The sequence below is a fragment of the Magnolia sinica genome, chromosome 9 (assembly GCF_029962835.1).
Source record: "Magnolia sinica isolate HGM2019 chromosome 9, MsV1, whole genome shotgun sequence".
Lineage (NCBI taxonomy): Eukaryota > Viridiplantae > Streptophyta > Magnoliopsida > Magnoliales > Magnoliaceae > Magnolia > Magnolia sinica.
The window spans coordinates 19,822,259-19,966,437 of record NC_080581.1 but is presented as its reverse complement, the minus strand read 5'-3'; the positions used below and the strand labels follow the sequence as shown (position 1 = coordinate 19,966,437).

Genomic DNA, 144,179 nt, shown 5'->3' with positions numbered 1-144,179 from the left:
GGGCCCACCGTTCATAAGGTCTCGTGGACCTGGATTTGAGGAGGAAAAACAAATTTCGTATTGATCCAAAACTTCTAACCCCAAAAAGGGTCTCAATGGTAGGCATCAATCCTCACTGTTCCATGTGGCGTGGGCCACCTGAGATCCAAATACAACTGATTTTTGGGCGGTCCGTAGCTAGGAGGGAGGCCCACCCAATGCATGGTGTGGATGGTATCACACATCACTGTGGGGCCCACGGCTAGGACTATGGGTCCCTGCCTCTACCGTCCACAGCGCCACGCGCTGGCGCCCTCTGGCAGCAGTAGTTGCTGTTGTTTCATATATATATATTTTTTTAAAATAAAAATTTTCTGGGGTTTTTCATACGTGGGGCCCGCATCAGGGAAATCCACCCCGCCCATTTGTCTCTGCAGCTCAATACAAGCCCATCAAGCCCAATATTGGATGGGTTTTGGTGTACAGCAACATCAGGGTGTATTTCAATGGTAGAAAACTTTGTTTGCTATGCTATGACCCACCAGAAATTCGGATTGAGATCATTTTTCGGCTCAACGCCTAAAATGATCTGAGGAAAAGGATGGACGGCTTGGATTAAGTACATACATCAATGTGGGGCCTGTAGGAGCGACCCACTAAAAAAGGTAAATATATATATATTTTTATTAGTCGTTAATACACACCAATGTTAGTATACAAACTCCATGTTAGCCATGCCCGTCCAGCGTCCAGAGACGTTGGACAACATGGATATAAAACAAGCATCATAGTGGGCTCCGCACACTGCCATGGTGGGGTCCATGTGGCGGCCCACCAAGGTTTGGATTAGTTGATGTTTGTGTTTTGCTTCCTCCAAGTTTGGACAGCAAGGTTGGCTCCACTAGTGGGTTGTAGTGTGGTCCACTAAATGGACAGCAAGGATACAATATATATATCATCGGGTGGGCCATCAACAATGAGAGAGAGAGGGAGATTGGTGGAGTGGAGGGACCCTGCCACTATGGACCCCTCTTTAATCACAAACACATACAACAAGTGGGTCCCATCATAAGTGGGCCCTTAATGGAAATTAACGGTGGATCACCCACCTCTAGGCCTTCTCCTTGCTCCTTTAGGCTCTTAAGCTCCTTGCCTTCAACTTTGATGGAGGTTGATGGGGTTTTGATGGTGGGGATGAGAGATGAGAGGGTAGGGAAAGTGGGACACACTTGGCTTTGGAGAAGAGCTTGGACGTATGGAATTTGTTGCTTGGGAGAGTGTTTGAGAAAATGAAAGAAAAAGAATAATAAGAGGGATGGATGGAGTGGTGGGTGTAAGGAAAAAGGGATAGGGAAGTAAGGTGTTGTTTGAAATTTTGTAAGAAGATTGATGGAAGGTATGGCCTTAGTTGAAAATGGGGTAAAAGAGGGATGGTGAGGGGAGAGAGAGTTGACTTAAGGGAAAAGGAGGGATGGGTTGGTTGTACTTGGGGTAAGGTGTGACTTAACTTGAGTGATTAGTTGACTGATGGGACATATCGTAGAGATTCCCTCGAAATTTGCAACGCGCAACATTTCTTCGGAACGAACACAGGCCCACATCTTCTAGCCTAAGTATCGGTTCGGTGCGCGAGTTGTGGCATTGGAACAGCGGCGACGGCGCAGTCGTTATGATATAAGTTTCAAATCGAGCCGACGTCGGTGTGCGGAGACCCAGCTTAAGTTCGCGCGCAAACGTCGGATACAAGTTGAGGATTGCCGGAATTCGATCGGAAGGACCACGGAAGCCAACGGAACGGTACAGACCAGAATACGTGCCTTACAAGAAATCTCACTTTTTCTGGTCCGACTTCTGATCATACTTGCTGATCAGTGCATCCAAATAGCAGGCCGATCATATCCATGTGTAGATCATTACTAGGGCCATATATCTCACTACATATATCGACCCATACACCCTCTAATGGAGCCCAATAGTTGGAAACACCCTCCTACATGGTTAATACACCAAAACATTTGCCCTTGGGGCCAATTGCACCACTTCTAACACTATAAAAACCCAACTTTGGGTAGCTCCTTTGCTCCATACGAATTACCCTAGCAAGAGAAAAGAAGAAAGAGAGGAAGAGAGTGAATGTGAGAAAGAGAGGTAAGGATCTTTGTGCTTGAGGGTTAGTATCTCATCGATTAAACCCTTAAACTTACCGAATCCCTTGCCAAATCCACCGCCACTTGCAACCGAAGGTAAGATTTGCATTTAAACTCTTCGATTTCACAACATATACCTAGTTTACTTACTAGTAATGGTATTTCCTTACTTTACATTAGGAATTGGTGATTTTCCCAAAAAACCCTAACCCTGAGTGCGATTACATCACATGAAACCCTCTAAGGTGTGGATCATTATTTCTAAGTTGCCATTTATCAACCATTGAGGGTCTTTGTTAATGATTTTTTATTGTGAATGATTTGATCCACGATAACATGTCTACACTTTGATTATAATCACAAATCATGTTATTACTTGCTTATTGATGCTTACATGTTCAATGAAATGCCTGAATGAATAATTTTTTAGATTTAGGGTTCATGCTAAATTTTATTATGATTGTCTGATAGATAGTCTTTAATTGATATTTAGAACTACTTAGGATGTTGGGTTAGTTAAAAAATCACTGAACTAAGGGGTGACCTGAGTTAGGTCGACCACCCAACCTTGTTCGATTGACTTGAGTTAAACATTAATGACTGACAGTAGCTAGAGTATGCTGGATACTTGCACCCAATGCCGGTTGCACCGAGGTTCTCCCAAGTCAATCAAATTAGTCTAACAGTTGACTGATTGTGTATGTTCACTATGGATGACAATGACCAATTGAATTTAGGATACCCACGTTCCCATTAAACGAGTCTACTTATAACCATTAGTGATACGATCTAACAAAGACTCATGAGTCAGGCATAGTGGTATGGGATACCATGTCCAAGTAATCAGCCTATGATAGGGTGACGTGCCTGCTATATTGGAAAAAAAATTGGGTGATAAGCCCACCATATTGGTATAAAATTGGGTGATGAGCCTCCCCGTAGTGACCATTGAGCATTTGTGAATAAAGGTGTACATGAGCCGAGCTAGCTCAGTTAGCTCGTGTGACTCGACTCGAAAACGCTCGGCTCAACTCGACTCGACTCGGTTCGAAGCTGAGTTCAAGCTGAGTCGAGCTGATTTTTTAGCTCAAAAATGAGTTCAAGCTGGCCCCAACTCAACTCGACCTGATAGAATCTAGCTCGAACTTGGCTCGACTCGGTTAGACTCAATTCGACTCGGTGTAGGGTATATAGGCCCTTTTTAAAAACCCTAAGTCCATTTACCTTACCCTTCTCAACCTGAACGAACCCACGCCCCTAAACCCTTACCCTTCTCAACCCACGCCCGACTACCCGAGGCCCCGAGCTCTCCCGAGCTCTCCGCCTGGATAAACCACCTGCTACACCAGCACCGCTCACCCGAGCTCTCCGCCTCTCCCTCTCACCCTCTCCCTCTCCCTCTCTCAGCCCATCAGTCAACTGCGACTGCGAGGCTATGCCACTCACCCAAGGCCCCGACCCCCGAGCTCTCACTCTCCCTATTGCCTACTCAACTCACCCGTGCTCGATTGTCTGGTCACTCCCTGCTCAACTCCCTTGCGGCTACTGCCCTATTCGGTTTTTCTGGTCGCCCCTTGCTCGACTCTCCTGCAGCTACTGCCCTATCTATTCGCCCCTGTTCGACTATCCAGCAGTCCATGCCTTGCCCAGTCACCCCTACTCAATTGTTCGGCAGTCCCTGCCCTGTCTGGTTACCTCTGCCCCTGCCGCAACTCACCAGTCCGGCCACTGGTAAGCCACAACTCCCTATCCATTGTTTATATGCTTAAACTAATCCATTGTTTATATGCTTAATCCAATCCCATCTGAGATGATCCACAAATTATTATTAGATAATTCTAGTGTTTTAATTAAAGGACATTTTCTTGTTGAATGTAATTTTTTTTTTTATCTTGCCACTGTTGGTAGTGTTAGTTGGTAGGCCTCCAATCAAATGGTTTGTATTACCCAATCAATGTAATTTTTTAATTAGGGACACTCAAAATTAGGACCCACCCTTCGGATTATGAATGCTCAAGGAAAAACATATAACATTGACCAAGTTCACTACATTGACCCTCTCTTGAACTATGGATGGTGCAAGATTGGGGCCCACCCCATTATTTCAATGCTCCATCCCATTCGTTAGCTCAGGTGAATGATCTTCACCATTTTTTAACTAATAAATTTAATGGTTTCACCCCCCTTTAAGAGTTCCAGCTACTGTGAACATCATAAAAAACTAAAGATAGGTTTAGACTGAATCAGAGTTTACATGATTGGTTCAAGTCATAGATTGCACCATTCGAATAATTCTGGCCGCCCAACTCCTAGATTGTCACTTGCTAAAGAAGTGGATTACATGGAAAACCCTTAGACGATTCCACAATGAATATGTGTGGACTATTAATTGGTTAGAGTGATGGTTATTTTCCTAAAACCCTCTATTTTGATGTGTGTGGACTATTAATGGATTTTATATTGAATTTGGTTTGCTTAATTTATGTTTTATCGCTTTATTTATATGATTTCTTAGAAGCCCAACTTGTAACTCATCAGAACCCGCTCTGCCATAAGATATTACGGTGCATGGCGGTTCCTAGTAGGTTAAGTTGCAGGTTGTTATATAAAGTTGATTGGATATCTTTTATTTTTATAAATATTGTTAATAGTTATTTTTATAAATGTTGTTAATAGTTAGTTGTAGGTTGTTATATAAAGTTAATTGATATCTTTTATTTTTATAAATGTTGGATATATTTTAATTTGGGCCTAATGGGGCGTCCCTATTATCCTTTCAACCTGCTTTTTTGTTCGCCTAGATATTAAATGTTTTATTGTTGTAGTTGTAGTACAGGATAATCAGTTGTCCATTTAAAAATTTATAAATTGCTAGACATAGATTCAGTGTGTTTTTGGATGCATAAAAATTTTCAAATTGTCTCTTTTTGGACAGTTCAATATTGGATAGATAATAATGTTTTTATTTATTCTAATTTAAATGCACATGTTTGTTTCAATCTGTCTCTCTTAATTCTCTCTGAATATATTTCTTACATTTATTTGCTCATCAAATTTGTGTGGATAATTGACATGTGAATCAAATACAAAATTAATATATTTTCGAGAGATAAGTGGAAATGCTGTCGAAATTTTGGCTTGATATTTAAATTGAATAATGAAAGCATTATAATCTATTCAATATTAAATGGGTGACTGATTTAAACACAGAAAATTGTTGAAATTTTAGAGGATATTTATATATACATGACACACCACTTAGGAAATTCTTGAAATGTTATAGGAAATTATTTCATATCTTTATATTTAATCATTTAAAGATGGCTAGTGAGGATGAAGTCCCAACTACCCCTGGTGCCGATGCGTCAGCCACATCTCCTCTTATTGTTGAGGTAGAGGAGTCTTCAACTGAAAGTAAAGGAAATAAAAGGTCAACTGTCTGGGATGATTTTGAAGAAATAATAATTATTAATGTCGCTGAGATCATATGTCTACACTGCAAAACTCTGTACAACAAAAATACTGGGGGGTCGACTACAGACATAGGTAAAGTTGTTCAAGGAGACCTAAAATTTCACCTTCAGGTCAACAATTGCTATCATTTACAAAGTTTGAAGGAGATACTTCTAAAGGTAAACATGTCACTCATAAGTTTGAAAAAGAGAAGTTGAAGGAGTAGTATGCAAGGCTTATAATCGTTGATGAGCAACCATTTAAAATGATAGAGAGTAAAGTGTTCTTGGGATACAGTAAATTCTTTAATCCTTAATTTCAGATGGTCTCTCACGTTATTGTGAAGAGGGAGTATATGAAGATGTACGCAAATGAGAAAATGAAGTTAAAAATAGTTTTGGCATTGGTTTCAAGAGAATATTGAAAACTTTCATTGACTGCATACTATGTTGATGAAAATTGAAAACTTTACAAGAGAATATTGAACTTTCGCCACCTTCGACCTCCTCATTCCAGTTTGGTGATTTTATATTACATTTACAACTGTCTACAAGATTGGGATATTGAAAATAAAGTTTCTTTATTAACTTTAGATAATGCTTCAACAAATGACAGTCTAATATCATTCTTACGTAACCAGTTCAAGGTAACTGACAATTTATTTTTTGAAGAAAAAATATTTTAAGTTCGGTGTTGTGCACATTCTGAACCTAATTGTACAAGAAAGGTTGAAAATAATTGATCAAACTATAGAGATTGTGAGGGAGAGTGTAAAATACATAAGGGGCTCACCTTCATGATTGAGTATATGAAATGACATAGTACAACGTTTAAATATGAAGTCTCCAAAAATGTTAAAACTAGATGTATGCACACGTTGAAATTCGACTTTTGAGATGTTGGAATCGACCGTGGAATTGGAATTCGTATTTTCAGAATATGCAGCGTGTGATAAAACGTATGCTTGGTTGCCTGCTAAAGAAGATTGGAGCAAAGTAAAAGAAGTTCACAAGTTTTTAAAAGTTTTTTATGATTATACAAAGAAATTTTCTTGCAATAAGTTTCTTAAAACAAATATATATGTTTTTTCCAACTATATGGAAGATCAATGAAGCCCTAAGGAAAGGTGTCAGTAATGGTCCAGATTTTCTACAACTTATGACAGGTGGTATGCAAATGAAGTTCAATGAATACTGCGATGAATGTCATTTGTTAATGTCCTTAGTTGTTGTTCTTGATCCTCGGTGTAAGATGAGTTATGTTAAGTTCATCTTTATGAAAATTTATTCTAATGAAAAGGCAGTAACTAAAGCCTCAAAGGTTCGTGACGCAATCGAAGCATTGTTAAATACATACACAACCACAGGATCCACACCAAGTGTTAATGAAGTTAGATTGCATACTACTACAAGCTCTGACACTATGCTCGACGATGAATACATGTCTTTCTTAACAAAAGAAAATACAAACACTGAAACAAAAGAAATAGAGTTAGACTTGTATCTCAAAGAGTCAGTCGTAATGCGTCAGGATTTAGACTTCGATATTTTGCAGTAGTGAAAAATAAGAGTTAGTGAAGAAAAATACCTTACACTATCGGCGGTGGCACGAGATATATTGTCAATTCATATTTCAACGACAGCATCAGAATTTACTTTTAGCACAGGGAATAGGGTCATGAGAAAGACTCGAAGCTCCCTTGCACCAGATACAGTGGAAGTATTAATTTATAGACAAGATTAGTTGTCTCCGAGTTGGGAAGGTTCTGGTATTGATGAGGAAGAGGAGGAAAATGTGTTTCAAGCTGCAACACATGAAACAACAGCAACATAAATGGAGTTAAGTTAACATTTTATGTTAATTTATTAGAACTTGAAATTTGAAAATGATGTGATGGGTACTCTTTTATTTTTATTTTTATATTATGTTGATGGATGTTTACGTGCAATGCATTAATGGCTTCTTTTTTTTTCCATCTATAAATTATTTTTGTTTTATGTCGTATTTCATTATTGATAAAATACTAATTTTTCCAACACAATATTTAGATATGTCTTCAAGTGAACCATCGACCGACGTTTGGGACTATGGTCTTTAGTCCATTCTCCAAATTCTGAAAAGTTAAAGATTTTGTGTCATTTGTGTGGAACCAAGTTGTTAACAAAACTAATCGGCTTAGGTTATACTTATCTTGTCAGGGTGGAGATACAAAACTGTGTCCTAAAGCTCCAAAGGAAGTCCAACTTCTTTTCCAAGCACTTATTGATTCGAACAAAAAACCTTCCACTCCCCCATCCAAACTTTCTAAGGCAGAGGAAGAAGTAAAATTATTAGCATTGGAAGAAGAACAATTCTAACTCGCCTTAAAGTGCAGTATGGAAGTGGCTTCTACACATCAACGATTTCCTCCACAACAATATGATGTTGAAGCAGGTTCAAGTTGCACAACTAAAAAGAAGAAGAGTAAGAATTTATCTAAATTTCTCTCCAGTCTTAGTACGTTTTACAGGGCATTGTTAACTACATATAAATTCTCTCATAGAGAAAGTTTGAAAAATCTAATTCAAACTATACAAGAGGATGATAAAAAACTATCTCCACCTTCTGATTTGGGAAAGGTGAATGAGTACGTATATGAAGATTTGGGTAGTAGCTCAAACTTGGCAGATGAATTGTAAGACCCATATCCTAGACCGTACCGTACCGTTTCGTAGGCTTCCGCGATCTTCTCGGTCGAATTTCGGTAACCTTCGACCTTTATCTGACGTTTGTGCGTGATCCTAAGCCAAGTCCTGTTAACTCAAGTTGACTCAACCCGAGACTTGTACCCTAGCGACCGCGTCGTTGCCGCGATTCCGATGCCGCATCTCGCGCGTCGAGGCGATACCCAGGCGAGGAGATGTGGGCCCGCGTTCAGTTCGAGGAAAACACCGCACGTTGCAAAACCTATGAGAATCTCTACCGAATGTCACATCTATCAATCAAGCAATCCCATCAAGGGTCAAGTACACCATCGCCTCACACCCATCCCCAAGCAGCCCCTAAAGTCCTTCTTACACAATCTACCCCAAAGTCAACAAATCTCTCACCTCACCCATCACTCACCACATCCATCACTCATGTCTCTCCGTCTCTCTCTTTACAATCCTCTCTCTCTCATTTCTCAACTCACTTTCCCAAGCAAGAAAAAATCACACGTCCAAGCTCTTTCACCCTCCAAGAGAGCTTTGTGTGTGGCCCACTTCCTACCCTCTCATCTTCCATCTCAACCATCCAAACTCCATCTCTTCCATTAGGATCGAAGCTAAGGAGCAAAGGAAGCCTAGGGAGCAAGAAGAAGCGGACGGTGGGTGATCTTGGACCCACATTCTTGTTTTTTTGTGATTTAAGGGTCCACTTGTTGTAGGACCTAGTTGATGTATGTATTATTCAAGGGAGGGCCTAATAGTGGCGGGTTCCCTCCCCTACACGTCCCTTTCTCTCTTTCTCTCTCTCTCTTCCTATGATCAATGGCCCACCTATGATGTATGTATTTTATCCATGCCGTCCAACAAGTGGGCCACTTTGATCCCGATTCGGGGTCCGTATGAACAGATAGTCACACAGGCCTGGATGAAAGGAAAAAAATAAATATCGGCTTGATCCAATTCTAGTGGCCTACTGTGTGGGACCACCATGATGTAGGTGCAATCGTCCAACACCGTCCGACTTGCTGGACAGTGGCTAGACGCTGGATATAATGTACATTATATAAGGTATGTATATATTATATTATATTATATGAGATGATATAATATATATATATATATATATATATGTTGTACATGTGGGCCTCACCTGTTTTAGGAATGGACGGCTGTTGTACCTGTACAGTAGCTGTAGAGCTGCAGTAATGACGTTGCCCAGCAATGTGGGACCCACCTTAATATATGTTGTATATCCCTACTGTCCATGGCCTAGGATGGTGGGTCTAATCATGGGGTGTGTGTTATATACGCACCGTCCATCTAATTTAGTTGGGCCGTCCATGTGTTGGACGGCCAGCAGCAAGACGCTGCATCCTTGACGTCAGCAAGTTCTATGGGTCCCACGTGAGATCCACACTGTCCAGATAGTAGGACCCAGATCCACGACTCAAATGGTAGACGGAGTGAAAAATACCTCATTTCAATGCTGAGGTCTTGGTATTGATTCCCTAGTATGGGTGGCTGCTAGTAAAGTGTGAGCTGACGGTGGGACCCAGATCCATAGCTCAAGAGGTAGACTGGGTGAAAGATACCTCATTTCAATGCTAAGGTCAGTGGGGTCCATGGGACCCATCTACGCTGTCCATCCATTGGGGTGGGCCACACCATTATGTATGTGTTGTGTCCACCGTCCTTGGATGGTGGGACCCATCACACGTGTGGGGATACCCCCCTCCCCTGTTGCATGTAACTGTCTGGGCCTGGATGTTGATATATATTTTATATATTATAATATATATTATATATTATAATATATATTATATATTATATTATATATATTATATGCTATATTATATATAAATATTGATGATGGTGGGCCCTACGTGGGACCCACCTCTGCCTTTCTGTGCAGTAAGTTGCACGTATAAAATCTATGTGGCTGCTCCTCTTGACAGTAGCAAGCCCGCAGGCCCCACATGATGTATGTGTCTTATTTACACTGTCCATTGTTTCGACGATGGGGCCCACATATGTTGTATCCAAACCGTCCAACCATATCGAGATATCATTTTCATGGCATGAGCAAAATGATGGGTTAGATCTAAAGTTCAAGTGGACCTCGTCATTTAAATAGTGGACCGTGACATCCACCGTTCAAACTCCTAAGGGCTACGGTAGTTTCCAATTAAGTTGATAATTATTTTCATTTCGTGTATCTCTATGATAACTTATGAATAGGTCGGATCTCAAATACATAAGGGTGGGCCCGATTTGATATGCATTTGACCCATTTGATTCAGCTCATTTGAATCGGCCCATTGATTCGGCCCATTTGATGTATATGAAGTTCGATGCGATGTGTGTAAGGCCCATGAGCGAGGCCCAATGTAATGTATGTGTGTGGCCATTACATTATTTATGAATTCCTTATGTAGGCCACTCCTTGGGAGCAATGTTGGTTAGATGTCCACATTGAGGGGCAATGATGGTTAGATGTCCTCATTGTGACCTTCCTTTAGGCCTTGTTAGGCCCATTTCGTTCTTGGGTTAACCCAAATAAGTAGGCCCCATTCGTCGTAGACGGATGACACCATGTTACCGGATTTGATATAACCACGGTCGAGTGCCGATCTTCATACTATGGTTGATCGGCTAATCATCTATGGACCCCGCCTTGCTTATATATGCTGATTGTCAGTACCGATTATCGATGCTGATTATCGGTACCGATTATCGATGCCGGCGCCAATTATCGACCCTGATTATCGATGCCGATTATCGATGCTAATTATCGATGCTGATTATCGATGCTGATTATCGGTGCCAATTATCGATGCCGGCGCCAATTATCGACCCTGATTATCGATGCGCATCATCTGTATGCTTGTGATGAAATGAGTGACTGATCATAGCATACGCCTTCGGGCAGATTGTTTATAGGCTCCCCGATGGGCGGAGTTGCCCACATGAGCTTGCAATACGCGCAGGATTGTTGCATGACTGGATAGTGTGATTCATGCATTTCGCATTGTATGACATGGTTACTGTACGCCCTAGTGACATTAGGGCCGTAGCCTCCACAGGCATATTGTGGTTGGCAGGATTGGATACCGAAAATCTTATTCTACATAAGGTGCTATACATATCCCTAGGTGAAAGTCCCTAAACCCTTAAGGTACCAGGAGATTGCTCCAACGTCTAGACCGAGTGGGTGCATGAGCGCCGAGTGCCGATTACCAAAAGGCTGCGCTTTCCACTGTGTCGGGGTCGGTTGGAAGGGGGTGCGGCCTTACCCGCCTGAGAGGAGAGGGCAAAGCTAGGCTGAGTTTGACCAGTTTGAGGAATGGGTCCGCTATCGACGAGTCGGGCCCGATATTGGCAGATGGATAGTGAGGTCTCTTTCACTCACCTTGTTGCGCGCGATGGGCGGCAATTTAGTTCGGAGTGTACTAAACCGTAGTTATATTCTAGAGTTGAACTGTATTCATATGTGGACTCAGATGAGGATTTGTATGCTTGAGTTACATCTTGCATCGCATGGCCTTGGCCTTGGTATGGCCGACATCATTCATACCTTGCATCGCATAGCCTTGGTACGGCTAATGTTATTCATGGATTCATCAGCATATTCCGCATTACTCTGATACTGTATAATTGTATTACTACCTTGCGCATACACTTTCACCACCCTCTAAGCTTTCCATAAGCTTATGCACGACCGTTGCTTGCAGGTGACGTTGGACCGCAGGAGCGCTTAGCAAATCATCTTGGAGCTTTTTGTTTATCATCATTGCATTTCCCTTTATGCGCTTTATACTTGTAAATTTTTTATTATAGTGGAAATGTGATGAGATTTTTGGTTGTTGTTTGTGGGTTATGCTTTTAGTTATGCTTATTACGAATCAAACTGATATTGAAAATCCTCCTCGTAGCATTCCAAGATCGGAACCTGGCGAATGGGCACTCCCGGGTACTACGAAGGTTGTCGGCGTTGGATTCGACGATCGAAAATTTTGTGAGCCCGGTTTTTGAGTTTGGGGCGTGACATGAATCTCCTCTGCAGTAGTAATTAGTCTTCAGTTTGTATTTGATATTTTGTTTTCTGCTTTATTGTGTTATTAAATGTATTATGTACATAGTAAAATTATAATTTTAACTCAATACTTCTGACTTCCTAGTTCTGACATCGTATACTTGATCTCATCTCTAAAACTAAACTCAAACTCAAATTTGAATACTCGAAAATTAAACTCGAACTTGAACTCAACTCAAAAAATGAACTCGAACTTGGCTCGAACTCAGTTCGAAAGCTCGAACTCAACTCGAACTGGTCCAATTGTTGACCAAGCCGAGTCGAGCTGGAGATGCTGGCTCGGTCACCGAGCCGAGCCCAGTTCCAGCTGGGTGTGCCTGGTGACCAAGCTGAGCCGAGCTGAGGCTAGCTCGACTCAGTTCGACTCGATCTCCACCCCTACTTGTGAAGGTCGTGAGTGTACCGTATTATAAATAGAATTAATGTCGTGACTTCACTACACTTATATTTGGGTGATGACCCTTACATTATTTGTGGTCATCCTTGGGTGATGAACCCCAAAATGGATCAAGGGACAAAGGTGAGGAGCCGTTACAACCGTATTGAGCCTCGTGATCCGGGTAGATACTCGTGATATAATGGTAGTATCCTAACTTCACCAATTTGCCATATAAATTGGAATTAATAATTACTCGATTAATTATATGCATCAAATTGCATTGCACTAGAATAGGATGTTGCGATTTGGCATTGGAGTCGCTTGATGGGGTAGTTTTGGCATTTGCGAAATTACCGTTTAAGTCGTGAGGCGCGTACATCATTTTATAATCTTATTCGTGTATTTAACAAGAGTATTTAAGAAGTAATTGATTTCTTGTTTATCATTACCTGTGTTAATTGAATTGATAACATGCGTAACTTAGAACTAATGGAACCACTGGGTTAGCTACTCATTCCCACCTGGGACGGTGTTTTAAAACACTAACCAGTCGATTTTATCAATGCAAGCACTATCAAGATCTTAGACAAATAAGCTTAAATCAGCTTGCGCCACCGTCGTTCTGTTTTGGAGGATTAGGTCAAAACTGAAAACTTTACACGTTAATCAATTTGAGTATGTATATTGTGGCTTGTATAATCCCCTTTTGAGTGGACACCACTTTTGGATTTGTACATTTTGAATATTAGATATATATTTTTGGGCTTAATTATATTTGCTTAACTTTTGATACCACTGATTTAAAGCTACTCTAATTTTGATCATATATGAATGTTAACCAGACTGCGCGAGCATGTGGGAACTAACTTGCATGTGGGAACTAACTTACGTACAGTTTTGATAGGTTCATACTCGGGAACTCGAGATCGAAGTCTCCATGCTTGGGTACCGATTTTCTGGGCATGGCATTTAGTATCCAACTAATCACAAAAAACTATGCATTTCTAACACATTTAATGGCTATCCCCAATTTAGAACAACTTCTACCATGGGTGGATTGAGATTACTCTCTTCCTTGATGTCACCTGGCCTAAGACTTCACTTCTTGTCAAAATTTACACTTTTCAGCCTTCATGTATAATTGATTTTCTCTTAGAGTTTGAAGCATGATTCTCAAATGTTGTACCTCCCATTCTGAATCAAGGTGATTCCAAATCCTTTAAATGTGTTTGGAGCTTGTATTGGGAATTCATTGGAATCCGAAAATAGCATTGCATTGAAATTGTATAGTATCTTTATAAACGTCTGAATGGGATTGCTAAATCAATTTTAATATCCCTAATTATTGTAAATATGGGACGTTTGACACAATGATTATAAAAGCCTGTTAAAATACATACTTTGGGCCAGAAAAGTTTTGGATCAAGCTGATATTTCTGTTTTCAGTTTTTCCATGTCTTTGTTAACTTATAAACTGGTTGGATCTCAAATAAACATCATGGTGGGCCTAGGAAGGTTTCAATGGTGGGCGTCATTGTTCCCACTATTTTCTGTGGTGAGGTCCACTTGAATTTTGGATCTGCCTCATTCTTTCTATAATGCCCTAAAATGATATCTCCAAATAAATGGATGGTGTGGATACAACACATACATCATGGTGGGGCCCAAAAAATATGGTGATGTCACTTCAGTAGCCAACTCGCTACTGTCAGGTTCAGTAGCTAATATGCGTCCGTGAAGACGAGCGTTGCAGCTCCTTGAGCTCCGAGTTATGCGAACCGTTCAAAAGGATATCAAAGTTACATGGTTCCTAAAATGATGTATTTATTATATCCACACCGTTCATCCATTTTGCAAGATCATTTTAGAGCATAATACCAAAAATGATTCATATCCAAAGTTTAAGTGCAACACACCAGAAATAACAGTGCTACAATGATTTTCACTATTAAAACATTTGTAGGGTTGCCATCGAGTTTATTTTCCATCCAATATATTCATAAGGTCACACAGACCTGGATGAAGAAGAAAAACAAATATTATATCGATATACAACTTCTTTGGCCACCAAAAGGGTTTCAACGGTAGACGTTCAACACATACATATTTTTCAGTTGATCTTTCTGTGCTGTGGTCCATTTGGTCGTTGGAACTATCTTATTTTTCAGTTGAAGCATTAGGTTTGGATATAAGACATACATACATCATGGGACGGTTTGGATATAACACATACATGATGATGGGACCCACTAAACTTGGTGACGTCAACACATCAGCCATATCGCTGCTGACAGGTTGAGTAGCGAGACTGCTACTGAAGTGACCCCACCAAGTTCTGTGATCCCACCCTATTGTATCTTTTGTATCCATACGGTCCTTTCATCTTTAGAGATCATTTTAGAGCATTACCCAATGAATGAATCAGATCAAAAGCTCAAGTGGACTCCACCACAGAAATCAGTGGGGAGAGAGACGCCCACCATTAAAAACTTCTAACGGCCACAAAAGTTTTGATCTAAAATAAACATCATGGCGGACCTTAGAAAGTTTCAACGGTGGGCGCCACTCTCCCCACTGTTTTCTGTGATAGGTCCCCTTCAGCTTTGAATCTATTTCATTTTTGGCTCACGCCCTAAAATTATATATCCAAATAGATGGACGGTACGGATACAATACTTACGTAATGGTGGGGCCCACAGAACTTGGTAACGTCACTTCATTAGCGAGTCTCGCTGCTCAACCTGTGAGATGCTAATCCGCATGGACAAACACGTGCTGGGCCCCACTTCGCTAGCTCTACAGTATTACTGGAAGTTAAAGGTCGCGTGTCAGTCGCTTTCTCACTCCGCGCGTGCCGATCGTCTCCCACGTCCTCACCTTCTTTTCACTCCGCACCTCCCGAACTGAACGCGCGCGAATGTACAAACACGGCCCATGATTAAATACGTGTTATAGATCCAAGCCGTTAATCAGTGGGGCCCATAGATTTTGACGCCTTTCATGTGCAATTCCTTTCTTGTTTCGTAGAAACCATAAAATCAAAATAAATAAATGATTTAAGACATAAAAACCAATGTTCAGATTCAAATAGCATGTCTGGCCCATCAGATCAGCAAAATAAGGTCAATTTGACTCAGGACGTCTGACCTATAGGAATTTGGATGATAAACAAGTTCCAGTTTCGAAAGCATACGCTGCGAATGCAAGAAAATTTTAGTCGCGCGAATTCACTTGTGTATCAACACATTTCCCTACGAGTGGCTCTCCGTTCGACACTTGTCCAGTTGGAAAGTTCGCGCCATAATTAGGAATCTAGCCAGCGAGCATCTCGGTCTAGGTTTCGTGGGGCATCCGCCATGAAGAGGGAGAAGTCACCGATAAATTGCCACGTGTCGACTGTTGGCCATCTGGGCAGGCAGGTGGTTTTGGGCCCACCACTTCAAAGCCAGAAAAAGGGTCCTGCGGTAAAGGAAAAGCCCCCTCGTACCTAATCATATCTCCTCGTTACTGTAATTTTTAAAAAGAATTTATAAACTGCAGCCAGTTTCATTCGAGCCTACCATGCAACCCCACCTTTCCCGCCAAATATTCACTGATGAAGGAAATCCGAGCCATCTAAACAATGGGCCACACATTGAATATTACATTTATTGAAAATCCTGTCCAAAAATTCAATATCTGAGTCGTTCATTTATGTTGCATCATATTACGGCCATCCATTGATGAAAAAATTAATCCTCCTGATTTCTGGTCCATCGATTTCATTGTGGGTCCACGGTTTACATGGACCAGATTTTCCAGAAACTAATAATTTTGACGTAAAGAAGGGGCTGGATTGTAAGTTTGCATGCAACCTACTGTACGTGATCAATTCTCATTTTTTTAAGGAAATTACCCTATGAAACTAGTTTGTACCGTATTACCGTACAAATGAGGTGTATTACGCAGATGGACGGTCCAACCATCCATCTCGGTCACAAACTAGGTGCAGACCAGTCTTCATTGGCCACTATCGAAAACAATATTTATCAGAACGATCCTAACCATCCAATCAAAAAACTACAAAATCAACGGTCATGTTACATTAAAAATATACGATGTCCAATCTTCAAATTAGACAGTCCAATCCTCACATCCAACCGTAGATCTCTCATATCTCTAAAGAATAACTCTATCCGGAAGACCCAACCATCCATTTTCTGGCTCAGGAAATAGACGGTAAAAATAGTACGGGTTCAAGCGGATGGTTAACACCATTCTTTCTCTCTGCGATTTTCACCTAGTGACCCATTTAAAGTAAGTTGGATTAGATGGACGGTTCAGATGGATGTTTTAGACGGTCCACTTGCAAAAACAGCTTAAGTGTGGTTCAACATTGGTGCATACTAGTTACATTAGGATCATTCCCCATATATAAAAATAAAATTAAAATATAGTATTATGTCACCAAGATAAGATTTTGCGTTTGGTAGGTAGGATTATAAAATATTACAATAGAAATGAAATACGAATCATCATCTACCAAAGTCTTTGTGAGCCTTTTATATGTTCTGTCCTCTTGTGTTGCTCCCTCAAATGTTTATTGGATTTTAGGTCAACATTGTATAAAATATTTTTAGCAGGAATCATGCGTGCTGGGAATGGGAGTTACCTATTCAGTACCAGCCATGGTACTGGTCGGTGCTGGAAAAGCTCTGTAGGCCCTAGTATGACGTATTTATTTTATCCACACCGTTCATTCATTTTGAGAGATTATTGTAGGGAGTGGGAACAAAAATGAGACAAATCGAAATCTCAGGTGGACCACACCATAGGAAAAGGTGATGATTGAAGGATCACCATTAAAAACTTCTTGGGTGACAAAAGTTTTGGGTCAAGCTGATATTTGTTTTTTCCCTGCATCAAGGTTCTTGTGACCTAATCAGTAGGATGGATGGATTGGATGGAAAATAAACATTACGGTAGCCCCAGGAAGTTTTTAATGGTGGGAGTTCAATCACCACTGTTTCCTGTGGTGTGGTCCAGATGAGTTTTGAATCAGTCTCATTTTTTAGATTATGCCCTAAAATGAGCTGCAAAAATGGATGGACAACATGGATGAAACACATACATCATGGTGGGGCCCACACAGCACCGATCAATATCTACGTAGGCATGGCAGGGTCAGTATGCAATCTGCCTCTCAATCATGCAACCCCACGGGAGATTGTATGGTACATGGCTGCATATTTTCACTGTATACACATAATTTGATTTTAAGACCAGTGGAGCTCATTATTCAGTAATCCAGACCATCAGTTTATTACGTTTCATTGTCGATGGACCATGGCTTAAAAATATCATCATCAGGAGAAGCATAACTGATGCGGGGCATATCCATAATAGGGGTAGGGTGTCACACGAGGTAAGATTTGTGAGATGCAGAATGGCTATGGGGGTGGGGCCACCTATGGGTACTCGAACCCTTGACCCAGTGTTGAAACTCCTGAGAGTCTACCATCCAAGTAAGAGTAAGGACCCCTCTTTTTCTAACTAATCTCTCTTGGTAGTCACTCAAGTTTTGGTTATTGGAAGAGTGATTGGGATGTGCACGCGGAATCCACTCCGATTATAAGATGCCTAGTCCAATTAGGCACAAAGCCAAAGGAAATATAAAATAGATTGACTCGTGTTTCAAGTGGACCGCACCAAAGAAAACAATTGGGATTAACATCGAATCTTTATTTTTATAATACCCACAATGATGATTATAAGAAATCCACTCCACTCATTAGATGCCACACCAAAATGAGGCTTCGGAGCATAAAAATCAGGCACATATATGATTTAGTTGCACCACACCAATGAAAACAATTTAGAGGGCAATCTCTACCCTTTACACTGTTTCCAATACCGTGGTCCACTAGAATCACAAATGGGAGTGATATTTTAGCCATTGTCCTAAGATGAGGTAAGACAGCTAGTGGTTGGGTTGAATTTTATATAAACATCATGATGGGGCTCATCCAAGCAATCAACCCATTTAATGCAAGCTCACAAAACAGCGGTTAAAGAAATGTAACGGAGGTAGTGGAATGATAATTATACCAATTGATGAGGTAGCTTTTAAAAACTTTTTTTTTTTTTGAAAAAAATATAGGAATGTAAATTGTATGCTAATTAGGTATTTTTAAAATTTCCAAAAAAATCCAAGATTGGTTGTCCACCTATAGAGATGTTTAATAAACCACTAGCTTGGATTAAAAAATAAATAAAAGAATAATAATAATAAAGATCCCCATTTATCCGAACTGAAAACCCAGACATGGGGTGCACATCGAAAGCTCAAGCCTCGTCAAATATAATGGGATTCCTCTAGAATAAGATGCAATTCTCTCTATGTCGTGCTGTTACAATCATGGAACTGCCGAGAATGGTTCGGTACGTTTGGAATAGTTTCGGGTACTGTCTTTTCAGCATCATATGCCACAATACTTCAGTATGTTTGAACTTATTCAGCATTTCTGTCATTCATGAGATGGCCCACCTTATCTATGGACGTAACTCATTTGAATTCCTTCAATTATCGTGCATCCTTTTAGTCATTGATACATGCATCCTTCTTTCCACTTTTCTTTGACTATTTCCCCGCACTTACCGTGGAATGATTGGCCATCTAAAGCAATGAAAGGGAAATGTGCGATGTATGTTGATCTAAGGGCATCGATCCAAGTAGGCCAATGCGAGAAATTAGGTATAACTTGAAATTGCTTTGAAGATAGAAAAGGATAAAACTAATTTTGATCAATGGCACCTAAAGGTCGGATTGAGATGACAATGTGAAAGTATGAACTATAAGGATTCTATTATAAGTGGGCCCGAACAATCAATTGGTTTAGAGTAACCATTGAATTGTTTTGACTGAGTATAATGGTGAGTCTCATAATAGTTGGTAGCAGTTTAGATACGCAAGGTCAGTGTGCTTGGATATTTAAAGGAAAAAAATAAACCATAAACTTTTAGGGCTTGTTTGGATACAACCAAGTTACTTTTTTTAACTTATTTTAAGACATTAAGTCACGTGCCGTTAGGTAAATTGAAAAAATAAAAATAAAAATTGTGTAAAAATTAATTGAAGTGTTAAAAGTTTAAAAATATTGAATTTTAGTACTTATAAGTATTGAAAAATATATTTAGTAGCCTTGCAATCTGCAAGTGTGTGTGTGTGTGTGTGTGTGTGTGTGTGTGTGTATTACAAAAACTTGTTAAGTAAATATAAACTAAAAATGTTTGAAAATTGACAGTTTATAATGTTTGCCCATATCATCTTAATTTCTATCTTTTGTAGAGTATTAGACAAAACCTATTATTGTACTCCAAATTTTGGAACACCTATGATTATTCTAGTAAAATTTTAATAATTTTCTTAGCAAATAAAGCTAAGTAATTAATAGTCTAAATGTTTTATGTTTGCCACACACATGGACATGAATTGATTGTGTAAGGAAGCTAGTAAATGATACTCTTACCAAGGATATGCATAGTATATATATATATTCAGATTTTCAATTTCCACATGTTTGGTCTCTAGTTCAATGGCCCAAGCATATTGGTGAGACGGCCACACTATTGATGAATTTCATTTTAGACGAAGAAATAAGTTAAACATCTATTTCTTATGACCCATCATAGATGACTTAAGATTACGAAGAATCACTTTTTAAGGCAATCAACCACCCCATACGAGCCATTGCTTAAAAAAGAAATAACCATTTAAAAAAAAAAAGAAAAAGCTAAATAACAGATGGATTGGATCATCTCTAAGTATTGAAAGAAAGCGGATTGCCATTGCGTACCGAGTCTATGGGGCCCATTATGGATGCATGTATCTTATCCATGCATTCCATCCATTTTTTGAAATCATTTTAGGGCATGACCCAAAATTGAAGCATATCCAAAGCTTAATTGGACCACATTGTTGTTTATTTGTCATCCAACTTGTTGATAATGTCACACAGGGATGAAGAGAAAACAAAAATATCAATTTGATCTAAAAAAGTCTGTAACCTCACGTTTTTAGACGTAAGTGTTTAATTCACACTGTTTCTATAAGTATTGTCCACCTGGGCATTGGATATGCTTCAATTTAGAGCTTGTGCCTGAAATGAGCTTTTAAAATGTGGATGGATGGCATAAATTGGATATATACATCATGGTGGGCCTCACAAAATTTACTTAGGTTAGTATGCAATCCGCTTTGCTATTGGTTATGAGCCATGAAAAAAAAAGAGGTGGTCCACTTTAATATCCATGTGAAATCCACACTGTCCTACCATTTTTCCAACTTATTTTAGAGCATGAGCCTAAAAATGAGGCAGATCCAAATTTCGGTTGGCCATCATTATAGGAAACCGTGGTAATTGAATGCCCACCCTTGAAAACCTCTAAAGGGCCGCAAAAATATTGGATGAAGCTTATATTTATGTTTTCCCTTCATCCAGGTTTGTGTGACCTAATCAATAGGTTGGACGGCAACTAAACATTACAATGGGCCCTAGTAAGTTTTTAAATGTGGGCATTCATTCACCACTATTTTTATTGTGGTATAACTCACTTGAGATTTGGATCGGCTTCAATATTTTTGAGCCTATGCCCTAGAATGATTTGGAAAAATCGATGGACAGCTTAGATATATGGCAATACATCGAGGTGGGCCCTTTAGTTAGGGCAACACTTACTAACGAGTTACCTCATAAGACGTGATGTTGGTGAGAAATTCACTCCTTGCCATGGGCAACAGCCACCAATCGTGTTACTCAATAACAGACACTGACCTGTTACTTGTAACACATACATCGAGGTGGGCTCTATAATTTTCGTGAGAATTTCACTTCATCCATCCATTTTTTCAAATCATTTTAGGACATGAGACCAAAGATTAATAAGACCTAAAACTCAAGTGGGCCATATGAAAGGAAACAATGGGGATTAAATGATCACCATAAAAACATTGACATGGCCATGGAAGTTTTGTATCAGCCTATTTTGTGTGTGTGTGTGTGTGTGTGTGTGTGTGTGTGTGTGTGTGTGTGTTTGTTTTCATTTCATCCTAGTGGAAATGACCTTATAAAGGATTCGGTTGGCATATATAAACATCAAGTCGACCCGGGAAGGTTTCAACAATAGGCATTTCTTTCCCCACATTTCCCTCTCATATGGCTCATTTGAGATTTAGATCCACCTCATTTTTTGTCTCAAATGAGCTGTCAAAATGGATGAACAGAGTGAATATTTCTTACAAACATCAACCTAGGAAGAACTTTCTCCAAAGGCAATCTACATCCCATATTTGCCCAGCGTGCAACAATTGGTAATGTGTTGATGTGTGAAAGTTTTGTAGTCCCACCATGATGTATGTATTATATCCACGGCATCAATAAAAAATGAGGTAGAACTGAAGCTCAAGGGACCACACCACAGTAAATGTTGGCATGGACGTAATCCGTTTTGAAAGCTTGATAGGGTAGTATTGTCGTTTCAAAATGTTGACAGGGATACCATCCTCAACTGCAATCCAAAACTTTAAAGACAAATCACTCACTGCATTCAGTTATAAGCAATGAGTCAATTGTGGGTACTTGAAAAAAAATATAAATTTAAAAACCAATAATTTTAAGTGGTTTTTAACCTTTAAGTACTTCATGTTTTATGTTTACCAAATGATCTATAATTCTAAAATCACTTAAAATAACGATTTTCAATTATAAGTTCCAAAATTAAGTTTTATTAAACAACATCTTAGTTTCAAAAGCATTATTATAAAAATAACTTACTTCAAACAATTTTTTCTAATTTTTTAATAGCTTTCTAACTTATTACTTTTCTATTTTTCTCTCTCAATCACATACCATATCAAAGGAGGCTCTCTCTCACAATCCTTAGCAAATGAGGGCCTACATGACGGACTCTCTGCATCGTATAGGCGGATCCCATATGTCTACATCAGAGGTGAGCCCCACATGATGAATGACCCGACTCTTGAAAGAGAAGTATTGATGACTCACCTACACACATAAATATATATATATATATATATATATATATATATATATATATATATATATATATATATATATATATATATAGGAAAAAGGTACTATGCGCTTGACCTCATGATAAGCTCCCCTGAGGTCGACTTGTGTGGGCCCCACTGTGATGCGTGTCGACCATCAACACTATGCATTTCATAGGTCCCCTCTAAATTATAGGATATCCCAAAAATCAGCCGTATACGGAACTCAGGTGGGCCATACCATCTAAAATCATGTGAAGACACCGTTAAAACATATAAAAGCACTTGGTGGGGCCCACCTGAGTTTTGAATGCTGCTGAAACTTGGTCTGAACCCTCATCCAAGTGGGACACACATAATGGATGGGCTGGATTTGCAAACGACATCTCGATGGGCCCAAAAAATGATTATGAATGTTTTAATGGTACACGGCCCCTCCCCACTTCTATATGTGGTGTGGCCCACAAAAGTACGGATTGACTTGATTTTTGAGGCCTAGGCCCACGATGGAATGGTACATCTGATTGATGGGGTAGATGTTTGAAACGTATCACGGTGGAGCCCACACAGCTCAACCTCATGGGACGGACTCGTGAGGTCGAGCATTAGTACCTTTTCCAGAGAGAGAGAGAGAGAGAGAGAGAGAGAGAGAGAGAGATATATCCTCCTATTTTAAAATTTTAAAATGGTGTAAGGTGTGAAAGATGGGTTTTGGTATATGATCGAGTTTACGACTATCTTTATCCAGTAACTTTTGGCTAACACAGGCATCATCTGAATTCGATTTAGATGGTAACTTTGGTGGGCCATTTTTGAACAAGCATGGAAGCGACGTCCGTCCATCAACTAACTGCATATATGGCCAACCACCCAAATCATATAACTCTATCAACTAACTGTAAGTGGACCCATTCCACTTATTTCCACGTTCCCTGCCTTCTTTGTCCATTAGAGTTTACCACGTCATTGACTTTATCTTTGATACTCTGGCAGTGTCATGGTTGATACACAGGCACTAAGAAATCATATATGTAGCATATGCTTGACTTAAGCTAACCGCTCCGTGTCATGGCCCACAACTTAGATCCGTAATGGACCAAAATTTAGGCTGACCTAGCAATCCTTCTAGCCGATTGGTAGACATCTAGTGGACGACGTGCAAAATATCAAATGGCCTGAGTTTTTTAAAAAACCAATATCCATCAGAAGTTAGGCTTGTATGGCATTTTAATATTGGGTTGATGAGCTACTACAGTGGGCCCAGATATTTGTATGGGTTTAATTTATGTTAATTTATACCATTTTTTTCAACTTACAAGTGCACGCGTATCAACCATCACTGCCTGACAGAGTATCAAATAATTCTAGTTGGGTCAATGGAATGGACATTGATGGACCATGTGTGGCACATTTTCCTGATAGAAGGTCCCCATCAGTAGACATTTCTACATGACCGGGTCTTGTTTGGTTGTCCCGTGACTACCACACATGAGCATTGGCAATCCTCGTGCCCCCATTGCCTAAGGTAGTGGGGCCCACCGGTTTTCAGATACTTTAAATGAGTGGGCCCCACCTCTCTCTCTCTCTCGGACCTGGATTGCGTACTGAGTCAGTCAATACCTGTAGCTTACTGAGTAAACTCTGTGGGCCCCACTGTGATGTATGTCTTTGTCCGCACTTTCCATCGATTTTTACCGGACGTGGATTGCGTCTGTATGGATCTTATCCACACCGTCCATCCATTTTTTCGTATCAATTTAGGTTATAATGCTAAAAACGAGGTATATCTAAGGCTTAAGTGGACCACACAACAGGAAGCAGCGGTGATAATGATTTTCACCGTTGAAACTTTTATAGGGCCCAGCATGATGTTTATTTTCCATCCAACCTATTCATAAAGTTACATAGACCTGGATGAAGATAAAACACAAATATCAGATCCATCCAAAACTTCTGTGGCCCACAAGAAGTTTTCAACGGTAAGAGTTTAATCCCAATTTTGTAGTCCTCTGGAAACTTAGATCTGCCTCAATTTTGAGATTATAACCTAAAATTATACGAAAAAAATGGATGAACGGTGTGGATAAGACCCATACATCACGGTGGCCACTCAAAGCTCTCCCAGCTGGGAACGAGCAGGAGTAGTACGCAAGCCACACCACAGGAAACAGTGGGAATTAAATGTCCACCGTTGAAAACTTTGAGGTTTTGTATCAAGCTGATATTTGTGTTCTACCTTCATCCGCGCGTGTGACCTTATGAACGGGTCGGATGACAAGCAAACATCACTGAGGGCCCTCGCAAGGTTTCAACGGTGACTCTTATTATTCTCACTGTTTCATGTGGTGTGGCCCACTTAAGCTTTGGATTTGCTTTAATTTTGGGCCAATGGCCTAAAATGATCTCTCAAAACCGATGGACGGTGTGGATAAGACACGTACATCACGGCGGCCCCACGGAGTTTACTAAGTTGGCAATCTGCGTCCCTCCCTCACTTAAAAGCGCGTTTCTGTGGGAAATCATAGCTGTTGGACACGTGTCCAAAGTTGATTGGGCAAATCACACCTAACTTTGGACCGGAGCACTATCATTATGGGGGCCCTTGCCCTGGATATCACATGTGTACGATGTTGGCACGTGTTGTATTCGACTTGGCAAGTCCATATGCGCAACGCGCGAGTGAGTTTTTGGGTGATCAGTGAATCCAAGCCATCCATCATTTGGGTCTAATCAAGGATAGCCCATTAGCCCATGGTGGAAAAGCTATGCCGAAATCCTAACCATCCGCCTTGTGACTTATCGACCGTTCAGCCACGTTTGAAGGCCACAAATTGGAGAACCCCACACGTCCAATTAGTAGACTTTTCAACGTGGACATTTGACTTTCTTTCATTTCGATCATCTGTTTGAAAGGTCACAGTTCGAACAGCTGTGACTGTTTTTTGCGATTGTTTTTCTCCACGGACCATTGACAATCGGACCGACCGGATGGACGGTCCAGGTTCACAAACCATGAGACATTGTACGTTGTGCATTTGGGGATGCGGCGTTCCTGCAGCAGAAGCTAGGTGGACACACCGTGATGTTTTTGATAAATCCAATCCGTCCATTCATTTTAACTGATCATGTTAAGATATGAGCCCAAAAATGAGACGGATCCAAAATTCAAGTGGGCCACACTACACGAAAAAAATTGTGGGGCTACAGAAATTTGTATCAGGCTAATATTTTTGTGTTTTTAATTCATCTCAGTATGAAGGACCTTATGAACGGTTTGGATGGCATATAAACATCACGGTGAATCTAGAGACTTTTGGATCTGCCTCATTTTTTTTATTCGTATCGTAACATGACTGCAAAACGGATGGACGGGGTGGATTTCTCACGGACATCACGATGGGCCCCACCTAGCTTCTGATGCAGGAACTTCGGAAATCCGCGTCCTGCGTTTGGAACTTCGGAAATCCGCGTCCTGCGTTTGGAATCCCCAGGGGGAGTAGCTACTGAAGGTGACGTGTTGGGATCAGCGAAATGCTGACGTCATCAAGTGCACAGAAAATGCCGCCAGTAGGTGGGCCACGTGTATATTGAATTGGTCCTCTTGCCGGAAGATTTTCACTATCACGTGCGGCTCTCTTGATGAATGGGCCATCCAAGAGCCCAGATCTTGAACTAGCCATGCTGGGCCCACTGTGGCCCATTCAAGGCTCCCAAACAATAACCAAATATACCCATATATAGTAGGAAATAAGAATGTTAATCTTGCAAATCCAAAGAACATATTAAATTCATGTGTTTGCATTGATATTTGTTTTAGATTTGGCAAATTTCAAACTCCACCATTTAGCAATTAAGTTTATAATTGAAAATTAAATGCCTTAAATCTATGCTAAAACAAGGGTCATCCGCCACTTGATGGTATGGTTGCCAGGTCAAAGATTTTTTGACATAACTTTTTGGACTGTTTTTTAAGTTTTCGACATGTCGTCAACCTAACCGATCAACGCGTTTCGACTAGTTGAATTGACAGGTCGACATATTGCGCAATTATGCATGTTTTTATGCAATTTATTTCTATTTCCATTCTACATTGTATATATGAGTGTAATCGGGATTATGGTGAAGTCTAGACGTGTTTAAGGGTTTGAGAGGGTTTTGGAGAAAAAAAGTTAGGGTTTTTTTCTTGGAGCTTTAAAATGGTAAGGTTCCATCTCTTGTAACTTCCTTATTTATAGTGCATTATCGCTTTGTGCCATGATTTTTCCCGCAAAGTTTTTCCACATAAATTCAGAGTGTTCTCGGTTGGATTTGCTTGTGTGATTATGATTACTTTATTTGATTCCGCTCTTTATACTTACGAGAGTTCCAACAAGTGGTATCAGAGATAACATTGAGAAGTAAATTGAATCTAAAGACAAGGTATCTATAGCATTTATTATGAAGTTTGATGTAGAGAAGTACTCTAGGAAAAATAATTTTAAACTATGGAAGATGAAGTTAAAAGTTTTTTAGTTCAACAAGGATTAGAAGATGCACTCCTTAGAAAGCGACTGAAAACTATGAAAAAAGTATAATGGAATAAGTTAGATCAAAAGGCTAATATCTCAATCCATTTGTATCTAATGGATGAAGCCCTCTACAATATTATGAAAGAGAAGATTGCGACTGATATATGGGCGAAGTTAGAAAACATCTATGCGAAGAAGTCTTTTGAGATCGTTTGTATTTGAAACTATAGTTGTTCAATCTAAAGATGGTTGAAAGAGCTAACATTGAGACTCACATTAATAATTTCAATAAGCTTATTCACAAATTGTTGGATGTGGATGAGGTGATGAAGTATGAAGATCGAGCATGTATTTGGTTGAATTCTCTTCCAAATCGTATGAGTTGTTCAAAGACTCTTTTTACATCAGTAATACGACCATTAGCATTGAGATCGTTATCTCGACTTTTCATTCGACGGCGATGAGAAAGAAAAGTGATGACGTGGATGCTTTTACAAATGCACTGGTTACAAGGGGGAGAAATTCTGAGCAGGATAGAGGATCTTCGTAATCGAGATTCAAATCCAAGAGCAATGACAAAGGTAAGCTAAAGTGCTAGAGTTGTATCATGACAAGACACATGAAGAAGGATTATCAAAATCCTAAATCTAGGAAAGAGAAATCGAAGAGTTCATCCAGAGAGGCCAACACTGCGGAATCCAATGAGGAGACGATTAGTAGTGACGTGCTGACCACATCAAAATCTGAGTATTCCGATGATGAATGAATTTTGGATACGGGGGCTTCGTATCACATATCCCATCGTAGGAGTTGGTTCACTGGTTATAATGACTGCGATGGTGACAAGGTGTTTATGGGTAACGACAATGTCTGTAACATGGTTGGTATTGGATTAGTATGCATCAAGATATTTGATAGCATAGAGCGTATTTTGACCAATGTGAGATATGTTCCTGAGTTGAGGAAGATTTTAATATCTCTAGCGGACACTCAAGGCACTTGGGTACAAATTTACAAGGTTCAATCGTATCCTTAAAGTTTCAAAGGTGACACTCATATTCATGAAAGTGAAAAGGAATGGTAACCTTTATAGAGCACTTTATTAGGTAGAGCTATAACGCTTGTAGCGGATTCCACGTCTGCACATATGTTGCATGTGCGCCTAGGCCACATGAGCGAGCGAGGGATAAAGGTACTTTTTTATTGTTGTTTAATCCTAGCTTTAAAAAACATTGATTTTAGTATATGTGAGCGTTGTATATATGGTAAACAATTAATGGTATCTTTTATGTTTGGGAAACATGTTTGTAAGAGAGCTATGGATTATACACATTTTGATGTATGGGGGCCATCACCTATAGTTTCTGGTGAAAGGTTGTTATGATTACTTGTGTTTATTGACAACTGTTCCAAAAATATGTGAGTTTATTTTATAAAAAATAAATATGAGGTTTTCAACAATTTCAAATAGTAGAAGGCGTTGATGGAAAAACAGTTAGAGTAAAAAGTGAATGTTTTGAGGACATATAACAGTGGAGAATTCATTTTTAGAGAATTCAATCATTTTTGTAAAAATGAAGGGATCGTGAGACATAATACAGTGTGCCACACACCAGAGCGGAATAATATGACTAAGCGGATGGATCAGACTCTCTTGGAGATAACCCAATGCATGATAAGTAATGTTGGGTTGGGTAAGGAAATATGGACTAAGGCCGTTAACATGGCTTATTACTTAGTGAATCGGTCCCCTTATAAGGCTATTGTTTGTAAAATTTTAAAGGAGGTGTAGAGTAGTCTGCAGGTAGACTACTCGGGGCTATGAGTATTTGGTTACGATGCTTACTTTCACGTACCATCAATTAAGAAAGATAAGCTGGACCAAAAGGAACATCATTGTTGGTTATTGTGATGGTGTAAATGAGTACAGGCTATATGACCGGGTTACACGAAAAATCATCCTTAGTCGTGACATCAATTTCGACGAGGGATCCTTATTTCATAAGGATGAGCACAAGGAAGTGGAAAAGTTGGTTGTGGATATTCAGATAAACAGAGATGAGACACGGGCTGATACTAAGATGTGGACATAGGTATACAAGTAGGTTGAACAGACACCAATGAGAAGTTATCGGCAAGATACATAGATGTCTCGAATGTTGCATTTGTTCTCGTTATACATGAGGGAGAATCCATTTACTTTTCAAGAGGCTCTTAATTACGTAGATGCCAAAAAGTGAAAAGTACGATGCATGACGATATGGACTCTTTGTATAAGAATGAGACATGAGAGTTGGTGGAGCTTCCCAACAACAGTGAAGCGATTGGGTGTAAGTGAATCTTCAGGAAAAAACAAGATGGTATAAGGAAAGGTTAGTAGCAAATGGATATGCTCAGAAAAAAGGTGTCAACTTCATTGAGATATTCAGGCATGTGATGAAATAAGTATATATCATATTCGTATTGGTGTTGATTGCCCAATACAATCTCAAGCTGGAATAGATGGATGTGAAAATTGCTTTCATACAAGGGGAATTGGAAGAATAGATTTACATAAAGCAAGCAAAATGATTCGAAATATAAGGGACAGATAACAAGTTTTGCAGGTTGAAGATGTTATTGTATGGCTTAAAACAGTCATATAGGCAATGGTATAAAAAAATTTGATTCTTTCATGATAAGTCAGAGGTTTACCATGAGTGAGTATAATCATTGTATCTATTTCAAGATGCTGAGTTATGAGAAGTTCATTATCTTGGTATTAAATGTTGATGACATGCTTATCGTCAATTATAGCATGTCTAAAATCAATATATTAAAAGCTCAACTATCAGGAACATTTGAAATGAAAGATCGGATGGCTGTAAAGAGGGTTCTCGGCATTGACATACACAAAGACAGGAAGAGGAACAGGTAGGGTTGTACACGAATCAAGTTAGCTCAGTTAGCTCGCTCGATTCGACTCAAAAAAGCTTGATTCGACTCAATTCGAAACTGAGTTTGAGCTGAGTCGAGCTGATTTTTTTAGCTTCAAAAAAATTCGAACCAAGTTCGAGTTTGCCTGAGCTCGACTCCACTCGGATCGAACCCCAACTCAAATCAAACTCGAATCGAACTAGTTCGGTGACTCGGTTACTTTGATATTGATGTTGCTCACCAAGTGTTTGATGAAATGACTCAATATAGTGTTGGTTGGTGGCAAGGAAGGTATATATATGAAACAAAAACCTTTTTTCTTGATTTTGGTGTTGCGTACAATATTGTATTTTCAGGACATCATCACTGGGATAATTAAAATCTTGATGGCATTTAAAAGCGTCTCTTATTTTTAAGATTTGCCAAGTCTTTATTATTATTATTATCGAGATTTAGTTTTGCATTGGCTGTTTGGATACTACTAAATAAGTAACTTTTTCTAATAACAATAAATAACTTATATAAGATAAGTAACTTTGGTTTAAGATCAATTATAAGTAACTTGTTTACTTAAAGGTACTTAATCACTTCATCTTCATAAGTAGAACCAATATAAGCTACTCGAGGCATAAGTAGCTTATATTAAGTAACTTAAGATCCAAACACCCCAGATAGATTTGAGAAAAAAAATTAAGAATTTTTATGAAAAAAAAAAAAAATCTTAGGAATTGATATTTTACTAAATAATGCCTCCAATGTGAAAAGTTACGGGGAATGCTTTTTGAGGAATGAAAATATAAAATTGCCCTTATTCAATTTTTTTCTCTAAAAATTAGTGAAAGTCAAGACATGCGGAGCCAACGTGGTATGTGCATCCAACATCTGCATCCCACCATGGTGGTCGCTAGAGCTGTACACAAGCCAAATCGAGTCGAGCTTAGCACAGCTCAGCTCGGTTCGGCCAGCAGCCTATTCCAGCTTAAGTTTGGCTCAGCTGGGTCTTTGAGCATGACTGGCCTGCTTGGCTCGGTTTGGCCAGCAACTCAGGTCAACTCAAGCTAAGTTCGAGCTCAAGCTTCCAAGCTAAGTTCGAGTTCAAGCTTTCGGATCGAGCGTTTTCTTTTGAGCTTTTATATAGGATGGACCCTTTTTATATTATATATTATATAATATATAATATATTAATTAAGTTTTATATATATATATATATATATATATATAACTTATAACTAGAGTTGAATCAAGCCAGGCCAAATAGAGTCAAGTTTAGTCCAAGCTTTAAGCTAAGTCGAGTTGAACTCAGGCCAGCTTGAGCTCAGTTTGAAATCCTTTCGAGTTCAGAAAATTAGCTCGGTTTAGCCCAAACCCAACTTCAAGTCAAGCCAAGTCGAGCTTATCTAAGCCGAACCGAGTGAGTTAACTGCGCTAGCTTGGTTCGTGTTCGGCTTTAGTGGTTGCACAAACCAAAAAATAGGTTAAATCATCAAGTGGGTAATGCTTGAATTTAGATTATTATTTTTTACAAATATATATTATATTTTATGGATTGGCCCACCTTGGATTGGATTGCCAATATTTTTTATTTGTGTAATAATTATGTTGGTGTGTGGTTGTTGGGTCAATTGGATGTCAGACGCATACCAAATGGGTTGAACAATTCTAACTATGTTTTAAATAAATAATAAATAAATAAATAAAATGAGGGTACTAATATAATTTCTCTTCCAAAAAAGCAATTTTCAGGCATATAGGTTGCCGGAGGCACCATTTGATAAAATCTAAATCAAGGAGGCATTTTATCATTTAAATTTTTTATTTTTTATTTTTAAAAAAAGCCCAATTTCTTAATGCTTTGACAAATCCCAAGAAAACAAGAACAAGAAAGATTTGAATATCTGTATATGACAAATCCTTGCCCAAAATCGCTCACCCCAAACAACCCCTAACTTCTAATTTCACAAAAATCTCATTTATTAATTAACTAATTTTAAACATCCAAACACCCATCTAATATGAAATTCAAATATATCGTTCCTAACAAATGCCAAGAGTCCATTGCATTAGAGGTATTTACATGTTTGCTCTATCCATTATTTTATTTTATTTATTAAATTTAAGTAAATACCCAAGATGGTGGACTCGGATTCAGTAGTGATCCCCTCAAGTGGGCCCCAACATGATGTTTGTAGTTCATCCACACAGTCCAACCATTTTCCACCTCATTTTAGGGCATGAGCCCACCACACCACAAACATTAGTGATTTAAGGCTTACCATTAAAAAGTTCCTAAGGCCCGCTGCCATAATGTTTATTTGTCATCCAACTTGTTGATTAGGTCCCACGGACTTGAATGAAAGGAAAACACAAATATCAGCTTGATCCAAAACTTATGTAGCCTCCAAAACTTATGTAGCCTCAAGAAGTTTTTAATGGTTGGCATTCAATCATCACTATTTCCTATGATGTGGTCCACCTGAGATTTGGATTTACTTCATTTTTGGCTCATGCCCTAAAATGAGCTGTAAATGTAGATGGACAGTGTAGAATAAAATACATATAAGATAGTGGGGGCCATAGAGAATTTCCAACACTGGCCGACGAAACCGGAGCTGACTAATAGACCAAGTAATAAAAAATAGAATAAGGTCCAATCAGCACATGGGCCCCAATAGTGGAATCAGGTGGGTGGGTTAGAAAACTTCATCCAAGTTATTCAGAGCCATTCTTTTATTTTAAAAACCATGGCCCACCTGAGAATGGATAAACCTGATTATTGGGCTAGGGCATCATTGTAGAGGTGCTGTTCTGATGGATTGATTGGACTTTAGACCAATTGTATCATGTTGGGACATTTGTGGCGTGCACACAAGCTTTATTGCGATGGCGTGTAAGGCTTAACAAAGCCACTTTTTCAAATACAAATAGTTTTGTTTGTTGGGAGGAATAAATAGTTTTGTTTGTTGGGAAGAATGATCACATGCAGCCCACGTTATAAAAAAAGAAAAAGGGTGGTTGGGTTGGGTTGAGCACTAACCTGAGCCCAACCTGACCTCAAGAGGACCTAACCCACAGCCCAAATGGACCTAAATTCCAACCTAAAGTGTCCAACCTGAACTCCTCTGTACTTGACCCAACCTAACTCAAATGCATATGATTATTCCCAACCCATGTAGCCCAATCCGAATTTCATTAATATGATGTAAACTAAATGCGGAGTTAGATAAGATTGTAATAAGCATCAAATATGGAGATCAAATAAATTATATAACAGGCGTGCCTAATGGAGAAGTCACAGCCCTAGGAGATAGCAGGAATCTTCCTCACCTTACATCCTTTAGAAACACCGTGGATGAAAAGCTTCAGTCCTATGTAGGCTTGGGACCCAGCATTGTTTATATAGTTTAGAGGGTTGATGAGTTTGAAACGCATCTAAACTCCTCTCCTTACATGCTCTACACTACAGGAATTTGAGTATCCTAGTCAACGAGTACACTGTGCGTGTGATGCAGTTCTAGTGAACTACCCTTTACACAATTTTAGATGAATTACAACTGACTGGGGTCCACTGGTATTCCCCATCATATTATCAAACCCAACAATAAGGCTCACCTTATAGAATTCTTATAGATGAACCTCACCCAAATTTATATTAGGTTGGCATTTCCAGTCTGGACCTTGACAACCTGACCGAAACTTAGATCAGATCAATTGGATTCGGTTTGATATGAGCCCAAGTTGCAGCCATTTTGGCCAACATGTACCATGCATAGGACATTTTGCCTGTGCAAGAGGTTCCACCTACCATGTTGAACTCCACTTGAAGAAATAAGAAAAGAAAAAGGTTCACCCACACATTAGGTGAGATCATTTGTCGTCCATTGATTTGGATGGAGTGGCCCCCCATGGTGGGTGATTGGCTTGAATTTTGTAGGTGTGATCTTCACAGTACGTTCCACATTTTTGCACGGCTTGGATGTCCAACAGACATTAGAGGTGGAAGTTGGTCTGAGGGTCAGGCCCAGGTTCAAAATCTAGGCCTAGTGTTCAGGTTGGGCTGGGCCCAGGTTAACGATGAGTGGCCCATCTGGGTTCAATCATCAACTGGGCTAACATTATATAAAATGAATAGACGTTTCAAAGACATTTGTAAGCAGTTCCCAATAATCATATACGTGCAGGATTCTTTGATTAGACTCTTTAATACCTTTGATCATTTAAATCTTCGTGGAAGCTAGGGCCAGTGCCTTTCCAGCCCAATTTTTTGATCAGGGGCAGGGACAACCTCCACCCAGCCCATTGGCAGCCCTAATGTTATGGGCTGCTGCCAATTATCATCCTTATTTCCATCCCAGTTGGAAATAGAATTTTTTGAAATTCACGTGCAAATTTAATTTACCGTTGGATTGGCGCTGCATCCAAACAACCCGACTCGCCGACGGCGCCTAGTCATGCGGCAGAGTCTAGGCACGACAGGGCTCTCACCCTCTCCAGCACTACCTTCCATTGGACTTGGGCCCAGTTTGTCGCAGAGGATGCTTCTACAGACTACAATTCGGACGGCACAGCCATCGCGAGGGCTGTGGGGCGGCTGAGTTGGGTACCACTTTGCCCCTGAGCGCTGGGTGACTGGCACGACGTCCGGGCTCCGACAAGGCAGCCGCCTCTCAAACCACCTACCATCGTGTCCGCGCCCTGACGGGAGAGTGAATGCTTTTCAATTGGCCCCACGCGCGGAGCGCACAGGCGGCCAATCTCCACCCCGCGATGCCGCCTCCGGATAAAGAAAGGAAAGAAAGAAACTGTTGTGATGTTCCCAACATTGCATACGGAGACAACCATAGTTTTACGTGCGTAATAAATCCAAGTCCCTCATTCAAGTCCACTCCAATTCACAAGTAACGGATACAATTTGATACCATGAGTCACCCCATGTGCAATAGAGTTTGGAGATTCAGCCCCAGCTCAAGGCTAAACCAGAATTGCCCGAGTCCTTCGCAATTTACACATGCCCCAGGAGTATGTTCAAGGTGTTCAATTTAGGAATTAGGTTGTAGAATGTTGTATGTCTATTCCATCGAGAATGATAAGAATATATAAAAGAATTGAATATCTTTAAAAACATTAAAAGATATACCTGCATCCATACCTATTTACATCGATTGTAAACACATTTTGTTTGGAAGGCAGGTACGAAATCTCTTTTATTAACCTGCAAGAGTAAAAGCTCAAGAATTACAAAGAAACAAAGAAGCCAAGGCTTCTAATAAAAAAGAGTGAAAGGAAAAATAATAATAAAGATCAAGAACAAAAAGCTTAGTAGATTTCCAAGCTAAAGATTAAAAAAAGCATCAATACCCTAAGGCAAGGATGAAAGAATGTCAAAAAACTATTCACAGTCTGGGCCAATTCCTACATTAGGTCCCATGAGGGATTCACCACGATGGAAATGGATTCGCTATCGGTGCTTCATGGCCCACCATGATATATGTATTTTATTCATGCTGTTCACCTATTCGTCCGTATCATTTTATGGTATGAGCCCAAAAAATGAGGTTGATCAAAATCTCAATCGTGAAGTACATTGAGCGCCCACCATTAAAAACATTATGAGGCCACAAAAGCTTTGGATCAAGCTTATATTTTTTCCCCCTTCATCCAAGTCTGTATGACCTAATTAACAAGTTAGATGTAAAATAACCATTACAGTGGGCCTAGGAGGTTTTTAACGGTGAACATTCAATTATTATTATTTTCTCATGGCGTGGTCCACTTGAGATTTAGATCTACATCATTTTTGAGATCGAGTGCTAAAATTATCTTTCAAAATGGATGGACAGCATGGAAAAAACATATACGTCATGGTGGGGTCCATGTAGCAGGCAATGTCATTGGCCAAACTGCATGCGACCACAATGGGTACTCCAACGATGACCTCGTGATGAAACTATTATAAGTCTTCTACTGAGGCACCAGTAAGACCCAAACTCTTCCTAAGGGCGTGTTGGGAGCGTGCATTTGGAACCCCCAAAATCTTCCTATTGTCTTTGGCACCATGGACTGGGAATTAACTTTAATTCAAAAGTAGCAATGCATGGTATATTTACATGGGTTTGAATTTAATTACTAAATTAACTTTAATATCACTAATTAGTGATGTATGTAATATTTGACACAATGATTGTAATAAGCCAGCTGAAATACATGCTTTGCCTGAAAATGATAAAATTCCAAGTCTCGAATGGGCCACAAGCACAAGATCATGTTGAGTGACTAACTATTTTTAGCCATTGATTTACATGGACAATGTTTGGATGATGCTTATCTTTATATTAAAGTAATTATAGTGATGCAATTGATACTCTTAAATGTTTTTGAATATCATTAGTGGGCCATATGGCCAATAGAATAATAGTACGGTGTCACACATGCTGCACATGCAACTATTGGAAGGATTTTAGGTGCAGGTAGGCTTAGTGTACCGAGTAAACTCTCGAGATTCACTCTGATTTATGTATTTTATCCACTCCGTTCATCCATTTTAATAGATAACTTTAGAGCTTGAGCCCAAAAATGAAGCATATCAAACGCTCAAATGGACCGCACCATAGGAAAAAGTGTGAATTGAATATCTACTGTTGAAAATTTCTTGAGGGGCCACAAAAGTTTTGGATCAAGCTTAGTTTAATGCTTTCCCTTCATCCATGTCTGTATGATCCTGGGAACAGTTTGGATGACAAATAAACATCACTGTGGGGCCTAGTAAGGTTTGAACGGTGGAAATCATTATTCCCACTATTTCCTGTGGTATGATCCACTTGATCTTTAAATATGCTCCAATTTTGGGATCAACCCCTTAAATTATATGAAAAGGTGGATGGACGGCGTAGATAGACTACATACATTCGTGGTAGGCCCAACTGGCCCAAGTACTTCATGCTGCCAAACAACAAGCAAACGACCCCTAATTGAATGCTAAAAATATCCTTAGCTCCTTTCATTATGCATGGCAAAGGTTATCTTTTTAGAGAAATGCCCCGATGCTATCACAGCACTACAAGTTACAATTCTCTTAGTTGCATCTATTTACTTGAACAGTCCAGTCGGTCAATCTGAACTGTCCATCAAGTCCCTAACACATTTCATGGGCTACCCTGCAATATTGACCGGATGATCCTATACATCTTTGGTTTGTCCTTCTTTCCATAGCCATCCCTTTTTCAATCCGCGGATGGATGGTTATGATTGCCTAACAAAAGCGATTCTTTAGAATCATAATCCATCCATGATGGGACCTGATAAATGATGGATTAAATTGTTGATTGGATCTGTTTTTATGTAAATTGTATTGACCGCCCATATTAAAGGTTACTGATCAAACGGTCAACACCATCCGATCAGTGTAAAGTGTGCATGTTATCCCATGAAATGTGCACTGGATCTAATGAACGGCATAGATCAATGGATTGAGCGTCCCAATTTAGATAGGAGCCCGAAGGAGCATTTCTCACCACATAACCGCATTTATTGTTATTTATGAGTTGGGTTGTAATTACAATTTGGACACCACCAAATAAGTTACCTTTTCCATCTACAACAGTATATAAGTAACTTATCTGAGATAAGTAGGTTTAGTAAACATGATTATAAAAATAACTTTTTGTGATAAAACTACTTATCTCATTTAAGTTATTTTTATTAGGTATTTAACTTGTTGTTTTTCTACTTGCTGTCCATGTCAAGAGGCTCTATTTCTCATGATCCATGCCAAAAGGAGCCTCCCTCTCATGGTCTTTATCAAAGGAGGTCCCACATGGACTATCCACATCAAAGGTGGGGCTCACCTGATGAGCAGCCTACATCAAAGTGAGCCCTACACGGTCGATGACCCTATATTAATATGGGTCTATATCAAATGTCAACCCATAATGATTAATAGCTCACATCCAAAGTTGGTTGGTACGATGGAAGATCTACTTCAAAGGTGAGGCCAATATGACGGACGATCCACATCAAAGGTGGGCTCCACATTATGGCCGGTGGACATTGATGTTGGCCCCCATATGATGGATGGCCCATATTGAGGTGGCCTCACATAATGTACGTTTGCATCAAAGCTCGGCCCCTAATGATGAATGGCCCACATCTAAGGCGAGCCCGGCATGATGGGCAATCCACATTGAAGGTAGGGCTCACATGATGAACCGTCCAAATCAAAGGTGGGCTCCACATGATGAGTAATTAATAATGATAGGCGAACATGATGGATGATCTACATTAAGGTGGGCCTCACATTATAGACAGCCTAAATCAAATATCGGACCTAATGATGAGTGGCCCATATCCATGGTAGGCTCCGCATGATGGACGGCCCACATTAGAGGTGGAGCCCCCATGATGGAGGGTCCACATCAAAGGTTGGCTCTAATGATAGGCAGTGGATATTGAATATCAGTTTGACCTAACTCATGTGAGACCCATCATTTTATGGTATCCAGGTCTGCACCGTCGATTGCAGCAGGGATAGATCTACTACCGTTAAAATCTTCAGGAACCCACCGTGATATGTTGTTGCCGCCCAACCTGTTGACCTAGGCCACGTGTGACCTGGATGTGGGACCCACACATTATCATCGTGATCCAAAGTTTGTGTGGGCCCCACCAGTGTTAACAGTGGGATAATGACATCACCGTGGAAACCTCCTTGGGTCCACCATGGTGTGTAAGTTTTATATCCATGCAGCGCATCCATTTTTCAACTCACTTTGGAGTGGGCCCACTGATCTTTGGGGCCCACGTGGTGTCCTCATGAAATCCACACCATCCATCCATCTTGCCAGCCCAAGTTGTGGGGCAGATCCAAATCTAGGTTAGGTCGCTCAGCAAAAACGGAAGCTATTGGACAGACAACCGTTGAAAATTTTCCTGGGCCCAACGTGATTTCCTTTGCCATCAAACCCGTTTACCATGTCACGTGAGACCTGGTTGATATGGAAAACACAAAAATCAGCTTGCTCCGGGCTTTATGGACCCCACCGTTTAATGGTGGAAACAACAACGTCATCAGTCGAACATTCCAGGAGTCCACATAGATGTCCGTACAAATCTACCCTGTCCAGCTGTTTTTCCAGTTTTGTTGGGAGTGAAGCCACGTGATGCCCGTGAGAAATCCACACCGTCCATCCTTTTGTCCAGTCCAAAATCCAACTAGATTCGAAGCTTAGATGGACCGCACCTCACAAAACGCTGTGAATGAACGCCTGCCATTGAAATCTACCTCAGACCACTGGAATTGACGGCCCGTGTTGGCTAGTGTGGGGCAGAGCGCTGTGAGCTCCGCTTTAACGTATATGTTTTATCCGTGCGGTCCATCTGCAAGGCTCACCGTTATTTATGTGTTTTAACTGCGGCAGGTGATGCACCTTGGTCCAGCAGGTGTGGCCCACCTTGATGGCCTGATGTATATATCACCTCCCATTTGTTTTGTCAGCTCAATTTAGAGCATGAGACCAAGGGTGAGGCAGCTCATGGGGTCAAGTGGAGCACACCACCCAATGCTTAAGGCTGTTTTGATGTCCACCTTTACAACCGTCCTTGGGGCCACCGTGCTGTTTTAAGGGAGCCCACTGCGGTGGGCCATGTCGTGTAAAAAAGTACAAAAAATAAAAATAAAAAATCAACTTCATCAAATATCAAATAAGCCACACGGTATGAAAGATGATTTTAAGAGCTGTTTTACATGGTAAAAGGAAAAAGGAAAGAATAAAAGATATGAATAAGCAACTTATTAACATTGGAAACCAAACATAGTTATCCACTTTTTGGTGATAAACATATAGTTGTTTGCTTAATAAGTAGAAATCAAGATAAACTATTAAAATTACACTTGAAATTGTCTACAACAGCATACGAAAGCTTGACGGAGTTATAGATGGAATGGATAGATATGTCCTAGAGGGGGGTGATTAAGACCAAATAAAAATTATATCAATTAAAACACAATTGTCTGACTTAAACTAATTTATCAGTTAAACTAAGTAAAGTAAGTGAACACTAAAGTTTCCAAACCAACAATGGGTCCAATCACATAGACTATTCCAATTTAACTAACTAGTTTATAATTTATGGTAGACAGTGTACATGTGCATGTGGGATGTGCTAATTATTCGATTCCTTGCATTCATCTAAATCATGCATACATATAATTCAAGTAATCAATCACATAAGTATAATAAGAAATGTATTCAAAAGACAATCACAAACACAAGTATGTATAGTGGTTCGGTTTCCCTACTTCACTCGCAGCGAATATGCTCTCACTAAGTATACTATTCACTATCAAAGATTTTAAATCAGTTTCACCTTTAACCTTTACAGTCATACACAATGACCAAGATCTTACACAAGAACATATCTAACGAAGACTCCCATCGAAGGCTCTCGTAAGAGACTTTAGTTAGTTGTCTATTGGCTAACCAACAACCTCGGTCCAAGTCTAATGACTTACATTTACTCCCGTCAGAGGCTCCCATAGAAACTAATACGTATACACACCGTGTCCGGTGAATTCAGCCCTACACAAGAGTCTATGTCCTACACAAGAACCTATCGAGTTTTGGCTACAAACTCTTACTCTCAATCTTATATAAGGAAAAAGAGTATGGACACATTAATTGACACTTACTTGTCGAATCGAGCCCATTTAACGCGTCGTGCCTGAGTCGCTTTTTCAAAGCTCTCCCATTTTTTAATCCACTCTTCAGTTGCTTAACTGATCGTTGATGTTGATGCTTGCCAGTGCTTCAACTCCAAAATCAAATATCTTGCATGTGATGCTCCATTTGATATAATCAAGGTAATGAGAGGGTGGTAGAATCTCATACGACTAATGAAATAGTTGAAATCTTAGGGGATTCACCTAAAATGGTCTTATAGAGGATTTAAACAAAAGATATGCCAATAAGAATGGATCTAATATCTAGAAAATGATGGAGTTCAAGTTCATATTCAATATGGAGGTTGGAATCCTCGTTATTAGAGCGTTAATCTCAAGGAAAATGACTTGTAACTCATGAGATTCGAGGTCTAAGATGTGTGATTTCAATGTGGAATCACCTAACTCATGAGATGACTTGTAACTCATGAGATTTGAGGTCTATACAGATTAGTTGATAGATTATTTCTTCAATCGGATTGATCAGGTATTCGATTCCATCGAGACCATCGACAAGCTATCAATGAGATCAAGGACCATTTAAAAACTATTATTTTGGGTAGACAATTTTAAACCTCTTTTAGTCTTACTTATTATGTTTCAATTCGACTTCTAAAGCTAAGGGATGATCACCAAATATTTACCTATTAAGTTCAGGATCATCTATATGTATACGTTGTTTTGAGTCAAGGGTTAAAATTACCAAGTTACCTCATATACATATTCTTTGTTCATTGGTAGTTTATGTCCTCTCGTGTATTGAGTCTTTAGCTTCTAATGGCTTAACTAACTCCCTGACACTTGAACTCACATTATTGATAAATAACTGCACTAACTATTTTTTTTTATTTTTTTGGGGATTAGCTTGTTAGTACACATCCCACTGTCAATTCACACTCCACTGTTTAGCCACCCCCACTAGGGAATCGATACCAAGACCTTAAGTGCATAAGTAGCTTATCTTAAGTAACTTAAGATCCAAACAGACCCTTAAGCGATCTTAGTCTAATCTATGATAGCAAATGGGTCGGGCTTGGGCTCAACAAATTCAAATGTTTGAGTAGGTGTGGCCCAACACTCGGTCCGAGTCGTTTAAAATCGAAGCCATGGAACCAACCTAGGTTTAGCCCATTTGTAACACTGAAATTGTAATTAATCTGATTCGTCCATATGAATCAGGAAGAACTTCCTCTTTTAATTAATTTTTAACTCCCAGTCACACGTATCTGCAATGATTAAAACCGATCACAGGTGAGTCCCACCATAGATAGCCCAAAATGGAAGAGATATCATTGCTTGATTGTCACAATTGTCCATCCAATCATGTTTATCCATTGAAAGCGAACCAATTGGAACGTTTTGTTTCGGCAGTCAACCAATCGTGTGCCCAATCGAATGATGTGCAGAGATGCCATAATAAGCAAACAATCCCAACCATTTGATCTATGACCCGCATATGGAAAATCAGAACATCCAACCCTATTTTGTTCTGGGTTTGGGCTGAACCATGAGGCCCATGGGTTTTATTTAGGCTTCAGGTCCCATTAGTAAACTGAGCCTCACATGGGTGCTTGCATATGGTAAAAGGCATAAAAACTACCTAGGCCTAACTTATTAATACGCCTAGCCCAAACCCAAGCCCAATTGGTCGACTTGAAGGCTGGACCAGGGCTCAACTCATGTCCTTTATCATAGGCTGGAGTTGGACATGCTATAGCTTACCCCGGTCTAATCGTCCCTTCTCCAAACCCTATCCTTAACACATGGTGGTGGCAATGGCCGGGGGATCAGACCCTATAGAGTAGGGACACAATGGGCTGGGCCGCCTGAACCTATAGCATAGGGTTGTCAATGGGTCGAGTTTGGGGTTGTCTTCAACCCAGATATTGAACTATTTGGGCTGGGCTTGCAGACGGAGCCTATTTAAAATTTTAATTTTTTTTTGTAAGAGCTCAGTATATTGAGAGCCTTACTTTAGGGCCATGGCTTGGGCCCCTAAAATTGGCCTGAGGGTTAGGCTCGAGCTTGAAATTCAAGCCAGTTGTCGGGGCTACCTTGGGTTCAGCCCAATGATGAATAGCTGAGTCAATCAAGTGTACCACCGTTAATAGAACGATAACAGGAAAAAATGAAGAAATGTGTACATGTTCAGTTTAAGTTATATTTCAATTATCGAAACCATTTATATAAATGGGACTTGTGGTAAACTTATAAATCATATGGAATCATTGTTACTAAAGAAAAAATAACAAATACAAAGAGGATTTATCCACCGGATCTAAGACAATAATTGGACCTATTTTGTTTACTGTTCAATCTTAATGGTTTATTTTCATGATATTGATCAGAAACTTATAATCATTTAATTACATGATTTTTGCACAATGGCTTAGTGATGGTTGTATGAACGTGTGACATCCCGAATTTTCACGGCTAGAGTTTATACTCATGACAGAGAAAATAAGAGTTAATAATTGAATGAATTTAATGCTTTAAAAATTGCACCATATTTTATTTTATTTTTCATTTAAATCAATCCAGTTGCATTCATGAAGGTAACTATTCACGCGAATAAAATCGATTGTGTTTATTATTTTATTAGAATAAAAGAATTCAATAAAATATCAAATGACCTCTCAATGGGAGCTTATTACATTATCGAGTTCGTAGCGAAAGTATAAAACTAAATCATAAAACTTTCTTATTCATTCAGTATAATCTTCTATAAGGAGATGGTCCTCTAGGTCTTCAATCTGTACATCACCTACATCATCTATATGGTTGGAGAGGGTCAACGCCCTACTCATAGTGATAGTTATCCTTTAAGATTAACAATAATTCAAGAGATTCATAAGAGTAATATAAGGGCTCTGATACGTCTCGTATTCCACTACAACAAGGGGTATCAGTATGAGCAACCAATATATATATAAATGCATGCATAGCAAAGTGTGTGCGGCTCATCATACACAGTGATCATCCCAATGTAGAATACAATTCATATAAAATCTGGTTCGCCCGGCATCCCATAACTATAAAGATTCGCCGGCATGTCCAATGCTACTGTGAATTTACGTGAACATCTCGAGGCGACACAACACATGAGTCGGATGAATTACATGACATGATTTGTTCATGGAGCGACTATTTGTGACATCCAATCCCAGAAGTGATGTAACACGCATTGCCAATTACTTACATCGATTTGTGCACCATTACCTAAGGGCCTGTTTGATTTTCCTAATTACTGTTAATCGGACGTAAAAAAATAATTATTACTTTCGACACTTGTTTGGTTAGGATGATAAATACCAGCATTGATTTACGGTAATGGATGGCGGTAGTTCAACGTAAAGCTTTCGTCCGAATCCGACGGCTACTGCATGTAATCGAGAAGGCTTCAAACTGCTAAAGAAAAGACAACAGAGATAGAACATGCTCTGCAGGTGTACCAAAGATACGAAACAAGCTCCACACAGGTACAAATTGAAGAATTTCAACAAACGCTTCTTCTTCACCCCTCTGAAACTCGTCTCCGAGATTTTTCTTACCAGGCAGGTAAATCGGATTAAATTCGGTTATTTCTTAAGTCACTCATCTCATCTCATTAATCATACTCTACTTCTTCTCATAGATGCATGTATTTAGAACTTCATTGTTTCGCCATATTCATCTTCCTTATTGCCATTTTCGACAATCCTATATGACCATTGACCTGTTACAAAGGGTGGTCATCACACTTCTAGAGCATGCCATCGGAAAAACCGAAGACGGTTGGTAAGGTATGGCTTTCTGGTCACAGTCAAACCCTAGTCTACCATGAACCCTCTTTTCCTCTATTCACTGATCTTGCTATTTTGTGTCTTGCATGTTGTTAGAGGTTCACTAGTTTACATGTTATTTTAAGTTTTCGTTCTTACATGGCAATTTCTTTCTATTGAATGCCTCTGCAATTTCTTCCCTGTTTTATGGTACCTTCATCTTCCTTCTCCCAGCCCATTGTTGAGTACCCAAATCGTCAACTCTTCCACACTAGCGATGATTATCCTGGAAAGGTAGGCCAAAATCTTCCTTCATGTAAAATCTTCCTTCGACTTCATACAGCATACTTGTTTGGATTTTCGAAAAAGGACACGGATATCTTGCGGCTATTCATCGGATATACGTGCCCCATATAACGACATTATCTTTCTATCGAACATGAGTGGCCTACCAAGAAGGCCTTTGGAATCCTTCATTCGATAACCTTCGCATGAGGGTAAAATAACATTTTCAAATTTATCTAAATCGAAGAAACTGGAAGAGGAATGTTGTTATTGCCTTAAGAATGTTGTAGATTTCGATGTAAATATCTTTCTACAAATCTCTTCTTATCTTTCTTCCATAGCTAACGTGTTTGTTACTGTTTGCAAGTTATTGTTGTGCAATTGCACACGGACAATGCGCAATGATTTATTTTCATACTTGTGGACATACAGCCTACCACGGTTACTCATCAGATAAAGGTGTTTATTGGTTGATCGACATTCATTCCAATGTACTGGAATGTTTGTTTCTCTGATATACGTGCGCCATGTACAGAAAAATAAACAAAGATCTTTATAAAAAAACCATTTCATTCTGACCTGCAATGCACGAGTTCACATAGATGTCCGTACAAATCTACCATGTTTAACTGTTTTTTCAGTTTTTTTGGGAGTGGAGCCATGTGATGCCCGTGAGAAATCCACACCGTCCATCCTTTTGTCCAATCCGAAATCCAACCAGATCTGAAGCTCAGATGGACTGCACCTCACAAAACACTGTGAATGAACGTCTGCCATTGAAATCTTCCTCAGGCCATTGGAATTGACAGCCCGTGTTAGCTAGTGTGGGGCAGAGTGCTGTGAGCTTCGCTTTGATGTATATGTTTTATCCATGCGGTCCATCTGCAAGGCTCACCATGATTTATGTGTTTTAACTGCGGCAGGAGATGCACCTTGCTTGTCCAGCAGGTGTGGCCCACCTTGATGGTCTGTTGTATATACCAGCCGCCCATTTGTTTTGTCAGCTCATTTTAGAGCATGAGACCAAGGGTGAGGCAGCTCATAGGGTCAAGTGGAGCACACCACCCAATGCTTAAGGCTGTTTTGATGTCCACCTTCACAACCGTCCTTGGGGCCACCGTGCTGTTTTGAGGGGGCCTACCGCTATGGGCCATGTTGTGGAAAAAAGTACAAATAATAAAAAAACAACTTCATCAAATATCAAATAAGCCACACCATATGAAAGATGGTTTTAAGAGTCATTTTACATGGTAAAAGGAGAAAATAAAGAATAAAAGCCATGAATGAGCAACTTATTAATGTTGGAAACCAAACATAATTATCTACTTTTTAGTAATAAACATGTTGTTTATTAAATATAGTTATTTGCTTAATAAGTAGAAGCCAAGATAAGCTATTGAAATTACACGTGAAATTGTCTACAACAGCACACAAAAGCGTGACAGAGTTATAAGATGAATAGTTATGACCTAAAGAGGGGTGATTAGGACCAAATAAAAATTATATCAATTAAAATACAATTTCCTGACTTAAACTAATTTACCAATTAAACTAAGTAACGTAAATGAACACTAAAGTTTCTAAGCTAACAATGGGTCTAATCACATAGACTCCATACAATAGTTCAATTCAAGTAACTAGTTTATAATCTATAGTCGATAGTGTACATGTGCGTGTGGGATGTGCTAATTATTTAATTCCTGACATTCATCTAATCATGCATACATATAATTCAAGTAATCAATCGCATAAGCATAATAAGAAATGTGCTCAAAAGACAATCACAAACACAAGAATGTATAGTGGTTCGGTTTCCTTACTCCACTCCCAGTGGACATGCTCTCACTGAGTGTACTAGTATTCACTATCAGATATTTTAAATCAGTTTCACTTTTTACCTTTACAGTCATACACAAGAACCGAGATCTTACACAAGAAAATATCTAGCGAAGACTCCCACCGGAGGCTCCCGCAAGAGACTTTAGTTGGTTTTCTAGTGGCTAACCAACAACCTCAGTCCAAGTCCAATTACCTACATTTACTCCCATCAGAGGCTCCCACAAAAACTAATATGTACACACCCGTGTCTAGTGAATTCGGCCCTATACAAGAGTCCATGTCCTACATAAGAATCTATCGACTTTTGGTTACAAACTCTTATCCTCAATCCTACATAAGGAAAGAGAGTATGAACATACTAATTGACACTTACTTGTCGAATCAAGCCCATTTAATGTGTTGTGCCTGAATTGCTTTTTCAAAACTCTCCTATTTTTTAATCCGCTCTTCAATTGCTTCAATAATCGTTGATGTTGATGTTTGCCAGTGCTTCAACTCCAAAATTAAATATCTTGCATGTGATGCTCCATTTGAGATAATCGAGGTGATGAAAGGGTGATAGAATCTCTTACGACTAATGAAATAGTAGAAATCCTATGGGATTCACCTAGAATGATCTTCTAGAGGATTTAGACAAAAGATATGCCAATAAGAATGGATCTAATATCTAGAAAATGGTGGAGTTCAAGTTCATATTCAATGTGGAGGTTGGAATCCTCCTTATTAGAGTGTTAATCTAAAGGAAGATGACTTGTAACTCATGAGATTCGAGGTCTAGATAGATTAGTTGATGGATTATTTTTTCAATCGAATTGATCAGATATTCAATTCCATTGAGACCATCAACAAGCAATCAATGGGATCAAGGACCATTTAAAAACTATTATTTTGGGTAGACAGTTTTAAATCTCTTTTAGTCTTACTTATTATGTTCCAATTCGGCTTCTAAGGCTAAGGATGATCACCAAATATTTACCTATTAAGTTCAGGATCATCTATATGTATACGTTGTTTTGAGTCAAGTGTTAAAGTTACCAAGTCACCTTATATACATATTCTTTGTTCATTGGTAGTTTATGTCCTCTTGTGTATTGTGTCTTTAGCTTCTAATGGCTTAACCAACTCCCTGACACATGAACTTACATTATTGATAAATAACTGCACTAACAGATTTTATTTTTTTTAGGATTAGCTTGTTAGTACATATCCCACTGTCAATTCACACTCCACTGTTTAGCCACCCCCACTAGGGAATCGATACCAAGACCTTAAGTGCATAAGTAGGTTATCTTAAGTAACTTAAGATCCAAATGGGCCCTTAAGCGATCTTAGTCTAATCTATGATAGCAAATGGGTCGGGCTTGGGCTCAACAAATTCAAATGTTTGAGTAGGTGTGGCTCAACACTCGGTCCGAGTCGTTTAAAATCAAAGCCATGGAACCAACCTAGGTTCAGCCCATTCGTAACACTGAAATTGTAATTAATCTGATTTGTCCATATGAATTAGGAGGAACTTTTTCTTTTAATTGATTTTTAACTCTCAGTCACACGTATTTGCAATGACCAAAACCACAGGTGAGTCCCACCATAGATAGCCTAAAATGGAGAGAGATATCGTTACTTGATTGCCATAACTCTATTAGGAGGGTAGATTGTAAGACCTCGTCCATTCCGTACCATTCCTATACTTATGCGCATAATGATCGACGCCCTTGGCCAAACCTAAACTAGCCGAGCATAGTGCACACCCAACTGACCGGATCCCCAAGGCTTCAAAACCTATTTCATATCGATCGCCCCGTGGCTGTGATAGCAAAGTACCGCCCATGCGTCTGTACGATACTCCATTAGTGAGATACGCTGTGAAGAATCATTAGTATATCATGTGTGCATGGCACCATGTACTTCATTCCACACATGTGCACAACACATGCCATACACACATGCACATGTCACACATGGGTGAGAGAATCTCTACCCATATGTGTGATGTCACGCACCCATACCTCCCCTCTCTCATGTGCATGCAAGTCAACTTCTTTCCATTCCATACCCTATGTATGACATCATCACACCATACCATCCCATGCTCCTTTAATCCACCATTAATTACAAATCATAAATTAATTGTCATAATCTTAATACAAGCTAACCAAGATCACATTAATTGAATGTAACCACATTTTAACAATTTCTCTACAAATAGTCATTCATCCCTTAGCATTTCACCATTTTTCTACATAAGAGAGAGAGGGGGGAGTGATTTTGGTGGGCCATCAATTCCATCAATCCCATCCCTTCCATCCATCTCAACCATCCATCTAATCCATCAAGGTGAGTACACCCACTCCACTCTTGGTTTATTTTCTTTTTGATCATTTGTATGATTATTAGTGGTGATGATTTGATGATAATGATGTGATCAATGGTGTGGATACATAGGAGACTACATATAAAAAGATAATCAATAATGGTGATGATATGATGATAATGATGTGTTTAATGGTGTGGATTCATGGGAGAATACATATAAAAAGAATAATAATAAAAATAAATTTTTTATAGATTTTATGTGAGACCCATTGATAGTAGTCCCCACTAGAATTTTGTAGGCCATCCAAACCGCCCAAAGTGTGGCCCATTAGGCTGGCCACACACTCACACATACACCCGTGCACACATGCGCATAACAAAAAAATAAAAATGAATAAATAAATAAATGCCATAGATGTTGTTACTGCCAGCGTCCAGAGGACGCTGCAGCAACCAGCGTCCCTGTTGCTGCTGGCAAAGGGAGGAGTGTGGGGCCCACGACGGGCCCCACCATGATGTAAGTATCTGATCCACAACATTCATCTTATTTTTCAGATCATTTTAGGCATTGAGCCGAAAAATGAAATCAATCCAAATCTCTGGTAGGTCACACCATATAAAAAAATACTATTTTAATAGTGTTAAATTGTTAGGGCCCGCTGTGAGGTTTCTGTGTGTCAAAACATGCTGCATATTGGACGTGTTGGATGTGTAACAAGCCAGAGAATGCAACAGACGGACTTGATTATCTTGATGTGCACCCCACCTATGAAAAACCCCAGTAAAACCAAAAATAAAAAAAATAAAAAAATAGGCAAGGGGCATCAACCCCTTGCTGTTGACATCCAGTGTCCAAGGACGCTGCAACAACTACAACTTGGAACGAGCAGGGACCATGGGTCCCAGCCATAGGCCCCACCATGATGTATGTCGAACATCAGCACCGTGTATTTGATGGGTCCCCTTTAAATGGTGGGATCCCCCAAAAATCAGCCGTACACGGAACTTAGGTGGCCCACACCATCAAATATCATGTGAAGACATGCTAAAGCATATAAAAGTACTTGCCAGGGCCCACTTGAAATTTTGATGCATTTGAAACTTGGACTGACCCCTTCACCAAGTGGGACACACAATGGATGGACCGGATCTCTCAAGTGACCCACCTTGATGTGAAATATAAAAATAAAATAAAATAAACAATAAAATAAAATAAAGAAAGGGCGTGGAGGAGGTGACATTCTCCCTAGACGTCCAGAGAGGGCGGGCCCACCTTTGGGGTAAAGTTTTATGGGGTTGAACATGACCACACCATGATGTATGTGCTAAATCCACACCATTCATCCATCTTACTAGTCACATCCATTGCACAGTATCAAAAATCAGGCCGATTAGAAGCTCATGTAGGCCATGCCACTTGGACCATAGAAATTGTACTAAAAAAATGCTCAGATTTTTATGGGGCCCACCTTGGTGATGAAAAGTATATCTGGGTCATTCATCCACTCCTTCAAACCATTTTATGTCATGAGTAAAAGAATGAGGTAGATCCATGCCTTAGGTGGACCACACTATAAGAAACAGTGGAAATAAAAAATCCCTACCATTAAGTCCCTTGAGTTCTACCGTGATGTGTAACTACCACCAAAGTTGAGTCGGTCATTGTACAGCGGAACCAAATCGTTACATGTATTTTATATCCAGGTCATCCATCATTTAGACCATGCATGTGTTGAGAGCCCCACCCGATGTATGTACCTTATAGCCATGCCATTCATCTAATGGGTAATATCAACTATGATGTTGGTTATTGTACAAACTGTTCATGGGGTGGACCCCACCATGTCAATGGGACCCACAATTATACAAAATATAATAATAATAATAAGGAAATGGAGTTGCATGCTTACCAATGAAAGCTTTCCTGGACATACCATGTTGCATGTGGAGCTCACCTAGGTGCATGTGTTGTAAACCCACACTACGTATATTTTCCAGTTACTTGGGAAGTGGGCCCATCTTCTGCCCGTGGACAAAAGATGAAGTAGAACTCAATTTTAGGTGGGCCACGCTACAAGTAGAAACAGTAGTAATAACCATTGAAAATTCTTAGGCTTTAGTATGCCCCCTATATGCTAGGATGCTTCCTTAACCATGGACTTCACCTTGTAATATGATGTAGATCCATGCCATTCATCGGTTTATCCTTATCATTTTAGGGTATGGTCCCATATACTAGTCAGATCCAAATCTCATGCCACAGGAGCAATATTGATCACTTGTCCATCGTTAAATATTTCCTAGAGCTGTAGTAATGTTTGTGAGAAATCTATCCATCTATTCTTTTTTTAACCGATCATGGCGCACCTAATATACATGTTTTACCAGCCATTCATCTATTTTGATGTGATCATTTTAGAGTGTGCGGCTGCCTATATATTTACTGGAATCTAAGTCATTTTCATGGTACCCATTGTAATGGTTATTCCTCATTTAGACCGTTAGTTGGTAGGAATCATGTGGATCACTACACTATAGGAATTTGGGATTTCGAGTGGCCCAACTAGTCGTGTGAACTGGTGGAAGTTGTGTGGGTCACCACACCATGTGAGTACGTGATTTTTATAGCTCACCTAACTGTATGAAATTGGGACAATTGTGTGACTACTTGCCTAAGTAGATTTATGAATGATGTGGCCCTTAACCATATGATCACTGACGGGATGAATGACAGTTAGATTTGGCAAAATAGTGTTGAATATGTAGCTCATAAATCTTGTGATCATGCGTAACGTGGATAGCCATAAATCATGTAGGTAAGTGGGGAATGTGTGGCCCAACCATATGATTATGTGGTCCTTAGGTGACTGCTAAACTATGTGAAATGGTGGTACTGGCCGCCTGACTATGTGAAAGTTTAGTAAAGTGGTTGGCCCATTAGTGCGACCCATTGATGAGCTCACTTGATGTGTATGAGGCCCATTGATGCAACCCACTTGATGCATATGATGCCCATCATGATATATTTGAGGCTCATGTTTATGGTCCATGTGTCGAGGCCCATGTGATGCATATGAGGCCTTTGTGATGAGGCCCATTATGGTGCATTTGAGGGTCGGGCGATGGAGCCCATCATGATGTATATTAGGCCCATGTGAGAGGCCCATCGTAATGTTGATCAAGCTCTTAAGTGAGCTCAATGTGTTGTATATTTGGACCTTATATGAGGCCATGGGTCCACTATATGTTAGGCTCTATGTGGGTCATTCCTCGGGGGCGATGTTGGTTAAATGTCCACATTGTCAAGGTCGATTGTTGATGCCAGTTATTGATACCAATTATGAGTATGTGATAGTATAACATCATGATACATGCCCATACGCATCATCTGCATGTTTGTTATGAGATGTGGTTGACCATTACATATGTCATTGGGCAGGTTGTTATGAGACTCCCTGATAGGCGGAGGTTATCTCACATGAGCGCACAGTATGCGCAGGATTGATGCATAACTGGACTGTATCGCTCATGCATCATGCATTATGTGTTTTGATTACTATACACCCTAGCGACATCAGAGCCATAGCCTCCACAGGCATATCATAGATGGCTATATGGGACACCAAAAATTTGTTATTAACATCGGGCTACCATAAATGGCCCTGGGTGAAAATTTCTAAACCTTTTTAGTACCGAAGAACGCCCCAACATCGAGATAGAGTGGATATATATGAGCGCATAGGGCCGTATACCAGTAGACCGCGTCTCTCACTGTGTCTTGTCGGTTGGGAGGGAGTGTGGCCTTACCCGCCTAAGGGAGTAGGCATAGCTAGGCTGAGTTTGATTAGCTTATGAATGGGTCCGCTATCGACATGTTGGGTAGATATTAGCTAACTACTGGCCAGGCGAATGGTGAGGTCTCTTTCACTTACCTAATTGTGCGCTTGATAGGGCGGCAAGCTAGTGTAGAGTTTACTAGACCCGATGATGATCCTAAAGATGAACAGTATTGATATGTGGACTTATTGAGCAGGAATTGCATACTCATTCATTCATTCACTATCCACTCGGGCTAGTGGTGCGTAACTATTTGTTACGTGTACCTTCGCAATGGCCAGGATTTCGGTTGGGGTGCGCGACTAACCTGAGATCAAGAGTTTACCACATTGAGTCTGACTATCCAAATTAGGTATGTGATTGGTTTAGATAGAAGTCTCTTGTAATGGGCCCTATAGCCTGCGATATTATGTACTATCATCCCGACTTCACACTCTAGCATGGTCATTCCATTTGTACCGCATATTGCATTACATCCACGGCATATGACATTTTGGGTTACTATGTTTCTACACATAGATACGGTTAACGGTATTCGTGAACTCATAAGGAATTGTATATTGCCTTGCATCCTCGGCATCTGATATTTGACTATTTATGATTCCTCATTTGCATAGTTGATCTGTATTGCGTACTCTGATATTGTATGACTCATGGACTTGTTAGTATTTCCGCTTACTCTGATATCGTATGATTCCAGTATTTTCGATATTGTATGATTATGGCATGACAAGATGATAATGATGATGTGATTACGAATGCGTGTAATACGGTTATGGCTGTAGTATAGGAGAAATAAAAATATGACTTAGTGATGCTAGTAGCGTTGACTCGAAGTGTTCATATGTTGCATATGCATTGCATTGGCATTGGCATCATACCTTACATACTATACGTCTTTCACCATACATGATTTCTTCGTGGCATATTTATTATGCTTGATATAGGACACACTGCACACACGAGTGTACTCACTAAGCTTTTTGCCTAAGCTTCCTATTTTTCATTTTTCTTTCAGGGTAGGAGTAGTTTGGAAGACTTAGGTTTCTCGATGCATTGTATCTATTCTTCGATTTGGCAATGTTGATGTCGTATACCTTTTGGAAAGCATTGTACTTGTAATCATCAGGATTTATAATAGAGAGTGTTGCTTGGTATTTTGATTACAGATCTTCACGCTCAGGTATTATTATTAGATAAATAAAAAAATTTAATAAAAAATCTTTTTTGTGGTACGCCGAACTCAGGACTTGCTGGATAGAAGTCAAGTGCCGGATTCGGGGCATCACGGAAGCTGTTTGTCCCCAGATTTGGAGTGTGACAAGAACATCCAACCCTATTTTGTTCTGGGCTTGGGCTGAACCATGAGACCCATGGGTTTTATTTGGGCTTCAAGTCCCATTATTAACTGAGCCTCACATGGGCGCTTGCATATGTTAGAAGGCCTAAAGACTAGCTGAGCCTCACTTACTAATACGCCTAGCCCGAACCCAAGCCTAATTGGTCGACTTGAAGGCTGGACCAGGGCTCGACTCATATCCTTTATCACAGGTCGGAGTTGGACATGCTATAGCTTACCCTGGTCTAATCGTCCCTTCTCCAAACCCTCCCCTCAACACATGGTGGTGACAATGGCCGGGGGACTAGACCCTATAGAGTAGGGACGCAATGGGCTGGGCAGCCTAACCCTATAGCATAGGGTTGTCAACGGGTCGAGTTTGGGGTTGGCTTCGGCCCAGATATTAAACTATTCAAATTGGGCTTATGGACGGAGCCTATTTAAAATTTCAATTTTTGTTGGTAAGAGCTTAGTATATTGAGAGCCTTACTTTAGGGTCATGGCTTGGGCCCCTAAAATTGGCTTGAGGGCTAGGCTCGAGCTTAAAATTCAAGCCAGTTGTCGGGGCTACCTTGGGTTCGGCCCAATGATGAATGGCTCAGTCAATCAAGTGTATCACCGTTATTAGAACAATAGCAAGAAAAAATGAAGGAATGTGTACATGTTCAGTTTTAGTTATATTTCAATTATCTAAACCATTTATATAAATGGGACTTGCGGTAGACTTATAAATCACATGGAATCATTGTTACTAAAGAAAAAAATAACGAATACAAAGGGGACTTATCCACCAGATCTAAGACAATAATTGGACATATTTTGTTTATATGTTCAATCTTAATGGTTTATTTTCATGATATTGATCAGAAGCTTATAATCATTTAATTACATAATTTTTATACAATAGCTTAGTGATGGTTGTATGAATGTGTAACATCCCGAATTTTCACGGCCAGAGTTTATACTCATGCCCTAGAAAACGGGCGTTAATAATTAAATGAATTGAATGCTTTAAAAATCGCACCATATTTTATTTTATTTTTCATTTAGATCACATCCAGTTGCATTCATGGAGGTAACCATTCACGCAAATAAAATCAACTGTGTTTATTATTTCATTAGAATAAAAGAATTCAATAAAATATCAAATGGCCTCTCAATAAGAGCTTATTACATTATCGAGTTCGTAGCGAAAGTATAAAACTAAATCATAAAACTTTCTTATTCATTCAGTAGAATCTTCTATAAGGAGATAGTTCTCTAGGTCTTCAATCTGTACATCAATTGCATCATCTATACGGTTGGAGAGGGTCAACGCTCTACTCATAGTGATGGTTATCCTTTAAGATTAACAATAATTTAATAGATTCATAAAAGTAATGTAAGGGTTCTAATACGTCTCGTATTCCACTACTACAAGGGGTATCGGTATGCACAACTAATATATATATATATATATATATATATATATATGAATGCATGCCTAGCAAAGTGTGTGTGGCTCATTATATAGAGTGATCATCACAATGTGAAATACAATTTATACAAATTCTGGCTAGCCCCGCATCCCATAACTACGGAGATTCGCCGGCATGTCTAACACTACTGTGGATTTACGTGAACATCTCAAGACGACACAACACATGAGTCGGATGAATTACGTGATATGATTTGTTCTTGGAGTGACTATTTGTGACATCTAATCCCGGAAGTGATGTAACACGTATTGCTAATTACTTACATCGATTTGTGCACCATTATCTAAGGGCCTATTTGGTTTTCCTAATTACTGTTAATTGGACGTAAAAAAGTAATTATTACTTTCGACACTTGTTTGGTTGGGATGATAAATACCAGCATTGATTGATGGTAAGAGATGGCGATAGTTCGACGTAAAGCTGTCGCCCGAATCTGACGGCCATTGCATGTAATCGATAAGGCTTTAGACTGCTAAAGAAAAGACAATAGAGATAGAACGTACTCTGCAAGCGTACCAAAGATACGAAACAAGCTCCACACACAGTTATAAATTAAAGGATTTCAACAGACGCTTCTTCTTCACCCCTCTGAAACTGGTCTCCAAGATTTTTCCTACCAGGCAGGTAAATCGGATTAAATTCGGTTATTTCTTAAGTCACTCATCTCATCTTGTTAATCATACTTTACTTCTTCTCATAGATGCATGTATTTAGAACTCTATTGTTTCACCATATTCATCTTCCCTATTGCCATTTTCGACAATCATATACGGCCATTGACCTGTTACAGAGGGTGGTCATCACACTTCCGGAGCATTCCATCGGAAAAACCGAAGACGATTGGCAAGGTATGGCTTTCTAGTCGCAGTCGGACCATCTTCTATCTTGAACCCTCTTTTCTTCTATTCACTGATCTTACTATTTTGTGTCTTGCATGTTTTTAAAGGTTTGCTTGTTTGCATGTTATTGCAAGTTTTCGTTCTTGCATGGCAATTTCTTGTATTGAATGCCTCTGCAATTTCTTCCCTGTTTTATGGTGCTTTCATCTTCCTTCTCCCATCCCATTGCTGAGTACCCAGATCGTCAACTCTTCCACATCAGCGATGGATTATCCCGGAAAGGTAGGCCAAAATCTTTCTTCATGCAAAATCTTCTTTCGACCTCATATAGCGTACTTGTTTAGATTTTCGGAAAAGGACACATATATCTTGCGGCTATTCATCGTATAAACGTGCCTCATATAATGACATTGTCTTTCTATCAAACATGAGTGGCCCACCGAGAAGGCCTTTGGAATCCTTCATTTGATAACATTCGAATGAGGGTAAAGTAACCTTTTCAAATTTGTTTAAATCGAAGAAACTGTAAGAGGAATGTTGTTATTGCCTTAAGAATGATGTAGATTTCGATGTAAATATCTTTCTACAAATCTTCTTCTTATCTTTCTTCCATAGCTAGGGTGTTTGGTACTGTTTACGATTTATTGTTGCGCAATTGCACGCGGACAGTGCACAATGATTTATTTTCATACCTGTGGACATACAGCTTACCACGGTTATTCATCAGATAAAGGTGTTTATTATCTGATCGACATCGATTCTAAGGTACTGGAATGTTTGCTTCTCTGATATATGTGCATCATGTACAGAAAAATAAACAAAAATCTTTATAAAAAACCATTTCGTTCTAACCTGCAATGTACTGAGAGATGGTTTCGCTTTGCATTATACTTATTTCTAATTAGCATATCTAGATGATAAAAAATAATGTTTCGATTCTGTTATGTCATATAAGAACAATATTTGAGTATATGTTCAGCAGTTCTGATGCTTGTTTTTATTGCTTAATAAAATAATTTACATTTTTTGGTGTAACTCCTTCACTTTGGATTAAAACCTGATTACGTACATCTCTCCTGGGCATGACTCAGTGATGATTGGTCACAACAGGACCCAGATCAATATACTTTCATGTCTGTTAAAATTTAAGACAGATGAACAACAATCTGTTGGGGCAAATGGAATGATGATGTACCAATGTGGAATATATAATCATGTTGCCTCCCTCATTCGAGAATACCAATACAACATCAATATCAATTGAATTCCAAATCCTTTTCGTGAGTAACTGTTATACTGGTAGTTTGTATGGAAAGTATAATTGAAGATACTTTGTTTTTTTATTTTGATTTTGATATCTCTTGTATTACAAAACCCTGTATGTCATGTTCTTAAAAGTGATTTATATATTACATATACAGAGTTACATTTACAAATGCCAAATATTTATCAGAGAATACCAATACAGTATCAGTATCAATTGAATTCCAAATCCTTTTGGTGAGACTGTCATATTGGTAGTTGTATAGAAAGTATAATTGAAGATAGTTTTTTTTTTTAAAATTATTTTCATATCTCTTGTATTGTAAAACCTTGTATGTCATATTCTTGAAAGTAATTTATATATTACATATACATACTTACATATAGAAATGTCAAATATTTATTAGAGAATACTAATACGGCATCAGCTTCAGTTAAATTCCAAATCCTTTTGGTGAGTAACTGTTATACTGGTAGTTGTATGGGAAGTATAATTAAATATACTTTTTTTTTAATATCTATTGTATTGCAAAACCTTGTATGTCATGTTCTTGAAAGTGATTTATATATTACATATATAGAGTTACATATAGAAATGTCAAATATTTATTAGAGAATACTAATACGGCATCAGTTTCACTTGAATTCCAAATCCTTTTGGTGAGTAACTGTTATATTGGTAGTTATATGGGACGTATAATTGAAGATACTTTAAAAAAAATAAAATTTGATATCTATTGTATTGCAAAACCTTGTATGTCATGTTCTTGAAAGTGATTTATATATTACATATATAGAGTTACATATAAAAATGTCAAATATTTATTAGAGAATACCAATACGGCATCAGTTTCAGTTAAATTCCAAATCCTTTTGGTGAGTAACTGTTATACTGGTAGTTGTATGGAAAGTATAATTGAAGATACTTTTTTTTTTTAAATGATTTTAATATCTCTTGTATTGCAAAACCTTGTTTGTCATGTTCTTGAAAGTGGTTTATATATTACACATAAACAAAGTTACATATGAAAATGCCAAATATATATTAGATATTTTGAAAGAATGTAAATCAAACAGTATTTGCATGTGTAAATGAGATGAGGTACCAACAATCATTACAAATATAAGTAATGAGTGATTATTACTACTTTACAAGTGGGGCCTACCTGGATATCAAGGAATTTAACAACAACAAATAATAACTTGTAGTCGGAAGCTTATTCAAGCAATGCAGTATCCAATAAACTGATTCGAATTATAGTGTTCACTTAAATAATGCAACGACCACTACTAATCATGCTTCTTCCAATTCCTAATAATTAACTACTGTAGTTATTCAGTTCACGAGGTCTTCCCAAAACAGATTTGTATTTTATTTTTATCACCATCATAAAAGAACTTGTTACTGCTTTTTTATTTGGTGAATGTGGGGATGGTGAATCTGATAAATGATATCGTCTTTCTATCTGTTTCTTTTTTGTAAAAGTGAAAGTTTCACCTCCATTTAATCTTCACCATGGCATGAAGATTGAGTTAGTCTTCCCACACAGTCATGGGACATGGGTCTATCTTAATGGGCTAGTCTGTCCTCTACAATCTGTTGTGCAGTTGCTGCTTATGATCAATTAGGAGGTGTATTATGAGTAAAATTAAAACTTTCTATTTCTTGTTTTGATCAACTTTATGCGACCAATATGAAATTGGTATTTGATATTATGTGGTAGTTGCTGACTCAGTTTTATTTGGTGTATTGTACAAGAAATAATCGTAACATGGAGGGACATGGATGGATAAAAGAGAAAATGACTGCTTTTGCAACTACACTTGTTGCAGTAACAACAACTATTGCAGTGGAAGAATAGCGCATAAATTATTTATTTAGGACACCCTCAAGATTTAGAGACTATGAAAGAAGCAAGATAATAAATGAGATAATTAGAGCGAGTGACCAAGAGTGTGTTGCATAACTCAGAATGAACAAGACCACATTCTTCAACCTATGCTCCTATCTCAGGGATAGAAATCTCTTTCTTGATGGAAAATATGTTTGTATGAAAGAACAACTTGTCATGTTCCTTCATACAATAGGGCATAATGTGAGAAACCGTGTCATTGAAAATCGGTTTATAAGGTTAGGAGAAACGGTAAGCCGATATTTTAGTAAAGCTTTGGTTGTTGTTGTCGGACTATATCCAGAGTTTGTAAAACTCCCAAGTACGGAACACCTGTCGAGATTCTAGCTAATCCCAATTGGAGCACATATTTTCAGGTAAGCTCAATTATAATCATAGTATACAACATCTTGTCTTGTGCAAACTTTTTTTAATCTATTTCTTTGCTAATAATGCACGTTGAAATTAGGACTGTATTGGTGCAATTGATGACACCCATGTACTTGCCTATGTGCCTCCATTGAAAAGTGCAACCTACCATAACAGGAAAGGGATCCTCTCTCAGAACATAATGGCCGCATGTACATTTGATATGAAGTTCGTATATGTGCTCACCGGATGGGAAGGATCTGCCTCTGATGCACGCGTCTTACAGACTGCATTGACACATTCCACTAATCGTTTTACTATCCCCTAGGGTACTTCGAATACAAATATATGATGGAACATTTTCATAAGATAATTTTTAATTTCATTTATCTTGATATTTACTCATAATTAATTGTAGGTAAATACTACGTAATTGATGCTAGTTACGCTCATTCACCTGTATTTATGCATCCTTACCGCGGTGTACGGTACCACCTCAATGAATATCGCATGAGCCACAATCTTTCGAACAAGAAATAACTTTTCAACTACCGACATGCTTAATTATGAAATATTATTAAGCAGATATTTGGAGTACTCAAAGCTCGGTTTTCAATTCTCAAATCAACTCCACCATACAACATTAAAACACAAGTGAAGATAATAATCGCATATTGTGTGTTACACAACTTTATCCATTTATTTGGATGAGATGGTTTAATCGAAGATGAGGTCACCTTAATGGATGTAACAGAGAGCGTAGATCTGTCACCATATGAGGGTAATGTCACACAATGTGAAAATGATGAATGAGCGACATATCGGGACAATATTGTTGAGAGGATATGGAATGAATTTCTTCCTGTGAGTCATAAGTATGATAATCGCATGTTAAATTATCATTTTATAGTAGGTAATAGAAATATTTGATCGTAATCTTAGTTACCTACAAGCATGTATCGAGATTAGCATCATTTTAGATGTTTGAAAATATGCTTATTCTCTCTTTCAACTTTTGTATCATGTCTGAAATATGTGTATTTCCCTTCATCTTAGTGAAAATTTTACCTTTATTATATGACTTGTATGCAAGGATGTGATGCTTATTATATCTGTTTATATCACTATTTGTAGATAATTGAAGTTAGTGACGGGGAATTGAAGTTAGTGACGGGAAAATATCACTAAACAAACGAAACAACCAATCCACCCCAACAAAATAAGTTGGTCAAGACCTGTGTGTTACACTACGAAGGATACCAAGGAAATATAAATTAAAATCACCTGATGAAAATGGATCGTCAAGTGATGTAATGCGCTGGACAGATGAAATGGATGGCTGCCTTATTGATACACTAATGGATGTTGTTGCAAATGGTCGCAAGAGTGCCAATGGTTTTAAGAAAGAGACCTACAAAACAGTCATGGAGACTGTGAGGAGTGCAATAAGAATATCAGTGCAAGAGAAACATGTTAGGAATCGCCTCCGCACTTTCAAGAGGTTGTATTTCGAGGTTCAGGACACCCTAAACGCTAGTAGGTTTGGATGGAACAATGACTTGAAGATAGTGACTGCTCCGGATAATGTTTGGGAGGATTACATACAGGTGAGATTATTTTTGAAATAAAATTCTGTATAACTTCAACAATTATTTTTGTTTTTAAGTTGTACGTATCTTCTCATGTATGTTTTCTTATATTGATTTTTCTTCATTGTTGTCACTAGTTATATCCTTACGCACAACATGTTCGGAAAAAAACGGTGCGAAAGTACGATGACTCAACATATTTATTCGATAATGACTGAGTGACTGGATTGCATGCTTCCATAGGAAACATGCGTAATAGTTAGTCATCGAGAAGGTCCAGGGATCCTGATATTTTACTAATACCGTCGATCGATCTAAATGACGATACTCTCGTGTTATCAAGTGACGATGTAGGGGACAGTGCGCCTAACATCCAGTGGTCATATCAAAGTCGTGATGGTACTCATATTGCAAACCGAAGTCCGACTGTGAATGAAAACAACTCGGTCAACACAGAAAGCACAAACAATTCATGGAAGAGAGCTAGGATGAATCGCCCTTGTGATATCATAGGCAAAGGAATGAGTGACATTGTTGAAGTTGTCAAGTCACTAGCTATTACCATACACCAAGGGAAGGACATGGTACTTATGTCGCAGGTTGTACCAACTTTAGAGCAGATTGAGGGCCTTACAAGTCATGAGATCCTTCGCGCAACAAGAATATTATCGAAAGATGAACAACAATCTGCTTCATTCATTTCTCTCCTTGAGCATAGGAGGTTAGAGTTTGTGCTGATGCTGCTTGCTCCAGATCAGTTGTCCAACTGAGCATAGTCCCTTCCACTTGACCGTATGGGTTTTTATTTTCATTAGCTAGTCAACTAATGATTTTTTGGACAAAACTTTTTCTAGCTACACGTGCTAGTTGTGTTCACTACCTGGATGAATGTGGGTTATTTTGGATGATATTTATTTTTTCTTTTTTGAATTATGATGTGTATTTAATGATTTATCCATTGATGCTTGTTAACCTTCATTACCTATTTTAATCTGCTAGTAAATTCGTTTTAATTATGAATATGCTGCTCATATTTACAATCTATATGGGATAAGTATACAGATTTAACATTTTCAGTCATCACTTCAGGCATGCTCTAACAATCGTTATATCTTTACTTATCTAATATGGTTATATACAAATAGTAATCTTTATCATAATATATTCCATTATTAATACAAATGGTTTGATGTTGTACATAATATTTCGTAATGTTCAGATGGGTAAAAAGATATACGTTGTATTCAATGGTCGCCGACTAAGGATCTACTATATGTGGGAGGAGTGTCGTCAACAAGTTGAGGGATATTCTTCAGCCCGCTTCCGTGGCTACAAATCGGCGTCGGAGGCATTTACTCAATGGACTACTTTCTGCGAGGTTTCAGCACATCAAAATGCAGCAGTGGGCGAATTGGAAGAGGATTATGAGAACAGGGGATCGACGCATGGACCGCGTTGCATTGCCAGTTGCAGTAACCATCCTATAAGGAGCTCAAGATCACCATCATATTACTGTCATTACAGTGCTGACAACGACATAGAGGGAGTTGGCGTTGAAGAAATGTCATATTCACTTGAGGCCCTAATAAGGATAATATTCGGTCGCTTGATTTTTATCCTCACCATTCATCTCTTCTCGTGGCGCTACTAGCTGGTTGTACTTTATATTTTTTTGGACGTTTTTGGATATGTTTTGGACAATGGTTTCTATAGGTGTGGTAGTGTGATGGACTGTGAAAACTGAGTTGCAATATGTTTTGGACAATGATTTGTTGTTATATCTACATAAGGCTTGCAGTGGCAGTATGAACCCTTCTTCAAATAGATTACATTACAGTAATCAGGTTTGGATTTGCTAATTAAGAATAGGTGTCTTAGAAATACTGGTCTGTCATATAGTGTTTAATCCAGATAATTGAGGCATATCCAAAAAATCAAGTTAAAGAAACAATTTGAAGAAGTGGATACTTACCTTTGACTTCGACCATTGATGCCTTTCTAAGGCCCTAACTGATAGGTGATGAGTCAAAAAAGTTGAGAAATATGGATGAACGGCGTAGATGAAACATGTACAAAAAGTAGGGTTCAGAACACATTGACCACTGACCACCGATCTACTGTGAGCAATGGTCACCAATCCTTTTCTTTTTTGGGGATTGCAAGGCAAATCAAACAGTATTTGCAGCTGTATTAAAGGTGAGGTGGTGGACACTATAACAAACTTTCTGATTTTACATGTCTAATACACCATGACACTAAACACACGGCTGGTGATTTTATGTGTAGTCCACCCTATTTTTTGTATAAAACAAACGTGTGACAACAGTCAACAAAAATAGGAACAATCATTACAAATACTTGTAATAAGTAATTATTACTTCTTTACAATGAAATACCATGGTATTTGGAAAACCAAACAGGCCCTAAACCCAAGGATTTACGCATCGACCAAGAAGGTCTCTACCAGAGCGCATTACGTCCATGATATAATAATTGAATCACTAGTTGTGATACCTTCAACACATCACTTGCATTAAGGAGAATGTAAATTGAAATATGGGGATTTTGGAATATTAAGGCACATGCCCAAGCGATAAAGGTAGATAGCACCAGGCTAACAAAATAAATAGGAGAGTAGTAATGAGTAACTTAACAAAGAGGAGAGTGGCAGTGGCCATCCCAAGAAAGAGGAGAGTGGCAATGACCAACTCAACAAAGAGAATAGTAGCAATGGCTAACTCAAAAGAGGAGAGTGACAATATCCAACTTAATAAAAAAAAGAGTGGCAATGGCCAACTTAATAAAAGGAGAGTAGTAAGGGCTAACTCAACAAATTGGTAAAGGCAAGGGCAAGGCTTATATCCATTGCCCCAATTAAAAATAATGAAAATTACTTATAATTGACATCATACTATATCATATTCCAAAGGGTAAATAATTGTTAATGGTAAATTAAACAATTGCAGAGAGAGAATCGTAGTAATATAAGAACAGGTAAAATGCAAGATAATTCATATAAACTCAAATCAAAATAAGCTTAAAGGAATCCCTCACCTTATGTCGTTGAATCGTCTTTTACTCTAATTCACCTGGTTTGGATAGTTTAAGTTAGTTTTAAAATAAATTTGAAGCAATCTTAGTTCAGATTATACCTTGGATAGTTTAGGTATAGATGAGTTCCAACCTATCAGTTTTGGTCCTGTCCTATCATGGAGTCAGCTTGTTTTGTGGTTGGAAACCTATTAATGAAATTTTAGAACATAAAGGAAAAAAAAGAAAAGAAATGAAGTTAGGAGTGGCTGGTTGGACCCGAATCAGATTAACCAGTGACTCGCAGATCCCGGCGTTCTTTCTTCTCTCTTTCCTCTTCTTTCTCTCCCGCACCTCTCTCTCTCTCTCCTTGTCATGTGTTCTTCTGGCCAAGTGATGGGAGTCTTTATAGCTTGCTGGATCTCTAGATCCTTCTTACGCAAGCCTGGTTGTGTAGCGACATGATTCGTCTAGCAAATTCGATTGCACAGCAGCACAGATTGTTTGGTTGTGGCATGCAGAACGTGTAATGCAGCTTACCTGGACTTGTAGCTTCCCGCACCCGTCTTTCTTTAGGTTGTCTAGGCCCACTACAAATCAAACGGTCTGCGAATGCAGGGTTTGGATCTCTGATCGGACAACTCCGTCGGTGGGGGATGGGTTTTGTTTTATTTATTTATTTTTATAATGGTGGTTTAGTCCCGATCCACTATCTCTTAATTTAGATGTCTCTAGGTGGGTCGGATCTACTGTCTGGAGCTTCTTGGTCCATCCGATCTATGGTGAAAGTGGGATTTGAGGACTTGCTGTGAGGAGAATCCTTTCACACTGTCGCGTGAAAATTGGCAGAACAACCGTGAAGGCTGTTTTCTTTTCTTTCTTTTGAGCATCTTGGAGAGGATCAGATCTCCATCTCCTTCAGTTTAGATGGCTCAGATCGAAGCCATGTATCCGATTTTGGTTCTCCTTCATGTGAGAGTCAGAAACGCGTTCGGTTTCTCCGCTGGTGTCATTTGCGGAAGTAGTTTCGATTCCAGTTCCTTGCTGGAGTCAGTGGGATCCATCTCTACCAGTTCTTTGGGAGATCTGCTCCATTCATCCTTTAGTAGGGGAGTTCTGGGTCATGGCCCAAAGTATGTAGTCAATGTGTGTTATGGTGGCCCACACGGTTGATCATGGTGCAGTACACGTCTTGCCGTTCATTGGGCTTTGGTCGGAGGTGAGGATTGTCCCTGATGAGCGGCCTTGATCACTCATCGTATCATGGTGGTGGGTCCCGAACGGAGGTAGTTTCATTTGAAACTTCTTGCTGACAGGAAAGGAGGGAAGAAAGATTGGCTGGTCAAATCGTGTTTGACCAGCCCTAGCTTTTGGTGCATCGCAGCTGCACCCAAGTCATGCACGTGCTCTCAATATGGTGTTCACCGAGGTGTCAAGGATATGTCTTCTTGACCCATGAGCCCAATTATGAAGCATATCCAAGCCTTAGATGAGCTTATCTTAGAAGTTCTCTTAGTGGATGCCCGAAACAAAATTTTCCTAAATTAACGGTCAATACTTAATGATCAGCACTAAATTTTATAGTAAATATGAAATCAGGATAGGTAAATAATTGGACAAATTTTAGTGGTTGATCGATGGTGAGAAAAGTTTAAATTCAAAATATCACCTTTTGCGTCAAAAGAAAGGAATTGGCTTCAGCATTCAATGGCGTAAGATTATAGATCGGGGTCCAAATTTTGTATAATATCGTAGTCATATGAGGCCAAAGTGTAGTTTAAGTTTGAGTTGCGATGGACAACATAAAGTGGTTAAATCTGAAGATATAAGTTTATAAAGAGTTGGTAAGCTCTAAAAGGATAACCTCGCGACTACCAAAGTGGGATTTTCATATTTTACACTTGGTCCATATGATGGTCAATCCAAGTCGTTCATATGGAGAAAATTATCCTACTACAACTACCTGTGACCTTTTCTCACTCGATGGACATCAAAATCAATGATTAATAGCTGATGTGCTAATTGAGTCACTTTTACAATGATCTAATGGCTGAAATTCGACGTGTATGGTTAAATTATGATAATTAGGCCTGGTATAAAATTTCACATGAAACGGATCATGAGAACCATATGATTTAGAATTCAAGGGTATAGGTCAATGACATTTTTGTAATTATTGTTGATCTAAGAGTTTTGTGAAATTTAATGGTTTTATATAGTTATATTACTTTTCTAAACAATTCTTACAAGAGAACTTATGTCTAAATCATTACGGATAAAAGAATTATTCGCCAATTCATTTAAGGGAAGGTACATATGTCAAATCACATGATGGATGGTCTTGTCTTAAAATCAATGGTTAGATGATTTGATTTATGAATGAAGACTATTCCCGACAATTAAATTCACGTTGGGAAATAGATGTAAGGTTATGATAATTAGATTGGTATCGTACACATATACATATTAAATTAAATTTCATAATAACACTCGAGAACTTTCAATACTCGGGTATTAAAAAGTTCGGGGTGTTACAGATGAATGAATGGTTATGATGGATAATAAGTCAACATATGTGTTATTTTAAAAGTTTAAGAACATCAACAAAACCTTATACACTTTTTGATTATGTGGTCCACTTGAATCATGGATATGGCTGAATTTTGGCCCTTATGCCTAACATAGGTTGATGCATCTGATGGTTGAAGTGGATTTTATGGTGATCTAATCCATCTATTAGGTGGGCCCAACAATGTAAATGCCCTTATTTGGCTCGAAAGGGCCCTGAACCCAGCTCAAAAGTTAAAACTGAACATGTAAAGGCCACCACATGTGGAGGCATCACTAACAGCACAACATCTAATCTGTCCATTGAAAACTTCTCATGGGTCTTACTGTGCTCATGTTCTCTTTCAGAACATAAAACTGATCCATTCATCTAGGTGTCTTCATCCATCTAGATCTCTTCACAAAACATTAAAAACTTCTTGTGAGCCATAAAATTTTTGGATCAAAAGGATATTTGTACGGTCTCTTCATCTAGGTCTTTGTAGCCTTATCAACAGGTTGGATGGAAAATAAATACTTCGGTGGACTCCACGAAGTTTTTAATAAGATTGTTTCATGTAGGGTGTGTCACCTGCTATTTGTATCTGCTTTATTTTTTAGATCATGCCTGTATTATGTCATGTCTGATATGTTTTCTATCAAGCTGATACGTGTTTTCCATTATGTCATGTCTGTATTAACTCACGAACAGGTTGGATCTCAAATAAACATTACGGTGGAACTTAGGAAGGTTTAAACGGTGGACGTCACTCTCTCCACTGTTTTCTGTGGTGGGGTCCACTCCAGATTTGGATATGACTGCTTCTTTGAAACATGACTTAAAATGATCTCTCCAAATGGATGGACGGTGTGGATATAAAACATACATCATGGAGGGACCCACAGAACTTGGAGAATTCACTTCAGTAGCGAGTGTGGCACTCAACCCGTCAGTAGCTAATCGGCGTCCCTTCACGCTCGTCTCTCCCGACTTCTTTAGCGGGAGTCTAGCAGAACAAAGAAAGCAAACTGAGGGATGTCGTCGTCGATGGAAGAATCCAAACCCAACAACGACCTCGATTTTAACCGAGTCCAACTCAGCGATTCCGATTCCCTCCTCTCTCGCCTCCAACACTCCCTAAATTCATGCTCTAAGGTCACAAATACCCTCCTTTATTCTCAAAATTTCCATCTATATCCTTTTAAAAAAAAAAAAAAAAATACTGTCTTCATCTTCTCTTTCTCTGTTTTTCTTCATTTCAGTCTCTGGAAGCTGAAGATTTCCGACAGTCGGATGCTGCAGTCTGCGATCTCGTCGACTTCCTCGATTCTGTCAGCAGCTCTGCGCTGTCCAATCCCGAAGATGAGATTTCGAAACGAAACGCGTTGGAAGTTCTCACCGCGATTCGTCAGTTCGTATCCTCTCCTCCATTGGATCAGGTTTGTCTTTGTTTCTATGCGAATTTGAAAACTAAGTGATCTTCCTGCATCAATTGTCCGTTGCCTTGCGTGTGATTGGTAGGTTGGTTGATCTTGACCGTCCATATAGTGTATCTTGCCTGTGGATGACCCTTGTTTGGAAACCTACAGTTCAGAGAATCCTAGCCGTCCAGTTTGTAATAATTAGGATTGTGGGTAGTGAAAATGGTAAATGGTCAATGCTCGACAGGAAAAGATGATCGTTTGGTTTGTCCAATGGGGTACCAAGAAATGGACGTTCTGGATCTACCACCACACCTGACATCTGTGTTAGTTGTGGTTGAAGCAATATGAGATCGGTAATTAAGGTCGTGTTTGGATGTGCAAGTGAGTTGAATTGCAAACATTCAGTTTAATCAAGAGAAAATGACAAAAACTAATCGTGTTTCCCACTAATTATAGTAAGGAAGTAGTCATCAGATTGCAATTTTATGGTTCCAACTTGATAGCATTACAATTTGATTATGTCCACTTCATTAGACTGATAATTTCAATTTGATTCAATAGTGCATTTAAACACAAGCTACTTTTTGACGTTGGGATCTCGTCTGAATTGTGCATATAGGCAATCATGGATGCTTTGTCATTTGAGCTGCCCAAGGTAGTTGTGAAATTCGGGGGCGTGTCAGATGATTGTCGGGAGGTTGCTGAAAGTATTGTCGATCATTTCGTCTCAGTTTGTAGTCCGAGGGACATGCTTTCGATCCTTTGTGAGGTAAGATCGTTCGACATTGTTGTGAAGATAAGAATTACTTGATCTATCATCTGCTCATTACAATGTTTAAACTTCTTTTTTTTCTTTTTTCTTTTTTTAGTGAGAAAATTAATTAAAGAAGCTGCATACATTAAAAGGATGGGAAGGTGTTGCTCAATATATATGATCAGAGTAAAGCCTCTTGTGGAGTATGATGAGAAGAAACAAATTAAAACCCTTCAAAATCATATATTTCCTCTAACATATTTGTGATTTGCAATTGCATGCCTAATCTTTCTGCACATAAGGAACACAGATGTGAGGTAATATTTTTGTTCTTCACATGGTTATATATAGAAGCCCTCTATTTGGCAAAACAATAACTCTCCATGTCTTGACTGTAGTGGTGACGGAAACACTTTTATCAACTACCAACAACTCACTTACCTATGTCATTAGTAAATATAAGAAATTGCAATAATGGCCCTTGGAAAGGAGGAAGGAGACCAGTACATGTGATGTCATTGCCACCATCATATAAATAAGATAGTCCAAGATGACTTGATCTAGAATAGGCTATCGGTGTATTTTATTGAAGTGGAATTATAACATCCTCAAGTTGAGGATATTCACAATATACTTTGTTTCCTTTTTGTACATTTTGTACAAATAGGGTTTTCGACTTAAAGGTGAATATTCCCAAGAATGAGATGTTGGGCTTTTGCATTCCCATGGAGGAAGTAGAGAGATTGGTGGAGGTGTTTGGTTGTCGGGCGGGTCTCTTTTGTCGATGTACCTTGAGCTTTTGTTGTGCATTGGAAAGCCTGCTAAACACTTATGGGATATGATTATTGAAACAATGGAGATGAAATTTTCTAGGTGAAAGAGCAGTCACCTTTTGTTGGGGGGTAGGATCACATTGATCAAGGCAGCCTTGTTGAATCTTTCAATCTACTACATGTTCCTCTTCAATCACTCGACAGTGGTGATGGATAGGTTAGATAGATTGTGGTTGGACTTCTTACACCAAAGTGCGGAAGCAAAGCAGAAATCTCACCTCTTAATGTGGGATGAAATGTGCAAGTTGACGTGGGAAAGGGTGCAAGGATTAGGAGAATGGAGCAAATGAACTTGGCATTTCTTGGCAAATGGTTATAGGTGGAGAAGAGGGAGATGATCGCTTGCAAATATGGAATAGAGGATAGGTTGGTGGGTGAAAGAATCATCAATTTATATGGCCTTGGGATTGTGAAAGGCATATGTAGGGTAGCAAATTTGTTTAATGAGGAGATTTGGTTTTCTTGTGGTGAGGAGTAGAGAATCTGGTTTTAGTTAGATTGTTGGATTGGAGTAGACCTCTTCAGGAGGAGTTTCTAAGGTTAACTAGCCTTGCTTTGGATCAGAACGTAACGGTTGCTTGTTGTTATTCCGCGACTTGAAATGCAGTGACTTTGTCTCCCCCTTGTAGGAGGAATTTATCAGATGAGGAAGTGGGAAAGCTCATTAGGCTTTTGACGAGACTCCATTTTGTGTGATCAATGTTCGGCAAAAGGGATTTGATGCTCTAGTCCATGCTCAAATCTAGGCTATTCATAATTCAATCTTTCTATAAGATGCTGACCATATTTTCTCCTAGTGGGAAGTGTGGCCATACCTCCTATGTTTGGCATTATGGGCCTCCTCCCAAGTTCTTAGCTTTTGTGTGGCTCATGGAGAGGAGTAGGTTGCTTACCATAGACAATTGCAAAAAAGAGCATCGATGATCTCCAGTTGTGCAATGTACATGCAGGACGAGGAATCAGTGAACCGCTTCTTCATTCACTACGTGCTTGCTTATGTGTTATGGGGAAGTTTTTTGCTCTTTTCAATGTCTCATGGGTGATGCCAAGGTCTATTGACGATCCTTTCCTTGTGTGGCGTGGGGGAAGAGTAAGGAGGAGAGAAGAGGTGGCGTGGAGGTTGGTTTTATTGGCGATCATATGAGCAGTGTGGGGGGAGAGGAACAATCAGATCTTCCATGGTAGTTGAAGGTTGGTAGTGGATGTATTCAGGAAAGCAACGCTAGATGTCTTAGATTGGATCAATTGTTTTGTTGCCTCCAACTGTAGCAATTGGGTTGAGATGACAAAGCCTTTGCTGTAATCTTTCGCCTTGTTTGTGCTTCTTTAGTAGAAGTACAACTACCTCTAAAAAAAGAATTTAATGTTCTAGACATGTGGTCTCTTGCACTTCATTGTGGATTACGATGTCCTAAAAATCACCCAATGTTTTAGTTGACGTGGACTGTACTTTTATCTCTCTTCCAAATTTTCTCTTTTGAAGTTACAATTGAAAGGTTAGGATTCTCCTCTCAAGGAGATTTTTAGGAAATGATCCATTGGACCCCATGGACCAATGGTTCGGATCAGGGGGCGATGCACCCTTGTTATTCAAATTGAAACTCGAGTAAATTGTACATATCAATGGCTCGTGGATCTTGTATTTTCTCATCATTTAATATGGAAGAATTCTCTTCACTCCATCTTCTTTCATGCTATACTTGTGAGAAGTTGTTGTCTCAATGCATTAAGATGTTGATAGTGTCTTGATTTGCCTTTTCTTATAATCGGGGCCTATGATTAGGTGATCTAGACTATTGATTTGATTAGTCTCATTGTAGCTTGGGGATGCCTCTAAATCTTCTAGATTGGATGATCTCAACCCTTTGATCAGTGTCCTGCAAACGGACAATTAAGAAAAAGTAGCAATAGTCTGGATAAAAGGCCCAAGTCTAGATGGCTAGGAACTTTGAATTTGGAAGATTGGAATAGAAGAATAGGATTCATGGAGCCAACCCAGTTAGTTGGGGTAAGGCTTAGATGATGGTGACGATGATGATAATTTATGGCATCCTTTATGCACAAAAGGGTCCATCAAATTAACGGATTGGACTTTGCCGAACCATGGCCACTCACATGGATAGGGGGCTTTAGGATCCCATTGACATCCTCATGCATCCAGATTCATTTAGTTGTGTAAAGGATGCATTTTGTTAAAGTGATATCTCAACTTTTTTTTTTTTTTTTTAAAGGACGTATTTATTGATGAAAGCCAATGTAAAACCTTAAAATTAAAGAAAAGAGAAGAAAATATAAGAGCAAGAAGAGAGAAGAGTGAGAAGGGCTTCTCAATATACTCCCACGCTTACACCCCCCTCTTATTAAATTAGGGTTTTCATTATTAAAATAAAAATTATAAAACTGCCCCTTCCACTTAAATATTACATAAACTAAGCCCATGGGTCTAAAATCTACCCCAACACATTTTAGCCCATTAATTATAGGAGACCACATGTGAGATAAAGCCAGTCCACTCGAGTGATCACAATGGTCCATTTAGCACTCCCCCTCAAGTTGGAGCATAGGCATTGTACATGTCTAGCTTGAAAATAAGCTTTTCAAATTGAGACTTCCCAAGAGCTTTGGTGGATAGATCTACAATCTAATCATGAGACAAGATATATGGAGTAGAAATTTCTTTATGAGAAACCTTATGACGAATGAAGTGTTTGTCGACCTCTATGTGTTTTGTTCTTTCATGAAACACTGGATTGTTGGCTATATGCATAGCAGCTTGATTATCACAACATAAAAACATTGGAACGTGGACTATAAATCCTAACTCTTTGAAAAGTGATTTCAGCCAGACGAGTTCACTAGTTGCATGTGCCATAGATCTATAATTTGTCTTAGCACTAGACCTGGCACCAATATTCTGCTTCTTGCTTTTTCAGGTAACTATATTACTACCAAGAAATGTACAGTAACCTGTAGTCGACCTTGACTCTGCATAATCTGCATAAGAGTGTCTTGCTTTTATGGCCATGAGATCTACATAAGATACCTTCCCTAGGTCCACAATTTAAGTATCTAAGAAATGTGGAGCTCTGGAATTTTGCATAAATTGGCTAATCACACTTAAAGAGAATGCAATATTAGGCCTAGTAACGGTTAAATACATGAGTTTGCCAATGAGTCTTCTATACATACTTGGGTTTGTCAATAACTCTCCTTCTTCAGATCAAGCCTAAGATGAAAATAAATAGGTGTATCTGTGGGTTTAACATCCAACACACCTTGCTCTTTTAACAAATCACAAACATATTTTGTGTGGCACAAATTTGTCCCAACTTTAGATCTCGTCACTTCTATGCCCAAAAAATAGCAAAGTAATCCAAGGTCTTTAATATGGAACTGGGAGGGAAGATACGACTTCAGTTTGTCAATACCCACTTAGTCATCAGTTGTAATTGTAATGTCATCCATATATACAACATGTGCAATATGACCTCGATGTAATATGGCAAGAGAAAACTGAATGATCCACTTTACTACTGTTCAAACCATATGATATTACCACATTGCTGAATTTCTTAAACTAGGCTCTGGGTGATTGTTATAGCTCACAGATAGATTTGTTTAATTTGCATACATTAGAGGGTTCCTCCCTAAGCAACATACCTAGGAGGTTGCTCCATATATACCTTATCTTGGAAATCCCCAGACAAAAATGCATTATTCACATTAAGAAGAAAGAGAGGATAATCACGATCGGCAGTTATAAAAATAACAACTCAAACTGAATAAAGTTTAGCCACGGGAAAAAGTATCTAGATCATGGTGTGCCGTAAAGGTAACAGTGGCAACCGTTACATGTTACGGGGTTGTAAAGGCTGTAATGGCCCGTTACGCCCCCCCGTAAAGGTTGTAACGGCCCCGTAATGGATCATTATGGGGCTGATATAGGTTTTTCAGATTTTTTTCGAAAGAAAATAGGAGCAAGTTTTTCTTGGTCAGGCTTAAATAGGTGAACAAAATAAGCACAATTGAAGACTTTTGGAGGAATAGAAAAGATTGGATTATCAAGAAACAACAAGGAAATAGTGTTTTCCCATCCAAAACAGAAAAATGTATTTGATTTATCAAATAACATGCGGTAGGCACGAGTCACGACATTGCTCCAGAAAAGAACATTCATTTCTTAAAATAAACCACTTGTAACTTCAATCAAATGTCTATTCTTGTCCTCAACCACTTCATTTTCCTTAGGTGTGTAAGCACTAGAAATTTGATGAATAGTACCATGACATTACAAATAGAACTGAAAATCACGACACAAATTCTAATGAATTATCAGATCTAAATATGCAAAAAGTTTAGCCAAGTTCACTATGAAAATTATGAAATATATAGAAAACTTCTAACTGATTTTTCATAAGATATAGCCAGGTCATTCTATAATAGTAAAAAAAAGAGAAAAAATACTGAAACCTAACAGACTAGGAACTCGAGTTGGTCCAACTAACTTAAATGGAACAATGTTTTTTTCATCAACTTTAGAAGAAAAAGGTACTTTACGGTGTTTACTCAGTTAGCACATTTTGCAATCGAAACTTGGGATGGAACAACGCCTTGTAGTTTCTGGAGAGACGGATGGCCTGTACGACACTGCTACTGGATAGTAGGATCCTCAGGCAATACCTCAGCACGTACTGATTCTCTCTCCAAATAATACAAACCATTCCTCTTATGTCCTCTACCAATCGTCCTTCCCGTCTTCAGATTTTGAAAAACACAATGAGAATGGAAGAAGGTGACAGACCAGTTTAGAGACTATATTAGGTTATTCATGGATAAAGACTGAAGGAAAATTTAGGGGCATATAAGATTGAAGATAATGACACATGCTAATGTTGGAGGAAGTATCATCAACTAAGGCAATAAACATAATAGAAGTAAGACCAAATGAGGATACTAAACTGCGATTACCAATAATATGATCAGAAGCTCTAGAATCTATTATCTAGGGAGAGTTGGGATGACAAGAGATGCATTTTTACCTGAATGAGCCAAAGTAGCAGTAGATGTGGAGGGTACATTATTCAATGAAGGATCACTATAGGAGAGGGACTGCACATATTCTTCTAGTGATAATGTGACAATAACTTGATCGCCACCAACACTGTCAGATGGAACATCATCAACAACTTGTGCTTGATTGGCCCTCAGTGGTTTCCCTTGAAGGTTCCAATAGAAATCCATAAAATGAATAGTCAGCCCATAGTGAGTACAAAAATGATTTCCTCTGCCACCATGACCACCTCTACCTTCCCTTGAAACTCTACTGCATCTGCCACTGCAAAAACCTCCATTGCTAGTCTGTCCACTACAACCTCCATGAGTACCAGTGTAACTAGTGAGATAACAAGGCTAATTTATCTGTACTATTAACCTGAGTGCTGCCAAAATCGTTTCCAATAGAAACTCTTTGATACTTCTTTGGCAAATCGGACAAGAGCTTCACCACTTTCATGTGTCCATATGCTTTTTCATAAGTGTCATATTCGAAATAATGAGATGATAGATCAAAAGTTCGTCTCACATACCAGTAAGCTTGACAAGATACTCACCAAGAGATTTATCTATCTTTTGAGGGGAGAAAATCTCTTTGTACAACTGATACACCCAAGAAATATTTTGTTTTGAAGAATACATCCTTCCAAATGTATCCTATGCGTCTTTAGTAATAATAATAATAATAATAATAACAACAGCAACAACTAAGTTTGAATGGATTTTAGGTTTCATACTATTCCATAACTAGGACTTAATCTAAGCATCATCATGCATCCACTTTTTATATTTATGATCGGATTTCTCAGGTTTGGTCCCCATGAGGAAGTGATCCTTCTTTTGGCTTAAAATAAATACTTGGGCAGATTTAGCCCATAGAAAGTAGTTATGCTCATTGAGTTTTAAAGATGTAATTGATGCATTAAATGAGGAATTAGAATTCTCAGGCAATGATGAAGAACCAACAACCACACCTTTAGTGCTCTAACCCACTTTCAATGAACTTGACATGTATTGAAAAATGTTTTTCTATAATTAGATCCACACTCAACTATATCCATATTAGGTCACGGATAACAAGAATCTATTAAAAAACTGCCGTTTGCTGCAAAGTAATTGAGGGATAACAATTCCAACATCACCCTGATATAAAAAATCAACAAACTTTCATCTTCCAAGACTGATTTTTGCATTTCTTTTGCAAGAAACTGCGCTCATCTTAAAATGATTGGAGGAAACATCCTGTTTTCTGATTTAAAAATAATAATTATTATGTTTTCTGCGAAAAAGGAAGAAGGATCCTCCCTTCTAAGGTTCAATCGGTGCTTTAGGGTTTTTGAGAATTCCTCGAAAATATGATTGATAGGTTATGGTTTTGAGAGAAGATCTGGATTAGAATCACCTCTCGATGTTCTCTAATACTATGGAAAACCTTCAAATTGAACAAAAGAGGAGAAAGGAGAGTGAAGTGTGAGAAGTGCTGCTCAATATGCTCAACACTCCCACACCCTTCTCTTATTATATTTTTCATTAAAGCATCTGTAACGGTAATAGTGGTCATAACGGCCACTGCCGTTACCACTCCCAAACCCTTCTCTTATTATATTAGGGCTTTCATTACGGCATTCCATAACGGTAATAGTGGCCATAACGGCCACCGCTGTTACCGTTTGATACGGGCCATAATGGGCATTATGAATATATTTTCTTAGAAAAATCTATTTTGGCCTCTTAATGGACCGCTACGTGGCCATTACGGCTGTCACAGTTCAATTTTATGCATAACGGTTACTACCATTACTGTTATGCAACTGCCATTACGTAGCCGTTTCGGAGTACCTTGGTTTTCATTATTAAAAAATTACAAAAATTGCCCCCCTTTACCTATATAATACATACACTATTCCCATGGGCCTACACTCTAGCTTGACACATATTTTAGCCTAATAATTAGAAGTTACCACAAGTGAGACCAAGCCAGACCACTTGAGTGATCACAATGGTCCATTTAACAAAAACCGCGAACTTAAATGTGATTTTGTTCTATGGACAGTTTTCATATTTCCAAATTGCAAGGGTCTACCATCGTTTTGAGGGAAGTGGAGGAAAGAAAAGTACTAATTGTAAGAGAAATAAGTTTTCCTTTGCATTTAAGAGAATTAGTTTTCTAGCGATCTCTTAGATAATCGAGCAATACTAATATTCTCTTCCTCGTCTCCATTTTTTATCCTTTCTATTTATATAATTAATCCAGTTTACCTAGGAGATTGGTTTCCCGACTCCATGAATTCATTGTGATCATGGCTATTCTAAGAGTTTGTCATAGGTTTCTTGCTTACTTCCTTGACAATGTTCATTCAACCATGAAGAATAGGGGTGGCAATGCTTCGAGTTTAGATTGGGTTGGGGTTAACTCGAGCTTGGCCCATTTACTAAACGGGCCAAGCATTCCTGCCCAAATCCAACCTGTGACCCATTACCCTGTGGCCCAATCCAACCAATTTAAAATTCATCAAGCCCAAGCTTGACTCAATGCAAACCATTTAATTGTAATTGGATCGAGCTTGACTGACCCGACCTGACCCAACACGAGCAGACGTGGGTTTAAGAATGGAATATGAGACTAATGGTATGCTTAGTCAGCCCGATGAGTGAATACATACAAACATACATACATCTTTTGGATGTATCTATAACTTATCTCTTATCAATTTGTTTCGGGTTTTGGGCTAGGTTGGGTCGGGTCATTTGGCCCAGCTCATAGATAAGCTATATGGGTGGGCCGGATTGTGAGCGATTAATCCAAGCCTGACCCATTTACTTAAATGGGCCAAATTTCTAACTCGAGCCCAACCCACTATATATTAAGCTTGGCCCAATCACGCCCCATAAGTGGGTCGGGTGCCAGTTTACTTGCGGGCTGACCTGGCCCATTGCCACCTCTATTTAAGAATAGGCATTGAACCCTTAATCAATATTAGTTTTTCTGTCAAATTTTCGCATCGTTTTAATCATATTTTCAGAGGATGTGCGTGCGCATGTGAGTTTAGAGACGACATACCTTAATCACATATGGTGAGGATCCAATCATTGATTTGTCATTGGATGTTTGTGGATCTTGTATGCATGCTTATATGAAACTTTTGGCAGATCTTACTGCTGGATTGACCTTAGTTCCACCAATTCAGCCTTTAAATCATAAATGGATATTGATCTTGTCAAACAAACGGATTGAATGCTGGATTGATTGTGAACGACTGGTTTTGATGGATGGAAAACGTGTGATTGCTGATCTTTAAAATTGGCCAGATCCAACCATTAGGAATGGCTATGTGGGTGGACAGTAGAGATTGAGGAGGGTGATAGGGCTAGATTTTTGGTCATGAAACTAGATCTAGGATTTTATGGGTTAGATCTAAGGGCTAGGGTGTATCTAAACTTTAATCCAAGGATTTTCTAGAATTACATTTGAGATCTACTAGGGTGAATGGGCAGGATTTTATTTTTTGAATTGTAGATCTAGGTTGTGGGAAATCGGCGGCTAAGATTTATAGCAGTTTTGGGGCTTTGAGAATGGCTAGGGTTTATGGATGAGGAAGGAGGGATGCACAGGGTTTGATTTGAATCCACAGAGAAAAAGAAAGATATGGGTGAAGATGAGAGGAAGAAGATGATGAGTAAAAGGAAGAGGGAAAACCCTCAACTCCTGAGAGCAACTGGCTCTAATACTCCCTTAGACGCAGTTGGAACCACCAAAAGTGCTATACGATGGAGATGAAACCTTGCAACACATGCTAGGACCCATGGCACACATACCACAAAACTATATATGCTCAAACTTGAAAAGGATTCTCCAAAGAGAGAGAGAAAAAAAAAGAAAAAGACTTCCACTCAATCCTAATAGCTATCAACGCTCAACATGAGCTTTAGATAGTTTAACACAATGAACTAAAACCCTATTAACAATCAAAATGCTAAATTACCCTTCACTAAACAATACTTCCTATTATATCTTATTGGGGGTATTTTTGTTATTTTCGCTCTTATTTTGAAGCAGCAATCACTAAAGAAAAAACTAACACCTCCCCATCCATTATGTGGATTCCTTGTGGTCCTCACACATTTGAGCATGTGGGCGCCACACGTGGGTAGGCCTGGATTTTGAACCGGTTGGGGTTTAATGGGCCGGGCCCATTCCAAATATTGATTTTGTCTGGACCAGGAATTGGGAATAGGGATATGCTTGTATCATTCTCTAAAAAGGAAATGAAAGAGTTTACCTGTTGACTCACATGCCATTTATGGGCTCAAGCAGGTCCCTCATGATTGGTTTGAGCATTTTAAGCTTTTCAAATCCGAAACTTTTCCAGGAGTATTATCGCTCAAAAAAAAAAAAAAAAAAAACCTTTTCTAGGAGTATTTGTCAGGTTTACTTCTGGCAGCTTTGTAGTGGTCCTTGTAATGTTGATGACATAATCATCATTTTACAGCGTGATGCATCTTCCATTGCTGATATGAAGAAACAGACATCTACTGAATCTACTCATGAGATTCATCTCTACTAGCACATGTATGTTCAGGAGCTTCTCAAATGTTTTGGGATGCTTCAGTGCTAACCAAATGACACTTACATTGTTTTTCAAAAAAGGAATTCAGCAGTGAAGGCAGTTTGCCGTTAGAACTTAGAAGACCTATTTCAGTTTGGAAGATACCTTTCAATAAATCAGGTCTGTCAGTATTTACATGCTCCCAAGACTTTCCACCTTTAGGCAGCTAAATTGATTCTTTAGTACCTCAAGGGAACAAATGACTATGGTATCCTCTCTTGTTCCATTGGCACTGTTCAGATTCGCCTCTGTACCTCTTCGGATTCAGATTGCTATTGATCCCTATTCTTGATGTTCAGCTACCAGCTATTGTGTTGCCATTGATGGTTATCTCATTCCCTGGTGCAGCTAGAAAGAGAGGACAGTTGCTACACAGTGTAGACTGTAGAGGTGGAATATCACTCCATGTCAGCTGCTGCTGCTGAGGTGGCTTGGTTAACTTGCGTCATATTTTTCATGAGATTTGGTTTTGCCTTGGCACTTGTGCTCTTTACTTTGACAACCAAAGTGTGTTGAAACTCTTTCACAATCCTGTTTTCGATATTCCTAACATTGTGTGCTTGATCATCATTTCATTTGTGAAAAGGTCAAGGATTAAGAAATTGCCCTTGATTTTGTTACCTCTATTGGTCATCTTGCGGATGTCTTCACCAAAGGGCTCGGCATGGAATGTTATCAAGATATTCATTCCAAACTTTTCATCCTCCCTTGAACCACTCTCAGCTTCAAGGGGAGTGTAAAGAGAAAATTAGTTTTTCTTGAAGTCTCTGGAAAACATCATGCATTTTTTATTTTTTATTCTTACTTTTTGTTTTGGCATTCTTATAACTTTGTAATATCATAGATTTGGAGGATTATACAATCTTCTAAATATAATAGTAAGCTTCTAGCTAGACTTGAGAAGTCTACAGATTCCACTGTCATGTACTCAATCTAATCAAGCAAAAGTCTTCTCCTCTCTTTATCCTTTCTATTTATTCCATTATATTTTGGCTTTCACAAAATTTTCCCTGATGACTGTCTTACATAGTGACCTAGGTCATCAGTCATTTGCATTCTTTTAATTCACACAGCTTTAGACTAGCAACTGGACAGCTTGCTTACAATCATTACACCAATCCTTTAGATCCTTCAGCACTTGAGCTCAAGTTTAGGAGTCATGCGGGTTAACCATGCATCTATTGTAGCAAGCAGTCCATGATGAAACTATACTATCACTATCCTTGTTTTTTTGGAAGATAAGAACTCTTTATTTCCTCCAAAAGGGCACGCAGCTCAAATTTGAAACTGAAGACATTTTGAAAGGCTGAAAAAAGTTCTGTTGGCCTCTATAACCTTTCAATAATCTCCAATTATAATCCAACAGTGTTTTTTGCAACCTTTTTTGATTGTTATGGTTCATTGGCACCTTTTGTTGTAGGCGTCCTGTGAATCCTCATATGTTTTTCCCTAAAGCTCTTGTTGAGTGTTTTACACTCTTCATTGTTTTCTCTTTTATCTCGACCACTGACTGCGTCTGTCTCCCAGGAACTTCTTCAGTGGCTTGTGATCATCCTCTTCCAATAGTTTCATTTTTCTTCAGTTTAGGGTATTGACTATTGATTTTGGAATTGGTTGACTTTATTTGAATGTGGACTGTGCGCCGGATTCTTCTAGTTGTAGTGGTCTGGCACCAGGTAGTTGCAATGTTGTATCAGTAACTGCAGAGTTACCATTCGTAGGAATAAATTTTTCAGAAAGTAAACACGTTATGGATCAGTATTTCATTAGAAAATTTAGTTTCAGATACCCGGACTACACATGTTAATTATGTGGGTGGACTCTCAATGTAATAAGATGTGTCGATATTCATCCCTTCTGGCGTGTGCATTATGGGATACCTTGACATCATGAATGGTCAAATGCAAATTGAGACCTCTTTCTATTTTCCATGCTAAGGGGGGCTGCTACTCTTGCTTAATGAATGTCCCAATGCTAATTGTCTCAAATGATATAGATGATTCCTGTAGCACTAGCAACATGAAGCATAATTCCAGGCCCTGGAACTTCCACTTCTTAGTGTGTTACATCCTCAAGTTGCAGCTTCTTTCATTTTCAACAATATCTTCACGAGGGCCCAGGTTCCCTACTGTCATCAAAATAAGTGTCCAGACAGCTGTCATAATTCCAATAATGCATTCTTTGGTTTCTGCTGCAAATATCCAATCAACTTCAATTGTCAACAACCAATCAGATAATTGAAGTAAGGTGAATCATTTCAGGTTTTACCAACTTCATTTAAAATGTCAGAACATCATCTTTTATTTCAAATGAAGCCCTTCGTCGGGAGCTTGCAGGTCCTCTCTTTTCATCTCCTCCGCAGAGTTGCATGGTAATTCACAAACAAGGAAAATGATTTGATTGTGCCATTTAATCACCTTCGTGGTTTTTTGTATTACCCAGCCACCTGATACACATTTCCTTCTGGGCTGAGCAGTATGATTTACAGGTCATTTTGCTGTCAGAAAGAAACCGTTATGCATTGCGTGAGATGGGCACAAAACTCAATGAAACCTACTATTCTTCTTAGACTTTAAAAAAAAATAAAAAAAAAATGCAGCGATGATTTATTCGATGCTTCATAAAACTCCGTGACTTCTGTTCTGGTACAATTGTGTATTAGTATGTATTAGTTTTATATGAATAGAAGACTCATAGATTCTCATATGAATTACTAGCCTCCTTTTGCTAATGTCATACTTTTCTTTTTCTTGTCATATCGTGATTTTGTTGCCTTTGCTGGTGACATTTCCTTTTAATTGGACCAGGCACTGGATTCCCTCCCTAAAGTGTTGAAGACACCAGCTTGTTATGTTCCTATTTTGAGTGGGCTGTCGAAAGGTAGACTTATGAATACTTATGGCTTAAACTGATATTATATCAGCTTTTGGCTATTATATATGGTAAAAAAATGTGTGTTTTGAATGGAACATTCGCATAATGCTACCCATGAACTAGTTGCACACAACTTTTTTTTTTTTTTTTTTGATTGATTCCATTTCCAATGAAGTTTTATGAATCTCTATTATATATAACACCAATAGCATTGAACATTTTTGCCCCTGCAATTAGTTTTAGAGAGGGTTGTGTCCTTTGAAATTTATTTAGTTATAAATGTAATTTACATACTTGAAGAATGGCATTTTCGGAATAGAAAATTGTGTGCTTAACAATTGACGGACAGGATTTTACCTGCACCCTTCCATTGGACGGTTGAGATTTACTTTCACCCTCCTAACGATAAACCCTAGCTTCTCTCTCTCTCTCTCTCTCTCTCTCTCTCTGAATCTCTCAAGCTCCACCCTTCGCTCTACCAATCTCTCTTTGAATATGTGAATCTCTGTTTTTCTCATTTAACTCAATAGATTTCTCTCGCTTTCTCTTTGTTGAAGGAGAAGGAGAAGAGGAAGAACATTGGTATTTTTTTTGTTTCTCTCTCTCTTCCTTTCTCTCCATGTGCATCACATGTGCCATACACCCTAGTCATTTAAGTGCCACTCTTATATGAAACATCCATTTTGGCATCTATAGTTTCTCCCCATTTTTGATTTGATACCCTCTCATTTAGGGAGCTATCCCATCTATGTAGCAGATATTGGTCCTTTGAGAACTTATTGGAGTGGAATATGATTTCTTATCTGTTAGATGGTGAATGGGGAGAGTTGTGTCTCTTTTGCTTGGAGTAATGGAATATGATTTCTTATGGTGCATAAATATACTTGTAGTTGTACCTTTAGAATGGAAGGTACATTTTCAGCTGCAACAGACACAGCTTAGCTTTGTTGCTTTGTTATTACTGAAGCTTTTGGCCATCTCAAATCATCATCATCATCTAAGCCTCATCCCAATTAATTGGGTTGGGCTACATGAATCCTGTAATGGCATTCCACTCTATCAAGGTCCATAACTTCAGTTAGACCATAGGTCACAAGTCTTTCCGGTCATCTCAGATACTCCTCGCTATTGGTGCTTGGGATAATTAGCACTCTAACTATGACCCTTGATCCATCCACAAACCCTCCCATAGACCATGACATAGTGCCAAACCCATGGCCCCTGCCTGACCAATCATTTGAGCCTTTACCACCTTTACCCTCTTTGCCTGCTCAAAGTGAACAAATTGAAGACATATTGTATGCACAAGTAGTTTCCACTTACCATGGGGGATTTCAGAAATTCCTCGCCAAGTGGAAGCATATGCCGATTTCAGACAATACTTGGATTACAGAGGATGAGCTACAACATTTAGATCCAGACATTTTAGAGCGCTATAGGAGTTTTAGTCCGCCAGAAGCGAACTCTTCTCACCCGAGGAGAGTTGACGAGGATATCACTTCAGGTACACCTTTGTGTACGTATCGGAGGAGGGGGGCTGCACCGATTTCCCTATGGCTAGGCGAGTACCTGTGATTGTGTTGAAGATCCCATGTGCATGTGCGAGCATCTGGAAGACCCTATATTGGGAATATGCACATGGCTTGTTATATGGAATGATTTAGACCGCTGGATTATGTGACAATCGGGCCGTTGGATCGCATAGATCACATGATCGGGCCATTCAACATGGATCGTCCACATCAGTTTTTTTTTTTTTTTTTTAAATTTTAATTTATCATCTTTTAGGATTTAGTTTGATTATTTTATGTTTGGACACCTTTATGAGTGATTTTAATAGATTTTCTTTAGACTAGAGCCATTTTTATTAAAATTTTATAAGACAAGATGTTTTTTGGAATTTTAAAACTTCTTGGAGTCATAAAAGAAGGGGTGGGCATGTGACCTATTGCTATTGGATTTTGTAAAAAAGAAAAAGAAAAAAAAAGAGAGGCTTTTGCTCTTTTTTTCTTCTTCCATCTTCATGAGATTTGAAAGGGAGATTGGTGTGAGATTAATCTTCATCAACGGAGGTGCGAGGTCTCCATCTATCCCACAACATCACCCTTTCATTATCCATCAATGTATTTTCTTCTAAGTTCTTTGATTCTCTTATCCTAGATCTTCTTCTTATTCTAAACTTCACTTTCCCATACCCATCAACAATTCAAACCCTAAAAAGACTTGAACCCATCCAACCTAGCCACACGTGTGACACCTTGGCCCTTTTGGTTTCCCATCGCCCTAGAATTAAAACCCTCTTCTCTATTGTCGCAAACCCTGCCCTAAACCTAGAAATCCCTAAATTTCCTATTTCCCAAAGTACCAAACCCTAACTTCTCCCAGTCTTCAATTCACCCAAAATCCTTACACCCCTTCCACCCAAAACCCTAATTCCCATATCCTAACCTCTAAACCCTTTAGCCCCTTCATTCAATTTGATCCCATAAACCCTAAATCCCAGATTTCCCCAATTTCCTTAACCCTAATTTTACTCTAGGTAGTATTAGGTCTTTTACTTTGAAATAAGCTTTACCCTATGCTAATTGGATGTCTCTACATCCATTAGATCCTAGTTTTCTTTATTTAATGACTTGTGCTATGCTGTTGGTAACCTAGGCTAGGATTATACATGATATTCTTATGGTTTACTTGGTATTAGTGATCATAATGGCAGACTTTATGTTCTTTTGTTGATTACCTTAATTTTGTTACTTGATCTCACATAATACATGGTTCATGCATTGGTTCTGCATCATTATCTACCTCGATTCCAGGAAAATCAAAGTTTAAACCTCAACATAAGATTGCAAATCTTGGCAGAGTTAAAGTTAATCTCCACAATGGCTCAATTTGATATTTTGAATGACGTTTTTTGGAGAGCCAACCACAAGGGGCTCGGGTGAAGACTGGATAAGATGCAAACCCCTAACAGATCACCTGGACTTCTGCATTGAAAATCCTCAATCCCATGGGACCAGAATAGAAAAAGATAAACTGCCCTTCCCTACTTGTAAAGGTGCCTCCCAAGCCCAAAGGTCCAGGTGTACTGGTAGAAGAACCAACCTACATGCACTTGGGAGCTTCATTGAATGGTGCATGAGATATGCTTACAAAGTAATACTTCCGTTGGCCCTGTGATGATCCTTACCCCAACCCTGGAAAATGATAGCTAGCGAACCTTGAAGAGTTGACATCACTCCAAGAAATGTGGAAATCATTCCCACCGAAATTTGACTCTCTAAAACTTATAAAAGGATTCTTTACTGACTCAGCCAAAGACTTTGCACATAAAGAACATATGTTAGGGTTTGGCATTTGCAAAGTTTAGGTTTTGGTTTTTATAGTTTGGGTATACCATAAAGAACCCTATTTAATGATTCATTTTTGTATAAACCCATCACAGGATATACATTGTTGGTACCGATGAGGCCTATCCTATTGTATGCAGGAGATTTTGAAGGCTCGTCACATCAGTATGGGAATCTATCCTATCCTTTCTTGGTAGGATTTTGAAAAGATGGAATGAAAAGGAAAAGTCTTAGATATGTGCTGTTGTTGTTTTAAATTTCATTTTCTTAAATACTTAAGGTCTCCAATCCCTCCCCTCTCTTTGAGTCATGAATCACAATTCTTGGAAGGTCCTCCGTTATAATTTGGAATTTTTTTTGTGTGTGCTTTTACCTCGCGTATTATATTCCTTTTCATAGAAGAGGTGATGCCACATATACTAATAATTCTGAAAAAAAAGAAGAAGGCAGTAAACGTCTGTTCCTTTATTGCTTCTTTTCTTGGTCTAATCACCATGTGAGAAACTGGAAATCTGCTTGTAGTTCATTCACATGTTGGTAGAAATGTACAATTGTTGTTTTGTTCTCAAGTATCGTCATTATAAGTTGCATATTAAGAATGGTCCTGCTACAGTACTATGTAAACAAGCAACGGATGGAGTAAACTATTTCTCTAGAAGTTTACTTAAACATTTGTTGCTGGATTTTGTTTACAAGATGTAAAAGTTGTGCAGTTTGCAAATAAACAATAAACTGATCAGATTGTTGATGCATTTATACGGCTTTTCAGTATTTCTCTGCATTCAGAGACGCCACTTGGAGCAAATAAAAGTAGCTGTCCCTGTTATTCTCAACACTGTAAGGGCTGTATGTACGGAGATAGATGATGAAGATAAAGCCTCTCTAAGGGATTTGCTCAGCAGAGCAATTAGCATTGCCAGTTCTATACAAGCAGTTTGTGAAAAATTGGTTTGTGCCACACTTCTTGTGGGAACTTCTGTCCTGCTTTTTTAGGTTAGTGCTGATGTTGCCTGTCTATCTTCTATCAACTCACTGTGCATAATCAATTTCCTCTTCTTCTTCTTCTTCTTCTTTTTTCCTTAAGTAGGTGGGAAAAACAAAAGAGGAACTCCATGGTCTACTTGGCCTATACATCTTACAAGTCATGGTTGGTACCACACGTATATTGAAGTTCTTATTTCTGTTTATTTGCTGTGCCATTACTAGTTCTTAGCAATTTGTATACTGGAATTCTGGTACTTATTTTGGTCTATTCTATGCTTTTGCTTTTGTCCTTCTTTTGCTTCAAATCCAGCTTTTTATTTGCAGGCTCTTATATCGAGTAGTAGTCTGGCTGATAAAGTTTCAAGCTGTATTTCTTTTGTGTTGCAACTATCACACTTCCTTCCCTTTTGTGGGCTGTCATATCTTGGCCTTATAACTGGATCTGATGTTGAGGCGATTAGTAATATGATTCTTGAAGGTAATGTTTCAGATTTTAGACTGCTGTCTGTCATTTACCACCATTTTCTAAATGTTGGTAATCGATCCACTATACACGTGCATACAAGTATGGCAATCCATGCTTTGAAAATTGCTGGCCCCTTGGGTGAAACATAGCTTGAAAATCATACTGCTTGTATGATCTTTACTATCTGTTTTTTTTTTTTTTTTTTCAATTCAGATGACTGGCCATTTTAATTTTAGACATCCATTTGGTTGCCAACAGTTGTGCCAATCAGTGTTTGAAATATCGGTATCGTGTTACGTATCGCACCGTTGGAATATGGATACATATCGGTTATCGCATGGGATATATCGGTTGTATCGTGTAATGTATTGTTATTGTTGGAAACATGGGGAAACATTGGGAAATTGGTTGAATTTTTAATGTAACTTCAGTGATTGTTAAAAAAACACATCAATACACACTTATAAATCAAAACATTACAAAAAACTAATGCATATAATAGGTTTTGTTTGTATGTGGTCCTAATCTATGCGTTGTCTAACTGAATTGGTGCAAGTATATTCAAAGTCTAGTTCATATAATTTATAAATATAAGAAGACGTGTGGAAACACAAGCAGTACATTCAAAAACAAAAGAAGAATCACTAGATCAGGTCACATACATGTTTGATTTTATATTTGGACATAGATTACAACCGATTTGTGAGAAATTGGAAAATTTTGATTTTATTTTTTTAATTTTCTGCAACTAAGCTCATCTCCACAAAATCTCGAAATCAAAGCTCCCAATCCATGACTTTTCATGCAAAACATGAAAAATCATGGAGTTGTAACAATTCAACATTGATTTACAAGAAAAAAATGATTGAAAATCGAAAATGCTCATCGGATCGAACACGTGGGATATATTCCACTACTTGTGTGTTTCGTATCGCATTCGCATAGGTGGGATATATCGGCTGATATCGTTGATACTTAAAACATTGGTGCCAATAATCATTCGATATTGGAAGTTTAAGGCTATGCTTCAGACCGGAACCCACAATTTGGATGGTCTGGGTTAACTTACATGTGTTCCACGTGTACAGTGGATGGCTCTCCACCATTAGAAAAAATGGTGTTGAGCGCATACCATACTCGTCATTATATTTCAAGTTATTATATTTTTCACAACTTCATTGTATTTGCCAAGTTGAAAAGCTTTCTGATTCATCTTCTACCAAATGTAGAGGACTGTGAGAATTTCATGAGTTGCTTTTCCTCTGTCAAGAATGGCGCACCTCTTGCAGGTTTCTTTTAACCCATCACATCTAAACATGTTTCTTTATTCTGTTTCCCTTATTTTTCCACAAAGCAACATCTTATTTTCTCCTGTGGTGATATATTAGGAAAAGGTTTCCAGTCCATCTGGTTGGACCATAATTTATGGTCCACTCTGAGAACAACTTCCAAGTTCCAACCTATGATGTGTGCGACATCCAATCATTCCAACAGGTTTGGCCCACCACGAAGGCCAACTTATGCAAAAATCAGCCCCGTCCATTTGTCAGGTGGGCCACACCATTCGAAACAATGTCTAGTCATTGATAAATATTAAAATACCAGTCTGGTCTGCTCGATTAGTGAATGTGGCTGATTTTTGTTCAAGATAATCTTCAGGATGCAAACAACCAATTGAGACAGTTAGATCATGCATGCACACGATAGGTTGGAAGTTGTTGTTTTTTTTTTTTTTTTTTGGTTTTGGAGAAGAAATAGGTTAGAAGTTATTCACTGTGGTGGACCATAAACTCTGGTCCAACCGGTTGGACTAGATACCTCTTTTATTAGCTCATCATCCTAATGTCAAATTGCTAGGTAATTATTATTTTTGTTATTGCTGTTGTTATTATTATCTTTGTTGTTATTATTATTATTATTTCTTTCTCCTTGTTTCATGTATTCTTGTAGTAATCTGGGGCCATATATCTGATGATATTGCAAAGGCTGCTGGTGAGGACTTGGCCGCTGTCAAGAGTAAACTCCAAAGAGACCAGACTAAAAGGTGGCAGGCAGTAGGGATGTTGAGATATGTACTATCCTCCATTGACCAGCCATGGGATTTACAAAGTTGTGCTATTGACTTCATATTGAGTATTATGGATGGAAATATCTCTAGAGAATATAACGGGAATCATTCAGATTGCTCATCTTGCATGCCTAGTCTTTTCACTGCCCTGCAGGTATTTTTATTTTAATTTTTCATTTCCTGTATGCTCATTGTTTTTCATGTTATTTGCTTTTCTGGAGAGCTAAATGAACCTTTTCAGGCTGTTGAACGGGTCATTATGTATGCCTCAGATGCTCTGTTGAGAAAGAAGGCTTTTACCGTTTTGAAAAAAGTAAGTTTTCAGAAGTATGCCATGCATTTCTAAGTTGCTAAGGTCCCTCAGCCTTATTTACATCTTGCATTTCAAAATTGCTGAAGTCGATGAATTTATTGGGATGTTGTTTGGACAGAAGACTTTCCAGAAGACAGATTTGTTAAGATTCTTGAATTTGGATTTCAATATAAAAGATTATTGACTTTTTTTTTTTTTTGAAAGATAACTGAATTTTCATTAAAAAGAAAAGGAGAACACAAGGGGGAAAAACAAAAAAACAGAAGCAAAAGAAGGAAGCAACGAGAAAACCAAAGCGGTCCGCCGAGAAAGCGGACCTTACAGCGACCTTAAGCAGAAAAGATCAGACTCCTTGATCCTAACATCAGAAACTGCCCATTCAACAAGCATACGTTTAGCGATGGAAATAGTACTGTGCACGGGATTAGAGATGTTGTGAAAACATCTGTTGTTTCTCTCGATCCAAACAGCCCACCATATTGCTAAAATCGACATTCTCCACAGCCTCTTCATAGACTTGCCCAAACTGACACCGTGCCATGCAAACAGCAGGAGATCCACCGAACCCGGATTGCACCAGCTTAGCCTAAAACATTGCAGAAATTCCGACCAAATAGAGGCAACGAATGGACAGTGAAGAAGGAGATGATCAATCGATTCCTCTTCCTTCATGCAGCAAAGGCAAACGTTGACTATAGGCATCCCCCTTTTCTTCAAATTATCTATCGTAAGAATTTTCTTCAGCCCCACCAGCCAGCCGAACACCAGAAATTTTGGGGGAGCCCCACATTTCCAGATGAGGGAAGATGAGAGAGAATAGGTACCAGGGGGGGAGGCCATCTTCTGATAGAAAGATTTTACCGTGAAGGTGCCTGATTTGTCCCATTTCCAGGAAATGCGATCAGCAGAGTGAAGGTCCAATTTGATGCTGTGCAATCTGTGAAGAAGTTCTACGTACTCGGAAGCCTCCCAGTCCTGTAAATGTTGTCTACAGTCCACATTCCAGACTAACTCTCCACCAGAAACAGAAACGCACCTGTTAATCAAAATTTCTTTGCTTGGGGCCAGCTGGAAGATGTTAGGGAAAACTTCTTTGAGGGGCATGTCACCCAGCCAAGTGTCTTCCTAGAATCAAATCCGATCACCCTTACCCGGGGCAAAGATTCTTGACTTATATATATATATATGTATGTATGTATGTATGTATGTATGTATGTTGGGGGGGTGGGGGGGTGCTGGGCTTCTTTTTACACTCAAAATATCTCAAATTTAAATACTTAAGAGACAAATTACTAGGTGTTTACTTCTCATCAGGCGATGAAGATTTTTCAGGAGAACATACACGTAATCAGCCAGGTTGATCTTGAGTACTTGTGCAGAAGTATGTTTCACTGATAAAAGAAAGTATGGTTCTGGTTCTTTCATTGATGTTCTATTCTTCTTTCAGCTAGACCAATATGTTAAGGTGTATATGGGGACCTGAAGGATAGTGATTAATTCCCTTAAATTTTACATCGTCATCATCATCTAGGCCTTATACCAACTATTTGGGTTCAGCTAGATGAATTCTGTTCTGCCATTCCACTATATCAAGGACCATATCCCTAGTTAAACCATAGGTCATCAAGTCTTATATTGACGATATGTCACATTGTATCGACGATATGATTGATACAATGCGATAGATCATCGATAGGTTAGGATTATCAACGATATTGAGAAAGAGAGAGAGGATTTTTGTTTGCCTCAATAAAAAAGTAAAAAAAATAAAATGGAGAATGAAAAAAACCTCACCGAAAGGCTGCTATGTTGTTATAATCTTAGAAAAGAGGGGTTTCGTTCTTCCTCTCCTCCTCCTCTTCCCCGTTGTCCTCTCTCTGCTCACCCCACCCCCCTCCCTGCGGCTGCCATGCACCTTAGTCTTTTCAAAATGAAAAGGCTGCAAGCGACATGTCTTTTATCTATTGTATTTAAAAGGTGGGCCCCAACACCATTATGCTTATGCAAAATCCATGCGGACCACCAGGAGCGTCACCCCATGTTAGGCCCAAGACCCAAAAATTAGCCCCATTCGTAGAGCTAGGCATCGGACCGAGTCGGATCGGATTGGGTCTAACTCGACTCAATTTGAAATTTACATGGCCTTACCTGAACTCGATCTGAACCATCGCTGGCCTGATCCAATCCGAGTCCGACTCGGCAAGGTTCGGATTCATTTTCGGTGAAAATCATTATCCTCGCTGCTAGCGGTGTGGTCCATTTGAGCTTTAGATATGATTCATTTTTTTTTTCAAATGCTCTAAAATGATCACAAAAAATGGATAAACGGTATGGATATAATAAATACGTCATTGTGGGGCCCATGTAATTTTGATCTCATTTGAGCCGTTCGTACAACTCAGAGCTCGAGGTGCACCTCCGATCGTCTTTGCACGACACGTTACTGTGTTGACGTGCTGTGCACGGAACTACATTGCTACTGTGTGATATCCGCCTGCTCAATGCTCATACAATTGTAGAATTACATGGAAGCCGGATCCTCTACAAAGCTTTGTAGGTTAAGCTTAACATACAATGCAATGCATAGGGCCTAGCGTGATATGTGCATGAAATCCAACCTGTATGTCATGTCCACCCAACATGTTCTCCTTGGAGCCCAAATATTAGGCCGATCAGAAACTCAGGTGGGCCACACCACTAAAATCAGGACTGACACCTGTAAAATCACATGATGTGGGCCACTAGACTTTTGGAATCACCTGATTTTTTGTTTATACATCCATCCTGGTGAGGCTTATCTTCTAAACGGATTGGATTGTGTATGAAGAAAACAAGTGGTTTGAGTGGCGGTTATCCCCATTTCAACTGTTCCGTGTGGTGTGGTTTGCCTGAGATTTGGATAGCCTAATTTTAGGCAGCATGAAGAACATTAGGGGATGCACATGATGGACGGAGTGGATCTCATGTGCACAACATGATGGGCCTTACGCATTAAGTTGCAGGTTGCACTTGTTTTGCAGTGAATCTGGTCCCCTTGCATGAATTATAAGAGTTTGGTGGAAAGGACCCTAAAATCATTTGTGATCTATGCATGGTTCCCTTCCACATGGATCAGTACCAGTGGATGCCAGCGTGAAGGCAGAGTGAAGAAGAGATCTGGGCCATTCTTCAAATAGGGTCCTCTCTAAACATGATCTGGACCAGAGAATAGGCTGATCTACTCATCAAGTGGGCCACATGCACTAAAAAAGTACATGGACAGGAAAAAAGTACTGAAGTGACGTGCTGGCGCGGATTAGATACTGACAAGGTCAGTACCAAATTGTTACTGAAGTGACGTTACCAAGCTCTGTGGACCCCACCATGATGCATGTGTTGTATCCATACCATCCAACCATTTGTAGAGATGGTTTTATGGCATGAGAAAAAGAATTAGACAGACCTAAAGTTCAAGTGGACCCACCATAGAAACCGTGGGATCAGTCACACCCACCGTTGAAAAATTTATAGGGCCCACCATGATGTATTTTTTAGATCCAACCTATTCATAAGTTAACATAGAGATAGATGAAATGAAAACAAAAATATAAGCTTGATCGGAAACTTCTGTGGCACTTAAGAAGTTTTGAACGGTGGATGTCACTGTCTCCACTGTTTTCTATGGTGGGGTCCACTTCAACTTTAGATCTATCTCATTATTTTTCTCATGCCATAAAATGATCTCTACAAATGGATGGACGGTACGGATACAATACATGCATCATAGTGGGGTCCACTAGGCTTGGTGATGTCACTACTAACTTTGTCAGTATCTAATCCGCATGACAAGTACCTATAGGCTACAGGCTACAACGTCAATCCGCACAACACGTACCTATAGGGTGTCAATCCGCACGACACATACCTATGGGCTACAGGCTACAGCGTCAGTGCTCGTCTTCACACGACACGTACCCACAGGCTACAGCAGCTGTGTGGTACACTAGCCAATTCGTACTGAGTAAACTCTGTTGGGGCCCACCATGAATGCATGTGGTTTATCCACGCCGTCCATTCGTTTTTCCAGATCATTTTAGTGGTTGAACCCAAAATTGATGCATATCCAAAGTTCAAGTGAACCATACCACAGGAAAAAAATAGAAGTATTGATAAGAATCACTTCGGATCGGGTCGGATCCATTCGGATTGGGTTTTCGGATCGTATCGGATCGGTCCGAATTGACCATGACCCGATCTCGATCTGAAAAACTGTCGGATCTGAATTATCCTACTCAATCCGCACCGATCCAGGCCATTGGTTCAGTTTGGAACGGATCTAATTGGATCGGATCCACCGGATCAGGTCAGACATGCCCAGCTCTACCCATTCATTATTTAGGTGGACCACAAGATCAGAAACAATGTATAGGGAGACACTCACCCTCCAAACTATTTCCCTTTGTGTGGTCCACTTGAATAACGTTTGGGCCTAATTTTTGGGCTCCATGCCTAAATTTTGTTCTGGCATCTCTAATTGTTGGAGTGGATTTCATATAATCATCATGGTAGGCGCTGTAAAATCAAGTGTGGACATCTCTCTCCAATCTGTTTCCCTTAGTGTGGCCCGGTTGAATCACCGGTCAACCTGGTTTTTTGGCCCTAGGCCTAACATGAGATTTCATTTCTAATGGCCAGAGTGGATTTCACATACCAGATCACGATGGGCCCTGTAAAAAATGAAGGGTGGGCGTTCCTCTTCCAATGATTTAGAAGTTAATATATTTGAAAAAAGTTATGGGACACACCCTTGATTTTTATGGGGCCCACCTTGATGCGTATGTGAGATCCACTCTGACCTTTAGATGTGTAATCGCATGTTAGGCCCAGGGGACTTGTGATTCAGGTGGGCCACACCAAGGGAAACTATTTGAAGAGAGAGACGTCCACCCTTGATTTTTATAGAGCCTACCATGATGATTATATGAAATCCACCTTAACCTTTAGATGCCACAACAAAATTTAGGCACGAGGCCCAAAAATCAGGCCCAAACATGATTCAGGTGGGCAACACCAAGGGGAAGAGTTTGGAGGGTGAAAGTTGCCCTGTACACCTAGAGGTGAGAGTTTGGATAGGGCTAATTTTTGGGTACTTGGCCGAACATGGGGTAACACACCTGGTGATCATGGTGGATTTCGCATAAACATCATGGTGGGGCTCACGTAAGCCACGATCCCTTGTTCACTATGATATTGTTGGAACACATATAACACTTAGATGCGCATGCACTAAGAAATTGTGCATGTGTCATGTATTAACTCCAATTAAATTGTGGAACCCATTGTCGCTAAGTCACGGTCCCAAAATCAGATTGTTTGAATGATCTTGACCTTTGATTCATGGACACTTGTTTGTTGAAACAGGACCATTGGATATTTTTCATTCTTAATTGTCCAATACATGTCCACCAATCTCATTTGGATGAGGAAATAAACCCAATTTTTGGATTATGAGACATAATGTGGACAATTTAATTTCAATTAGTACACCACGTGTGTAATTTTTAAAAATAATTAATTTATTGTCTTTTCATACATGTCTTCTAGGACTTATAAATTATATGAATTAATTTTGAATATAGTTTCATCACTTCTATCAGACAACACAAGGTTTGGGTCCCTATACAAAGGAAATTTATTATGTGCACTTGTTTTTTGTGTTTTTTTTTTTTCCCGAGTATGCAAAGATGTCTTTTTGACCATCCCTTGAAGTGTCATTGAAAGATGTCTTTTTAACCATCCCTTAAAAGTGTCATTGAAAAATTCGACCAAATTCCCAATGTTTCCCAAAAACAGAGAAGCATTATGCGATACATCTGATATTTCCCATGCGATAACCGATATGTTTTTGTAACGCAAGGGTGCGATACATCTGTCGATACTGATATCGAAAACATTGGCCACCATAATATTCTTAACAAAAATTCAAACCTATTGTGATATCAGATTACAAGATCTAATGTAGCAAGAAAAGGAGAAAGTGGTTGAGAAATCCTTATTTTTTCTTTTAATCGATGGGGAATCTGTACTTACCAGGTGACCCCTTAACAGCAAAGCTGACTGTACCCTTAAAACACACACATACGAACAAAACAAAACCGATCATTTTGGGGCATGTAGATCTAACATCCAAAGGCAGACTGGGTTTTTGACCTGAAATTTCATTTAATCCCAACTCTCGGTGGAGACGGGTGAAGAGGAAAATCCCTAATTTGGTGTAGATCTAACATCCAAAGGCAGAGACTGACTGGTTATTGACCCGAAATTTCATTTAATCCTGACTCTCGGTCATGCAGAACAGAAATAATTAGGTTTTTGGGAGATTGGGATCTAAATTTTTTTCTAATAATTTCTAAAGAAAGTACAAAAATATATGGAATGATGTCCTTGATCAGAATGAGCCCTCAAAGGCTTATCATACGTCAATCCCCGAGGCAACAAAGTCGTGACCTGCACAGTGCACAGTCAATGTAATTATAGGGACTGTGCTTGCTATTACGAACAAGTATCATAATTCGGAAGGCCCATCAACTAGCATATGTTCCCAACTCATTTTATACAACATATGCATGAACATAATAAATAGGAATTCTGCGTTTGTAAATCAACTTTCTATGTGCATATAAGGTGTAAACAAATTTAACTTCATTAATTCTTTCTTTTCTTTTCTTTTTTCTCTTTTTCTTGATTTTGAATTGCGGTTCTTCAGTGTAGAGGCTAATCGTCGTTCAATGTCATCCCTAACACAAGTATTCTTTTACATATTGGGTACTTTCTTGACTATTATTAAAAAATTTACATTGTGGGTTTTTCATTTTTTTAAAATGCTCTTTTGTTCATCACCATCATCATCACCATCATCATCATCTAAGCCTTATCCCGATGTTGATTTCTAAAAAATAAAAATTGGACAGGTACTCGCAGATATTCCAACTGTTCAAAGGTTTGACATATTAAAGGCTCTAATTACAAATAACAACTCTCCTTCTATGGTAAGGCCATTAAAATTTCGTATGTTTTACATGAATAGATGTGCATTTTTATTTAGTCATTACATCTTGCCACAGATTGCAATTCTTATAGATATTGTGAGGGAGGAATTGCTCAAGGAAAATCATCAAGAAGTTTTATCAAGAGACGCTGATATGATAGAAGTAGACAATAAAATTTATCCAAGTTCGCCATTTTGGAGTTCCAATGTCCTTGACTTGGTGGGGTTCATCTTGAAACCTCCAAAGGGAGTGCCGCCTACCATGCCAGAACACAGTGATGCGGTTCTTCTCATGACCTTTGTTATATTTCCATTAGAATGATTTTACTTTCTCATCGGCTTTCTTGAATTATCTGGTCTAGTTGTTATGTTTACTTTATGCTAAAATTGAAATGCTCTAGAGTGTAATGGTTGGCCTTGGAACTGTCAAAATCTTACAATGGATTGCAAACTTATATTGTTCCTTTTATAACTCAATTTATAGTAAATAAGGAGAATATGCTGAAAGCTTTATAGTGTCTAGACTCAAGAGGGCTTTAAGGATCATTAAATAATTTTAAAAATGTAAAATTTTGTACTTTAAATCTGAAAAGATACTCCTATGTGATCCAGAAAAAGATTACAATACCATGTTTTCCTTTTCAAGAATCAAAATCACATGTACATTAAATAAATGAAAGAACAAATTTCCCTTTAAAGAAACGATAGAAGTAATATGTTCCAATCAATTTGTAGTGGAAAAAAAAAAATCAATTTGTAATGCGAGTTTACAATTTCACCCCTGGGACATCAACGGTGGAAATTTATTATTTACATTGCCTGGAACCAATTGCCAGTGAATATTTTGACCTCTAGAGATCACATTGGTGAGATGACCTTCCTTACATGAGTTGCACTTTGTTGGAGATATTTTTAAGCTTGGGTGGAGACTTTTGGCACAAGACAGACAAATCATGAGATCATGTGAAACGAGGAAAATGAAAAAGAATATAAACTGTTTGTACAGTTAGAGCGGATATTCACAGTATTTCACAACGTAATGAGAGCATCTTCTAGCCTTGACAGATTTTGGCCTATTTAGCAGGATTTGCAAATGATAGCTGATAAGTTTTCCAACACATTTGTTCAAGTTCCCCTACTGGCACCAGACAAATCTCATAATCAAGCATTTGTTTTCCATTTGCTGCATTTTTGTGATACCATGTGATATTACTCTCTCTCTCTCTCTCTCTCTCTCTCTCTCTCTCTCTCTCTCTCTCTCTCTCTCGCTTCAAGTGCCTATTTAACAGGATTTGTAAATGATAGCTGATAGGTTTTCCAACACAGTGGTTCAAGTTCCCCTACTGGTGCCAGACAAATCTCATAATCAAGCATTTGTTTTCCATTTGCTGCATTTTTGTGAAACCATGTGATATTACTTGCTCTCTCGTTTTCCATTTGTTGCATTTTTGGTGAAACCATATGGTATGGCTTCATGTGATGTCATAGTTTATGTATCATGTGATATGTTGATCTCCCTCTATAATTACTTTGTGAGCTTTTGTGAACTCTTCATGCCATATCTTTCTCAATCTCAAGATGTAATGACCAACAAACTCCTTTTGATAGATATATGATATATAGCTATTATTTAAAATTCCACTCAATTGCTCTCCGTTGACTTGGTTGCTGGAACTTTGGCCCATTGACCGTGATGTTGTTATATCCTCAATCTATGTCTATGCATATAATTTTCTTCATGACATCATGTTTTGTGTTATCATGTGATATATAAGTTACTGTTGCTCTCATGTGTGTTTCTTCAAAAGGCATTACTAAGACTTTTATACGTTCTCTTCATGAATTGTGTATTTCAAATAACTACCGCTTGTTCCTAAATATGCACAACAATATGGCTTCAGCAAACCATATATCCTAAAATTTGCATCACCATGAATCTCAATGCCAATAGGACCAAAGAGATTGGAACTGATTGCATAAAGTGGATCCCATGTACCATATTCGAAGCATAAAGATGATAAACAGAAATATAAATATGTGGAGTCGCTCCACACAAAGACGATCGAGTTGCACTGACAGTTTCTAGGGCATCGCACCTCTAGTAGAAAATCCCATCATAGGAAATTCCAAGAAAAATAATTTCATATTTCATAAAATCATAGAATCTTGTTAATATCCATGACCTTCTAGCCTATTTAACTCAAAGTATCTATTATTGTGCAAGTGCACACGCAATTCTAATCATATCCAACTACCAATAACAAATTGTTTCCTAAAATAAAATAAAAAACCAATTCATACTAAAACTCCAAATTACACTCAGACTCAAAATTAACCATGCTGAGACTAACAATGTTTTGTAGCATGATTGTAGCACACAGTTGAGGAACTTATCCCTAGGGGATTTTATTACATCAATTCTCCCCAGCTTTGAAAAGATTCGGTCCTCATGTTTGATAGCCGAGATCGATCCATGTACAGGTGTTGTCTTTGTAACTTGTCCTTGGCTTCGATGCTAGTTGGTGGTGAAGGCCTATGTGTCTAATAAGCATCTCTAAGTGTTGGATGGCATTGTAAATCAGGCCACTTGTTCCATTGCTTTTGTATTCTCTATGTTTTTTTTTTTTTTTATATTGGCTTCCACTTCCTCTTTGGCAATGGAGTTGGTTGCATTAGATGATGGTTCATTGATCGTGGCTTATTCTCAAGCTCTCGTTCAGCCTCATAATTCTGTCATGTCTTTTCTCTGGGCACAAGTCTTTGATCTGCATGCTTTGATTATCTTTGGGATGGGATAAAACATCTATCTCAACTTCAATAGAGACCATGGAGTTAGTCGGTATGATTGTTGAGCTGCTCAGCCTTTCCATCAACTTGTCAGTATGGATCAATTTAGAACCACTGACACCTTCCATCAGTTCATTGGTTGGTATTTCTTGTGATTCAGTTGATGCTTCATCCAATCCAGCCATTGATCCATCAACAAAGTTATCCATAAATTCCATTGGACGATCTAATGGTGGATTCCTTGTGATTATCACCTTGGATTAGGATGTTTTCCTTAGGAACCTCTTCCTTGGGTGTTTCAAACATTACTTCCTTAGGTTCCATTGGTTCCTTTTGTTCTCTCATTGGTCATGCTATTCTTCTTCTGAAGATTTGAAGGATGACCAGATCTCTTCAGACATCAAGTTAAAGGTAACTATTCTTCGATCCTTAAATGATTTTACGAGTGTTTTTCTATTCATGATGGATGTCTTGACAATGCATCCATGGCTTTCCCAGTATCAGATGATGAAAATCCATGGGAGCGACGTTGAACCAAACATCCTTGAAGTATTTCACTTTGAACGAATGAGTTATCGAATAATATTGTTGGTCCTTGCTTGTAGAGTATCCCTACTCTAATAATTTTGTTATTGCCTCCTCAGATATGAAATTCTTGTGATTATTCCCATGGATTATTACCATCTATGTAGGTTTGTTGTGTACCAAAACTCTCGTTGTAAATATTTTACTGAGTAATGCTACAACTATTCACTTGAGGGTGATTCATCTTCTACTAGCGACTCGTTTCCCCTCCCTGGCGCATTTAATTAGACAAGAAAGTGCGTGCAACAAAAAGATCTCTGGGGCCCACTGTGATGTTTGTGCAAAATCCACTTCGTCCATCAGTTGTGCCAGATTATATTAGGACATGAGTCAAAAAATCAGGTTGATACAAAAGTCAAGTGGGCCACATGATATGGAACAATGCAAGTGAGGATGCCTGCCGTTGAAAACTTCCCAGTGCTCACCATAGTGTTTACATGACATCCAACCTATTCATAAGGTGGAGGCATCCAGGATGAAGGGAAAAGTTCAAATATCAGACTGATCCAAAACTTCGGTGGGCCCTAGGAAGGTTTCAATGGCATGCATCCCATTCCCACTATTCTCTTTACCATGCCAACTTAAGTTTTGGATCAGCCTGGTTTTTATAGTGATGTCCTAACATGATCTAGATTCTAGAGCAAATGATGGATGGATCGGAATTCACACAAATCATGTTGGGACCCATAGATATTTTTGTTTCACGGACCACAATCCAATTAAATGTGAGGAGAGGATATGTGTTGGAATACGAGGACGAATCACTCAGGCCAATCCCCCCCAAGCAAATTACTATAACATTACTCTATTTCACCTTGTGACTTAGGAGGCACTCGACCCTAAATAACATTAATCTTTTCTATAAGTTGTTGGAGCCAATGTTTTTCATATCGTTATCGTGTAATGTATCGCACCTCTGGGATATAGATACATATCGATTATCGCATGGGATATATTGGTTGTATCGTGTAATGTGTCACAATTGTTGGGAAACATGGGGAAACATTGGGAAATCGGTTGAAGTTTTCAATGAAACTTCAGGGATTGTTAAAAAAGACATCAATACACACTTAAAAATAAAAAATTTACTAAAAAAACAAGCACACATATTAGGTTTCCTTTGTATGGGGTCCTAATCTATACGTTGTCTGACTAGATTGATGTAAGTATATTCAAGTCTAGTCATATAATTTATAAATGCAAGAATACATGTACGGAAACACATGCAATACATTCAAAAGTAAAAGAAGAATCACTAGATTAGGTTACATACATGTTTGATTTTGTGTTTGAACACAAAGATTGCAATCGATTTGCCAGAAATTGAGAAATTTTGAATTTTCTCAATTTTTCGCAACTTGGCCCATATCTCTCGAATCTTGAAATCAAAGCTCTAAATCCATGATTTTTCATGCAAAACATGAAGAATCATGGATTTGTAATCATTTGACACTGATTTAACATGATTTACAGAAAAAAATGATAAAAATAAAAAATGCTCATCGAATCAAACATGTGAGATATATTGGCACTACCTGTGCATTTCGTATCGCATAGGTGGGATACAAGATATATCATGGGATATATCGTCCGATATTGTCGATACTGAAACCAATGGTTAGAGCATCTTCATTATGTCCCCTTAGTTCTCTCCCACCATGTTAATAATAGAAGTGCCACGTCTCATGGGCATCAATTTTTTTGGCTAGCCAACAAGGGTTTAATGAATGTTTCAGGGGATGGTAAAGGGCTGATTTGGATTTAGTGTTACAATTGTGTTTCTAATTTGGGAAAATTTTGGGGAAGATGGGAATTTAGATTAGGGAATTCAAGGATTTTGATAAATTAGGTGTTAGGGTTGAGGGAAAATTGAAGTTTTAGGGTTTTGGAAATTTGGGTATTTTGGCACAATTATTATTTTAGGTTGGGAAACTTGGAGAAATTGAAAGATCTGGGGTTTGAGATTTGGGAAAATTTAAGAAATTGGTGAAATAGAGGTTTTAAGATGGAGAAAATTAGGGGTTTTGTTAAATTGGGTTTTGGGTGAAGGAAATTGGGGAAATTCGTAAGTCTAGGTTAAAGAATTGGGGAATTCTGCGATTGGGAAAATTTTTGGTGATGGCAAAGAATTGGAAGTAAAAGAAAAAAGAAAAAAGAAAAGAATGAAACAAAAACCCAAGGAATGGAACTTGCTCTGATACCTAAATAATGTAAATAGCTTCAAAGAGATTGAAACTAATTACAAAGTGAATCCCATCTACTAGATTCAAAGCATAAAGATGATAAAAGGAAAGATAAATATGTGCTCCACAGAAAGCTGACGGAGTCACATTGATGGTTTCTAGGGCATTGTTCTTTCTCGGTATAAAAGTTGCTTGATTCAAAACAGAGGTTCTTTCCCAATGGAAGTATGCTCTTGACTTTAGGGCATGGAAAACTGCGGGCCCATCGATACTCCTCTTAATGCCAACTGTAAAATTCAGTTGGAGGATGGTGCTCTATTCCCGATCCTCAAGTTTTATAGGATTGTTGAGGAGTTGATTTATCGAACAATCACTCGACCAAATATTATTTATGCTATTGGAATCATAAGCCAGTTTATGCATGCTCCTCACACAGCTAATCTTGAAGCTGTCAAACATATACCTCGCTACATAAAAGGCTGACCAAGACGAGGGATGCTCCACTCACCTTATGAGTCACGACTTTATTGAACGCAGATTGGACATGAAGCCCCGACAACAAACTATCAAGTTATGAATATTGTACATTTGTTGGCAGGAATTTGATCAGATGGAAGCAGTGTTTTAGATAGCCTACACTACGTAGCTGAGCTTAGCCTTCGTGCTACGTAGCTCATGAAAATAGATTAAGCCATGTGTAGCCTAACACTACACTAATTAACATGTGCTACACACTGTGGCCCACGCTACATTCTATGTAGCATACACCACAACTTATTTTGCACTAAACAATTAAAACAATTAATGTTTTCAATGATTTGTTAAATCTTTCTATTTTCAATATAAAAATAAAAATTGAGATGATGTTTTCGATAGGAATTGGTTGTTTTCAATGATTTAAATAGTATTAGTATTAGATAAGTTCTGTTATTATTTCAGGATGTATTTGGTTGTATCAAATATCAGGAAATATTAAAAATTTCATGATATTTGGTGCAACCAAGCTCACCTTAATTAAAAATCTAGAAGTAGCTTGTAGACTTGTAGTGCAATGAAATTTTATGATATTTAGTGCATAAAAGGAGGTTTCTTTTCTTTTTTTCTTTTTTAATAACAAATTGTAATCAGCTTGTTGTTGTAGTCAACCTATGTAATAGAGTATTAGATAGTGCTTGATTGTAATCAACCTATGTAATTGTCTATTACATTGCGCTTGTGGGAGTTTTATGCTCTCATTTCCGGTCTCCAGCTCGAATAAAGGAGGGTTGTGTCAGCTTGGCAGTTGGTGTCAAACTTAACATGAATCCAACCAATATGACATTGCGGCAGAAAAAGATTCATATAACTGATCCCAAGTCGTTGGGATAAGGCCTAGATGATGATGACGATGATTTAGTTCAACGAAGTGCACCTTAATTAAAAATCTACAAGTAGCTATGTAGCTTATGCTACACCCTATGTAGCTTACACCACACCCTACGTAGCTTATGCCTCACTCACACCTTTGAGGGGTGAATGCTACGCCACACACTATTCGCTATTTAAAACATTGCCTCAAGAATAAAAATCTTAGTGTGGGTACTAAGCAATGGCATACCCCACTTGCGAATACTCTGGTTGAACAAGTTGCTGAGAAAATTGGTTTTCTGGTTCAGGACCCCATGAAAATGGGGTGTGACAATCAAGTCGCTATCCATATCTCTACAAAACATGTTTTCCATGAACAAAACTCATTGACGTTGACTGCCACTTTGTTCAAGAGAAAATTTGTGTAAAAGAGATCATCACTTCATATGTCCGATCTAAAGAGTAGCCAATTGATGTGTTTACTAAATCTCCCAATGGCTAGCTGGGCATGATCGATATTTATGCTCTAGCTTGAGGAGTGTTGAAGGAGTACACCTCGCGCATGCACCTACAACATACCATTAAATATTGGGCTTCTCATCTATGCTATTTTTGTGCTCCTTCATTGTACTGTACTGATAAAAAATCTTATTGTACTTGTGCTCAGTGTTCAGAATATCGGTATCATTACATGTTTTGATGATCGGAAATACAGAAACATGTGTCTGTATCGTCAATATTATCTCACATACATAGAAAATATCGCTGTTTGAGGGAAACATTGTGGAAACGTTGGGAAAAAGGTGAAACTTTTTAGTGAAATTTCAGGAGATGTTAAAAGTCACATGTTTATGCAGGTAGGAAACATTGGGAAATAGGTGATTTTTTTTAGTGAAATTTCAGGAGATGTTAAAAGAAACATGTTTATGCATGTAGGAGTCAAAATATTGCAATAAACAACTAAATATATAAAATTTGTAATCAATCAATAGATCAACCAACACATTAATATATGAAATTTCTACATTAATTAACCGTGAAGAACACATTTTCCAATCTAAAAATAGAAAAATTAGATTTTCACCAATTTCCCCCATTTTCCACTTAATTTTTTTTTTTTCCATTACGAATCCATGCCAATGCATGAGAATCATGTATTGACATGGATTTCCATTGATTCTCATGCATTGACATGGATTTCTATTATAAGCCCCTCCAACACCATCTCTCTCCCCCCCTCATTGTTGTAATGAGTTGGAATTTTTGAATTTGGGGAGAGAATCTGATTTGATGAGGATAATGTGAAGAAGAGATGAGAATATTGAGAGAGAAGGAGGAGGAGAGTTTGGGAGAGATGATATGTGTTAGGCTTGCATGCCCTAACACATAATATTTTATTATGAAAAAGCATATAGTACACTGCAGGGGAATAGGGAAGTGTGCACATGCACTTACACTAAAAGAACACACTAGAAATATAATACACTAGCATTCTCTATACTCCCCCTCAAGTTGGAGCATAGATGTTGATCATGCCCAACTTGTCACGAACACGATGAAGAGCATCTCGACTCAAGGATTTTGTAGGAACATCAGCAAGTTGATCCCCAGATCGAACAAAAGGAGTGACAATTTCCTTAGAAGCAATTTTCTCCTGAATAAAGTGACAGTCAACCTCAATATGCTTGGTTCGCTCGTGGAAAACTGGGTTACGAGCAATATGGATAGCCGCTTGTTGTCACAGTGAAGAGAAATAGGACCCGAAGGAGGATAGCCAAGTTCTTCAAGAAGATTGCGAAGCCACACAAGTTCACATGTCGCATGAGCCATAGCACGATATTCAGCTTCAGCTGAGGACCGGGCAACAACTGGCTGCTTTTTGCTCTTCCAGGTTATAAGATTGCCACCTAGGAAGGTACAGAAGCCGGATGTAGAGCGGCGATCAAAAGTACTACCTGCACAATCGACAATAGCCCGAAAGATGAAGATGACCATGCAATTGAAAGTAGAGGCCAAGACCCGGGGCTGATTTTAAATACCAAGTATGCGGTAGACAACCGTGAGATGAGAAGTACAGGGAGCTTGCATGAATTGGCTAACAACCCCCACTGCAAATGAGAGATCTGGGCGAGTAATAGTCAGGTAAATAAGCCGGCCTACAAGTCGTCGATACATCTCAGGATCAGTAAGGAGAGGACCATCATCTGGTCGAAGCTTCTGTGAAGTATCCATGGGAGTGGTAGCAGGCTTGCACCCTAACATGCCGGTCTCCATGAGAAGATCGAGTGCATATTTTCGTTGTGACAAGACCAATTTGGATGATGAGCGAGCAACTTCAATTCCGAGGAAGTAACGAAGAGGACCAAGATCCTTGATTTCAAACTTGGTCTTCAAAAAATCTTTGACCTCCCTCATTCCAGCAGAATCACTACCGGACAAAACAATATCATGCACATAGACAATGAGAACCATGATGCCCGTCGATCGACGACATATAAAGAGAGAATGATCAGCATGACTACGAACAAAGCCAAACTCCAAGAGAGCCTGACTAAATTTTTCGAACCATGCACGTGGAGATTGTTTGAGTCCATAAAGAGCCTTCTTCAACCGACATACAAGTGCAGGGTTGTGAGAAGCAACAAAGCCAGGAGGTTGATGCATGTAAACTTCCTCTGTAAGATCCCCATGGAGAAATGCATTCTTAACATCAAGCTGAAACAAGGGCCATGATAAATTAACGGCCAAGGAGAGCACAACACGAATTGAATTAAGCTTAGCCACTGGAGAAAATGTCTCGAAGTAATCCACACCATGAGTCTGGGTGTAACCTTTAGCAACAAGACGGGCTTTATAGCGATCAATTGAGCCATCTGGAAGAAACTTGATTGTATAAACCCATCGACAGCCAACAGGCTTATGGCCTACAGGAAGTGGCACAAGATCCCAAGTATGATTCTTCTCAAGAGCAAACATTTCTTCTATCATCGCCTTTGTCTAATCAGGACTCTGAAGAGCATGTGAGAGAGATCTAGGAATAGTCTGTGATGAAAGGGAAGCTGCAAACGACTGAAAAGACGGTGAAAGATGATCATATGAAACGAAATTACTAATGGGGTGTTGAGTACAAGATCGTGACCCTTTGCGCAAGGCAATGGGAAGATCTAAACTCGAGTTAGGAGAGTCACCTGAACCAACATCCAAAGTAAGCGGAAGGGTAGATGACTGAGCTTGTGAAGATTTATCTCGACGCTGATACACCCGCAGAGGCTTAGGCTCAACCATATCACCAACAGGATGCTGAATAGAAGGGAGAGGAGTTTTCCCATGATCATTAGTGGAAAGAGGATAACAGTTATACTCCCCCCTGATGCGCAAGAGGATCACAGAGGGATCTACCTGGAGAGGAAAAAAAAGAAAGATCCTCAAAGAAGGTGACATCGGCAGAGACATATTTCTTGCGAGTCAATGGGTCAAAGCATTTATAACCTTTCTGACTCCGAGTATACCCTATAAAGACACATTTAATCGCCCTGGGACTAAGTTTATCATTACTCCCATCCAAAATTTGAACAAAGCGTGTACAACCAAAAACTTTAGGTTGTAGAGGAAATGGGTTATCATGAGGATACAAAATAGTAAATGAAGATTTATAAGACAGAATACGTGAGGGTATACGATTAATAAGAAAAGTAGCAATTAAAAGAGCATCACCCCAAAAATGTTTGGGTAGATGCATACCAAGTAGAAGGGTGCGAGCAACGTCAAGAAGATGACGATTCTTTCGTTCTGCAATACCATTTTGTTGAGGAGTGCGAGCACATGACGTCCTAGATAAAATACCACGTTCCTGCAAGAAGGACAGAAAGGCAGTAGACATGTATTCTCCCCCATTATCAGAATGGAGGGATTTGATGGAACAATGAAATTGAGTGCACACTTCATGATAAAACACTTTAAATGCATCAAATACTTCACTTTTAGATTTCAAAAGATAAATCCAAGTCATGCGGGAATAATCATCAATAAAGGTAACAAAATATCTAAATCCAAAAGTCGAGGTAACCGGAGCTGGTCCCCAAACATCCGAGTGAACCAGAAGAAAAGGTTGAGATTTCCTCCCAGAAGAGCTAGGAGGAAACGTAGCACGATGATGTTTAGACAATTCACAAATATCACAGCATAATGGTTTAGTGACAGGTAAGGAGGGAAATAAAAGTCTCAATCTAGCAATGGATGGGTGGCCTAAGCGGCAATGCCACCGAGTCATGGACTCTTGATCTAGAGAAAGGGTACAAGAAGCAACAGGTGTATCATCGAGAAGATAAACGCCTCCTCGCTCATGCCCCCACCAATCACTCTCTTCGTCTGTAGGTCCTGAAACAAACAATAAGAAGGAAAGAAGGTGATGGAACAATTGAGTGATTTAGTAAGAGAGCTAACAGACAATAAGTTTAATGGAAAACGAGGCACATGCAATACGGAGGACAGACAAGGAAGAAGAGAGAGGGATGGAACCAATCCCAGAGATGGGAGATTGGGTTCCATCTGCGACTGTGACATACTGAGTGGGAGAAGAAGAAGAAGAATAAGAAGAAAAGAATTGCAACTTACCAGTCATATGGGAGGAAGCTCCAGAGTCAAATGACCCAGGAGGTAGGAGAGGATGACGCAAGAAGGGCGGTACCTGACTGGGCCGAAGCTGCGTGAGAAGGCTCAGGAATATCCCGAATGTGAAGCCGCATAAGGGCATCATATGCTGCCCGAGAAATAATAAGAGACTCCCCTGAAGTAGACTGCTCAGCTGTCGGGGTGGAAGACTGTGTCTCAGAAGCAACAGAAGCAGTGGCATACGTAGGACGACCATGTAGCTGCCAGCAATAATCAATAGTGTGATTAGTTCCACCGCAATGTGAACAAATGCGGGAACCATCACGTCCTCGTCCACGACCACAAAGACTACGACCGCCGCGACCGCGATCTAGATCGCGGCCTCTACCACGACCACCAAAACCAGAAATGCGCCCTGAGCTCAAGGATGGTACCCTAAGACCAAGGGAGTACTGATCGCCAACAAGATGTGCCGAACGCTCGGGTGGCACAAATGAATGAGAAGGAAGAGTAGAGATCATAACACGCTAACACATGGCATAGACTGTCGTCAATGGGGGAAGAGGATCCTGCATAACAACCTGATCGCGAACGTGAAGATAATCAGAACTCAACCCAGCGAGGAACTGCATGATACGAGTATCATCCCGTTGCTTATGAGCATGTCCATGATCCTCTTTACATTTGGAAGGAAGAGGCTGATACATATCTAACTCATCCCACATACCCCGAAGCATCGAATAGTAGTCTTTTAAGGATCTGGAGTTTTGTTGAAACCGACCAATTTCTTGAATAAGCTGGAATACCCGTGAAAAATTTTGAGATTCCGAGAACATATCATGAAGCGTATCCCAAATGCCTTTAGCCGAGGATAAAAACATCACTGAGTGGCTAATCGAGGAATCCATGCTATTCAACAACCATGCAATAACTTGATAATTCTCCTTTGTCCAAGACTTGTAGGTAACATCTGTAGAGCTTGGGGAATCATCCAAAATATACGACAACTTGTCACGGGCTCCTAAAAATACTTTTACAGATTGTGCCCATTGAAGATAGTTGTCACCATTCAACTTAATGGAGGTAATCTGCAAGGGGTTGGGTTCAAGAGACCCTATGCCAAGAGATGAGGGCCCTTTGTTAGCTATAATAGAGTCCAAGAGAAATAAACCTATGCCAAGAGAACCCCTATGCCAAGAAAGATTGATTCAAACAACTCTATCTCACTCAATCCTTCAACATAACAAGAGATAAACCTCAAACAAATATCAATCATCCAAAATACCATGAAACGCAGTCAAATAGGGCCTGACCGAGTGAAAAACAGCCCAGCCACACGCCCATTTGAGGTTAAAAACCTCTCAAACATTGATCTTAAGTAAAAAATCCACCATGGATAGCTTGGGAGGAAGATTTCGGTCCATCTTGAGCAAAGAAACCGAAGAAAAGCTTACCGATTTGAGGTAGATCGAAGAAAAACGGAATCTGGAACCGATTTTCGAATTTCTCTATTTCGCCCAAAATACCATGAAATGAGGTCCAATAAATTCTGAAAAAATCATGACAAATCTTCTAAAATCAAGATCTATCAAACCCCTAAACTTTTAGCTCAAACAGAGCCCATGCGTCCGTACAACGCTGACGTCAGCCGTACGGCTGCTGACGTCAGCAAGGTGACGTGTCGCCTCTCAACCTGTTGGATGCGGAATGCCTTGAACTTTCTCTGATACCAAGTAGAAAAAGATTTGATGAGGATAATGTGAAGAAGAGATGAGAATATTGAGAGAGAAGGAGGAGGAGAGTTTGGGAGAGATGATATGTGTTAGGCTTGCATGCCCTAACACATAATATTTTATTATGAAAAAGCATATAGTACACTGCAGGGGAATAGGGAAGTGTGCACATGCACTTACACTAAAAGAACACACTATAAATATAATACACTAGCATTCTCTATAATAAGCCCCTCCAACACCATCTCTCTCCCCCCCTCATTGTTGTAATGAGTTGGAATTTTTGAATTTAGGGAGAGAATCTGATTTTTTTTTCTATATTTAGAGGAAAAGTAGGTTTTGATATATATATATATATATATATATATAGTCCTTTAGATAGTGAGGGCCCTTGATCCCTAGACCTCTTTTCCTCAACCAAGCCTCCTTGCACTTGAGCTACTTGATATTTTTGAAAGAGAAGTGGAATTAAATAAAGTTATTCACTTGGTTTCAAGGTGGTTTGGAAAAATAAAAGAAAAGAATTACATAGTTAGGACTCAAAAGGCCTAACCGTCTACACGCCTCTAACCAACTATCCGAAGCAATGTTTTATTCTAGCACTCAACAAATTAAATACATAACTATGGGATCTGATGATATTTTCTACACAAGTACTAGTCCCGCTACACCAAAAATACTACCAATCACATGATTCTATTTATATCAAAATATGTGGGCTGTAGGTATGAATGGCCCATAGTCAAATCTAGAAGCAATTTAATGAGTTTACTTTCAAATGGTGATTTTCACTAATGTTTTACCAAGGATATGATACTTCTTATGTGTGGAAAGAAAGAATAATGACTTGTGGTCTTTTCCCAAGGTTCATGATCATGTGGCCCACGTGCATCAGATGGTTGATGCAGGTCTCAAGTTATATACTCATGAGAATATTAATTGTGTTTTCTAATATGGAAATCATTTATCTTGAATCTTAGAGTTATCTATGGCAAGTAGATCAATTAGGCAAGTAATAAAATTAGTAGGTTATCAAATATAATAGGTTCTGGAAAAAAAAATTCTCATTTTTTTTTTCTAGGATATTACAAGGTTTCCCTGTGATCAAATATCTCAAATTTTCCTTGGTCGTGCAAAAAAGTTGGGTTGACTTAGACCACTGTAAATAATTTTTACCATTTAATTTAATAGAGGTTATCTAGACCCTTAAAAAAGTCAGATGGGTTTATAGATCTAGATTTCAGGTCACTTTTTATCTCCATAACAAGTAAGAGTACCTCACAGGCACAAATGCAGGCCCACCTAGCACAATCAATGAGCACCGCACTTGAATATTGCACATGATGCACACGTCACCTCAAACAGAATAATCGACCCACACGTCCACTACTTCCAACCGACCACGAAGAAATATAGCCATGAACACGGCATCCAACACGGGCAAACAACCCACAAGTTTACAGCGATCACACTTGAGCTGATATCATTTAAGAAGCCAATGTCTTCATTCCCCCTGCACAGGAACTATTACAAAATACTTGGCATACAAAAGAAACAAAAAGGAGATCCAAGGTTTCTTAAGAAATTTTTAGCACAAGCAACATAAGAGACACCATGGGATAAAGGAAAAGAAGAAATAAAAAGATTTGGAGAAGAAGGATAAAAAACGATGAAGCTGAATGGGCTGAAGTTTAGGTTCCCCCTTATATTATGAAAGTTTCATCACCAAAACAACTCATCTAAGTGGGCCTATGTAGGCCCATATCACATTCATTAACACATTCCATTCCAATATTCTCCTTTGCTTTCTTTTCCACAAGAATTTCATTACTACATGCTTATGTCCAAACTCATTTATTGTTATATTTGGTACTTACATGAACTGATATGTTGCAATAATATTGTTTAGACGTGCCAGCATGTCTGGCATCAATGCTATGGCTAGAACTTGCTGTCACAAAAAAAAAAAAAACATTTCACTTCATATGTGGCAAGGAAATGGATGGTTGCTTATATATTTATGATTCCAGTGCATCCTATTTTTGCCTTTCAAATTTAGATTATTCAGAGCCGTCAAGTTTTTCCACTTGATGTCAATGAAGTACTTGGCTTCTCAAATTACTGGATGAGTAGTTGTAATTCCATGTATTTGTTCAATTGTGTATACCTGCAGGTTGTATCGGCTCTCAACCTTTACAGATTTCTATTGATAAAGGAGTCAACAGGTAAATGGTGCATATTATCACATTGTTAAAGTAGACATTTTCTAAGCAGGTTAATTTGCTTCTAAAGAATGTTCTTCCTTTGTGGAGATAGTTATGTGATTTAGCGTCCATCCTACTTTTAGATAATTCCAAGTCTCAAACTTGCCAATGGAACAGTATAGGATTCAGAAATCACATTTTGATTAGCACATTGTCCTGATAAAAAGTAGTATTAGAATGCTTATCAGATGTACGTAATGCGTATGTTTATTGAGCTTAGTTTCGAAATTGATTTATTCAACATGAGTGCGAAATAAGGAGCAAAGTAGGTGTAACATGGTTATCTACATGTCATCAAGCTGGCATGCACTCATCAAGATGGTTTTATCCTAATAGACCTTGATCATTTCTTGCATGCTATTTTTCATTTGATATTCTCAACATGAGTTACTGGATCTCATAAGAGATTACAAGAGATAGTTGACGGTGGAGGTTGCCACCTGAAATCGTGGCATCCGCCACCTTGCCCCCCCCCCCCCAAAAAAAAAAAAAGGCTCCGAGGTCTCGCAACGGTGAATTTCAAGCACATCTATAGGGAGGGCAACGGCACGGCGGACGGTCTTGCTCAGGTGGGCAGTGTGTCCCAATCACGGTTATTTTTCTCCTGTTTTGCTGATCTTCCTCGGCATGTGCGGGGCATCCTTTTCCTCGACAAGGTGGGTCTCGGATCAATTAGGGAGAGGAAGATTTAGATTGTGTCCCCTCCCCGGTTTCCTTTTTTTGAAATTTTGTTTTCTTCCTTTGTTTGGCCTTTACGATAGGTCTTCTTGTGGTCCTTTTTTCTGAGGAAGTTCCTAAGCTCTGTAATTTTTGTCCAGATTGAATATATCACATTCTCGTTTCAAAAAATAAAATAAAATTTAAATTTTTAAAATTTAAAAAAAAAAAAAAAAAAAAAAAGAAGGTTGCCACCTGAAAGCTAAAGAATGATGGAAACTTCCATGTGAAGTATTCTGAAGTTGAACTTGATGATAGCTCTCTTGATAATCCTAGTCTGTCAGTGTGGCTGGATTAATTAGGAATGAAGGAGGTAATATGGAAATCAGCTGTACTAGAATAGTTTTTTTTAGAGACCAGCAGAGCAGAATCATGTATTTATTGGAATAGTCATTTTTAGAGACCAGCGGAGTAGAAGCATGTATTTATTGGAAGGAATTCAAGTATTCTTCTGTGGTTTAGGAGTCACTACGCATTGGTACCATCTTACTAAACGGTGCCACCCCTACAAACCATTGAATTGATGCACTTGAAAATTTATCCAGACCATCCAATCAGTGGGCCACCTCTTGGATGAGCCAGTCCAAAGATCACATTGTTCGGTCAAATCCATCACCTAATTTTGTATAGGAAAAATATGTATAGATCAGCACTGCAGAGAAAAGTGTCAAATGGCTGGAACATCTGCATACAGCAATTTTGTTATCATTGGCCCGTCTAGTAGGTAGCTTATCTATTGGTCAGACCAAATAGATTGACATAATTCTCCTATCTTATGAGTTATTGGAGCAGTACCCATTATTAAATGGTACCTGATGTGCATCAGATCCTGCTTTGTTCTTCGACCTTCTTTGACCCCCTTATAGGGTCAGGCCATAAGGAGATTCCTCCAAGTTTTATTAGTTGGGATTGTTGTAACAAGGATTGGGATTGTTGTAACAAGGATTTCACTTGAAGACGCAGATGTAATGGATGAAGTACATGAAACGTTCACTACTTTAGATATTTGTTTTCACCATGCTCATAAGGAAGCAAATGACTCTCCTAACTCATTGTTAAACAAGTTGTTTCTAGCATCGTTTAAGATCTCGAAAAAACTTGACCCAACTCATCCGTGTTGACTGGATGCAATTGGAGAGGTGCGTGCCATCGTGTTTTTCATCGGGACTCTGTCAGGTCGACTTGGACGACTCAACAGAGTTAGTTTTAGGGTTCTAGTGCTAGAATCTAGTGTCAATAAATAGTCTCTCTTTTTAGTTTCCCCCTTGTTCTTCCTTTCTTCTCTTCTCATTCTCTCAACATGCACACACTCTCATCTATGTAGCTTGGGCAAGAACTAATTCATCCTTTCAATCCTTTCAATAAACGTTAGCAGATGAAAACCTTTCAAGATAATAATAATAATAATAATAGATGGTATTTTCTATTGTGAAAATATGAGGTACAGGCGTACAGCACGGATCATGCATCTAATGGCGTATTTGATTTTTGGTTGCTTGAATTGTACCTGTGATTGTTGCCTGCTCAACAGATCACCATCTTGAGACCCTGTTATTTGTACCCTATCATTATGTTTTACTTTTAGTGGTAAATGTGCAATAGAACAGGGCATGCTGACCCCAGGAAAAAAACAAAAAAAAACATGTCGGAGACTGTGAGTGGGAATTGAGAACATATTTTGAAGTGGGACCTTGAGTTATAATGCAGTTTGAGTTTTCAGTTTGTACACAAGTGGGCCCATTGTCAATGATCCCTTCTTTTCCAGAATTTTATAAATTTCTCCATTTTAAAATAAATTTTCTGGAGTTTCCACATTTTTTAAGCAAGAATCATTTTTATATTTTTAGATATTTTTAGCATAATTTATTTTTGAGTTTTTCATATGAATTTTTTCGAGACTCTCACCCGAGTTTTCAAGCCAACTTGACTCTGTCGGGTTTCAAATTGAGTATTTTTTTAAAAAAATTTAATATCTTTTCTTTGAGACTGTCACCATCTGCAGGGGGCTTCTATTCACCCATGCAATTTCATAATTTTGCGTTTGTTTTACCTTGCATCTTTCTTTTTTCTTTCCTTACCAAAATTTAACAAAAAAAGGGTCAATGGCTCACATGGTAAAATCAAACTGTTTCCCTCAAACTATGCATTAATGTGGGAGAAACTACATGAGAACTAAACATTTTGACTATTTAGTAAAATATTTGTTTCAAATGATTATCTTGACAATTTTCATTTCATATCACACAAGGAATATCCATGGGAAGTCATTAAAAACACACACAATGTGTTTCAAGGATTCAGATCTACATGGAATAGGCAATGGCATCCTCATGTTAGAATAAATTAGTGTGAGAAGACAAGAAACCATTTTATTATTTGATTGAAAAGGAATTTCATCTGAGCCTAGTCATTGCCCAGGACATGAGACTCCTGATGTGAAAATCAAAACTTAAATGTAAATGTTATCTCACAGCTTCACTATATGTGTACTGATCTAGTAGATGTTGCCATATAAACACAGGGCCAGGCCGGATATACTGACAGTGATTGTCATCATGGTTGTCTGTTTGGATGGATGTAAAACTGTTGATTCTGCCAAATAACCATCACTTCTTTCCATAGTGGCATTCCCTGACATAAGATATGAGGTGATTGTTGTCTAATGAAATTGAGGTTTCCACTTGTATCTGAACAGGACCCCTAATTTGGAATCCTGCTTTCTCCAGTAAAAATGGAAATAATCACTCTACGATCATTACAATTTCCGCTACACACCTTGAATTCCTTGTATCCAAACATGGCCACTAGAATGGGCCATGAACACATTGACAAGAAATTCCTTTCATCATGACATCATTGATAGCCATAGGATACTACATAGAAGTGGGTTTGGTGTTGTGTATGGCCATGACCTAAACCATGCTTTTTGACCATTGTATGATACTTGATGGAAGTGGATTTGGGTTCTGGTACTTGTAATCAAATTCGAGTAACCACTCTTTGTTACTTGAATGTGGGTACAGAGTACAGAGTACAAACATTACCGCAACACCATTCACAAGTTGGGATTGCTGCCAATCCAGTTCACAATTTTAGTTCAAACATTAGCAGGACTAGTAGTATCAAGGGAAGAGGAATCCATTATCTGTATTCGAGTTGGTCAGTCTAATTTCATAGAAGTTACAAAGTCTCGTAGCTGACAGTACAAGGAATCAGGTTCTGAATCATGAGGAGTTCACGAAACATTTGCAGGATGAGATCCCACAGTGTATGTTGTTTGCAGATGACATAGTTTTGATTGACAAGATGGGGGAGGGGTGTAAACACAGCTAGATTTAAGAAGTGGTGCTTTAGAATCTAAATGATTTAAAATTAGTTGGATTATAACGGAGTATATGGAGTGCAATTTACTAACAATAAGAGTGGAAACGAGGAATTTGTTAAGATTGCTGACCAAGAAGTTTCCCAAAATGACTACTTTTAATGTCATGAGTTGATAATTAATGAGAATGGAGAGATTAAGAAGAATGTAGGCCATAGAACTCAAGTTGGGTGGAGGAAGAGATGTGCCTCTATAGTTTTATATGATCATCGTACCACTCAAACTAAGAAGGAAATTTTATAGGATAGCTATAAGACCAGCCATGCTTTATGAGACGGAATGTTGGGCAGTTAAGGAACAACATGTTCATAGGATGAGTGTAACTGACACATAATTAGAAATGAATGCGTTCAAGGGAACTTAGTGTTAAGCTTTTCCAAAACGCAACCGAATTTAAAAATTTGGGAAAATCTAGATTTAACATAAATATAATTCAATGCCTGTTCCTCTCGGGAGGCTTTCGGGACACTTCACGATTGATTGAAGCCTCGGTGGACTCAATCAAAGTATTTGTTTCCAAGTGGGCCACTCTCTTGAATGTTGAGCATGATTGTATTAACGCAGCGTTAGGGCTGTAGATCTTTTGGGATTTTGTCTTTGCATTCTTTTCCTGTCTTGTTTGCAAGCAGGTATTTAATAAAATTTCCATTATCTCTCCAAAAAGAAAAAAAAACATAAATATAATTCTATGGATCCTCATCTAGTATCATGAAGTTTCTACCAGAAAAATATTTTTTTATGACTATGGTTACCTGTTAATCGCCATCATTGAGAATCGCATAGATTGTGGATGCTGCACCTTCAAAGTAAAAGGCCTCTCTCAGATATATCCCAGATGAAGAGAGGAGGAGAGCCAACACATCACTTACTAGGGCAACGCACAAGAGCCATCCACGGAGGACCCCCACACGTGTGAACGTGTGGACATAAAGGAGCAGAAAAAGTTCTCTCTATTTTTCTCTTCTCTTTTCTCTTTAGTGGTGATGACCAAGGGGCTGGAACATCCAAGGCTCTCTCCAATCCCTCCAGCATATGATATATTTATGAGGAATTAGGCTTTCAAGGATAGACACCAGTATTGTGCTCCAACACCCAACAAACTTTAGTATGGCCTACTACATCTAAAGTCTGTGACCCAATTCCTCCACTTATCATCTAGTACCCATGCAAATCAAGTGATGGACCACAAGATCTCGATTGTCGGAATTACCATCAAGTTTGATCAAAACCTTTTAATGGTTAAAACAAAAAATCAACGGTAGAAAACATTCATAAAACCACCTAAAACATTTTTAAGTGTTAGGCCCAACAAAAAACCGTTTGATGGATGGCTCAATCTACCAGATCTTAGCCATAAGAATGTTCTTAGGTAACTAGTAGATCCCTTGTTGGATCATATGGACCTCAATCGTATCCTAATGCATGTACTCAACAACTTCCACGAATGGGTTGCTGCAATTGGCCCTATGAGTCAGGCTAAAGCACATTAATCAAGATATTGAACTCCACCTATGTCCTCAGTTCTAAGCATTAGTTCAAGCTAGTACATACACAAGTCTATCTAGATTAGGCATTATGGGTCTCTCAATCCAGAGACTTGAAATGATCCTCCAATGCAAGTATCCAACGAGTCTGATAACAAGATCCCATATCCATTAATGCTAATACTCCCATGTGGGTTAGGGCAAAGGCACTGACTTGTTGTCAAGCCTGATGGTGAAGACCTTCCATCTCAACTCGTCATTGGTTCCCTCACACAGGATGGCCACAAGTTCGTTCTAAAACCAGCTACGTGATCATGGACTAATAGGGTGCTGAGATCCTTACACCCTCTCCTTTTACCCATGTATATGTATGATTAGGATATACCCACTTGTTAGTTATGACATTAATAACATGTCTTTACAGGTCCCATGGCCATCATGATTAATGTACAAGATCATAAATTCAATGGATAAGATCATCACCTTGGCGTTTCAAGGCACACGACTCCAACACTTAGGAGTAGCACTTACGAGTAACAAGATGAGGGAAACTGGACTTAGATGGTTGGGTCATGTGCAATGGAGACCAAGAGTCGTGTTGGTTAAGACTCAGTTGGTATAAGTTGAGGTTCTAAAAGTGCGAGGGGAAGGCCCAAAAGCGGGGGTGGAGGTAGGAAGAAAAGACGTGATGATCTATGGTCTAATTGAAGTTATGGCCATTGATAGAGTGGAATGGTGGATAGGATTCAAGTAGCCGATCCCTAGTTAGGATAAGGTTTAGATGACAATGATGATGAAGAAGCATGGATAGTCTATATCATAGTTCATATGTCTGGCATGACGAATGTAGGATATGTAAATAAGTTTTGGCATTGATCAGTTATGACATGAGGAATTGTAGCTTGCTAGTTGGAGGTTTTGTAATGATAGTATAACTCAAAGAGTAGTGCATTTTGTTGTTTCTTACTTGGAGGCGGTTGACAATAGAAGTCACATTTGGGCTTTGTTTAGTGGGATGAGCTGCTGAGTTCTGGTCATTTTGAGATTACTTTATGGCAGTATAGGATAGATCTTTTGTGGAATTGGTATGTTACAAAGCAATTTCTGACCATGATTGATTATTTGGAAACCTATTCCATTGCATTATCCTCGTATCTCAGAACAATGTTTGGTGTCTCTACCAATACAATGTATCCTTGTGCATATCAACTAGTTGAAAAGGTGAATAAACCCTAAGAAGTTGGGTGTGTTTCTGCCACCATTTCGCTTATATAAATACAATAAGCCCTCATAAGAATCCATATTACATAAAAGCCCTTCTACCACATATCTGAACACTCCCCCTTAGCTTGCTAAGAACATATTCTAACCTTGTCTTAATAACTCCCATAGTGACAATGTTAGCCTACTGATTCTCTGTTGTTACAAACTTACAAATGGTAAGCAAAGATCTTAAGAGATAACTTGCTCATGAATGAAGTGCCTATCTACTTCAATATGCTTGGTACAGTCATGCTAAACTGGATTTTGTGCAATGATAATGGTCGCCTTGTTATCACAAAACAACTTTATAGGAGCATTTGCCTTGATTCCCAAATTACGTAACAGAATTTTCAACCACAATAACTTTGCTTCACTATGTGCCATAGCCCTGTACTATGCTTCAGCGCCAGACTTAGCCACCACAATTTGTTTCTTGCTTCTCCAAGACCAAATTTGATCCCATAAAAGTATAATGTCTTGTAGTCGACTTTCTGTCATTTGCACCACCAGTTCAATCTGCATTAGTATAGGCCTCTCTGCATAGATGACAGTGATCTATAAATAAAAAGGCCATTTCTAGAAGATGCCTTCAAATATCTCAAGATTCTTTCAACCGTCTCCAAGTAAGGAATCCGTGGAGCTTGCATAAACTGACTCATCACACTTACTACCAATGTTCGAAATATTGGTGTCGCGTTACGTATTGCACCCTTGGGATACGGATACGTATCGGTTATCACATGGGATATATCGGTTGTATCACGTAATGTATCGCTGTTGTTGGAAACATGGGGAACCATTTGGAAATTGGTCGAATTTTTCAATGAAACTTAAGTGATTGTTAAAAAAGATATCAATACAAACTTATAAATCAAAACATTATAAAAACCAAGTGCACGTAATAGGTTTTCTTTGTATAGGATCCTAATCTATGTGTTGTCTAACTGAATTGATGCAAGTATATTCGAAGTCTATTCATATAATTTATAAATGTAAGAAGACAGGTGAAAAAACAAGCAATACATTCAAAAGCAAAAGAAGAATCACTAGATTAGGTTACATACATGTTTAATTTTATGTTTGGACACAAAGATTGCAACTAATTTGTGAGAAATTAGGAAATTTTGATTTTTTTTCAATTTTTCGCTACTCGGCCCATCTTGTCCAAATCTTGAAATCGAATCTCCCAATCCATGATTTTTCATGCAAAACATGAAAAATCATGGATTTGTAACAATTTGACATTGATTTAACATGATATACAAAAAACGGATTGAAAATAAAAAATGCTCACTGGATCGAACATGTAGGATATATTCCACTACTTGTGCATTTCATATTGCACAGGTGGGATACAAGATATATCGTGGGATATATTGGTAAATATCATCGATATTTTATACGCTGCTTACTACTTATGCTATGTCAAGTTGGGTGAGAGAGAGTAGCCGACTAACTAACCTCAAATACATTTCTTTATTCGGTAACAACCCCCCCTCACCTTGGCTCAGCTTATGATTAGGATCAATAGAAGTGTAAGATGGTTGAAAATCTAGCTTACCAATCTCCTTTAGTAAGTTTAAGGTGTACTTTCTCTAAGAAATAAAGATACATTTCTTTGATGAAGCAACCTCTATACCTAGAAATATTTTAGATTTTCTAAATCCTTGATCTCAAATTCTTTAATTCTTTTGACAAAAATTCCTTCAAGTTTTTTTTTAGAGATAAAAATTTCTTCAAGTTTTTAATCTCCTGGGAATCATTTCCTGTCACCACAATATCATCCACAGAAACAATCAATGTCATAGTCAATTGTCCCCGGTCACCTCACAAAGAGAGTATGGTCCGCGAACTCTGTAGACAACCAATCATCTTTATTACTTGACTAAACCTCTCAAACCAATCCCGAGGAGATTGTTTGAGTCCATAAGTAGACTTCTTCAACCTACAAACCTTTGTTTCATTGTTGGGGAACCTGAAACTAGGTGGATGAGCCATATGCACTTAAAGTCTCCATAAAGAAACATATTCTTCACATCTAGTTGATATAGTGGCCAAGACAAGTTGACTAAAAGTGACAATAGAACCTATAGAGTTCATCTTGGCTACAAGTGCAGTTGTTTTCTAATATTCAATCCCATATGTCTAAGTGTAGCCCTTAGCGACAAGTTTAGCTTTATGCCCACCTGACTAGTGTGTTTCTAGGAAGACCCATTTGCAACCCACTTTGGATAAATCTACCAATTCCCGTGTGTCATTCTTTATTAATGCCCTCATCTCTTCCATCATAGCCTCATGCCACTTTGGATTGGAGACTGCCTCTTGAAATCTAGAAGGCAAAGAGACGGAAGAAACCAAAGGCAAGAAAGAATAATAGAAAGGAGATAAGGCTGGAAACAAACTTTAAGTTAGCATGCAAAGTACACTGAATGATTGAAGCTTCCCTTTTCGTAAGGCAATGGGAGCACTATCCTTAGAGAAGGAAGGAACAACAAATGAGAGGGATTACCTAGTTCCAAAGAATCAAATTTAGTGAGTGGACGTGCCTCGGTGATCACTCCTTCCTAACGTCTTGTGTATACTTGTAGTTCCTTTGCTTGTGAGTGTTGGGTTGCATTAGTAGCAATATTAATAGGATGCTTTAGATTAATTGGGTCAACAACCGATGGATTGCAAGGAACGGGAATTGGAAGGGGATAAATTGGCGAAGGATGCTTATCTTCCAACTCACTAAGCTCCCCATGAAGAGAGGTAGGGTTATGGCAAAAGAAAAGCAAAAAAGTGACATCCATAGCGACAAAACGTTCCTCAGACATAGGATCAAAACACTTGTATCCCTTTTATGTGAAGGATCCCCCAAAAAAGTGACATCCATAGTGACAAAATGTTCCTCAGACATAGGATCAAAACACTTGTATCCCTTTTATGTGAAGGGTCCTTACTCTTGCTCAGGTGGTAGACTCTCAGGAGTTTCAACTCCCGGTCAAGGGTTCGAGTACCCATAGGTGTGAAATTCCACTAGCGTGAGTGTGTGTGCGTGTGTTTTTTTTTTTTTTTTTAAAGGATCCCCCAGAAATACACCTCGAGAGGCTTTTGGATCTAACTTGGTCCAATTCGGATTCAAGACATGAATAAAACACACACCCAAAAACAAAAGGTGGAACAATGAAAGAAGGCCGATATGGACAAATGACCTAATGTAGGGACTTTTACTTCAATACGTTGGATGGCATACGATTAATAAGATAGCTGGTCATAAGCACTGCGTCAGCCTTTAAGGGAGAAAAAAAAAAAAAAAAAGCTTTTGAACATGCATCCTTGTTAAGAATCTTTGAGTAACTTTAAGTAGATGATGATTTTTTTTTGTTTTTTGTTTTTCCACTCCATTTTGCTAATTGTATGGATAAGAGCTTTGATGTACCATCCCATACTCTTGTAAGTAGCCTTGTAATTCACCTTTAAAGTATTCTTGGGCATTATTTGACCCAAATATTTTTATGTTCTTATCAAACTTACCATCTTATGAAATTTTTTAATACAAGCGACGTCTGGAATTTATACAATTGAAAGTATTGTGATGCATTGGCAATACTTTGCGATATATTGGCGATATATCACTGATTCCTAGAAATTTTGAAACTATCAATGTTATCGGTATTGCGGAACTGGCGTTATCGATTATATCATTGATACTTAGAATAATGGTCCCTACATATCAAAATGAACTATATAAAATGGAAACAAACTTTTATTTAAACTTGGGGAGAAAGTTGATTTACATTGTTCGAACAACTCACGAACTTCACACTGAAGACTATGACTCGCAACCGACTTAAACAAGTCTAGAAATAACAACTTTGAAGAATGAAAAGACAAATGTCCTAAATGATTGTGCCACAGTTTAACTTAGGCAATGCTGTCATATTGCTTAAGTGTCATTGCATAATCGCATAAGCGATCGCTCAAGTTGATGATTTTTTTTTTTGGAAAATTTTAAAAAAAAATTGAAAAAATGGTAAAATTAAGAAAAACTATATATAATTGCTACAATTGATTGGATTGGGTTTATTTACCCATTTCATTGTAGTTGACTATTAGGCCATCTATATGTTGAGGTATATTATATTATATATAACAAAACAAATTTAAATAATCAACAAGTTACACTAAGAAATAATTAATTATTAAAAACTACAAATATAGAAATTGTATTGGTAACTTGAATCTTGATGAGTTGTTGCATACAGTACAAGTTATAACTTACAATTTATTACAATCTATAATAAACTTGACCGTTGGCCATTATGCCATGGCATAGTAACGTATGCCATGATTATGCGATTATGCCATCACATAATCATTGTATACTTACTGCATGGCATATGCGACCATGGCATAAGCAATCTTAGCCATGGTATGCGATTATGCGATCGCATATGACAACAATGAACCTAGGTAACATTATTATTATCTCTACTAAGACTCATACTTGATTATATGGCTGAAGGAGAAATAACAATATCCAAAAGGTAGAGACCATCCAATTCACGACTACTCTCAATGATTTTTCTCGTTACCAAGTCCTGGACAACACAGTGGATAGGAAAGAAAGTTACACAACAGTTTGAAATTTTGGTGAGGCTATTAACAGATAATAAAATTTTGGATAAATTTGGAACAAGAAGAATGGAGGATCGTAACAAGTGAGCATTTTGATTGATATCACCCTTCCCAGAGACAAGATAATGATCCATCAACAATCCTCACTTTATCTGTTCTAGAAAAACTATATGAAGAAAAAATGGATGACCAACCTGTCATATAATTAGACGCACCTGAATCAATGATTAGGCTAGGCTAGATGAGGAATGACAGACAAGTTGGCAGACGTATTTGTACCCGAGTGGGCAAATGAAGTAGAAGCAGGTGGACCTTCCAATTGGGAAATTAGTTAACAAAAGCAATCCAAATCCGTAGTAGATAAACTATTTGAGGCTGACAAGGACTTACCAAAGAGGGGCAATGTGGCAAAAGATGTGGTACCCACAGAAGGAGCAGCGGTAGCAACAAGGCCATTGGAGGAAGGAGGTTATCTAGAGCAGTTGAACTTCACTGGTCTACCATGAAGATCTCAATAAGTCTCCCGTGTGGTGGGTTTTTCCACAATGGTCACATCTCAACTTATCCTTCTTATCAAGTGCTCTAATCTTCTAATTAGGTCCTTTTCCACCCCTAGAGGGACCAAAAGAGACTACAAGAACTGAATGATCATTGTTGGAAGAAACTGGCTGCATGACTTTCTTCCAACTTTTCCTCACTCTGAATTGAGAAATAAACTTGGCCTAATGATGGAAGCTCATCTCTCCCCAAAATCTTACCACGGGTCAACTACTAAAGGTCAAACTAGCTTAGAAATCGCATATTATAATCTGTTTGATCTGTTTTTAATGTCTCTTCCTACCAACATTAGTATCCCATTGTAATATCCGCTGAAGATCCATCTTCCCATAGACCCTTCAAAGTGGAATAACAAGTAGTGAAACTCCTCTCCCCCTGACGAATAGTAGCAATTTTCTGGCATAGCTGATAGAAAATGAACAATATTCTGTTGCTGGGAATAAGTTCTAGTAACTTTATCCAGGACTTCTTTCGCTATCCGTAGGAACAAGAATCTTCTACTGATATGAGGTTTCAAAGAGTTAATAGTCAAGTTATCACCAAGTTCTCTTGCTCCCACACCCAGATCCATAGCTCAACTGGCAGACTGAGTGGAGATACCTCGTTTCAACACTTGAGGTCTTGTTATCGATCCCTAGCGGGGGTGGCTAACATGGAGTGTGTGTACTGATATGGGTGTGTACTAACAAGCTAACCCAAAAAAAAAAAAAAGGGGTTCTCTTGCTCCCACTTAACATACGAGAATCATCCGTAGTTGGTTCTTTCACTTGGCCATTCACATACCCTTTCCTTGCCCACCGATATACATCTTGGCGGATTGAGAGTACTGTAAGAAATTACTGCCATCTAACTTCACAGTTGTGATCTGTATGCTAGGATTGTTACCATTGGTTGATATGGAATTTGAGGCCCCAGAAAATTAGAAGTAGCCTCTGAACTCCTGGTAGTCGATCTTCCCACAGAAAACAACTCCTAGAGCCTGTTTGATTTTCCATGTTACATGTAAATCCCTGGTAAATAAGTAATTACTACTTTTTCACCTGGTTTGAAAATGGGTGAGTAATTCCACCTCGAAAATCGGTTAAAAAATATTGACTTAAATTTGTGAGCTCCACCGTGATGTATATGATATATCCGCGCCGTCCATCTGTTTTATCAGAACATTTTGGGGCACGAGCCGAAAAATGAGGCACCCTCATGAAAGGAAACAATGGCCTTAATTCATCCACCATTGAAAGTTGTTTCCTTCACTAGGCCCACATTGGGGTTTATTGGTCATCTAACAGGTTCATAAGGTCAGACAGACATGGATAATGGGAAAACACAAATCTCAGCTTGATCCAAAATTTCTAGGGGCAACAAGAAGTTTTTAACAGTAGGCGTTTGATTCCCACTGTTTCCTGTGGTGTGGTCCACTTGAGCTTTGGATCTGCCTCATTTTTGGGCTCATGCCCTAAATTCAGCTGGCATAATGAATGGACGGTGTGGATAAGCCACATACATCACGGTGGGCCCCACATTTATTTTGCAAATTTCCCAATTTTAGTGTTAAAAAAGTAGACCGTCACTGCTTGCATTGGGAAAGATGCAGTAATTATCTAAGTAAATAATTAATAGCCATTTACAAGGCAATTACAGTTGACATGAAAAATCAAACAGGCCCTTGGTATTCTCCAAAGTATGGTAAAAGTACCATCTAGGCTTTCAAGTAGGATCAATAAAAAATCAGATATAAAATCCGATCAAAAGAAGGGTTGTACTGCACTATTTCTTCATAGATTTCATCATAAATCTCTCAAATCTCAACAGAATGAGATGATTTTTGTTTTTAGAAGTGGGAACTAGTCAACCGTACTAAATCGATGTGGAAATTTTCCACAAAAAATCCTCAAGAAAAAGGCGCACACAAAAAACAGAATTGGTTCCTTTTTCCGAAGCTTCTTTATTTCAAGCAAAACACCACAAATACTTACCCAAAAATAGTTTTAAAAAAAAAAAAAAATCACTGTAAAATTTCTAAAATAATTCTTTTCTAAATCCCATATTTTTCTTCTTCATGAGAGCATCCGACAATATAGTGTTGATGACGTCACCCATACGGCATGATGGCGTCGGTAGTGGGTCCCACCCAGAAAACCTCTAATGCAGGAATATGCTATCTGATACCAAGTAGAACAGGAGAATAAACCCTCGGAAGAGAGAGAGAAGAAGAAGAAGTAGAGAGCAAGGAAAAGAAGAAAAAAAAGAGTGAGGAGGAGAGACTTGGGTGCATTTCTGCCCAATTTTCACTTATGTAAAATAACTTATAGAAAAAAATACAAATAAGCCCTTGTAAGAACCCATATTATGTAAAAGCCCTTCTAACCACATTTCTCAACACAACTGAATTCTTTATTAGTTAAAATTCATTTGTCGGTGCCGTACTAAATAATTGGAGCAACTAGGGTTGCATTTGGATGCACTGACAGATGGAAAGCACAATTCATTGTGAAAAAGCAGAACTAACCAAATTGTAATTTCCTTAGCATATATGCTACAAATTGCAATTGCATGACTGTCATGTTGGATTTAAAGAAACATGACTGCATTTGAGGCTACTTAATATGAAGACTAGTAAGCATCTTTAGTTCTTTTTATTCCCTATCAGTTAAAGTGAATACTAACAACTATAATGCTAATGAAGCGGAAATTACCAAACTTAGCATTCATACTGAGGATATGGGCTCCAATGGTAATTAAATTGCACTCTTGTTGGACTTGAAAGAAATGTGAATGCAATTTGAGGGCTATTGATTAAACCAAATTTTTGCAATTCAATTCACTTGTGCATCCAAACTCTACCTAGGTGAGACATGGCACATTAAATGCCATTTTCCTTCCTACTTGCTTTACATGGGATAACTATCAATTGCAGGAAAAACAAATTACAGTGGTGTGCTCTCAGAAACCAACTTGCAGAAGGCTTACACAGAATGGTTTCTGCCTCTTCGGGCACTGGTATCTGGAATTGAAGCAGAGAATGAAAAGGATTGCAGCGAATTTGCAGTTGATACGCTTTGTGCCTTGAATCCCGTTCAGTTGGTATTGTACCGTTGTATTGAGCTCGTTGAAGAGAATCTGAAACAGTTTTAAGTAATTCAAAATGTTAAGGATCTCCTTTGGCTTACATGGAAGAAGCTCTTTATTTCTTAGGCACTCAATTGCAATTTTTAAGATCATGGTTTTGATTTCCTACTGGATTTCCATAGGTGACCTCCGTTATCTATTAACAGGTTCTGCATTGGCACATTTTTATTATCCATGTTAGAAGTCAATTTCTAAATTCACCTTCAATTTCCAAAAATGAAACAGTTGGTCGATTGAAGAAAGTGATTTTGTTTTTTTCCTTTTCAGTTGTATTATCAGCCCTACCATCCCTATTGGCTGACCTGATTGGCTGATTGTCACTAAACCTTACTGAAAAATCCACCTCCCCCTTTAGATTGGGATTCCAGTTTCCTGTTTCTCTATTCTTCACCACCCCACTAGGGTTTTAGAACAGCCATAAAGTTAGATGCTTCATGTATCATTTCCTGCACCTGTTCCCCTGACAGTGACAACATCTGTGATGATTAAAGACTACATAATTTCCGTAGAAATTTTTTTTGACAACCCATACTCCACACTCACACACCCACACCCACACCACATGGACGCACAATTCCATGATATCAGTATTGAAACAGAGTCTGTCTACCACTGAGCCATGCATCCAGACCCCTTAGCATCTGATCTTTGTAGGTAGGATGCTAACCCCAGTAGATTGGTCTCCACTGAGAAATGGTGCATTTGGTGTTGAGTTGACCTTAGCTCACTGGTGGATCCCTTTGGTGGATTAATCATATGCTTCGGAGTGGTATATTGTTAGGAACCTACACAGCTCCAGGACTGATGGAACATGCCGAGCTAGGCCCTTAAACTATTGGAGATTATAACATACCACTGCGGATCTGCAGTCGATTAGGGATTGTAACATACCACTAAACTCTAGTGCTGATGTCTGGGGCAGCCCAATCTACAGCGGCCACAGGTAGTCCTTTTCGCCTTGTTGCAACTTTCACTCAGGAATTGAAGTTCTGTGGCAGCCCACTTTGTGGTGGCACTCCAGCCTATGCTGATTATAGCCTTTTCCACCTTCTGGTAGCTCTTCACTCTGCTCCAAGTTGCTCTTTCTGTGTAGTGCCCTGCCCCCTTCAGGACCAAACATGGTTTTAAGAATCAGACGAGTCAGTTTAGCTCATCTGAGTAAACTCGGACTCGGTAGCATCTGATCTGATTTGTTACCACAAGTAATTGGTCAGGTGAGTCAGGCTGAGCCGATTTAGCCCAGATGCAACTCAATGGTGAATGAGTCAGTTGGAAGAGTGAAAAGCCGTGAGACTGATGACACAGGGCTCATGTAATGAGGTAGGCCCTCTGAGAACTGATCACCTACAGGTTGCCTGTATGGCAAGTGCCTATAGTGCATTTTCAGCCAAAATAATAATAATAATAAGAAAAAGGAAGTGGTTGATTGAAAAAATAATTTTTTGGATTCATGGAAAGGAAGTGTAGGAAACGTTGTTGTATAATCACTTTCTGTTGTTTGTCAAGCCTTTCTTTATGAGAATTTGTGGAAAACACCACTCTCACTCTCTTTATTGGAAAATAAACAAATTTATATTCTCACCTCTATTCTTAAGAAAGGCATTTTTCTCACTATAGAAAAGAAAAAAAGAGAAAAAAGATAGGACCTGCTACCACCATCCATCTTTGAGCCATTTTCTATCTTCAGTTATCATCTATCTTCAATCACTCATTCACTCGAAATATGCCACATGCCATGGTGCCCATGTACTCAAGTGCTCCCATCCAGCTTCAAGTACACACTGTACAACTTCAAGTACTCAGATGTACCATGTGGGCACCTGCCACTGTACAATTTCAAGTGCTCGGATGTACCATGTGGGCCACAATTCAGCTTCAAGAGACCACAAAATGGCGTGTATGCACGGTGCTGCCATCCATCTTCAAGCATCCCACGCCACATGATAACATGTGCTAATAAGATAAATGCCAGTAGCTTCCTAGTTTTTGTTTTTTTCCCAAGAAAATTTCCTTATCCCTACCAAACAACAAACATTATTTACTTTTCTTTTCTTTTTTTTTTTTTTTTTGCAGATAATGCATGACATAACACTTGCCATGTAGGAAGGGATGTCAATGGGCCTGGCCCTTGGCAAAATCAAAATTTTGAATATGCAGCAAATCCCAGACGCGAAAGAGCAAGAGAGCTGGGATGCATACGGGATAGTGCGCCGCTATGACCAGATTTGATTGGGATACGTGGCCGCTTGAGATATGCCTACTGTGCTGTCCAATATAAAATCCTGAGTCGAATCCTCTTCTCTCACATGGGGTGAGGGACGGTGGAAACCGTATATACCTAAACTAAGCTCAATGAACAAATATATACACCCTCACATAAAATACACCCTGCTTTTATATCCCGTGAATGTTTTACCAAAAGCAGAAGAGAGGGTGTGTGTATCAAAAAGAGAGGGTGTAAACAGTGGATATGAGAAAAAGAAACACACCCTTCCCTTATAAAGTCGAAACAAAAGAAACAAAGAAGAAGAAGAAGAAGAAGGGTGCTATCCATCAACCAAAAATGAAAATCAATAGACCAGATGAATCCTATCAATATATGGATGAATCAAGCCCTTACATGATCTGATCATCGAAAAAAAAAATCCTACAAAAGTGGGGTATCATAATAAAACAGGCCCCACTAAAATCAAATCTCCCAAGAAGAATTCTCTTCCTTTTTATGTAATGCTGATTGATGTTGGTGGTGGTTCTTCTCCATAGTAGAAACCGGAGATGATGAAGGAGATGATGATGATCCATGCATCACCAAACAACTCTCGCTCCACGACCGTCGAACTGGGTATGATATCTTGGCGTTGCACGGTGACCCTTTGATGCAGCCCCTCGACTTGTGGAGAGCACAGCTACAGTTGCGATGGTACGGCCGACGTTCGATCTCCATGTCCTGTCCTGCGATGGACCCTTCATAGACGCACCTCATCAATCCTTCACTAGCCATGAAGAAGATCTGATCTCTCTCTCTCTCTCTCTCTCTCTCTCAAAAGCTCTGGTTGGGTCTGTTCGGACGTGAATCTGGGTCTTTTTTATATTGGTGGAGTGGGCACCACAAGCGATGTACTTTCTTAGAATTCTCCGCAATGTAGCTACAAAAGCCGGGTCGCAAGCGTACAAATCTATGGTGAACGATGTAGGGACACGTGGGACTATAGCTTTTGGTTCTGGTATCAGGTAATCTTAACCGTTTATATGATTTAATAGATAGCTGATAGAAGATCCTACGTTTTCGATCAATCACCCACGAAGCAACGATTAAGATTGTTCATATCATCAAAGTGCTGAAATATTCCAATCCAGGAGTTTCTGTTTCTGGGTTTTTCCCATCCATGTTGTGGACTATAAATGAACGGTACAGATCAAAGAGATCCAACGGATAGAACGGAATAATCGGGAAAGAAGTAGGAGTGACGTACAGAAGAAAACAGGTAGAGAAGGACAAAAAAGGAGCTTGGGGTCGATCGACGTGTGTGTTGTGTTGGATTTCCCAATTTACAGGGAGGGTTGCCGACAAGTTAGCTACTTTGTTTCAATCTGTTGTTTCCATGTTTGACCAAGTCGTGGGCCCCACTGCGTGCTTAGTGGGCTGTATCGGGTCCGGATCCAGCTCTTGCTGAGCTATAACGCACCTTTAGGTGCGGGTAGTCGTGCTGGTGGGCCATTATCATGGCGGTTGATTTTTGTGGGTTGGTCAGACCGATTTTCGGGTCTCTTTGGGTGCTTGAGAGGCCCGCCTGATTCACGGAAGAAATGCGTCGCACGTGTCGCAATATGCGGGCGCATGTTCGCATGCTGTGCGTGGACGCGGATTAGGTACAACCTCGCCCGTCCCGAGCAGAGGCTCTGAGGGGTTTTATCACCACTGTGATGTATGGGTTTCATCCACACCGTCCATCCATTTTTACAGATAATATTAGGTAATTAAGAGAAAAATGACATAGATCTAAGGATCAAGTGGACCACACTATAGGAAGTAGTGGTGATAATGACACCCACCGTCGAAACCTCCCTAGGGCCCACCGTGAGGGGTAATTTCCATCTAACCTGTTCATAAGATTATATAAACCTGGATGAAGGGAAAACAAAAATATCAGCTTGATCCAAAACGTCCGTGGTCTAGAGAAGTTTCCAACGGTAGGTGATTAATCCCTACAGTATGATCTAGCCTTGGATCTGCTTATTTTTGGGTTTGAACATAAAATGAGATGAAAAAAATCAATGGACGGTGTAGATAAAAACCCACATATCACGGTGGTTAGTCAGCGCCCCTGATAGTGCCGCTTGGGACGGGCTTAGTCGCCAATCCCCCACCTATTAGCAGGTGAGGCCGTGAACATGGGGTCCGACTCGACATGGGTTTTATATCCACGCCGTCCATCTGTTTTTCCGGATCATAGTAGGACATGCTTCCAAAAATGAGGAAGACCTAAATCTCAGGTGGACCACACCACAGAAAAATAGTGCTGATTGAACTCCGACCATTAAAAACTTTCTAAGGCTCATTATAATGTTTATTTGCCATCCAACCTGTTGGTAAGGTCACACATACCTAGATGAACGAAAAACACTAATATAAACTTTGTTCCAAAACTTTTGTGGCTCCTGAGAAATTTTTAATGGTGAAAATTCAATCCATGGTATGTGGTCCACCTAAGACTTGGATCTGCTTCATTTTTGAGACTATGATCTAAAATGATTTGAAAAAACGAATGGACGGCGTAGATACAGAACAAATTCGTAAAGGTGGGCCCCATGGTCAGGGCCTCACCCACTAGGCTGTTACCCTGCCTCACCTAATACGCGCCCCTCTAGGTGGCCCACCAGAACTCCATGATATCTCTCGAAAGAGTTTCCTACGGCTGTCCGACACGTGTTAACTTGTACATATGTTTGGACGCGGATTTCCCGCGAAACCCTTTCGCAGTAAGTTCCTCCGTAAGGATTCTGTGCGGGGCCCACTTAGATGTTTGGGAGAAATCCAATCCCTCTATCTGTTGTTTTAAGCTCATTCCATGACGCGATAGCAAAATTGAGGAGGATCCAAAACTCAAGTAAGCCACACGAGAGGAAACAGTGGAGATTTAGTGACCACCGTTGAAACATTTATAGAGCTATAAAAGTTTTTTAAGGGTCTAACTTTTCGGTGTTTTAACTTTATATGAGTGAAAATGACCTTATAAACGGTTTGGATGGCATATAAACAACAAGGTGAAGCCTAGGAAGGTTTCAACTGTAGGCATTCATTTTCCCACAGTTTCATCTTCTATGGTCCACTTGAGTTTTGGATCCTCCTCATTTTTGGTAACATGTCTTGAAATGAGGTCGAAAAAAGAATGGACGGGTTTGATTTCTCACAAACATTGTAGTGGGCCCCACCTAGAATCCTTGCACAGGAACTTCCTATGAAAGGGTTTCGAAAGAAATCCGTGTTCCATACGTTTGAATGCAGATTGGATACTACTAAAAGTGGGCATTAAGTAGAGTCGGACCAAGTTATGTCCAACTCGGCTCGATCCGACTTGGGACCGAATCCAGAGGGCCTGACTCGATCCGAACCAAACCTTGACTGGGCTGACCCGAACCGAGTTCGACTTGGTCAAAGATACCGAGTCGAATCAAGTTGGCTACGATTCGGATCAGATCAATGGGTCATTAGGTTGGCTAGCCAGGCATTCGAAAAAGATTGAGTCGGCCCGGATGCACCACAGTGGGCCCAAGCCACTCAGAGCCATCCATTCAATGTTTTATTTAATTAAAATAATAAAAAACAATACCTAACATCGAGCTTAAATGGGGTGGGTGGGTAGACGGGTGGAGGAGAGAGAGAGAGAGAGAGGAGGAGGAGGACGAGCTTGAAATTAAGCCGGACGGCAGACAGGTGATGTTGTGTCGTGTGCGGACGAGTGGAGGAGAGAGAGGAGGAGGAGGATGGGTGCTGCTGTGCAGCTGTGCTGGAGTAGGGGGCTCCGGGATCGGGTTGGGTGAGGCGAGGCGGCTGTTAGGGTTAGGGTAGAGAGAATGAGGTTATTTTTGTTAGGTTTATATAGTACCCGATAACTGGATCGAGTCGGGTTTCGGATTGAGTTGAGTCTAACCGTATCGGGTTTCAATTCGAGTCAGGTCGAGTTATTATGTAACTCGAACTCGACTCTATCGGGTTTCGGATGGGGATAGGGCTACTTGATCGGAACTCGACTATGTCATTTGGTCCGAGTCAAGTCGGATCTGACCAAGTCGGATGACTCGGATCCACTGAGTCGAGTCGGGTCCTACCTAACTCTAGATACTACCTAGCCTGTGCCAAGCTCAGCACATGCTAGGGATTTGAAGGGCCGCCGTGATGTATGGGTTTATCCACACCGTCCATTCATTTTCCCATATCATTTTACACTATGAGCCCAAAAACGAGAGAGATTCAAGGCTTAAGTGAATCATAAAGTAGGGATTACACGCCCACCATTAAAAACTTATTGGGAGCCAAAGTTTTAAATCAAGCTGACATTTATGTTTTGCCTTCATCAAGGTCTCCGTGACATTGTTAATAGGTTGGATGGTAAATAAATGATGAGCCCTGAAAGTTTAGGGGTATCATTGATGCTACCTGTGGTGTGCTTGACTTATCCTTGTATCTGTCTCATTTTCTTTTGGTAGTATCTTTTAAAATAGTGATATCAAAACCACTCTGGATTTAGTAGTCTTTTAAGCCCATGTAGAAGGGTAATTTTTAGCATTTTGCTTGTGAAATGGTGGGTTTTAGGGTAAGTTATGTGGGTTAAGGGTGAGTTACAAATTTTGAAGAGAAAAAAAGAAGTTTTTTTATTACGTAAAAATGAAAGTTTTAATAAAGGAGTTTTCTTCTTGAATACTTCATTCAAGACTCCAAGGTTTTTCGAGAGATGCTTAAGGTTTTCTTCTTAAGGTATCCAAGATGAGAATATTTATTGCTAGCATTATAATGGTGGATGGTTTGTCTTTTTAAGCATGGAATCAATGAGTTTTTGTTGTATTCTTCAAGAATGTATTATATTCCTTATTTCTTTCTAATCTCTCATCACTTTAGTGATTTTATTTTAGTTTTTTGCTAGATTGCCTGTGTATGTAGCCCAAGGGGTAAACCATGTGTATCGTGTGTTCTTGTGTGGTCATAATTTTAAGTTTTTCTTCATTATCTTCTTTATATTTATTGCACACAATCCTCACATATTTCATGTGTTATTGGAATTAATGGGGTGTTTGATTTTAGTGGCATGTTTCTTGGGCAGTGGTTCTAATTGCACAAGTAGTCGACGATGGTTTTAATCACTTCAAGTAGTTTCAGAGTTTTTGGGTGTGTGTAGTAAATTGGGAGAGATTGCTACTAATAGATTTGATGTGGAGAAATTTGATGGGCAAAAGAATTTTGAGTTTTAGAAATTAAAAGTTCAAGATTTGTTAGTTCAACAAGTGCAACACAAGGCATTGCTCGGTACGGCAAAGAAATTAGAATCTATGACTGATGATGAATAGGAAGAGATGGATCTTAAGGCATTGTTTACTATCCACTTGTGTTTGACAAATCAGGTCTTATTCAACATAATTGGTAAGAAGACCGCGGCAAGCTTATGGGAGAAGCTAGAAAGCTTGTATCAAACAAAGTTCCTCACAAACTGGATTTTCTGAATTTTCTTGAAGAGGAAATTATATGCCCTGCGGCTGAAAGATTGTATCAAAATTTCAGACCATCTTATCTGATAGCTTGAAAGCATAGGCGTGATAATGAAAGATGAAGATAAGACGATGACATTGTTATATACGTTATTGGAGTCTTATGATTATTTGGTTACATAATTGAGTTATACCAATGAAGATTGACTTGGTTGGAATATAGTTTGCCGTGTATTACTTATTGATGAACTTCAAAAAAATTCATCTTTGGAAAGTTCAAGTGGTTCGGAAGTAGAAGCTCTTATGGCAAGAAGAATGTCGAATGATCATAGTAGCAAACTGAAGAATTCTTCAAGAAGCAAGTTTCGAGGCTGTTCAACATCAATGGGTGACAAATGCGCTTGTAAGGTATGTAGTAAGATTGATAACTTTAAGAGATTGTGAAAAAAGAAAAAATAAAAATTCGAAAGAATCTGATTCAAACAATGAAAATTAACTTTTTGAATCTAAAAATGATGCTAATCAAGTAGATGTGTCAACATTGATGTCAATTAAAGATGGGGACTCTACATTAGTGCTCATTTAATTTAATGACTCTTTATAACTTTTCTAAATTTTCATTTATTACCCTGTATAATATAATTATATGTTTTGTCATTATGTAGACTTAGGATTTCCAAATCATGCATGCAAAGTGACCCCACGAGCCGTCATGCTCACGCCCTTTACAGGTGCAGAGATGGAATACTACAATCAAACTAACAAAAAATTCTACTTTTACCTTTATTAATTTGAAGTAGTTTAATTTTGCTTTTATTTTATTAATTAGGATTAGTTGATTTCAAATTTCAATGTAATTAAAAGAATTATAAATATATGGTGGATTGATTAATGGACATTATTGAGAATGATTTAGTATTATTTTTCTCTTTAATTGGCTTTGAATTTGTAGAATTGATAGATTTTATGTAAAATACAATATAATTTAATTTAAATATACCTTACGGGTCTGGAATTTGAATTCAAGCTTGACCAACTTAGGTACTGAATTTCATAAAGTGACAGATTATTATTAGATCTTAGGTTATAGATTCCATTGAGGAACTTAGTCATATACCACACTAGAGATTAAGTTGGTGTTTAGGATTAATTGAGGACCTATAGTGATTGAATTAGAGATCCAAATTAGGCCATTACTTCTTGATGAGTTAAAATTAAAAATTCTAACTTAAAATCCCTTTAAATTTATATTGATATTGAATCTAATCTTTCTTAGATCATTTATTGTATTAGAACTTTAAATTAAGACTCTAGATGAATTATTATTTTTTTCTCCACACATTTTATTGGACAACAGTAAATATTAAAAAATCTTATGATTTCAAAAAATCATAAGTATTTAATTTCAAATCCTATTAAGCTGATTCAAAAGGTAAATTTTAGATTGATAAGTTTATTTTTAAGAAAAAAAATTAGAAAAGATAAATCCAAAATTTACTACAAAAAGTTTCTAGTTTTTATAAAATAATTTAAAAATCATCTATTTTTGGACAATGCTCACTTTACGATTTTTAAGATTTTCTGTATAACTCATATTAAACTAAAAATTTATAGAATAATAGTAGACTTATAGATTCATCACTAAAAAAATTTTAAGATCGATTCAGTATCTAAAAGTATAAAAAACATTAGCGAAAAGGGCGTCATTAACCTGAATTTTTTTGCATTTAACCTCGATATATATCTTAACTCTACTCCTCTTAGACCATCATGTATACCAACTCCAACTACTAAATCCTTCCCTTGCAATCCAATAAATCTTCCATGAAGTATCCTTCCAACCAATCATAGATTATACTAGTAGACGATTCGAGTCACAACACTCCTTCATGAACTCTTGAACACGATACCTTTGAAGTGGATTACTTGCAAAAAAAGTAGTTAAAACCTAAAATATTTTTAGGTTACTAGGGCTAGACCGACCAGGATCACGTCGTATACACATTTTGTTCTAAAAGCCTAGTATAATTGAAGATTCGAAGATCCTATTACACCTCTATGCCCAAACGCCTCGTTCGGTTTTTATTTCCGCCTCCAACAAACTGCTACATTTGTGGACTCGAGGGACACATACGCCTGAACGTTAACAAATGTCCCATTTTTTCCACCCGCAAAATCAAGGACTGCCTCAGCAAATCTACAAGCCACCTCCACAAAATGCGCCACCATTTATGTACAAATGATCTCCACCATACTCTAGGGCGGAACTGTCATACCGAGATCACCTTTGTTGAATTCACAGAGGATGCCACAATCTTAACTAAGGTCATGACAACAGGAACCATCTACAAGACATCTCAGGGCCACCCAATAGTTATAATTATAGGTTAGATCTCCTTAACATTAATAACCAAAGTCAGGAGGACTGACGCCACCACCTCAAACTCAAGAACATATCAACACCATGCTACCACTTCAGGCAACGCGATTCAATCTTATGTGGACACCCATCAACAATGCAAAGACACATTTCCATGTCATGACAATCCAGTACCACTAAAGTATAATACTCCATAGCGAGGCACCGAGATTCAACCTAAAATAAGATCGCATTAATCGTCATGCAACAGACCAAGTAAAGAGATAAATGACATCATCGACCCCCGCATTGGTAGGCACAACATTCAAAGTTAGCCGCAACATTTGGAATCGCGACTGCAGCACCAAGCTTCTCCGTAACCATACCGAGTAACACGACATCAACAATATCAAAATACCTTCGCAACAACTATTACAGCTATACCAACGGCCGCTCTGACAATCTCAACAACTACATTAGCATCACTAATAGCAGTAACATTACTAACAGCCTCCATAATTATTGCAGCCAGCCAGACTCCAACAACTCGACCTCAGGAATAACGAGCTAAAGCACGAGGCCACCATCTCATTTATCAACCTAAGGATACGCTGTCACACCATCAAAGAAAAGTAAGCCTCAACACACGATTACACAAGTCACCTCATGAAAGAACATAACAACCAGAGGAACAGTCAGCACCACAGCATACATATTCGCCATGCAAATTTAACATAGATGTCAATGTAGTAATTTTTGGTGAAGAAATTTTTGTTAAGGGTAAAATGAAATACCTTTTCACACTCACGTATATACACGAGTGTTTAAACACGTGTACATTTCTAATTTAAACTCGTATTTTTTAGAAACCAGCCCTTGAATTTACGTTTATGTATGCATTAGACTTACTCACAATTCGTGGCAGCCTTCAAAGCCCAATATAATTGCCTACCCTCAATGAACCATCTAACCAACCCTTAAAAGTATTATTTACCACTAGCCTTAGAGATCCAATCGCATACTTCATCACGATCACTATAAACCCCCTTCTAAATGCATGGTATGTATAATTCATGATTTCTATTATTTGATTTATTAGTCTTTTAGATTCACATTATAATCCGATCATATCTTTAATTTACTCATCTGGTATGTATAATTCATGAAGTTTAGTGTGATTGTTGGAATAATATTAGATGTTGTATCAGAGTACAAGTTCATTTGTAAATCACGAGTACTCTACCCTGGATTTTTCTTGAAATGGTATACATATGCTCTATCTGGACTTTCTAAAATGTTAGATGCACGGTATCCTGCCTTAGGAGATCCAAAATAGTTGTGCACATGGTACTCTACCTTTGGTTATTTTCCTAAAATGGTCCGCATGAGTGTTCTGCCTAAATTCCCTAAAATGTTGGAGACACGGTACCCTACCCTTGGAGATCCAAAATAGTCACGGTGGTTTACCTTGGGTTAATCCCTAAAATGGTTGCACGGGTGCGCTGCATGTATATGTGATTATATGTTTTGTCATTACGTATACTTGGAATTTTTAAATCGTAGGTGCAAAGTAACCTCACAAGTCGTCATGCTCAAACCCCTTAGATTATTTTGCATGTGCAAAGATGGAGTAGTACGATCAATCTAACCAAGAATTCTAGTTCTACCTTTATTAATTTAAAGTAGTTTTGTTTTTCTTTTCTTTTATTTATTATGATTAGTTAATTTTAAATTTCAATGTAATTGAAAGATGTATAAATGGATGGTAGATTGATTAGTGGACATGTATTAAGAATGATTTAGTATTATTTTTTTCTTTAGTCGGATATGAATTGATGGAATTGATAGATTTTATGTACAATGTAATATAATTTTATTTAAATATACTTCACGAGTCTGGAATTTAGATTTGGGCTTGGCCAACTAAGGTATCGAATTTCGGGGCATGACAATTCTAATTTGGTATTTTATTAAAATTAGATACTTGATAGTCATTTTTCGTATGTGTCCTCATCGATAGCGGTGCCACTTTTCATATGTTTCATCATCGTTTGTGGTTTAGCACATATGAATCACATGAAGGTGGTGTTGTATCGATGTGAAATAATTTAACTAACACAACAGTTAGAGTTATTTTAGTTGCATTAAAGATATTTAACAAAATAATTATTAGACATAAAAATATAAAGCATGTACCAGGATTGAAAAGAAGCTTGATCTCTCTCTTGGAATTAGATTCGGATGGTTGTAAATTTACAAGGCAAGCCGGAGTACTTAAAGTCTTCAAATGATATGACAAATGTAGTTATAGAGAATGGTGAACTTCCATTGTGATTATAACATAGGAGGTTAGGTCACATGTAGAGTTGTGCATCAGATCAAGTCAGATCGGATTAGATCCAACTCGATTCGGTCCGAAATCTACATAGGCTGACCCGAACTCAATCTGATCCGGAACCGAGTCCGGGACATCTGACTCGAACCGATCTGATGCACGGTTGGCTTGACCCGAACCAAGTCCGACTCGGTCAGGGAAACCGAGTTGGATCATATTGGGTACGATTCAGATCGAATTTTTTAACAGTGAAAATTATTATCCTCGCTGCTATTTTTAGTGTTGTCCATTTGAGTGATGGCAGGAAAGAAAATCTCTAGTAGTCTATATGACTAACGAACGCCCTTCGTGTGTGTGACCCTGATGTCCCACACGCGTGATGCATCGGCACGTGCCACGAGTGACCTCTTCGTGCACTGTGGCAGGAAGTTCGAAACATTTCTCCTTTTTACATAACCTCGTTGGGCGCGAAACATCTCCCCTCGCGATTAACAGGCTACAACGAGCTGAAAGCCATCGAAGAGGAGCTTCACCCAACCCTTTGATGATGCAGACACATCTCCCTTTTAGCGATGGTCCTCCTTTGTGGGGTCCACCTTATGCTGCAAACTGAAAAATGGGCCCCACCTGATCCCGCAAACTAACAAAAAAAAGAAGCAAAGCACACTCCATTACTTTTCTTCCACTTCTCCTCGTCCCCACCTTTCCCTTTTGTTTTCTTTTCTCCCTCTCTTTTTCTCCCTCCCTTTTAAAAAGCAGAGAATGCATTCATGACTCTGTAAGTGTTGATGTGCTGTGCACGAAAGTGTAGTTGTGCACAATGCATTTTTGTATTGACGTTAGCAAGTTCTGTAGATCTGATCATGGGGTATGTATTATATCCAAACCGTCCATCCATTTGGCAAGCTCGTCTTAAGACTTGAGATGAAAAATAAGACAGATCTAACTATCAAGTGGACCACAAAAATTATTTAACAGTGAAAATCATTATCTCTGCTGCTATTTATGTGTGGTCCAGATGATCTTTAGATATTATTCATTTTTTGGATAATGCTCTATAATGATCTCTAAAAATATATGAAATGTGTAGATAGAATAAATACATCACTGTGAGGCCCATATAACATTGATCTCCTTTGAACTGTTCGTATAACTCGGAGCTCGAGGAGCATCAGTACTCATCTTCACATGACACATACCTACAACAGTTATATAGCTAGTGTATGGTACACTAGCAAATCCGCTTCCGTAACGTCTCTTTTATCGTACTAAGTAAACTCTGTTGGGGCCCACCGTGAATGCATGTGGTTTATCCACTCCAAATCAGGTCGAATCGGATCAGATCGGATCGGTCCGGATTAACCACGATCCGAACTCGATTCGAAAAACATTCGGATCGAAATGGCCCAACTCGATCCACACCGATCCAGGCTGTTGATTCGGTTCGGATAAGGTCAGATCCATCAAATCGGGTCAGACATGCCTAGCTCTAGTCACATGAGTGAGAGATGTATGGAAGTATTGGTAAAAAAAGAAATTTAATACCCATGATGAATTTTGGTGAAGAGAAATGTTGTGAACATCATCTCTATGAGAAATACCATAGGCGGAAGTTCTCAAAAGGTTGTTACACAAACAAATGTACGGTTAATTACATACACATAGATGTATGGGGGCCGTCACCAACCGCTTTATATGGTGGTGTTCTATACTCCATATCATTTATTGATGATTTCTCAAGAAAAGTATGGGTAAAAACATTAAGGTCCAAGAATGATGTATTCATGACTTTCAAGCATTTTAAAGCTGAGGTAGAGAAGCAAACAAGATGCTACCTTAAGACTCTTAGGATGGACAATGGGAAGGAATTTACTTCAAATGAATTTCTTAAGTTTTACAAGGATGAAGGAATCAAGCAACACTTCATAGTTATGCATACTCCTCAACAAAATAGCGTGACTGAAAGAATGAATCGTACGCTAATGGAGAGTGCTAGAAGCATGTTCGCTAATGCGGGGCTTGATGAAGAAATGTGGGTGGAATCTGTTTCAACGGCTTACTATCTCGTCAACCGATCATCATCTATAGCTCTAAAGAAGAAAATACCTCAAGCGGTATGGTCTGGAACTCCTTATGATTATTCTGAATTGAATATATTTATTTATGATGCATTTACTTTAATTCCTAGTTGTCAAAGAAACAAATTAGAAACTTATTCCAAGAAATGTATTTTTGTTAGTTATACAAATAAGTAAAAGTCGTATCGTTTGTGGGATCTGATAGGCAAGAAATTTATCATTAATTAAAATGTTCATTTTGACGAGTCTCATGTGCTTATATGAGGTTCAAAATATCAAAATGAGGAGAAAGAAGATCAACATCAAAATGAAGTTCAACATTTTAAAGATGCACCGGAATGTTCAATTTTAAACATTGTAAATACCATGGATAACGAAAATGATTAAGATAAAACTCAAAGAATTGAAAAAAAAAATGACAACTTATGATAGAACGTCCACATCTTAAAATCTGTCAACCGACATATCTAAAGGATTATATGGATCCTATGACATTAAAGACTCTAGTTATCGAAGATAAAAAACGAAGCTCTTTTGAAGAAGTTATACGTGGTGAAGATTCATAAAATTGAAATGAGGTCATGTAAGAAGAAATATTTGCACTTGGAAAAAATCAAACATGAATTTTGGTGGAATCGACAAAGGGTCGTAAGGCGGTTGGTTGCAAGTAGATCTATAAAATCAATAAGAATTCAAGTGGCAAAATTGAAAGATATAAGGCAATGTTAGTTGCCAAGGGCTTTGTATTAAAAAAAAAAGTATTGATTTTATAGAAATTTTTGCACCGGTTATGAAACTTATTTCGATTCAGTTTATGCTTCCACTTGTAGCTTTGTTAGACTGGAAACTTGAGTAAATGGATGTAAAAATGGATTTTTTATAGGGGAATCTTGAAGAAGAAGTCTACATGCAACAACTGGAGGGGTTTGTTGTGTAGAGTAAAAAAAATCTTATATGGAAGTTAAATAAATCATTTTATCGCCTCAAGCAACAATGATATAAAAAGTTTGACTCTTTTATGTTAAGTCTTAAATATAAAAGAAGTGATTATGACCATTACTTGTATTTCAAGTTTTTCATCGAAGGAAATTTTCTTATCTTGGCTTTATATGTTGATGATATGCTTTTGATATGCTAAGATAATGGAAGAATTGATGAGTTGAAGGATTAATTAATTGAAAATTTTGACATGAAGGATTTAGGAGCGACACGTCAAATGCTTTGAATGGAAATATAGCTAGATAGACAAAGTGAAACCTTATCACTTTCTCAAAGAAGGTTCATTAAAAAGGTCTTCGACAAGTTTGGCATGAGCAAGACAAAGTCGATAAAGACTCAATTGGTGATTCACTTCATGTTATCTTCCAAACAAAGTCTAAAGTTCGAGGAGGAAAAATGATATATGGCTTGGGTTCCTTATGCAAGTGTGGTTAAAAGTTTAATGTTTGCTATGGTATGTATTAGGTCGGGCATAGCTAATGTGGTTGGGGTGCTTAATCATTTTATGGCAAATTCAGGAAAAATACATTTGGAGGTGGAAAAATGAGTACTTCAGTACTTTAGAGGCACAAGAAATAATGTGCTTAAATATATCAAAGGGGCAAAGGTGATGTATGGTTTTGTTGATGCAAATTTTATCGGTGATCCTGGTAAGTGAAGATCGACTACGGGATACGTATTTTGTTTTGCAAATTATTCTATAAGTTAGATGTGAAAGCTTTAAGGAATGATAGTATCGTCCACTACAGATGCCAAGTACATGCCCACAAAAGAAGCTTGTAAGGAGATAATTTGGCTTCAAGGACTTATGGGAGAGATAGGTTTTGTTTGTAAACCTATTAATTTGTTTCGTGACAATATGAGCCCCATTTATTTGGCTAAGAATCCAATTAATCTTAAGAGAAGTAAATATATTGCAATTCGGCACCATTTCATTCGTCAAGTCATTAAATATGGTCAAATTTGTTTGTTGAAGGTTGGAACAAAGG

At 38.7% G+C, this 144,179-nt stretch overlaps 1 protein-coding gene across 3 annotated transcripts; it reads left to right on the top strand.

Annotated features, from left to right (window-relative positions):
- The first annotated feature begins 68,247 nt into the window (after nucleotides 1–68,247).
- Nucleotides 68,248–127,824, top strand: LOC131254702 (aberrant root formation protein 4). 3 transcript variants are annotated; one of them, XM_058255394.1, is made up of 14 exons: nucleotides 68,249–68,461; nucleotides 68,569–68,745; nucleotides 69,350–69,499; nucleotides 82,784–82,856; nucleotides 86,970–87,148; nucleotides 87,288–87,347; nucleotides 87,509–87,662; nucleotides 88,880–88,939; nucleotides 89,601–89,872; nucleotides 89,960–90,031; nucleotides 96,982–97,059; nucleotides 97,135–97,341; nucleotides 112,478–112,529; nucleotides 127,507–127,824. In XM_058255394.1, the coding sequence occupies exons 1-14, from the start codon at nucleotides 68,342–68,344 to the stop codon at nucleotides 127,722–127,724; spliced, it is 1,872 nt and encodes a 623-aa protein (XP_058111377.1). In that variant the 5' UTR covers nucleotides 68,249–68,341; the 3' UTR covers nucleotides 127,725–127,824. The 3 variants fall into 3 exon arrangements, with proteins under 3 accessions (XP_058111379.1, XP_058111377.1, XP_058111378.1); XM_058255396.1 differs by lacking the exon at nucleotides 112,478–112,529 and having other exon boundaries at nucleotides 68,248–68,461; XM_058255395.1 differs by lacking the exon at nucleotides 88,880–88,939.
- Nucleotides 127,825–144,179: the final 16,355 nt, after the last annotated feature.

Coding starts and splice junctions, on each gene's coding strand:
- LOC131254702 (XM_058255394.1), top strand. CDS start 68,342: ATGTCGTCGTCGATGGAAGAATCCAAACCCAACAACGACCTCGATTTT. Junction 68,462..68,568: donor CCCTAAATTCATGCTCTAAG/GTCACAAATACC, acceptor TCTTCATTTCAG/TCTCTGGAAGCTGAAGATTT. Junction 87,149..87,287: donor AAGCAGTTTGTGAAAAATTG/GTTTGTGCCACA, acceptor TTCCTTAAGTAG/GTGGGAAAAACAAAAGAGGA.